Source organism: Colius striatus, unplaced genomic scaffold (genome assembly GCF_028858725.1).
Source record: "Colius striatus isolate bColStr4 unplaced genomic scaffold, bColStr4.1.hap1 scaffold_38, whole genome shotgun sequence".
NCBI lineage: Eukaryota > Metazoa > Chordata > Aves > Coliiformes > Coliidae > Colius > Colius striatus.
Window position 1 is genome coordinate 610,137 of NW_026908522.1, and position 142,366 is coordinate 752,502.

The window sequence follows — 142,366 nt, forward strand, 5'->3', positions numbered from 1 at the left end:
GAGTTCAGAACTGGAAACAAGACTCCAGATGAGGCCTCACCAGGGCAGAGAAGAGGGGGAGAAAAACCTCCCTTGACCTGCTGCCCACACTCTTCTTGATGCCCCCAGGCTGCCATTGGCTTCTTGCCCACGAGGGCACTGCTGGCTCATGGTCAGTTTATTTTCAGCCAGCACTCCCAGGTCTGTCTCTGCAGAGCTGCTCTCCAGCAGGTCACCCCCAGCCTGTCCTGGTGCAGGGGGTTGTTCCTTCCCAGCTGCAGGACTCTGCCCTTGTCCTTGTTGAACCTCAGCAGGTTCCTCTCTGCCCAACTCTCCAGTTGGACGAGATCCCACTGAATGGCAGCACAACCTCTGGTGAATCAGCCAGTGCTCCCAGTTTGGTGCCAGCAGGGAACTTGCTGAGGGTCCCTCTGTCCCCTCACCCAGGTGGTTGATGAAGATGTTGAACCAGACTGGCCCCAGAACCCATCCCTGTGGATCTCCACTGCCCACAGGCCTCCAACTCGACTCTGTGCCGTTGATCACCAGCCTCTGGGCTCTGTCAATCTGTCAAATCCTTGACTTAAAGATTATTTGGGACATGGAGTTTTGGAAAGTTTTGCCAGAAGGTCTGAACAGAGTTCTCCTGGTCCTAGGCTGCGAGTGTGAGCAATGTGATCTTCCACCTTCCCAGCCCCAGGCTGTCTTTCTGTTGATGAACCCATCATAATATGGGAGGGGGAGGCTGTCTGAGGGGCCTGTCAGAACCCTCATTCCTGCCCCCATGAGTGTCCCTGTTCTTGACCTCACTGCTCTTCCTCAGGAGTCTTTTTGATAACAGACTTGAGAGATTTCTCATGTACAGTCCTCAAGTTCCTACCCTCACTTGCTGTTTTATACACACCTGAGTTGGATGTTGAGTTGAATAGTGAGAGAATTGCAAGCACAGGGTTCAAAGCACCAATGGCCACTTCTCTGTTGTGCAGACACTTGTGAGCTGAGGCCCTTAAAACCAGCCTGGGGGGTGGCTGAGGGAGAGAGCCTTACAACAGAGCAGAGAAACAGCTTCCCAACAGTGTCAGTGAGGCCCAAGTACAAGACCATCACTTGGTTTCTCTGATGTGTATGAGGAGTGTTGTTTCCTTGCACAGGGGCACGTTGAGTGGAGCGATCCGCCGTGCACCCAGCGCTCCCATAAAGGAATGTCTGCTTCTCTGAGAGGGGTGTCAGCCCCTCTGCCAGGCTGCCCAGGGAGCGCCCAGCCCTGGAGGGATCCCAAAGCCGTGGAGCTGAGGTGCTGAGGGCTGTGGGTCAGTGCTGGGCTTGGCAGGGTGAGGAGAGGGCTGGGACTGCATCAGCTCAAAGGGCTTTTCCAACCCAAACGATTGTGTGGTTCGATTGGGGTGTGAGCAGGGAGCCTGTCTCTGCCCAGAGATGCCGAGAAGAAAGGCAACGGCGGCAAGAGGCCGACGGCCCTCGCGGAAGCCAGAGGAAAGGCAGCGGAGCCAGCCCAGGCGAGCAGGTCCGAGGGGGTGCAGGGAGGGATGAGGGGAGAGTGGGGCTGGGCTGCTGGCTGGGCTGCTGCCACCTTGGTTCCTCTCCTCCCACTGCAGGCCTTGTGAAGCTAGGGATGGGGAAAGGAGAGGGGAGAGCCCTGGAAGCAGCCCACCCTTGCTGCCCTCTCTCTCTGCAGCTGGGACATGCCCTGGGAGGCTGCCAGAGCCCAGCTGCTGGCAAGGGCCTTGGCTCACACAGCCTGCAGACAGTGGGCAAGCGGCACCTCTTTTGTTTCTCCTGCCATAGGACCATCAGTGTAGAGCTGGATGTCAGCTTGCCATCAGCTCCCAGCTCGGTCCCTGCTCCAGAGCGGCCTGTGGCGTGGTACCACAGAGCCCGAGAGGTTCCAGGTAAGCTCAGCACTGCAGCTTGCTGCCAGGTCCTAGGGATGAGCTGGGAGAGCTGCGCTGTGCCCGTGGCAGCAGCGGCAGGAGAAGCGCAGGCTCCTCTGCCCGTTATGCCTTTGTCTTCTGCCTGTGTCCCTGCAGGGAGGCAAAACACTCTCTCATCCCTGAGAAGAGGCCTTAAGAGACAGGCCTGACTTTTCTCTGGTTTCTTTGCCCAGGGATGATCTTCAGCCTCGCCTGCACACTGGCAGTCTGCCTGTGGAACCGGCTGCCACCCTCCAACACCTTTGCTAGGTACGTGCTGCATGCTTCTGCTGGGGACAGGGGGAGAAAGGGAAGGTCTGAGGGCCAGCACAAGCCCAGGAGAGAGCAGAGAGGCCTCCCCAGGCAGCTGCCCCCTGCTCCCCCCTGGGCACCGCAGCTTGGGCACTGCTGGGGCTGTGGCCATTCACAGGGAGAGCCAAGAGCAAAGCCCCTTGGCACTCTCTCTCGCACATCTGCCAGAGGCCCAGACTTTGGCCACGCTGGCACAGTCACTAGCCAGCCACTTGCACAGGGAAAGGCTGAACCCCAGCTGTGGCAAGAGACCATGCAGGTGTGGGAGGGCCCTGAGAGCAAAGCCAGACGAGGCTCTTGCGCTTCCCAGCTGTGCAGAAACAGCCCTTAGAGAGAGCTGTGTGATGGCAGCGAGAGCACGCCTGCATTCTCAGCCAGACAGAGAGCAAGGTCCCCAGCAGAAAGACTGCTGAAATGCAGTCTCCGTGTCTGCTCCACCTCTTTGCTTCCCAGCATGACTGTCAAGGCCTTTGGAAGGTGCTCCTGGAGGCCTTCCCTTGGGCAAAAGCTGCTGGCACTGCTGAAGGGTGAGCACAGGATGTGTTCCTCCTGGGCGCTGCTCTGCCAGCTCTCTCTCTGTCAGCAGCAGGCATCCAAACACGGGCTTTTCAGCCTGAAAAGGGAAATCTGCCTGTGAAGGGGTTTGCTCCAGGCTCGGCTCACTGATGGCCACAAGACTCCCTCTGTTTCAGGCTGAAGACACCCCTGGAAAGCAAGAGGTTCAGGGCAGCCCTTGAAAACAAGCTCTTGGCGGTGCCTGCAGTGCTTCTGGGTGAGCTGGCGAGAGCAAACGCCCGTGTGTGCTGGATGGCAGCCCTCAGATGGGCAGCTCTCCTGTTTGTGTGTGGGAATTCTGGGGCCCAAGTGCTTCCTGAGCATGTCCTTGACTGGGACCAGCTTTTGTACGACCGCTAAGGCTGGTGCTGTCTCCGGCACAATGCTGCTCTGGGCAGCGAGCCAGAGGGCTCAGCCTGTGTCTGGGACAGAAGGGTCTGTGTATTTCCAAGCCTGAACTGGAGATTGCCAGAGGGGCCATGCAGGGGACTGATGGACAGTTCCCTCCCCTGGCCCCTGTAGCCTGGTGTCAGAGCTCAGGGAAGCAGGGAGGGGAAATGGGGCCCCGAGCACAGCTGGAGCCCAGGGCTGCGCAGCCCCTGGAGCCTGGGCTGATGGCTCCCGGACAGAGGCACGCGGCCTCTCTCTGCAGCTCCCGTTCCCCACCTCTCCAGTTAACCTGCTGTCCCAGCCCAAGGCAACAGGGAGGAGACAAGGTGAGTGCAGGACTGCTTGCGGCCCCAGGCAAATAACTGTCTCTTGCTGATGTCAATTGCAGTTGGCATTTACTGTGGGACCCTGCTGGCAGCGTGGAGGATGCAGGCAAAGGCACGCACAGAGGTTGGTGACACTGGTGGGATGGGCACCTCCTGCAAGGGAGCAGCCAGGGCCTTGCTGGCTGAGCTTCTGCCCTGCCCTGGTCCTTCTCCAGTTTAATGAGCTGCTGCAGGCAGTGCAGGACTCCTGACGTCCTTTCCCTCCTAGTGCCGGTGCTCTGGCTGCACCCCTGAGGCAGGGCTGAGAGCCAGGCACGCTCAGAGGGCCAGCCACCGCTGGCAGGGCCTGAGCCCATCTCCCAGCTGACCTGGAGAGCATGGAGGGTGCCCATGAGGGTGTGGGAACCCTTGTCAATCCAGCTCACAGCCACAGCCTCAGACAGTGTTTCTCAGCCTCTGTGGCTCAGGTCAGCAGCAGCAGCTCTCAGCTCCATGGACAAGGCTTGCCTCCAATTGCTGACGCCGACCTTTTGCATCTCTGGGTGCCAGCAGGCACACTGAGCAGCCTGCTGATGGCCTTTTCTGTGTTCCTTCATGGCTTTCCCAGGAAGACGACCAGGGAGCGTTGGGGATGAGTTTAGAAGACATGATCAAGTCTAACTGGGCCCTGAAAAGCTTGGGTAAGGACACAGGCAGCCCCATCTCCTTGCCCCGTGCCTGTGTGCAGCAAGCCCCAAGGAGACTGTGCTCCAGGCACTGCTCTCCAAAGTGGGGGAGCTCCCACGCTCGCTGCAGCCCAAGAGGAAGGCCTGCCCACAGCCCGTGTGTGCCCCTGCTGCTGCCCCCACACACGTTCCTGTGCTGATGGAGGGACTCTGCTCCTCTCCATGGCAGTTGGAAGGGGACTGGCTGGGTCATCTTTGCTGCCGGTGCAGCAGGCCCTCAGCCTTGCTCTGCTGACACCCACATGGGCGCCTGCTGTCTCCCAGCACCCTCAGCCTTTGTCCTGCCACAGGGACAGGAGTGACAGGCTTGGAGCTGCTCAGCTGATCTCGGGGCACCGAGGCCTCCTGATCTGTGGCTCTTGCAGTCATCTGCTCTCCCTTCCTCACAGGTGCCACCATTGACCTGACAAGAACTTCCAAGACCTACAGGTGCAGCTGGAATTGCATCTTCAACATTGTTCTGAGCAGAAGGTACCCTGAGGATGGGCCTGATACCATCCTGCAGGTACTGTAGCAGAAACCATCAGTGCTGCTTGCCTGCCTGCCTGCCTGCCACTGCTCCTGTGGAAGCCCACAGCGTTGGTCAGGTTCCTGAAACCAGAGCTCCAAGACAGGGCAGGGCTTGCTAGAAACCAGCGGTTTCCCTCAGGAAGGGAGCGGAGCAGGACTGAGGGGCCCTGCTGTGACCCCGCTGCCACCCTCTTCCCTACCAGTGCACTGACCCAGAGCTGCTGGTGCCTCTCAGCCCTGACATTGCTCTCCAGGGGTTGCAGGGACACAGCTGCTCTCTCACCACGGGCTACAGGGGGGTCTCTGGTCCAGTGTTGCTCTTTCCTTCCTCCTTCTCTGACTGGGATCCCCATGCTCTGCTCCATTTTGTACCACCTCCTCTTCTGGCTTAGATTTCGCTTCTTCAGTAGTGATGGCAGAGGCACCAGCTTGGCCTGGCCGGGCTGGAGGTGGATCCAGCTCAGATCCAGGGCATGTTCTGAGAGCTGCTTACAAGGACAGCGCTGCAGTTCCCTTCCCCTGTTGCCAAGCAAAAAGCAGCTCCACACAAGGCCATGGCAGTGCCTCCTCCTGCAGCTGGAGCAGAGCCCCAGGCACACGGCGCCTGTGCTCCAGGCCAGAGGAGCAGCGGCGCTGGCCCCAGCACTCGCTTCTGTCTCAGTGCTGTCCTGTGCTGTTTTGCAGACGGATGTCTCCCGGGGCAGGCGCTGGTGTTTCCCAGGGCATTCTGGCCAGGTTGTCATCAGGCTGCCAGCACGAGTCCAGCTGAGTGCCGTGGCTCTGCAGCACGTCCCTGAGGAAGGCTCCTTGTCCGTGGCTGTCAGCAGTGCTCCCAGAGACGTGGCTGTCTCTGTAAGTGTGTGCTGGGTGCTTCTGGCTGCATCTGGCCCTGGGGGGACGTGGCAGGGACTCGCTTGCTTTTGTGCCCCTCTGAGGCTGCTGCCCTGCTCTCTGCTGAGCACTGCAGTGCCCTAGCCAGGTGCTTCAGGGGCTCGAGAGCTTTCAACCTTTCAAGACTTATTCTGGCCAAAGCCCCTCAGGGTTTTTGACCAAAGCTCAAGGCAGAGACTGAGCTCCTCCCCAGGCAGCAGTAGGCTGTGGCTATTGGCCAGGAGAGGGCGGGTGGGTAGCAGGGCTGGTGCAGCACATCCTACTACCCAGACACCTGCTGGCAGACCTACATGGCTGCCACTCCAGTCTAGGAGATGCCTTCAGTGCATGGATGATCACTTCTTGAGGCAGGTGGTGGATGTGCCAACTAGGAGAGGAGCACTAGTGGATCTTGTGCTCATGAGCAAGCAGGGTCTGGTGGAAGTGGTGGAGGTCGAGAGCAGCCTTGGCTGCAGCAGCCACGAGATGGTGGAGTTCAGGATCTGGTGTGGTAGGAACAGAATACCAAGCAGGACCACAGCCCTGGGCTTTAGCAGGGCCAACTTTGGGCTTTTCAAGCAATTGCTAGGGGACATCTTGTGGGACAGGGTATTAGAGGACAAAGAGGCCCAAGAGAGTTGGTCTGTATTCAAAGATCCCTTTTTCCAGGCTGAGGATCCGAGCATGCAGCGGGTAGGAAGTCCAGGAAGGGAGCCAGGAGACCCACATGGTTCAGCAGGGAACTGTTGGGCAAACTCAAGTGTTTTGAGGGGAAAAAGTGGTGTTTTGGTGGAGTTCTGAATGAAAAAGTGAGGTTTTGGAGGTATTTTCAGAGGAAAAGTGAGTTTTGGGTGCTATTCTGAGGGTAAAAGTGGGATTTTTGGGAACTGCTGGGTAAAAAAGTGCCATCTTGAGGGAAAAAGTGGAGTTTTGGATGCGTTTTGAGGGGAAAAAGTGGGGTTTGGGGGAGTTGTGAGGGATAAAATGAGGTTTTGGTGCAATTGTGAGAGAAAAACAAGGATTTTGGAGGAGTTTTGATGCAAATTGCCTTTGCATCAGGCCAGTGCAGAGAGCCTCAGGTTCCATCAGAAATCATCTGCTGGTTGTTTCAAGTGCAGAGCACAGAGTCTGGATAAATGTCCAGCAAGAACTGTAAAGGGAGAATCGCAGGCAACAAATGTGAAAAGGGGGGTGGAAAAGGGAGGGAGAATTCTCAAGTCCAGGTGTTCCAAATGTCAAACCAAACCCAAAGTAAAGTCCCCAGGAGATCAACAGAAACTTGTCACCACTGCAGTGAGAGGGAGACTTTTAAAGCACCCATTGTTTGCTCTTCCAGATGCTGGGTTAGTGAGGAAACACTGGGCTGGAGAAGAGCAGGAAAGAACAGGCAGCTGCGTCCTTGAAACACCATCACTCAGTTTTGCTACTACCCAGACGACAGCCAAAGTATGTGCTGTAGAAGATACCACATCTGATGTTTTCCTTTATGTGACAATAAAAGGTGAAAAGGTAAGATATTTTTCTCTCTACAAACCTCTTTGTGCACTGTGCTGTAGAAGTTATAACTTTGTGACAAATTTAAGACCGAAAAGTGTTATTTGCAAGTGAATTTTGTAATTTGCCATATACAGTAGAAGTGCAATCATTAACTTACTAGAAGATTTATTTTCTAAATCAGTTGTTTGTGAACTTTGGAATGAATTCTGTGAGGTGGAAACTTGTGAACCGCTTTGGAAGGTATTGACAAGCAAATGAAGTCCCCCAAGTACTTCAGATGAACAACTATGTGAATTTACTGTACTCTTGTCCTTCTTTGTGATACACTTAAAGATATTTCAAGAAGGCAGTGTCATGGTGTTATGAAAATAAATACAAGTTCATATGTGCATAAGGCTGAATTCCCAAACAGTTGGGAGAAAGGAAGAAAGCTCGTTGCACTTACCAAAGTGCGTAACTCCTGCTAAATCTCTGCTGCAGCTACTGTCAGACTTAAGCAGCTGCCTAGTAGACAAAAATAACTGTGTTTGAAAACTGCTGCCGTTTGGAGTATTTTACCAAGACTTCTAACATTAGAGCTGTGGTCTTCACTGTAGACAATAACTTGGATTACATCTTAATTTGAATACCTTCTCTGTTCACAATCACAGTTGGCAAGTGTCACTTCTCTCTGAGCCAGTGAGAACTTTGAAGTTGAATATTGTTTTTTCCTGCCAGGTTTGGATGCACTCTGAATCAAAGGGACATAAAACTAAGATAGTTTTTCTAAAAATGTTGAAAGCTGATAGAAAACTGAGCACAGAATTTTAGGCAAAAGCATGAAAGTGGTAAGTAACACCTGTTTGGAGAACATAGAGGAAGATATGACCAACTTTCCTGCCCTGGAATGAGTACTCTTCAGAAAGCATTTGTACATACTGCATATGTCTTCCTGTTGTCTCCAGCTTCAAGTAAATTCTAAAGCAGTATGTGATGGTGACTTGCTTGTTGATTCTGGTCAGTCAAATACTTGGGTTTTTTAGGTATGCGTTAATGATGATCTCGTCTTAAGCAGCTTTGCTCATTTTGAGCAAGCTGAAGAGAATGCAGTGAGTTCAGCAGATTATCAGGAGACCCAAACATCATTAAATCTTGACTCTCTTCCAATGAAAGTTGTTAATCCTGCACTTGATTTGAGGACAGTGCTGCTCCAGCAGAAGGTATCAACAGATCCTGAAACAAGTGGGAACCGTGTGTGTTGGCAGCAATCATTCATGCAGTGCATCATTTGTCTTTACCTGGATATATTGAACTACTGTATCAGTTGGAATCCAACAAGTGGAACAAAAGGTATCCTAACAAACACTGCCTATGTATCAGAGTTTACAAAGAGCAATCAAATCAGCAGATGCAGGAATATTCTAAAGCATTTTGTACTTGATAAGACAAAGGGTGAGTTGCAGGGTCATTTGTTGATATGCTGAAAAGCATTAGATACTGTTGAAATAACTTGTAGCATTGATCAGTGATACCTTACTGTTTGATTTGAGTTTAGAGGGATTTCTCTACACAGAGGTAACTTGAATGTTTTCTGTGAGTTGTCTTGTTTAAAACAGACTTGAATCACTATAAATATCCTCTGTCCTTGTTCACTCAGTTCATTTGCATATCTTTATGTAAATACAACTGTCTTTTGGTTGTTCTTTTTGCCATTAGAAAATGAGACAAGCAGAGAAAGAAGTCAGTTGCAACCAACTGTAAAAACACTGGCCTTTCATAGATTCAGATAATCACAAACGTGTTTCTGCATCTTTTAAAATTGTCTTTCTAGATCTTGCTGTATCTGGTTCTGTTCTTGAAAAGACATGACAAAGCTCCAACACAGATGACAGTGAAACTACCACATCTGTAAGTGTTAGATTTTCTATTCAAATGTCAGAATGAATTAAGTGAAGCATCTGTAAGGCAGATTAGGAATACTGTAGTCAGCTATCACGTCCTTTTCTGTAAGAAATCTGGGACTAACTCTTGATCTAGTTAAAAGAGAACATTGTCCTTCAAGTTTGTGGTTCTGGTGGTTTTGGTTTTTAGATTGCAACGATGGACTTTGAACAGGTTGTGTCTCCTTTTGTGCTCACTTGCTCTAGTGCTGTGAAGATGTGTAGTGGTTTTGTGTGGCCAGCTTTTGGTAGTTGTTGGGGGAATCCAGGGGCAGATTCTTCAAAGAAAGAGCTGCCAGAAGCTATAGCTTGAGCTGTGAACATGAACCGATTCTCCTGTGTGGTTGATGTTCTCGTTGCATGCTTCATTCTTAATGAAGAAAATTCGGTTAGGTAAGAAAACCACCTTGAGCTCAGTAATCTTTTTTTTCTAAAATGTTGCTCTTAAACAGTATTTTACTGCCAGAAAAGGGTTTGTCTTTTCTTGATAGATTGTCAAAACAATCCCAGGATTGCCTTTCAAGGAAAATCCAGCAGTTCACACAGACAGGTATGGTACAGTATGTTACATATTTGAAACAATTGTTTAGCCAGATAATTAGGAGCTGTAGTATGTTTCCAGCTACTCTTCTTAGACAGCTAAAAGGGCAGAGGGTAAGACCAGATGTGTGCACATGGTATTGGGGAAGGAGGCCATTAGAAGCTGCTGATACTTATCCAGACCACAGTAAAAATAGCAATTCTTTCTAAACAGTAGCTTGAAAACAAGGCTGTGATGAGGCAGTACGTTTCTGCACACTCAGCATATTCAGTTGCCTTCTGTTATTCTTAGTGTGATTGATAAAGTTTTCAAGCTGAATGAAATCTGACTGAGTTGACTTGTGCAAGGCTTTTATTATGCTGTAAATCACTTGCTGCATATGTAAACAACCTGAGGAGTGTTTTTAATTCAAGTTTTAACTATTGCAAAGATACATTGTTTCATGGTTTTGCAACTTTAAGACACCTTTTTCCTGCAGTCCCATCTGATTTTCTTCTGAAGTTGAGGAACCCACCAATTGTCTTGGTTAAAAAAACCTTCGGGTTATTTTCAGATACCTAAAACCTAATAGTAAATTTTACATCCAAAATGGTCCTTTTTGATTTCTTCTTCCATATTTGAGGGTTTTTGTTGGCACAGGTAATACATCAGAGATATTTTGTAGGTGAACTGTTTCGTGCCATTTTAGAAATATTGGTGATATTTATCGATTACACTTTCCTTTTGCATTTCCATTGAATTTAATATTTGTATATTTCTCAGGCTTCAGCAGTGCTTAAATTCTGATCCTTTGAAGACACATAGAACTGAAAATGAGCAACAGGTAATTCCAGGATATAACTTCCATTTAACCTCTGCAAACGTGTGTCATATATGTGGAAGGTGTGGGTAGTGTTGAGGCTACAAGAGTAGTCATTGTGGAGGGACTCTGTGGAGGGACATCAGGGACTGAATCCAGCCACATCAGCAACAAGACCAGACCAAAGGTCAGCAAGCCAGCAAAGTTGGTGGTGCCTCTGTGAAAATATGAAGGGCAAAAAAAAATGCAGGGGAAGAGACAAAAAGAAAAAAAGCAAGAGGCAATGGCCAAGTCAGGGGACAGTAGGAGTCTCAGCACTGTGCTGTGTGACGTGTGTGTGAGTTGTATTTCATTTCTGTTTACATTTCTTTGGCTAATTCTTCTCAAAAAAACCAGTTTTTAAATTGGATGTAAGCTCAAACCCATTTACTAAGTATTGCCTTTGTCATCTATTTCATATGGTTTCAGAGTTTTGAAAATCTTGAAGAAAAACTTTGTCTTTCTTGGCAAGAAAATGAAGCCACCATCAATTCTGGAAACAGCACCACTTCTTGAAGATCTGGAAAGGGTAATGCTAATGTAATACATTACATTTAGTATTTTTAAGACTAGTATCATACCTTAACTTTCAGATACTAAATACTATAGTAGCTAATTTTGGTTGAGGAATGTGTAGGAGGTTGTTCATACTGTTGAGTAAATTATGCTTCAGAGAGACTGTAGAATTGTACAGTTTCATCTGATCCATCAACCACTGCTACAAATGATGGCATTTGAATTAGATGTAAGAATTTAACTCCTCATCCCAGAAGAACTCTTATCATATTGTGTGTTAAGGAAATGTATTATGCAGTGGGTCAAAGGCTTTTAAATTGCTCAGTGCTTTGTGTTGCCTTGTTGGTGTTTCAAGCACACGATTTTCAGGTAGAACTCTTTATTTCTCTTTCTGTAGGAACTTACTTGGAAAAAAGTTGTAGGCCCTAACTCCACTGAATCTTACTGTTGGCCACCAATAGCTCAAGGATGTGATGCAGTTGCCATCTCATGTCAGGGAAATAATCCTTTCTTGTATATCCCACTAATTCTTACACTTTTGCAGTCGAGCAGTTGCTACAAAGCCTTGAGAAACAGGAGTGGAGGATGTATATATTAGAGTACTGCAGGTTTTGTGTTCTAAGGTGCAAATGTCAATGAATGATCCAAAAGGTAGTGCATGTTGAAAATGGGTGCATCTGATGTAATCTTAGAGTATCTTCATGATGCTTCCCAGGTTATTTAGGCCATCTGCTTAGACATTGACAGAGATGGACTGCATGAGTGTGGGAGTCTGTAACTTATTTATCAAGTAATATCTAACAAGTGGTTAATGTCATATCACTTTGATACTCGATGAAGCTTGATTTTTAAGGGGCTGTTACATAGTGAAATGGAAATGTCTGGTTTGCTTTTTAAAACATTGTCATTCATTTTCTACTGCATTAGATCACAGAAACATAGACTCACTGAGGCTGTAAGGGACCACTGAAAATGGCTCACACAGCTCCAAGTAAGACAAGATGTTTCTGCTTCTATGAAACTTTTGGACCTTTCACCGTGTGTTGCTGCACATCCATTTGTCTCCAGCTTGGTGCACGGTTCCTCGGGCCTGTACCATCTGCATTGAAGAGGTGATGTGGTGTTAAAAGCTTCTGTTTGAAGCATTGAAAGGCCTGTTTTGCGGATTTTAGTTTTGCCCTAAATTCTGAAATAGTACAATGACTAAGATTCTAAACAGTTGTCTCATGCTCTACTGTAACTCTTTTGTACATACACACCTAGCCACTAGCACTTATCTTGTGTCCTGGGTGGAAGAAGGCACAACTTGTTTTTGAGCTACTGAAAACATACCAGAGATGCTCCAGACAGCTTCATCCAATGTTGTTAATACTTGGGCAGAACAAAGAAGCAGCTAAAAGTGTGAAAATCCGAGGAAGTAAGAATACTTCTGTCGTCTTAATGACACTTGAATGCAATGTAGGCTGTCTTAATTGTTTGTGACCAGAATGTTCAGAATGTTTTTGTGGTTGTTGATTGAGTGGCAGAACTACAAGTGAGTTTTCCAAAGACAGAGCTAGTAAAATGCTTGTTTGACTGCTCTGTGCCACACAGTCCAGAAATTAATTTGACCTAATATTTTGAGAAAGCTACTGTATATCCTGAGGTGTCTTCTCATGGAACTTCCAGTCAGTGTGGTATAGAGCTGAAGAATTGTATAAAATGTTACAAGTATGATCTCAATTCTTCAATGACTCAAAACATAATCATTTGGGGATTGAGAATGTTGGGAAGTCTCTAAGACCAGACATTCTGAGCATGACATGAAACTGGAAAAACATCACTCTTTGTGAAAAGTCTAGTGATTTGGCAGCACTGCAAATGTCCATGTTTTGGGGCTTTTTTAAAGACTATCTGAGGTAGTGCACTGTGCTTATGGAGTGTGAAACTTCTTCAGTGGTACTTCAGTGAGAAACTTCAACACTGACAAATCATCAAAAATCACACGTGTAAGAAAATACCGATGTGAGATTTCGATTGTGATGGGTTTTAATTTTGCTTCTGGAAGCTGTCAGAAATTCACACCCTTTGTGAGAATTGTATATTGTACATTATAAGTTCAACAGGAGATTTACAATTTACCGATGTTCTTTAGTATATAACAATGCTTCGTGCTTCTTAAAAGAAGAAATACACAGTAAAGCATGTCTAGATTCCATGAATTACCAGCCCTCTGGTTTGTATCCACCTTTAGGTTGTACAGCCTTGTATGGACAGTGAAAGAACCGCTGTGTTACTCAAAATACTGGCTTTTACCCACAGTAATCTTCAGAAGGTGCCGACACTCACTAATTCAGGAGATGAGGCAGAAATGGTTCATCGGGTGAGCATCATTTTACACAGGGAAGTGGGGCTTTTAATTATTAAGATATAACAAACTAAAATATCTGGTCTTCTAAGAATAAAGGAGGTTTGTGAATTTGTAATTTAACTAGTTCTGCTAAAAATAGCCCAAACCCTGCCCTTCTGCCAGCTAGAAGAAAGGCTGACAGGAATGTCTGACACAGAATGCATTCATGATGACATTTTTAACTATGTTCTGTCTCATTTTGATAAATCCCAATATGGTTCCTCCCCACAGTTACAGCTGTGGATATTGGGTCCCTCCTTCGGGACACGGCCTGCTCTGGCCATAGTGATAAAGAAGGAAATCACTGCCCCTGGCTCGGGGCCATTAATGAAGTGAATCGCTGCCCCTGGACTGGGGCCAGCTTTAGCAAAATGAGTCTCTACCACTGCAGGGTCTTTAAAGAAATGCAAACAAACCTCAGCTTCCCCAGTTCTCTCCATAGAATGCAGGGAGTCTCTGTTCCAGCACACCTCCTCCTCTCTTTCATCGCTGACCTTGGAGCCCACATGGTTGTTTCTCTCACTGTTCCTACTCCTTGCACCGCCACCAGCCAGAAGAAGAAAGGGCAGAAGAAAGAAGAATGGAGGAAGAAACCTCCTCTTCAGGCTTCTTGTTACAAAGGCTCATTGGCTCAGCCCCAGCAGTGGGTCTGGCTCAGAGCTGGGGAGAGCTGCGAGCAGCTTCTTCCAGGAGCCATCTTTACAGCCCCTTCCCCCTCACCAGAAAAGGCTGTCATGGCAAACCATGACAAAGTGGTTTGGGAAGGACCTTTTTTCTTAATGCTTAAATCAGTGGATGGAGAGATGGAAACAGCCACTGTTAAAGTGATGTCACACTTCACATGCTTCGAGTAGTACACTTACAAGTGTGTATAAACCGTGTGCTTAGCTTTAACAGATGAATGCATGCAGTCTTTGGAAGCTACAGATGCCACTTGTGTGACACATTTCAGTTTTCCTCTCCAAGAATCTTTGCTCATCGTGTACACAGCATGCCTGACAACTTCTGTAATGCGATAAAGGTTTGACAAACCGTTACCAGGTTAATAGTGCATTTGATCACAAAGTAGTGGATACACAGAAGCTGTTAAAAATACGTGTGTGTTTGTTTTAGGATTCTTCTGTAGACCAAGAGATCACAAAGGCAAAGTCAGTCGTTCTGTTAAGAGAAAACAACGAGTGTGATGCACTTGGGATCCTCCGCTATTTGCAGCAGGCAGAAGCTGAAGTTCCCCAGAACTGCCTGGTTTGACTGCCAAGGTGCTAAAAGATGAAGAATACCAGAAATTGTCAAGGCCACTGTGTACCCATCTTAAAACATTTGGGGCTTGCAGGTAAGGAATTGCCAAGCTTTCTTACCACCCATACTGGTGTAGGAAGGTGGTATATGCCTCAATGATGCTGCTTCTGTTTTCTTGCTCAGTTTTCCTGTTGGATACTTTCATGAAACCATTTTTTGCTCATGACTCTTTTTCTTGTGGTTACTTTTGCATCAGTTTCACTCTTCTTAGATACTGCTGCGAAAATCAAAATACCAACATTTTCTGGAGACCAATCTCATGTAGCCTGACAGGATGTCATAATTCATTGTCATTCCTGCCCAAGTGTTCTTGAGGGAACTTCAGGCTCTTTTTTGATTAGTATTCTAGCCCATAATTGCCAGAGGCTTATGCTTTGCTCTCTCCTCTGTTGTCTTCTGTCCCTCCAGATTAGGTAAGTAGATGACTTCTCTGAGCTGTGTCTAACTGGATTCTAACAGGGCCTTGGATGAAGCCCTCAGATATTCCTTCTATGGATGACCCTTGTTGCAAGTAACACAAAATTCAGTGTTAGTCTTTGTTTTATTCTGAAACTAGTTTCCTGGTGGATTTTGGTTTTGTTGTATAAACTTTTCCAACAAGAGCTTTTTGGCCACTTCTGTCTAATCTCCAGTCATTGGTGCTACTTGAAACAGAAATTGAATACTGAGGGCTGATGAAATGTTAGTGTGAAAAGATGTTGTAAGCCACATCAAAAATAGTTTACAAGTAAAAGGGCTTTGTTCTAAAACCAGTTTTTAAATATGTAGAAACAGAACAGTGTGTCTGGATCGTCATCAAGTTAATTTACAAACAGACGTGCCCCAGCATATCCCAGACACAGTGACACAAACACCTGGATATCTGATGGTAAGTTACAGTTATTGCTTTTTCCCTTGGTTTGGTGTACCAAGAACACATCTTAAATACCTCCTTAGCATATTACCTTCATGTTAATGTAGTACATATCCCACATCCCACATATTTGGGAGATTTTTAGCTTTTTTAGTTTCTCCGTTGCTTAAGTGTGTGTCAGATTTTCCCTTAATCTTTAGCTTGACCTAAAATTGTTTTGTAGGTGTTTCTGAGTTTACCTTAGATTTTCTCCTGCATTGGAGGCTCATGTTCTATGGGAAGAGGGCATTTGTTGTGTTTATTCCTTTCCTCTATCTATTTAGAACATAAACCAAAATAGGCAAAGATTAAAGGTCCTGTAAATGTCATTATTTTTGTAGTAGAGCAAACACAATCCTCTGGAGTGAAGAAACGTTGCAGTGGAAGATCATGCCTGTTTAACAAGAGTTGAAGGGAGGATTTTTCCTTCTCTGTCACGTTGATGCAGACTTCCTGAAAAATGAGTATATTCTGGCCTTGTCAATTGAACCAAATATTTTCTCTATTTGCACTGTCCATAGACATGGGATATAAATTCTCTCTTCTAGATGGAGCAGTTGCTTCCTACCAAGGTGTCATTATGGTTTTGAAAACAGTTTTGATAGAATCCTGTTACATTCAGACTGCCATTTGTAGTAGTTAAATAGTCATGAAACCTTCCTGGTTACTGGTTTGACTTTGCTATAGTGGTTCTTCACATCTCAGTAACAATTTGTATGTCAAAACTCCCTTCACTTGGCTTTTCAGTCCCGACTTTACTAGAGAGTCTTCCTGTACAGCAGTATTGTAGAGTCTGTCTCATCTCCACCTTGGATAATGATTGCTGAGGGCAGGTGTGTAGACACTGGTGCTTCCTTTCAAGGTTAGTACTTGGATCTGAGAACTGCTGGTGCTTTCCTTTTTGGATGAGCTGCTTACACTTTCTTCCTGTCCTGTCTTTTGCTAGAATTCAGGTGCACTCAAGTCATGCAATCAATGGGTGTTCCCCATTCCCAAAAATCATAGGTTGTGAGAATAGACAATAAAAACTGGGTGGATTCCTTGGTGTCACTCCATTTCTGCCTAATAAATAAGCTTTTGTTGGCAGCTGGTAGTTGAAACTCGTTGATAACCTATAGATACAGTTTGAGTGCTTGAAACCTGGACAGATTTCATAATACTCCTGTTATAAACTTGTACTTCCCTTTTGTGCACTCAAGACAGCAGTTGTGGCCTCTTTCCTCATCTAGTTCTGCTTCTGCTGACTGCAGAGCCTGGATATATGTCTTACAAATCAGTTGTCAATTGGATAAGTGTTCACTGTCTCTTTTGTTTAGAACACGGTATCATGTTGCTTTCCTTTAAGAATCTTTAGTTGCATTGTGAGAGTTTTAGGGTTTTAGTAAGTGACAATTACCTTTCTGGTCTTCTTTTCTGTCTGGCCTCATACACTCAGCTGTATCTCAGTACTTGTGCCTAGCATGAGCCTTTGGATGAAATGCACCCAGCATTTTGTGAATTGGTGTTCTTGATAGTTTATGTCAAGCATTTTCCGTGCAAAAAGAGGGAAGGCGTCACGCTTCCCCAGTCAGTTCTTCTAAATCTCATTGTAAGGTTGGAGAACACTTAAAATTAAGCTTGGATGATGTGAAATGCCTTAGTGGTTAGTAGCTTGACAGGTAATACTGTAGTTCACTAGTGTTCATTTAAGTGGAATACCACCAAGACCTAATAGATCTTGCTCTATGAACTTGTGTCCAGTCTGGACTGGGCTATGGACAGTTACCATTCATAAGGATTCATTCATTCAGGATTATTCCTAATCTTTGGAGTAATAAGAGGTCATCATCTTCTGAAATGCATGTGTACAGCAGTATTTGTCATCTCTTTAGGCTGGAAAGAGGTAGGTCATCTTCAACATGAAAACGTCTCATTAACTTAAGAAACCATCAGTTGTCTTTTTTATAACGTATTTTATGCTTTCAGATTCTGCCTCTCCACGTTGTAAATGCAACAAACTACTTTGGTCAAATAGTAGATCAGCAGAAGAACCAACATACAATTCTTGCTGAAGGAATTAATGGGTATTTTAAGGAACCTGGTAATAAGATTGCTGTTAAAAATGTGGAGAAGCTGGCATTTCATGGTTTGTGTCAGAAAACAGTTGTTCACAGGTAAAAATGTGGATTTTTTTTTGGTTTAAATTATTCATGTGCACTTTTTAATACAAAGTACTTTAGAACTTTTACTGCTAAGTTAAAGTTAACCCACCATGAAAACTAGCAAAAAAATCTCTGCTGTACAAATTGTTCTTTAAAAAGCTCTCCCATGCTGCCTGTGCTGAAGGGAAGCCAGAATGGCTGCACATACACACCACTGAACATTGTGCTGTGAAAGTTTAATCTTTTTTAGACACAAGTAGGTGAAGAAACTTTACAACTATAATCATTCTTTGTTTCCTCTCCAACTCTGAAGGGCTCAGGTGCTAGATATTTCCCCAAAAGAGAAGGAAAATATGTTCTATAGTGTCAAAATTAACTATATAGATGAAGGCAGAACATGTCAAGTCCAAAGTTACCAGCTGCTTCACTCACCTGCCAAGTTTCAGTGTCTGCCACCTCAGGTTGGGGAATTTGTAGAGTGACACCCATTGGTAATGAACTTGAGTGGAACCCAAAGGTAATATTTATCAGATTTTCAATGGTATGTTCTTTTATTTCTCTTTGTGTGTTATTTTCTGTAAGAAAGCAGTAATGAACTGCAAACTTAGTTTTCAAATTTAACTCCTCATTAGTATTAACAAGAAATATCTACTATTGGCCAGATTCTGAGAAGTCAGCTTTCTTGGTTTGTTTTCCTGCAAAATCAAGTGAGATTTATGCGATTTTTTTTCTTCAATTCTTCTGAATTCAGTATCTTCTTCCAGAAAATGTTATTGCTGCTTTTGCATCTTTGGGGATTGAACAGGGGAAGGGTAGCCTCTGTAAATGAAACTGTGTTTGAGTACTGTCCCATTCAGGAAGCTCCTTCCTTAATGAGTAACAAAATCTGGTTTTATTTGTTTAATACTCGTGTCATTTTTAAGCTTGGAAGATTTGTTTCATTACAGTTATTGTAAAGTTAAGTTGGTATTCATCTTAAGTGCAGTGACTTTGTTTTTCCTTAGGTAACTAATTCTATTCATCAAACAGTTAAAGGAGAACTACACAAAGCAAAAGTAGTACTGACCTTGGGAAACACAACTGGGACTGACCCAATGGGAGGTATAGAATTGCAGCATTACAAAATATTTGTATCTAAACTCCTTTACCAAGAGCACCTGTTCTTTTCTTTGCTTCTGTCCGTTCCAAGTTCAATTTGATTCCACACGGTATTCAGGTAACACTGTTGGATAATTTACTGTGGTGGCGTCTGACCCCTGGAACAGGTTTCTCAGAGACTGTAGAGTCTCTGTCCTTGGAAATAAGCAGAAGCAACCAGGATGTGGTCCTGGGCACATGATTCTAGGTGTCCCTGCTTGAGCAGGGAGTTTGGATGAAATTATCTCCAGAGGGCCATTCCAGCCACAGCCATTCTGTGGTAAACTGAGATAACTTCTCATGGCAATAATCTCAGGCATGGGATGAAATTGGTTTAATTATTGGTTTTCTCAGAGTCAACTCTTCAGGTTTTCCTGAAAAGAAAATATTACAGTGAGTGCCATGTTTGTATTGTTCTGTCAGTTCCCTGGCCTGTAATAAAGGCACTGGCAAATATTCTTCTGGGTAAGACTGACTAGAAGGTAACAGCCCTCCATGCAGTGAGTGTTTCCTCTGAGCATTCTCCTATTCTCCCAAAACCTTGTTGGTAGGAGATTGACTTAGAGATGAGTTTTGCTTAAAGAGTTGGTTATTTTTTAATTGTCTGGACAAGTTCATCAGAAAGGCCACCCCTCCATCTCAGGATCGTGACGTGCCTCTTGTGGCTGCTTGGTCCGGTCCAAGAGTACAGTTAGTTAGTGTTTTGGAATGTGTGATGCTGTTTTCCATCTGACCATTCAGTCCATTTCAGATGAAAAATACAGTGGAAATGGGGAATTACTAGAAGTAATTCTCTTTAGCAGCTTCCTTTTCTATATGGTATGTCTCAGCCTTTTTCTGATTGCCATGCTTTTGTTCTTGTTTAGAGTTTTTCTAACTGTGTCTCCCCAGCAGTTTTCTTCTATGTTTTGGTCTAGGAAGTTATTCTGTGTGGTGTGTATTTCAGATGTAACTTGTGTAATCAGGGCTCGGATTGTTTACTTGGTTGCTCTCTTGGTTGTGTTCCATGGAGTTAACTACAAGTTCCTTACGACACTATTATGATGAAAGAGATGGCAATATCTGGAGAAGAATTAAACATGGGAACGTGCCTGTTGGGACATTGGGAGAAAACCAATTACTTACAGGTATCAATAAACGGGTACATGTTTAAAGTTTTACTTAGAGTAGCTTAGAGTTAGAGAGAGGCTACTGATGAGTTATGTTTTCAACTTGGTGTGTTTTGTCATCCAAGGTCCGGGTTACCAGGCTTCCAGACTTGAAGATGTCAGTTAACGAATACGACGTTCAATCTGAGGTTTTGCCTACAGGTCTGGGAACTGACAATGCAGAACATAGAACACAACTTCAGAAGCTGTGCAGCCACATGAACATATTGGACATGCAGCAAACTTGGAGCCCTTGTAAGAGTTTACAAGGTCTTTTGAGCATACACTTTATGAAAAAAGAATGCTACAATTAAGGAGATGTTTTCATGATTGATATTACTGACTGTGTGTTTCGTTTGAACACAGAAACAATAGTGTTTGTAATATGTCTGCATTCCTGTGACTGTCTGTAGTGGGTCTGGGATGGTAGTGACTTTCCACAGCACCTCCTGCAGTGCTGTGCTTACTGTTGATATCAATATTATGACTACCGCTCGCACAGCATCAGGGCTGTCCCTCCAGCATTCCTTCCCCCACCTTCACCAATAGCTGTGGGTGGGCATGATCTTGGCACGGGCCATGGCCAGGACAGCTGACCCAGGCTGACCAAGGAGATATTCCATACCCTATGACATCAGCTCAGGAATATAAACTGGGGGAGAGGAGCAGGAAGGGGAGGCGAGATGCATTTCTGGCCTTCCCAAAGCAACCGCTACGCGTACCGCAGCCCTGCTTCTCGGGAGGTGGCCGGACATCGCTGCTGATGGGAAGTGGAGAGGAACAGCTTTATCTGCTTCTGCTTTGCTTCCCGCGCGCGGCTTTGCTGCTTCTTTATTAAACTGCTTTTATCTCAACCCACGAGACTCCCATCTTATTTTCTCCCCTTCCCTGGCTTGCTGAGGAGGTGGGGGACAGAGTGGTGTGGTGGGCACCTGGCATCCAGCCAGGCTCAAACTACCACACCTACTTACCACTGTAGTTGGGGTCTGTGTACCTGCTTTCTTGTAGTGTCCACACGCAGTGGCATAACTTCTACTGGCAGCCTGTGTGTTTTCAATGGGAACTGAGCAGCCCAAGTGCAGGGGATTGGAGATAAGTCCCACAGGAAAGCAGCTGCAAATGTGACACGGTGCAAGATGATAGACTACAATGGGACCTACTTACCACTATAGGTGGAGTCTGCCTTCCTGCTTTCTTGTAGCTCCCATACTCAGTGGTGGAGCTTAACCGACAACATGTGTTATTTCAATGGGAGCTGAGGAGTCCCAGTGAGTGGGAATGGAGATAGTTCCCTCAGGAAAGCAGCTGCAAATGTGACACAGTGCTGGCTGATAGACTGCATGGGGACATCACGGCACACGTGGGCACTGCAATGGGGTTCAGTGACATTGCCGCACATGTGGCAATTGCAGAGAGACTCTGTGACATCACAGCAGACGTGGGCATGGCAAAAGTGCTCTATAACATCACATCACCTCTGGACACTCTGACAGTGCTCTGTGACATCACAGCACATGTGGGTACTGCATCCAGGCTGTGTGACATCATCGAATCCTAGAATGGTAGGGGTTGGAACGGACCATTAGAGATCATCTAGACCAACCCCCTCCTCCAGAATCAAGTTCACCTAGATCAGGTCGCACAGGAACGTGTCCAGGCTTATGCTGAAGTCCTCCAAGGAAGGAGACTCCACAAGCCCTGTGGGCAACCTGTTCCAGTGCTCCGTCTTCCTCTTCCGCGGACGTTTGACATCACAGCACAACTGAACACTGCAAGAGTGCTCTGTGACATCACAGCACAGGTGCGCACTGCAACAGGAGTGTGTAATACAACAGCCCATCTGGGCTTTGCAGCGGCGCTGTGTGACATGACAGCACTTTCGGGCACTGTAGCAGTGCTCTAAGACTTCACATCATATCTGGGCACTGAAACGGGTTTCTGTGGCATCACAGCAGACGTTGTCACTGCAACAGTGCTCTGTGACATCACAGCACAACTAGGTACTGCAACATGGCTGTGTGACACTGCAGGAGATGTGGGCATTGCAGAGGTTGTGCTGTGTGTGTTGCATCACAGCACATCTGGGCACCACTACACTGCTCTGTGACATCATTGCTTATCTAGGCACTGGAATGGGGCTCTGTGACATCACATCACATCCGGACACTGCGGCAGTATTCTGTGACGTCACATCACCTTTGGGCACTGCAACAGTGCTGTGTGACATCACAGGACGTCTGGGCACTGTAGCAGTGCTCTAAGGCTTCACATCATATCTGGGCACTGAAACAGGACTCTCTGACATCACAGCACATCTGGGCACTGCAACAGTGCTCTATAACATCTTATCTCAACTGCACACTGCTACAGTGCTCTGTGACATTACAAGACATCTGAGCACTCAGTCACTGCTGTGATATATAACAGCATCACTAGGCACTGGCACGGTGCTCTGTGACATCACAGCACATCTGGGAAAGGCAGCAGTGCTCTGTGACATCACAGAACATGTGCACAGTGCAACAGGACTGTGTAACACAACAGCACATCTGGGCTTTGCAGCAGGGCTGTGTGACCTTACAGCACATCTGGGCACTCCAATAGTGCTCTGTGACATCACAGGACGTCTGGGCACTGGACACACACTGCTCTGAGACTTCACATAGTATCTGGGCACTGAAACGAGACTCTGTCATCACAGCAGACGTGGGCACTGCAACAGTGCTCTGAAACATCCTATCACAAGAGGACATTGCTACAGTGCCTGTGAGATCACAGCACAAGTGGGAACTGCAGTGGTACTCTGTGATATCACAGCACATCTGGGCACTGCAACAGTGCTCTGTGACATCATAGCACATCTGGGCCCTGCAACAGGGCCGTGTGACATCACAGCACATCTGGGCATGACAAGGGGGTGTGTGAAATCAGAGAACATCTAGGCACTACAACAGGACTGTGTGGCACAGCAGTACATGTGAGCATTGCAGAGGATGTGCAGTGTGCGTCGCATCACAGCACATCTGGGCAGTGCTACACTGCTCCGTGACATCATAGCATATCTAGGCACTGGAACGGGGCTGTAGGACATCACAGAAAATCTGGGCACTGCAACAAGAGTGTTTGACATCACATCACATCCAGACACTGCCATGGGGTTCTGCGACGTCCTAGTACTAGGCAGTGCAACAGTGCTCTGTGACATCACAGCACATCTGGGAAAGGCAACAGTACTCTGTGACATCATAAGACGTGTGCACTGCAATAGGACTATGTAACGCAACAGCACATCTGGGCTTTGCAGCAGGGCTGTGTGATATGACAGCACATCTGGGCACTGCAATAGTGCTCTGTGACATCACAGGACGTCTGGACACTGGACACACAGTGCTCTGAGATTTCACACAATATCTGGGCACTGAAATGAGACTCTGTGACATCACAGCAGACGTGGGCATGGCAACAGTTCTCTATAACATCACATCACCTCTGGATGCTGCAACAGTGCTCCGTGACATCACAGCACATCTGGGTACTGCATCTAGACTGTGTGACATCATAGAATCCTAGAGTGGTAGGGGTTGGAAGGGACCATTAGAGATCATCTAGAGCAACCCCCTCCCCCAGAATTCAGTTCACCTAGATCAGGTTGCACAAGAACGTGTCCAGGCTTGTGCTGAAATCCTCCAAGGAAGGAGACTCCACAAGCCCTCTGGGCAGCCTGTTCTGCAGGGTTTCTTTTTCTTTGTGCAGGGGTTCTTCTTTGTTGCGCGAAACGGGAGTGACCAGACACCAATCTGATGTGCATCAGCTCCAATTTATTGTCACATCATCGTCACTTCTATACCTTTTCCAAATGCTTTGTACGTGCCACAATTCATGGCAAATAGTTAATACTGAGCATCACACACTATGCATAAGGCCTCAAAGTTTCATTTTGGTAACAACTTAAACACCAACCTCACTGTGTTTAAACACCATCCTTATTGTGCTTAAAACATCAGCCTTATTGTGTCTAAAATATCACCCCATCTGTTCGGCCTTCAGTTAGTTTTCTCTCACACTATGGTTATGCTTACCTTACGTTTAGTTACCTTTATATTATTGTTAGTTACATACGTTACCATTTATTAGTCAAGTACAGTCAATCATACAATGCTAAATTGAATGCTATATTCAGTCCTCTAACAACGCTTGGTTTAATGTCCTGTCCTATCTTCTTGCTTTGACCTTGTTTCTGTTACAATCTGCTGTTTCGGTTTTCCCCTTGCTCAAGCTTGCTATGGATGTGGACCAGGAGGTGCAAGCCGGTCCATCACAACTTTATCCGTCCATAATTAACCTCAACTCCCATTGAAAAAATACAAACTGTCGGTAGAAGTTATACCACTGCGTAAGAGAGCTACTAGAAAGCAGGAAGGAAGACCCCAGCTACAGTTGTACGTAGGTCCCATTGTAGACTATCAGCCAGCACTGTGTCCCATTTGCAGCTGCTTTCCTGTGGGAGCTATCTTCAGTCCCACTCATTTGGACTGCTCAGCTCCCATTGAAAAAATACATGTTGTCGGTTAAGTTATACCACTGCGTATGGGAGCTCCAAGAAAGCAGGAAGGCAGACCCCAGCTACAGTAGTACGAAGGTCCCCGTGCAGTCTATCAGCCAGCACAGTGTCACATTTGCAGCTGCTTTGCTGTGGGAGCTATCTTCAATACCACACTCTTTGTCTCCTCATCTCCCATTGAAAAAATACATGTGTCTGTTAAGTTACAGCACTGCGTATGGGAGCTACAAGAAAGCAGGAAGGCAGATCCCACCTATGTGGGGAGTTTTGTGGAGACTTGGCTAGAGAAAAGAGGACATGATAGAATACAGCTGGTTAGGCAGTAAGCATTAAGCGATAAGATAGTGGACTCCTGCTCAAGGCCGTGAGAGCAAGAGAGCTGTATGATAACAGGATGAGCAAGCAGGAGCTTAGTTTGGGTTAAGCAGCCACACGTATCTGGAGTATGTTGAAACAAGGGCGAGGTTTGCACCTAACTGGGAACCAATGATGAGCTTAGCTTTTGCAATATGTATGAGCCTGATTATTGTATCTATAAAAGAGTTGTATCTTTGCAAATAAAGTTGAGACTTGTTGCACTGCAGGGTGGGCTTGTCTCCCGTTGTCTTCAGCAAATGGTGACCCCGACGTGATACGCGAAGGACGTGATATACCGACTGGGCGCCACGGCAGAGCGACGAAGGGGTTCGGGTCCTATGCAGCAAGGACGGCAATAAGCGTGAAAATTGGGACCACGCCGTGCCCTGGGTGACCGTATAGCCGAGCCCGGCCGATACGTGCCGCTGGACCTTGAAGGGCTGCAACAGCGCGCTGACAAATAGGTGTGGAAAGGCAAGCGGCATATGATTTATTTACTGCATTCTTGCAGAAGCGGCAGATAAAGGGTATAGATCTGCAAAAAGACCTACCAGGGTTGTTAGCTTATGGGTATGCTAAGGGAGTGTTTCAGAATCCACAGACAGTGCATGAATTGAGCGAATGGTGTAGATTTGGGCATTTGCTGTGGGAAGCTACCCTGGAGGACAATGAGATAGCTGAAAAGTTAGGGACGTTTTGGCGGATAGTGCACAATGAGTTGTTGCAACGTCAGGCAGAAAAGAAGGCTGCTGAGCACGCATCAGCAGCACAGAGTAAGAACAAAAACGATGAGCGTGACTGGTTCCAATCCACCCCGCTGGCTCCTACCGTCTCAAAAGTAATGCTCAACCCCCCGCGTGTAGAAAATGACCCTGGAGGCACGGACGGGGTACGAGAACCATATGAGCCATCAGCCCCTCCAGAGGAACAAGAGTGCCGGCCTAAAGAGCCCCCGCCTCCCCCCCCCCCCCCACTTAGTGAGCCTGTCCCTGGGGCAGAGAGTGAACTGGCAGAGGCACCGACAGTAGCGCCGGGAGAGGTGCCGAGAGTTGCGCCGGGAGAAGCGCCGGGAGAGGTGCCGGGAGAGGTGCCGGGAGAGGTGCCGGGAGAGGTGCCGGGAGAAGCGCCGGGAGAGGTGCCGGGAGAGGTGCCGGGAGAGGCGCCGGGAGCAGCACCGAGAGTGGTGTCGGGAGCGGCGCTGAGGCGGATGATACCGAGAAAAAAGAAAAACGTTCTTCTCTACACAAGAGTATTTACAAAGTCAGAGAGGCGAAGGGGCTTCAGAGCAGAGCCCCCGCGGGAGAGCTGCTTCCCATTCGAGCCCAGCCCGCCGAGTTACCCCTGGGACGACTCGCAGGGCAATGCCGAGCGGGCGGAGTCGGGCGGGGATGCAGCGCAGGATGATCAGAGGAGAGTGGGGGAGCGCGACCCCGTGTTACACTCGACACCATCGGGCATGTGAGGGGAGACAAAGAAAACACGGGAGAGAGTAACAGCGGCTGCGCCGCCGGCGCCGGCACGGAGTGAGCCAGACCCCCCCCGGCCCTTCCATCCGCAGCCGCCGCCGCGCAGCCGCTTCCCGCGCCCGGTCGGTGTCTCCGGAGCCCCCCACACACACCGCGCCGACACCGCCGGCCCCGGCCCTCACGGACCGCTGGGCTCGTCCTTTCCATCCTCAGTCCCTTGCCTCAACGAGTGTAAAAACTGTTGGTCGTGATGTTGAAAGCTGCAGGCTTTCGCTCCAAGCCCGGACGGCGAACACCCCAAGGAAGACGAGAGAGCGGCTTGTTGCAAAAGCAAGAGGTGAGCTTTATTGCGGAGCTCCGGGCCGTCTCGTATCTCACGCAGGAGACAGAGGAGGCGGCCCCGAGGCTTTGCAGGTAGGGGTTTATATATGCTGGGGATGAGGGACGGAAAATTCCAACACACGCACACAACTTCCCCTTAACCCAGGTGCCCTGCTGGCACGGTGGGGACAATGGATCCAATTCTCTGAGAAATGTTTCTCAGCCCCTGCGGTTTGTGATGCAATGGCCAGGGTTGGTTTCATCATCCTTTCTCGTGGCCTAGTCGGCCTTGCTGTGACTGAGCCTCACCGGCTCCATTTTATTTCATTTTATTCTTTCAGAACAAGTTGTTTTCTGTTGGGATTTAGAGGGGAAAAGTGCGGGTTTGTGGGAGTTGTGAGGGATGACATGAGGTGTGGGGGCAAATCTGAGAGGAAAAGTGAGGTTTGGGTGGCATTTCTGTGGGAAAAGGTGGGATTTGGGTGGAGTTTTGAGGGAAAAGATGAGAGTTTTGGGTATTTCTGTGGGAAAAGGTGGGATTTGGGTGGAGTTTTGAGGGGAAAAGTGGGGATTTGTGGAAATTCTGAGGGTAAAAGTGGAGTTTGGGTGGTGTTTTGAGGGGGAAAATGGGGTTTTGTTGGAGTTTTGAGGGGAAAAAGTGGGATTTGGTAGAGTTTTGAGGGGAAAGGTGCAGTTTTGGGGAACTTCTGGGGGAAGAAGCGGGGTTTTGGTGCAGTTTTGAGGGAAACAGTGGTGTTTTGGTGGAGTTCTGAGTGAAAAAGTGAGATTTTGGAGGTATTTTCCGAGGAAAAGTTGGTTTTGGGTGCTATTCTGAGGGAAAAAGTGGGATTTTTGGGAGCTGCTGGGTAAAAAAGTGCCATCTTGAGGGAAAAAGTGGAGTTTTGGAAGCGTTTTGAGGGGCAAAAGTGGGGTTTGGGGGAATTCTGAGGGATAAAATGAGGTTTTGGTGCAATTCTGAGAGAAAAACAAGGATTTTGGAGGAGTTTTGAGGATGTAAAGTGGGGTGTGAGTACATTTCTGAGAAAGAAAAGTGGCATTTGGGTGGAGTTTTGAGGGAAAAGATGAGGTTTTGGGGCATTTCTGAGGGAAAAGGTGGGATTTGGGTGGTGTTTTGAGGGAAAAAGCAGGGTTTTGTTAAATTTCTGAGAGCAAAAGTGGGGTTTAGGTGGAGTTTGGATGGAAAAAGTGAGGTTTTGGAGTAATTCTGAGGGGAAAAGAGGGACTTTGGGGAAGATGTGAGGAGAAAAGGGGTTTTGTGTGAGTTTTGAAGGACCAAGTGGGGTTTTGGGGGAGTTCTGAGGGATGAAAAGAGGTTTTGGGGTAATTGTGAGGGAAAGCAGTTAGGATTTGGGTGTAGTTTTGAGAGGAAAAGTGGGGTTTTGGAGCAATTCTGAGGGGCATAGTGGGGTTTTGGTTTATTTCTGAAAGGAGAAGTGGGGTTTTGTTGGAGTTTGGGGAGAAAAAGTGGGGCTTTGGTGCAGTTTTGCAGGGGAAAGCTGGGATTGAGTACATTTGCGAGGGCAAAGAGCGGTGGAGTTCTGGGATAAAAGGGGGTTTTGTTTCAATCCTGAGAGCAAAAGTGTGGGTTTGTGTGGAGTTTGCAAGGAAAAAGTGGTTTTTTGTTGGGGTTTTGAGGGGAAAAGTGAGGGTTTAGGGGAGTTCTGAGAGATAAAATGAGGTTGGGGGCAATTCGGAAGTCAAGTGAGGTTTGGGTGGCGTTTTGAGTGGAAAAATGGGTTTTTGGGGAACTTAGGTGGCAAAAAGTAGGGTTTTGGTAGAGTTTTGAGAAGAAAAGTAGGGTTTGGGGGGTGTTTGGAGGGATAAAATAAGGTTTTGGCGCAATTGTGAGAGCAAAAGTGTGGTTTCAGTGGAGTTGTGAGGGATGAAAGGAGGTTTTTGGGCATGTCTGAGGGGAAAAGTGGGGGTTTTGGTGGTTTTCTGAGGCGGCAAAAGTGGGGTTTTGAGGGTATTTCTGTGGGGAAAAGTGTTTGATTTGGTAGAGTTTTGAGAGGAAAGGTGAGCTTTTGGGGAAGTCCTGAGGGGAAGGTGTGAGGTCTGGGTGGAGTTGTGAGAAAAAAAGGAAGGTTTTGGTAAGTATCTGAGGTCCAAAGTGGGGGTTTGGGTGGAGGTTTGAAGGAACAAGTTGTTTTCTGTTGGGATTTAGAGGGGAAAAGTGAGGGTTTGTGGGAGTTGTGAGGGATAACATGAGGTGTGGGGGCAAATCTGAGGGGAAAAGTGAGGTTCGGGTGGCATTTTACAGGAAAACAGTTGGGATTTGGGTGGAATTTGATAGAGGAAAAGCGGTGTTTTTGAGCAATTCTGAGGGAAAAAGTAGAGTTTTTGTTTATTTCTGAGAGCAAAAGTGAGGTTTTGTTGGAGTTTAAGGAGAAAAAGTGGGTTTTGGTGCATCTTTGCAGGGAAAAGTGTAGTTTGGAAGAGTTTTGAGAGGAAAAGTGGGGATGGAGTAGATTTCTGAGGGCCAAAAGCAGTGGAGTTGTGGGATAAAATGAGGTTTTGGTGCAATTCTGAGGGGAAAAGGTGGGATTTGGGTGGTGTTTTGAGGGGAAAAAGTGATGTTTTGGTGGAGTTCTGAATGAAAAAGTGAGGTTTTGGAGGTATTTTCAGAGGAAAAGTGGGTTTTGGATGCTATTCTGAGGGAAAAAGTGGGATTTTTGGGAACTGCTGGGTAAAAAAGTGCCATCTCGAGGGAAAAAGTGGAGTTTTGGAAGCGTTTTGAGGGGAAAAAGTGGGGTTTGGGGGAGTTCTTAGGGATAAAATGAGGTTTTGGTGCAATTCTGAGAGAAAAACAAGGATTTTGGAGGAGTTTTGATGCAAATTGACTTTGCATCAGGCCAGAGAGCCTCAGGTTCCATCAGAAATCATCTGCTGGTTGTTTCAAGTGCAGAGCACAGAGTCTGGATAAATGTCCAGCAAGAACTGTAAAGGGAGAATCCCAGGCAACAGATGTGAAAAGAGGGGTGGAAAAGGGAGGGAGAATTCTCAAGTCCAGGTGGCCAAAATGTCAAACCAAACCCAAAGTAAAGTCCCCAGGAGATCAACAGAAACTTGTCACCACTGCAGTGAGAGGGAGCCTTTTAAAGCACCCATTGTTTGCTCTTCCAGATGCTGGGTTAGTGAGGAAACACTGGGCTGGAGAAGAGCAGGAAAGAACAGGCAGCTGCGTCATTGAAACACCATCACTCAGTTTTGCTACTACCCAGACGACAGCCAAAGTATGTGCTGTAGAAGATACCACATCTGATGTTTTCCTTTATGTGACAATAAAAGGTGAAAAGGTAAGATATTTTTCTCTCTACAAACCTCTTTGTGCACTGTGCTGTAGAAGTTATAACTTTGTGACAAATTTAAGACCGAAAAGTGTTATTTGCAAGTGAATTTTGTAATTTGCCATATACAGTAGAAGTGCAATCATTAACTTACTAGAAGATTTATTTTCTAAATCTGTTGTTTGTGAACTTTGGAATGAATTCTGTGAGGTGGAAACTTGTGAACCGCTTTGGAAGGTATTGACAAGCAAATGAAATCCCCCAAGTACTTCAGATGAACAACTATGTGAATTTACTGTACTCTTGTCCTTCTTTGTGATACACTTAAAGATATTTCAAGAAGGCAGTGTCATGGTGTTATGAAAATAAATACAAGTTCATATGTGCATAAGGCTGAATTCCCAAACAGTTGGGAGAAAGGAAGAAAGCTCGTTGCACTTACCAAAGTGCGTAACTCCTGCTAAATCTCTGCTGCAGCTACTGTCAGACTTAAGCAGCTGCCTAGTAGACAAAAATAACTGTGTTTGAAAACTGCTGCCATTTGGAGTATTTTACCAAGACTTTTAACATTAGAGCTGTGGTCTTCACTGTATTGAATTTTAGGCAAAAGCATGAAAGTGGTAAGTAACACCTGTTTGGAGAACATAGAGGAAGATATGACCAACTTTCCTGCCCTGGAATGAGTACTCTTCAGAAAGCATTTGTACATACTGCATATGTCTTCCTGTTGTCTCCAGCTTCAAATAAATTCTAAAGCAGTGTGTGATGGCGACTTGCTTGTTGATTCTGGTCAGTCAAAGACTTGCGTTTTTTAGGTATGCATTAATGATGATCTCGTCTTAAGCAGCTTTGCTCATTTTGAGCAAGCTGAAGAGAATGCAGTGAGTTCAGCAGACCCAAACATCATTAAATCTTGACTCTCTTCCAATGAAAGTTGTTAATCCTGCACTTGATTTGAGGACAGTGCTGCTCCAGCAGAAGGTATCAACAGATCCTGAAACAAGTGGGAACCGTGTGTGTTGGCAGCAATCATTCATGCAGTGCATCATTTGTCTTTACCTGGATATATTGAACTACTGTATCAGTTGGAATCCAACAAGTGGAACAAAAGGTATCCTAACAAACACTGCCTATGTATCAGACTTTACAAAGAGCAATCAAATCAGCAGATGCAGGAATATTCTAAAGCATTTTGTACTTGATAAGACAAAGGGTGAGTTGCAGGGTCATTTGTTGATATGCTGAAAAGCATTAGATACTGTTGAAATAACTTGTAGCATTGATCAGTGATACCTTACTGTTTGATTTGAGTTTAGAGGGATTTCTCTACACAGAGGTAACTTGAATGTTTTCTGTGAGTTGTCTTGTTTAAAACAGACTTGAATCACTATAAATATCCTCTGTCCTTGTTCACTCGGTTCATTTGCATATCTTTATGTAAATACAACTGTCTTTTGGTTGTTCTTTTTGCCATTAGAAAATGAGACAAGCAGAGAAAGAAGTCAGTTGCAACCAACTGTAAAAACACTGGCCTTTCATAGATTCAGATAATCACAAACGTGTTTCTGCATCTTTTAAAATTGTCTTTCTAGATCTTGCTGTATCTGGTTCTGTTCTTGAAAAGACATGAGAAAGCTCCAACACAGATGACAGTGAAACTACCACATCTGTAAGTGTTAGATTTTCTATTCAAATGTCAGAATGAATTAAGTGAAGCATCTGTAAGGCAGATTAGGAATACTGTAGTCAGCTATCACGTCCTTTTCTGTAACAAATCTGGGACTAACTCTTGATCTAGTTAAAAGAGAACGTTGTCCTTCAAGTTTGTGGTTCTGGTGGTTTTGGTTTTTTAGATTGCAACGATGGACTTTGAACAGGTTGTGTCTCCTTTTGTACTCACTTGCTCTAGTGCTGTGAAGATGTGTAGTGGTTTTGTGTGACCAGCTTTTGGTAGTTGTTGGGGGAATACAGGGGCAGATTCTTCAAAGAAAGAGCTGCCAGAAGCTATAGCTTGAGCTGTGAACATGAACTGATTCTCCTGTGTGGTTGATGTTCTTGCTGCATGCTTGATTCTTAATGAAGAAAATTCGGTTAGGTAAGAAAACCACCTTGAGCTCAGTAATCTTTTTTTTCTAAAATGTTGCTCTTAAACAGTATTTTACTGCCAGAAAAGGGTTTGTCTTGTCTTGATAGATTTTCAAAACAATCCCAGGATTGCCTTTCAAGGAAAATCCAGCAGTTCACACAGACAGATATGGTACAGTATGTTACATATTTGAACCAATTGTGTAGCCAGATAATTAGGAGCTGTAGTATGTTTCCAGTTACTCTTCTTAGACAGCTAAAAGGGCAGAGGGTAAGACCAGATGTGTGCACATGGTATTGGGGAAGGAGGCCATTAGAAGCTGCTGATACTTATCCAGACCACAGTAAAAATAGCAATTCTTTCTAAACAGTAGCTTGAAAACAAGGCTGTGATGAGGCAGTATGTTTTTGCACACTCAGCATTATCAGTTCCCTTCTTTTATTCTTAGTGTGATTGATAAAGTTTTCCAGCTGAATGAAATCTGAGTTGACTTGTGCAAGGCTTTTATTATGCTGCAAATCACTTGCTGCATATGTAAACAACCTGAGGGGTGTTTTTAATTCAAGTTTTAACTGTTGCAAAGATACATTGTTTCGTGTTTTTGCAACTTTAAGACACCTTTTTCCTGCAGTCCCATCTGATTTTCTTCTGAAGTTGAGGAACCCACCAATTGTCTTGGTTAAAAAAACCTTTGGGTTATTTTCAGATACCTAAAACCTAATAGTAAATTTTACATCCAAAATGGTCCTTTTTGATTTCTTCTTCCATATTTGAGGGTTTTTGTTGGCACAGGTAATACATCAGAGATATTTTGTAGGTGAAGTGTTTCGTGCCATTTTAGAAATATTGGTGATATTTATCGATTACACTTTCCTTTTGCATTTACATTGAATTTAATATTTGTATATTTCTCAGGCTTCAGCAGTGCTTAAATTCTGATCCTTTGAAGACACATAGAACTGAAAATGAGCAACAGGTAATTCCAGGATATAACTTCCATTTAACCTCTGCAAACGTGTGTCATATATGTGGAAGGTGTGGGTAGTGTTGACGCTACAAGAGTGGTCTTTGTGGAGGGACTCTGTGGAGGGACATCAGGGACTGAATCCAGCCACATCAGCAACAAGACCAGACCAAAGGTCAGCAAGCCAGCAAAGTTGGTGGTGCCTCTGTGAAAATATGAAGGGCAAAAAAAAATGCAGGGGAAGAGACAAAAAGAAAAAAAGCAAGAGGCAATGGCCAAGTCAGGGGACAGTAGGAGTCTCAGCACTGTGCTGTGTGACGTGTGTGTGAGTTGTACTTCATTTGTGTTTACATTTCTTTGGCTAATTCTTCTCAAAAAAAATAGTTTTTAAGTTGGCTGTAAGCTCAAACCCATTTACTAAGTATTGCCTTTGTCATCTATTTCATATGGTTTCAGAGTTTTCAAAATCTTGAAGAAAGAAACTTTGTCTTTCTTGGCAAGAAAATGAAGCCACCATCAATTCTGGAAACAGCACCACTTCTTGAAGATCTGGGAAGGGTAATGCTAACGTAATACATTACATTTAGTATTTTTAAGACTAGTATCATACCTTAACTTTCAGATACTAAATACTATAGTAGCTAATTTTGATTGAGGAATGTGTAGGAGGTTGTTCATACGGTTGAGTAAATTATGCTTCAGAGAGACTGTAGAATTGTACAGTTTCATCTGATCCATCAACCACTGCTACAAATGATGGCATTTGAATTAGATGTAAGAATTTAACTCCTCATCCCAGAAGAACTCTTATCATATTGTGTGTTAAGGAAATGTATTATGCAGTGGGTCAAAGGCTTTTAAATTGCTCAGTGCTTTGTGTTGCCTTGTTGGTGTTTCAAGCACACGATTTTCAGGTAGAACTCTTTATTTCTCTTTCTGTAGGAACTTACTTGGAAAAAAGTTGTAGGCCCTAACTCCACTGAATCTTACTGTTGGCCACCAATAGCTCAAGGATGTGATGTAGTTGCCATCTCATGTCAGGGAAATAATCCTTTCTTGTATATTCCACCAGTTCTTACACTTTTGCAGTCGAGCAGTTGCTACAAAGCCTTGAGAAACAGGAGTGGAGGATGTATATATTAGAGTACTGCAGGTTTTGTGTTCTAAGGTGCAAATGTCAATGAATGATCCAAAAGGTAGTGCATGTTGAGAATGGGTGCATCTGATGTCATCTTAGAGTATCTTCATGATGCTTCCCAGGTTCTTTAGGCCATCTGCTTAGACATTGACAGAGATGGACTGCATGAGTGTGGGAGTCTGTAACTTATTTATCAAGTAATATCTAACAAGTGGTTAATGTCATATCACTTTGATACTCGATGAAGCTTGATTTTTAAGGGGCTGTTACATAGTGAAATGGAAATGTCTGGTTTGATTTTTAAAACATTGTCATTCATGTTCTAATGCATTAGATCACAGAAACATAGACTTACTGAGGCTGTAAGGGACCACTGAAAATGGCTCACACAGCTCCAAGTAAGACAAGATGTTTCTACTTCTATGAAACTTTTGGACCTTTCACCGTGTGTTGCTGCACATCCATTTGTCTCCAGCTTGGTGCACGGTTCCTCGGGCCTGTACCATCTGCATTGAAGAGGTGATATGTGTTAAAAGCTTCTGTTTGAAGCATTGAAAGGCCTGTTTTGCAGATTTTAGTTTTGCCCTAAATTCTGAAATAGTACAATGACTAAGATTCTAAACAGTTGTCTCATGCTCTACTGTAACTCTTTTGTACATACACACCTAGCCACTAGCACTTATCTTGTGTCCTGGGTGGAAGAAGGCACAACTTGTTTTTGAGCTACTGAAAACATACCAGAGATGCTCCAGACAGCTTCATCCAATGTTGTTAATACTTGGGCAGAACAAAGAAGCAGCTAAAAGTGTGAAAATCTGAGGAAGTAAGAATACTTCTGTCGTCTTAATGCCACTTGAATGCAATGTAGGCTGTCTTAGTTGTTTGTGACCAGAATGTTCAGAATGTTTTTGTGGTTGTTGATTGAGTGGCAGAACTACAAGTGAGTTTTCCAAAGACAGAGCTAGTAAAATGCTTGTTTGACTGCTCTGTGCCACACAGTGCAGAAATTAATTTGACCTAATATTTTGAGAAAGCTACTGTATATCCTGAGGTGTCTTCTCATGGAACTTCCAGTCAGTGTGGTATAGAGCTGAAGAATTGTATCAAATGTTACAAGTATGATCTGAATTCTTCTGTGACTCAAAACATAATCATTTGGGGATTGAGAATGTTGGGAAGTCTCTAAGACCAGACATTCTGAGCATGACATGAAACTGGAAAAACATCACTTTTTGTGAAAAGTCTAGTGATTTGGCAGCACTGCAAATGTCCATGTTTTGGGGCTTTTTTTAAGACTATCTGAGGTAGTGCACTGTGCTTATGGAGTGTGAAACTTCTTCAGTGGTACTTCAGTGAGAAACTTCAACACTGACAAATCATCAAAAATCACACGTATAAGAAAATACCGATGTGAGATTTTGATTGTGATGGGTTTTAATTTTGCTTCTGGAAGCTGTCAGAAATTCACACCCTTTGTGAGAGTTGTATATTGTACATTATAAGTTTAACAGAAGATTTAGGATTTATCAATGTTCTTTGGCATATAACAATGCTTCGTGGAAGAAATACACAGTAAAGCATGTCTAGATTACATGAATTACCAGCCCTCTGGTTTGTATCCACCTTTAGGTCGTACAGCCTTGTATGGACAGTGAAAGAACCGCTGTGTTACTCAAAATACTGGCTTTTACCCACAGTAATCTTCAGAAGGTGCCGACATTCACTAATTCAGGAGATGAGGCAGAAATGGTTCATCAGGTGAGCATCATTTTACACAGGTAAGTGGGGCTTTTAATTATTAAGATATAACAAACTAAAATATCTTGACTTCTAAGAATAAAGGAGGTTTGTGAATTTGTAATTTAACTACTTCTGCTAAAAATAGCCCAAACCCTGCCCTTCTGCCAGCTAGAAGAAAGGCTGACAGGAATGTCTGACACAGAATGCATTCATGATGACATTTTTAACTATGTTCTGTCTCATTTTGATAAATCCCACTATGGTTCCTCCCCACAGTTACAGCTGTGGATGTTGGGTCCCTCCTTCGGGACACGGCCTGCTCTGGCCATAGTGATAAAGAAGGAAATCACTGCCCCTGGCTCGGGGCCATTAATGAAGTGAATCGCTGCCCCTGGACTGGGGCCAGCTTTAGCAAAATGAGTCTCTACCGCTGCTGTAGGGTCTTTAAAGAAATGCAAACAAACCTCAGCTTCCCCAGTTCTCTCCACAGAATGCAGGGAGTCTCTGTTCCAGCACACCTCCTCCTCTCTTTCATCACTGACCTTGGAGTCTGCATGGTTGTTTCTCTCACTGTTCCTACTCCTTGCACCACCAGCAGCCAGAAGAAGAAAGGGCAGAAGAAAGAAGAATGGAGGAAGAAACCTCCTCTTCAGGGTTCTCTTAAAAAGTGATGATGGAGGCTCATTGGCTCAGCCCCAGCAGTGGGTCTGGCTCAGAGCTGGGGAGAGCTGCGAGCAACTTCTTCCAGGAGCCATCTTTACAGCCCCTTCCCCCTCACCAGAGAAGGCTGTCATGGCAAACCATGACAAAGTGGTTTGGGAAGGACCTTTTTTCTTAATGCTTAAATCAGTGGATGGAGGGATGGAAACAGCCACTGTTAAAGTGATGTCACACTTCACATGCTTCGAGTAGTACACTTACAAGTGTGTATAAACCGTGTGCTTAGCTTTAACAGATGAATGCATGCAGTCTTTGGAAGCTACAGATGCCACCTGTGTGACACATTTCAGTTTTCCTCTCCAAGAATCTTTGCTCATCGTGTACACAGCATGCCTGACAACTTCTGTAATGCGATAAAGGTTTGACAAACCGTTACCAGGTTAATAGTGCATTTGATCACAAAGTAGTGGATACACAGAAGCTGTTAAAAATACGTGTGTATTTGTTTTAGGATTCTTCTGTAGACCAAGAGATCACAAAGGCAAAGTCAGTCGTTCTGTTAACAGAAAACAACGAGTGTGATGCACTTGGGATCCTCCGCTATTTGCAGCAGGCAGAAGCTGAAGTTCCCCCAGAACTGCCTGGTTTGACTGCCAAGGTGCTAAAAGATGAAGAATACCAGAAATTGTCAAGGCCACTGTGTACCCATCTTAAAACATTTGGGGCTTGCAGGTAAGGAATTGCCAAGCTTTCTTACCACCCATACTGGTGTAGGAAGGTGGTATATGCCTCAATCAGGGCTGCTTCTGTTTTCTTGCTGAATTTTCCTGTTGGATACTTTTATGAAACCATTTTTTGCTCATGACTCTTTTTCTTGTGGTTACTTTTGCATCAGTTTCACTCTTCTTAGATACTGCTACGAAAATCAAAATACCAACATTTTCTGGAGACCAATCTCATGTAGCCTGACAGGATGTCATAATTCATTGTCATTCCTGCCCAAGTGTTCTTGAGGGAACTTCAGGCTCTTTTTTGATTAGTATTCTAGCCCATAATTGCCCAAGGCTTATGCTTTGCTCTCTCCTCTGTTGTCTTCTGTCCCTCCAGATTAGGTAAGTAGATGACTCCTCTGAGCTGTGTCTAACTGGATTCTAACAGGGCCTTGGATGAAGCCCTCAGATATTCCTTCTAGTGTGGATGACCCTTGTTGCAAGTAACACAAAATTCAGTGTTAGTATTTGTTTTATTCTGAAACTAGTTTCCTGGTGGATTTTGGTTTTGTTGTATAAACTTGTCCAACAAGAGCTTTTTGGCCACTTCTGTCTAATCTCCAGTCATTGGTGCTACTTGAAACAGAAATTGAATACTGAGGGCTGATGAAATGTTAGTGTGAAAAGATGTTGTAAGCCACATCAAAAATAGTTTACAAGTAAAAGGGCTTTGTTCTAAAACCAGTTTTTAAATATGTAGAAATAGAACAGTGTGTCTGGATCGTCATCAAGTTCATTTACAAATAGACGTGCCCCAGCATATCCCAGATACAGTGACACAAACACCTGGATATCTGATGGTAAGTTACAGTTATTGCTTTTTCCCTTGGTTTGGTGTACCAGGAACACATCTTAAATACCTCCTTAGCATATTACCTTCATGTTAATGTAGTACATATCCCACATCTCTTGGGTATTTGGGAGATTTTTAGCTTTTTTAGTTTCTCCGTTGCTTAGGTGTGTGTCAGATTTTCCCTTAATCTTTAGCTTGACCTAAAATTGTTTTGTAGGTGGTTCTGAGTTTACCTTAGGTTTTCTCCTGCATTGGAGCCTCATGTTCTATGGGAAGAGGGCATTTGTTCTGTTTATTCCTTTCCTCTATCTATTTAGAACATAAACCAAAATAGGCAAAGATTAAAGGTCCTGTAAATGGAATTATTTCTGTAGTAGAGCAAACACAATCCTCTGGAGTGAAGAAATGTTGCAGTGGAAGATCATGCCTGTTTAACAAGAGTTAAAGGGAGGATTTTTCCTTCTCTGTCACGTTGATGCAGACTTCCTGAAAAATGAGTATATTCTGGCCTTGTCAATTGAACCAAATATTTTCTCTATTTGCACTGTCCATAGACATGGGATATAAATTCTCTCTTCTAGATGGAGCAGTTGCTTCCTACTAAGGTGTCATTGTGGTTTTGAAAACAGTTTTGATAGAATCCTGTTACTTTCAGACTGGCATTTTTAGTAGTTAAATAGTCATGAAACCTTCCTGGTTACTGGTTTGACTTTGCTATAGTGGCTCTTCACATCTCAGTAATATTTTGTATGTCAAAACTCCCTTCACTTGGCTTTTCAGTCCCTACTTTACTAGAGAGTCTGCCTGTACAGCAGTACTGTAGAGTCTGTCTCATCTCCACCTTGGATAATGATTGCTGAGGGCAGATGTGTAGACACTGGTGCTTCCCTTCAAGGTTAGTACTTGGATCTGAGAACTGCTGGGTGCTTTCCTTTTTGGATGAGCTGCTTACACTTTCTTCCTGTCCTGTCTTTAGCTAGAATTCAGGTGCACTCAAGTCATGCAATCAATGGGTGTTCCCCATTCCCAAAAATCATAGGTTGTGAGAATAGACAATAAAAACTGGGTGGATTCCTTGGTGTCTCTCCATTTCTGCCTAATAAATAAGCTTTTGTTGGCAGCTGGTAGTTCAAACTCGTTGATAACCTATAGATACAGTCTGAGTGCTTGAAACCTGGACAGATTTCGTAATACTCCTGTTATAAACTTGTACTTCCCTTTTCTGCACTCAAGACAGCAGTTGTGGCCTCTTTCCTCATCTAGTTCTGCTTCTGCTGACTGCAGAGCCTGGATATATGCCTTACAAATCCATTGTCAATTGGATAAGTGTTCACTGTCTCTTTTGTTTAGAACTCGGTATCATGTTGCTTTCCTTTAAGAATCTCTAGTTGCATTGAGACAGCTTTAGGGTTTTTAGTAAGTGGAAATTACCTTTCTGGTCTTCTTTTCTGTCTGGCCTCATACACTCAGCTGTATCTCAGTACTTGTGCCTAGCATGAGCCTTTGGATGAAATGCACCCAGCATTTTGTGAATTGGTGTTCTTGGTAGCTTATGTCAAGCATTTTCCGTGCAAAAAGAGGGAAGGCGTCACGCTTCCCCAGTCAGTTCTTCTAAATCTCATTGTAAGGTTGGAGACCACTTAAAATTAAGCTTGGATGATGTGAAATGCCTTAGTGGTTAGTAGCTTGACAGGTAATACTGTAGTTCACTAGTGTTCATTTAAGTGGAATAGCACCAAGACCTAATAGATCTTGCTCTATAAACTTGTGTCCAGTCTGGACTGGGCTATGGACAGTTACCATTCATAAGGATTCATTCATCCAGGATTATTCATAATCTTTGGAGTAATAAGAGGTCATCATCTTCTGAAATGCATGTGTACAGCAGTATTTGTCATCTCTTTAGGCTGGAAAGAGGTAGGTCATCTTCAACATGAAAACGTGTCATTAACTTTCAGTTGTTTTTATAACGTATTTTATGCTTTCAGATTCTGCCTCTCCACGTTGTAAATGCAACAAACTACTTTGGTTGAAGAGTAGATCAGCAGAAGGACCAACATACAATTCTTGCTGAAGGAATTAATGGGTATTTTAAGGAACCTGGTAATAAGATTGCTGTTAAAAATGTGGAGAAGCTGGCATTTCATGGTTTATGTCAGAAAACAGTTGTTCACAGGTAAAAATGTGGATTTGTTTTGGTTTAAATTATTCATGTGCACTTTTTAATACAAAGTAGTTTAGAACTTTTACTGCTAAGTTAAAGTTAACCCACCATCAAAACTAGCAAAAAAATCTCTGCTGTACAAATTGTTCTTTAAAAAGCTCTCCCATGCTGCCTGTGCTGAAGGGAAGCCAGAATGGCTCCACATACACACCACTGAACATTGTGCTGTGAAAGTTTAATCTTTTTTAGACACAAGTAGGTGAAGAAACTTTACAACTATAATAATTCTTTGTTTCCTCTCCAACTCTGAAGGGCTCAGGTGCTAGATATTTCCCCAAAAGAGAAGGAAAATATGTTCTGTCGTGTCAAAATTAACTATATAGATGAAGGCAGAACATGTCAAGTCCAAAGTTACCAGCTGCTTCACTCACCTGCCAAGTTTCAGTGTCTGCCACCTCAGGCTGGGGAATTTGTAGTTTGTAGAGTGCAACCCATTGGTAATGAACTTGAGTGGAACCCAAAGGTAATATTTATCAGATTTTCAATGGTATGTTCTTTTATTTCTCTTTGTGTGTTATTTTCTGTAAGAAAGCAGTAATGAACTGCAAACTTAGTTTTCAAATTTAACTCCTCATTAGTATTGACAAGAAATATCTACTATTGGCCAGATTCTGAGAAGTCAGCTTTCTTGGTTTGTTTTCCTGCAAAATCAAGTGAGATTTGTGCGATTTTTTTTTTTTTCTTCAATTCTTCTGAATTCAGTATCTTCTTCCAGAAAACGTTATTGCTGCTTTTGCATCTGTGGGGATTCAACGGGGGAAGGGTAGCCTCTGTAAATGAAACTGTGTTTGAGTACTGTCCCATTCAGGAAGCTCCTTCCTTAATGAGTAACAAAATCTGGTTTTATTTGTTTAATACTCGTGTCATGTTTAAGCTTGGAAGATTTGTTTCATTGCAGTTATTGTAAAGTTATGTTGGAATGCACCTCAAGTGCAGTGACTTTTTTTCCTTAGGTAACTAATTCTATTCATCAAAAAGTTAAAGGAGAACTACACAAAGCAAAAGTAGTACTGACCTTGGGAAACACAACTGGGACTGACCCAATGGGAGGTATAGAATTGCAGCATTACAAAATATTTGTATCTAAACTCCTTTACCAAGTGCACCTGTTCTTTTCTTTGCTTCTGTCTGTTCCAAGTTCAATTTGATTCCACACGGTATTCAGGTAACACTGTTGGATAATTTACTGTGGTGGCGTCTGACCCCTGGAACAGGTTTCTCAGAAACTGTAGAGTCTCTGTCCTTGGAAATAAGCAGAAGCAACCAGCATGTGGTCCTGGGCACATGATTCTAGGTGTCCCTGCTTGAGCAGGGAGTTTGGATGAAATTATCTCCAGAGGGCCATTCCAGCCACAGCCATTCTGTGGTAAACAGAGATAACTTCTCATGGCAATAATCTCAGGCATGGGATGAAATGGGTTTAATTATTGGTTTTCTCAGAGTCACCTCTTCAGGTTTTCCTGAAAAGAAAATATTACAGTGAGTGCCATGTTTGTATTGTTCTGTCAGTTCCCTGGCCTGTAATAAAGGCACTGGCAAATATTCTTCTCGGTAAGACTGACTAGAAGGTAACAGCCCTCCATGCAGTGAGTGTTTCCTCTCAGCATTCTCCTATTCTCCCAAAACCTTGTTGGTAGGAGATTGACTTAGAGATGAGTTTTGCTTAAAGAGTTGGTTATTTTTTAATTGTCTGGACAAGTTCATCAGAAAGGCCACCCCTCCATCTCAGGATCATGACGTGCCTCTTGTGGCTGCTTGGTCCTGTCCAAGAGTACAGTTAGGTAGTGTTTTGGAATGTGTGATGCTGCTTTCCATCTGACCATTCAGTCAATTTCAGATGAAAAATACAGTGGAAATGGGGAATTACTGGAAGTAATTCTCTTTAGCAGCTTCCTTTTCTATATGGCACATCTCAGCCTTTTTCTGATTGCTCTGCTTTTGTTCTTGTTTAGAGTTTTTCTAACTGTGTCCCCCCAGCAGTTTTCTTCTATGTTTTGGTCTAGGAAGTTATTCTGTGTGGTGTGTATTTCAACTGTAATTTGTGTAATCAGGGCTCGGATTGTTTACTTGGTTGCTCTCTTGGTTGTGTTCCATGGAGTTAACTACGAGTTCCTTACGACACTATTATGATGAAAAAGATGGCAATATCTGGGGAAGAATTAAACATGGGAACGTGCCTGTTGGGACATTGGGAGAAAACCAATTACTTACAGGTATCAATAAACGGGTACATGTTTAAAGCTTCACTTAGAGCAGCTTAGAGTTAGACTACTGATGAGTTATGGTTTCAACTTGGTGTGTTTTGTCATCCAAGGTCCGGGTTACCAGGCTTCCAGACTTGAAGATGTCAGTTAACGAATACGACGTTCAATCTGAGGTTTTGCCTACAGGTCTGGGAACTGACAATGCAGAACATAGAACACAACTTCAGAAGCTGTGCAGCCACATGAACATATTGGACATGCAGCAAACTTGGAGCCCTTGTAAGAGTTTACAAGGTCTTTTGAGCATACACTTTATGAAAAAAGAATGCTACAATTAAGGAGATGTTTTCATGATTGATATTACTGACTGTGTGTTTCGTTTGAACACAGAAACAATAGTGTTTGTAATATGTCTGCATTCCTGTGACTGTCTGTAGTGGGTCTGGGATGGTAGTGACTTTCCACAGCACCTCCTGCAGTGCTGTGCTTACTGTTGATATCAATATTATGACTACCGCTCGCACAGCATCAGGGCTGTCCCTCCAGCATTCCTTCCTCCACCTTCACCAATAGCTGTGGGTGGGCATGATCTTGGCACGGGCCATGGCCAGGACAGCTGACCCAGGCTGACCAAGGAGATATTCCATACCATATGATGTCAGCTCAGTAATATAAACTGGGGGAGAGGAGCAGGAAGGGGAGGCGAGATGCATTTCTGGCCTTCCCAAAGCAACCGCTACGCGTACCGCAGCCCTGCTTCTCGGGAGGTGGCCGGACATCGCTGCTGATGGGAAGTGGAGAGGAACAGCTTTATCTGCTTCTGCTTTGCTTCCCGCGCGCGGCTTTGCTGCTTCTTTATTAAACTGCTTTATCTCAACCCACGAGACTCCCATCTTATTTTCTCCCCTTCCCTGGCTTGCTGAGGAGGTGGGGGACAGAGTGGTGTGGTGGGCACCTGGCATCCAGCCAGGCTGAAACTACCACACCTACTTACCACTGTAGTTGTGGTCTGTGTACCTGCTTTCTTGTAGTGCCCACACGCAGTGGCAGAACTTCTACTGGCAGCCTGTGTGTTTTCAATGGGAACTGAGCAGCCCAAGTGCAGGGGATTGGAGATAAGTCCCACAGGAAAGCAGCTGCAAATGTGACACAGTGCAAGATGATAGACTACAATGGGCCCTACGTACCACTATAGGTGGAGTCTGCCTTCCTGCTTTCTTGTAGCTCCCATACACACTGGTAGAGCTTAACCGACAACATCTGTTATTTCAATGGGAGCTGAGGAGTCCCAGTGAGTGGGAATGGAGATAGTTCCCTCAGGAAAGCAGCTGCAAATGTGACACAGTGCTGGCTGATAGACTGCATGGGGACATCACGGCACACGTGGGCACTGCAATGGGGTTCAGTGACATTGCCGCACATGTGGCAATTGCAGAGAGACTCTGTGACATCACAGCAGACGTGGGCATGGCAAAAGTGCTCTATAACATCACATCACCTCTGGACACTAACAGTGCTCTGTGACATCACAGCACATGTGGGTACTGCATCCAGGCTGTGTGCCATCATAGAATCCTAGAATGGTAGGGGCTGGAACGGACCATTAGAGATCATCTAGACCAACCCCCTCCTCCAGAATCAAGTTCACCTAGATCAGGTCGCACAGGAACGTGTCCAGGCTTATGCTGAAGTCCTCCAAGGAAGGAGACTCCACAAGCCCTGTGGGCAACCTGTTCCAGTGCTCCGTCTTCCTCTTCCGCGGACGTTTGACATCACAGCACAACTGAACACTGCAAGAGTGCTCTGTGACATCACAGCACAGGTGCGCACTGCAACAGGAGTGTGTAATACAACAGCCCATCTGGGCTTTGCAGTGGCGCTGTGTGACATGACAACACTTTTGGGCACTGTAGCAGTGCTCTAAGACTTCACATCAGATCTGGGCACTGAAACAGGACTCTCTGACATCACAGCACATCTGGGCACTGCAACAGTGCTCTATAACATCTTATCTCAACTGCACACTGCTACAGTGCTCTGTGACATTACAAGACATCTGAGCACTCAATCACTGCTGTGATATATAACAGCATCACTAGGCACTGGCACGGTGCTCTGTGACATCACAGCACATCTGGGAAAGGCAGCAGTGCTCTGTGACATCACAGAACATGTGCACAGTGAAACAGGACTGTGTAACACAACAGCACATCTGGGCTTTGCAGCAGGGCTGTGTGACCTTACAGCACATCTGGGCACTCCAATAGTGCTCTGTGACATCACAGGACGTCTGGGCACTGGACACACACTGCTCTGAGACTTCACATAGTATCTGGGCACTGAAACGAGACTCTGTCATCACAGCAGACGTGGGCACTGCAACAGTGCTCTGAAACATCCTATCACAAGAGGACATTGCTACAGTGCCTGTGAGATCACAGCACAAGTGGGAACTGCAGTGGTACTCTGTGACATCACAGCACATCTGGGCCCTGCAACAGTGCTCTGTGACATCATAGCACATCTGGGCCCTGCAACAGTGCTCTGTGACATCATAGCACATCTGGGCCCTGCAACAGGGCCGTGTGACATCACAGCACATCTGGGCATGACAAGGGGGTGTGTGAAATCAGAGAACATCTAGGCACTACAACAGGACTGTGTGGCACAGCAGTACATGTGGGCATTGCAGAGGATGTGCGGTGTGTGTCGCATCACAGCACATCTGGGCAGTGCTACACTGCTCCGTGACATCATAGCATATCTAGGCACTGGAACGGGGCTGTAGGACATCACAGAAAATCTGGGCACTGCAACAAGAGTGTTTGACATCACATCACATCCAGACACTGCCGTGGGGTTCTGCGACGTCCTAGTACTAGGCAGTGCAACAGTGCTCTGTGACATCACAGCACATCTGGGAAAGGCAACAGTACTCTGTGACATCATAAGACGTGTGCACTGCAATAGGACTATGTAACGCAACAGCACATCTGGGCTTTGCAGCAGGGCTGTGTGATATGACAGCACATCTGGGCACTGCAATAGTGCTCTGTGACATCACAGGACGTCTGGACACTGGACACACAGTGCTCTGAGATTTCACATAGGATCTGGGCACTGAAATGAGACTCTGTGACATCACAGCAGACGTGGGCATGGCAACAGTTCTCTATAACATCACATCACCTCTGGATGCTGCAACAGTGCTCCGTGACATCACAGCACATCTGGGTACTGCATCCAGGCTGTGTGACATCATAGAATCCTAGAGTGGTAGGGGTTGGAAGGGACCATTAGAGATCATCTAGAGCAACCCCCTCCCCCAGAATTCAGTTCACCTAGATCAGGTCGCACAAGAAAGTGTCCAGGCTTGTGCTGAAATCCTCCAAGGAAGGAGACTCCACAAGCCCTCTGGGCAGCCTGTTCTGCAGGGTTTCTTTTTCTTTGTGCAGGGCTTCTTCTTTGTTGCGCGAAACGGGAGTGACCAGACACCAATCTGATGTGCATCAGCTCCAATTTATTGTCACATCATCATCACTTCTATACCTTTTCCAAATGCTTTGTACGTGCCACAATTCATGGCAAATAGTTAATACTAAGCATCACGCACGATGCATAAGGCCTCAAAGTTTCATTTTGGTAACAACTTAAACACCAACCTCACTGTGTTTAAACACCATCCTTATTGTGCTTAAAACATCAGCCTTATTGTGTCTAAAATATCACCCCATCTGTTCGGCCTTCAGTTAGTTTTCTCTCACACTATGGTTATGCTTACCTTACGTTTAGTTACCTTTATATTATTGTTAGTTACATATGTTACCATTTATTAGTCAAGTACAGTCAATCATACAATGCTAAATTGAAAGCTATATTCAGTCCTCTAACAACGCTTGGTAATAAGAGTAAATAGAGTAATAAGTGGCAGAACTTAACAGACACATGTATTTTTTCAATGGGAGCTGAGGATAAAAACTGTGGTATTGAAGATAGCTCCCACAGGAAAGCAGCTGCAAATGTGACACCGTGCTGGCTGATAGACTGCATGGGGACCTACTTACTACTGTAGCTGGGGTCTGCCTTCCTGCTTTCTTGTAGCTCCCATATTCAGTGGTATACCTTAACAGACACATGTATTTTTTCAATGGGGCTGAGGAGAAAAAGTGTGGTATTGAAGATAGCTCTGTCATAAATTGAGACCACATTTATGACTCCCCAGAGAGTCAGATAGGTTTAGTCCCTGTTAGAGTTCTGCTGAAATGGGGGTGTGAATGTCGGGGATACAATCATACGATTAAAGACAAAATAAAGGGAGATGTACATGAGAAAGGGATGTATGGAAAAAGCGTCATTCATTGTAAATCCACCACAATCAGAAGTCCAGGAAACTTAGTTTGGGTTATGGGTCATGGGCAATGGACCACCCATTTACCATTTGATGGTCCAGTAACTCAAATAACCTTGGGAGTTCCCACATGATGCCCATTTTGGAGACAATCTAAATTAGAAAGAAGGATAGCTCGGAAGAAAAGGGAAATAGGTGATGATATCAAGGTAGAAGATGAGTGGCATGAACCAAGTGATGGAGTAAACTTTGGCTGGGCTTTAGAGTCTTTGTTTGCACAGGTTGCATCTTACCGTAATAGGGAAATGTTGTATAAGCTACTGGGCCAAACTAAAAGATTAGCAGCAGCCACCAAGAAAGGGTTTAAGGATATGAATTTGCAGCTACAGGCAACTAGCAGAATGACTTTGCAGAATAGAATGGCCTTAGACATGTTGCTGCTGCGGGAACATGGGGTCTGTGGTTACCTGAGCAAAAGAATTGATCACTGCTGTATCCATATTCCAAACATGACAATCGAAGTAGAAAAAGATATTTTACAATTGGAGAAGGTTGAAATCGAAGCCAAAGAAATTGAAGAAGAAGCTCAACATAATTGGATAGGAGCAATATTTGATTCATTGGGGCTCCAGGTCTCTGGGTGGATTTCCTCAGTCATCCAATATGTAATTATGTTTGTTATACTACTGATGATAATTTATATAGTTTACAAGTGTATTTTAGGAACCATTACCAGAGAAAAGCTCAACACCTGCAGATTAATGAATGCGATGACCAGAAATGGAACTGGAAATGGGTCTCCTCCTCCATCATATAAGGAAACCACTACTTGGGACACGGACAATAGAAACAGATGATGTTGAGCATCCTTGCAAGATAGAAGAATGCTCAAAAGGGGGGACTTGTTAGCATTACTGTATATGGAAAGTTAGAAGTAGTTAGGTTAAGGTCTGTATCGAGGCCTAGTGAGCAGTGTGGGATGTTGATGTAACCTAGCAGTCTAGGGAACTAGTGGGGCATGCTGAGCTTGTGCATTCTTGCTTAAACAAAGCAAAGAGATTAGTGAAGAATGCTGAACCTGAATCTTGTTATTCTCAAAGAAATCGTTATCTCGAATGTTTACCTGTTTGTTATCTATGGAAATTTCTGGCTGTGGATTCAGATAAGCGTTGTCTCAAGTAACTGCATGAAAGAGCACGACATAATCCTAAAGTCTAAGAAAACTGGTAAACATCACGGGGACCTGATGAAGTAATCATTTGTGGAAAGTATATAAAGTCTGTGAAATTTTCTGTTAGTGGGGGCTCTGACTTTGGACACTAGTCCTCAGGTCCCTAGGGCCCTCAATAAAGCACCGCATGAAACGACCTCGGTTGTTTTGTGTTTTCCTTTGGGAACGGGCAGCACAGTTCTGGGCTCCTTAGTTCCAGAAGGACAGGGAGCTCCTGGAGACAGTTCAGCACAGGGCCACAGAGATGATGGAGTGGAGCATCTCCCTTGTGATGAAAGGCTGAGGGAGCTGGGGCTCTTGAGCTTGGAGGAGACTGAGCAGTGACCTCATTCATGTTGACAAAGCCATAAAGGCTGCGTGTGAGGAGGATAGAGCCAGGCTGTGCTCTAGGACAAGGGGCAATGGGTACAAGCTGGAACGTAAGAGCTTCCAAAGAAACACACCTCTTCAGTGTTCAGGTGAGGCCGCACTGGCAGGGGCTGCCCAGATGGGCTGTGGACTCTCCTCTGGAAACATTCCAAACCCATCTGGATCAGTTCCTGTGTGACCTACTCTAGGTGGTCCTGCTCTGGCAGGGGGGTTGCACTGGATGAGCTTTCCAGGTCCCTTCCAACCCTTAAAATGACGTGACTTACCTAGATCTTGTGAAATGTATTAATAGCCTTGTAAAAACTTGAAGCAAGGTACGTACAAAGAGTGTGATGGGGTAGCCAATGAACTGAGAGTGCTTCTTCACAATCTCCTTGATTCGCCGCTCTTCCAGGTATTCAGTCTGATCTTCCTTCAGATGCAGGATGACTTTTGTTCCAGGGCCCAAAGGTTCACCTAGAACAGTGTTGACGGCTTTAATTTGTGCAGCAGAAGCCTACACTTTGACTTTGGAATGAATACTAAAGCAGATTTTCTTTGACTAAGTCCTGCAGTATCTTTACTGGGAGAAGGGAAACTTCTGGGCACAGGAACAGCCTCACAGACACTTCCTCGGGCTGACCGTACCTAGAAGGTACTTCAGGCAAGTCTAAGAGATTTGAAACTCATTCATCTACTCACATGGTCTCTTTCAAGTTTCTGTAGATAAACTGTAGGAACCTACAGAAATATTGATATCTACAAGCTTTGAAAGCTTACTGTTCATTATGAAGCATTCCCTTTGGTACCAACAGCTACTCAAACAGGAATGGTATGAGAACAACTGGGCCTGGGCTTCACTTGACACATGACTACTCCCAATTCCTTTCATTTTCAATGAACACATTAGGTATCCGAGTACCAAAAACCTTCTAGAAAGCATACTTGAGCAGAGACATTTCATACTCACCATTATCAAGTCTGACAGTGAAAGATCCTCCAGCTGACCACTCCCAAGCGTCCTGCTCATCATCATTGTGCTTGGTGATCACTGGCACTTTTTCTGCAACCAAGTAGGCCGAGTAGAAAGCAACACCCAACCGCCCAATCATGGACATATCAGCTCCTGCCTGCAGTGCTTCCATGAAAGCCTTAGTACCACATTTGGCAATAGTACCAAGGTTGTTGACCAGGTCAGCTTTGGTCATCCCTATGCCTGTATCCACAGTGGGCGATCGTGCTTGTTTGGAACCAAGTCAATTTTCAGCTCTTTTCCAGAATCCCGCTTGCTTGGGTCTGTCAAGCTCTCGTACCTTATCTTGTCCAGAGCCTTTAAAAGAAGACGCAGGCTTTAGCATTGCCTGGTTTTTAACATTATAGCAGCTTTATTGACATGAATGAGGGCAGACCTTAAAGGACTTACCTCTGATCAGTTGGAAATCAGCTCCCTCAGAAAGATTTCCTTATTGGAACAGAAAGTGTTGATCATCAGAGACATCAACTGAGCAATCTCTGCCTGGAAGGCAAAGGTCTCCACCTCCTCCTCCATTGGTTGATCTTGAGTCTGCACAGCTTCCGCCATCTGCAACAAGAGAAGGAGTTCAAATCCCACCTCCAGCAGCTCTGGGCACATTATCTTCTTGCAGGCAGCAACAATGGCCTTACCAGATAAAGGTATTTAACTATGTGCCTGACTACACACAGGATCCTCTTTCTCCAGATGAGAGGACACAAGGATATCTTTGCTTTAGAATTAAGCAAAACCAGGATTGATTTTTAGATATCAACCCACTCCTCTCCACCCTTCAGATGCTTCATGCAGAGCAACGTTGGAGACGTGAAGCGAGATCAGGAAGCAACAGGTTTTGCTGCCTTCCAAAGACACCTTGCAACTGTTTGCGCATGACGGGCACCTTATGCCTTGGCAATAAACGTGAAAGCCTTTGCTGGACAGAAAGACGTAGCCTTCCTTGGCAGCAGCAGCTTGCCTGTTCTTCCCAGTCACTCTCTGCGGGGGACTCTTTTCAGTCTTGCTACAGCACAAACACTGATGCTTTCTGATAGTGCCAGAGGATCAGAACTACCTTGCTCCTGCCTGAAAAATGCCAGCCTGCTCCCAGTCTGCAGAGCCAACAGGATGCAGCCAATGGAAGGCAGGAGCCTTGAACTCACAACATCCTGATGCTGACAGACAAGCAGCCAAAGCTCCCTGCACTAAGTGCCAAAGGAGAGAAGGCAACCAACGGCACGGCTTCACATCCATGAGATCCAGTGCAGCTTAGAAGGCACTTCTGGGGCTTGACAAGCCCACTCGGAAGGGCTCTGGCCCAAAGTCAGGAAAGTAGGGCTGCAAAGCACCACTTGGACAAGAAGCATCAGCCCACTGGCACTTCTCAGCAGCCAAGAAAGGCATATTTTGGAGCACTGTGGAGGCCACCCACTCGGCAATCCCATCCAAGCCCTCTCTACAAGATCAAGGTGCCTAAGTCACAAATCCAGTTCAAGGGTAGCTTTGAAAGCCGCAGCAGCCTTGCCTTGTGACGTGCTGTGTTTCTCCTACTTAACACCCAGAAACCACAGGTCAGACCCAATCCCTGCTACGGCCCTCCTTTAGCAATGGACACAGAGGGGACACTCCCAGGAAGGGGCCCTCTGCCCCTCCACAGCCCTCCTCTTCCTCCCACACCACGCTACCTTTCATCAAATCATAGCATTAGTTTGCTTGGAAAAGGCCTTGACCATCATCTAGTCCTAAGCTCACGCTGCCAAGCCAACACACACACGAGCCAATCACAGTCGTCCGCGTGGACATTTGCATTCACCCCAGCGTGTGCTGCTGACATCACGCTGTCTCCTGCCATGTCCGTTAACCCCATTAGCATACCAACCGACACACGGCACTTGACTCTCAGCTGCAGAGCTCCTGGCGTCGTGACCTCCGCACACTTGGACGGGGATCCTTAGCACCAAAGACAGCAGTTGCTCATCTCTGCCTGGCCAAGAAGGGAAGAAGTTCAGGAGGGTGAAGATGTGGCTTCAGAGACTTCTCAAGATCAACAAAGCAGCAGCAACACCTGCCTTTCCTCCTCCAGCAGCACCTGCCTTCCCGCCAGCTTTTCCCCCTGCACCAATGGCTTTTCCTGTACCACCAACGTTCACCTTTCCTCCTCCAGCACCTCCTGCCTTTCCTCCAGCAATGCCTGCAACAACGACTTGCCCCCCTGCACCGATGGCTGCCTTTCCCCTCCCTTTTCCTCCTACTGCACCATTTTTTCCTCCTCCCGCAACTCTTCTTGCTCCTGCTGCAATGGCTTTTCCTCCAGCAGCTGACAGGGTGGAGCCAATGGAAGTGGATCCACCAAAGGATCAGGAGGAGCCCATGGAGGTGGATCCACCTCAGGATCGGGAAGAGCCCATGGAGGTCGATCCACCACAGTATGGGTCCCGGCACTACAAACGAATGCCAAGGCTCCTCTTTGCAACACCACGGAAATATTGATGTCAGAGTGCCACTCTAGTGTCAGAATCCATTGCAGCACAAGACCTTGGACCCTTCGCTTCGGGACCCTCTCTGCTTTACGACCCTCCCCACTTCCCGACTCCCCACTTCATGACTCTAAGGTAAACGACCCTCCCCACTTCCCCACTCTCCACTCCGGGACTCTAAGGTACATGACTCTCTCCACCACTCTCCGTTTCGCGACCCTCTTCACTATTTCAGCTTCATGACTGTCTCCACCACTCTCTCCACCACTCTCCGCTTCGCGTCCCTCTCCACTTCACCACTCTGTGCTTCCCACCACCTGCACTTTACGACTCTCCAAGACTCTCTACACTTCACAAACTTCTCAACTTCACAACTCTCCACTACACGACCCTCTCCACTTCCAAGACTCGATGCTTCCGACCCTCTCCACGACCCTCCATCACTCACCACTTCAGGACCTTCTCCACTATCCTTTCAGTTTCACGACCCTCTCTACTTCACGACTCTCTGCTTCTCGACACTCTATAGTTCACAAACATCTCAAGGTCACGACTCTCTGCTTCATGACCCTTTCCACTTCAAGACTCTGCACTTCGGGCACCCTCTGCGCTTCATGACTCACCGCTTCAAGACCCTCTCCAAGAGCCTTGCAGCTTTACAACTTTCTCCACTTCAAGACTGTCTCCACGACTCACGCTTAACGACCCTCTCCACTTCAAGACCCTCCAGTTCACGACCCCCTCCACGACCCTCTACACTTCACGACTCTCTCTACTATGTGACCCTCTCCACTTCAAGGCTCCCCGCTTCAGGACTCCAGCTTCAGGACTCACCGCTTCAGGACTCTGCGCATCAGGACTCCAGATTCAGGACTCCCTATTTCAGGACTCCCCGCTTCAGGACTCCAGCTTCAGGACTCACCGCTTCAGGACTCCAGCTTCAGGACTCCCTATTTCAGGACTCCAGCTTCAGGACTCACCGCTTCAGGACTCCAGCTTCAAGACTCCAGCTTCAAGACTCCCCGCTTAAGGACTCCCCGCTTCAGGACTCCCCGCTTCAGGACTCACCGCTTCAGGACTCCAGCTTCAGGACTCCCTATTTCAGGACTCCAGCTTCAGGACTCCCCGCTTCAGGACTCCAGCTTCAGGACTCCAGATTCAGGACTCCCCGCTTCAGGACTCCAGCTTCAGGACTCACCGCTTCAGGACTCCCCGCTTCAGGACTCCAGCTTCAGGACTCACCGCTTCAGGACTCCAGCTTCAGGACTCCCTATTTCAGGACTCCAGCTTCAGGACTCCCCGCTTCAGGACTCCAGCTTCAGGACTCCAGATTCAGGACTCCCCGCTTCAGGACTCCAGCTTCAAGACTCCAGCTTCAAGACTCCAGCTTCAGGACTCCCCGCTTCAGGACTCCCCGCTTCAGGACTCCAGCTTCAGGACTCCCCGCTTCAGGACTCCCCGCTTCAAGACTCCAGCTTCAGGACTCCCCGCTTCACAAGGCTCTCTATGTTCATGACACTCTCCACGTCCCTCTCCACTTCAAGACTCTCTCCGCATCGCGACCCTCTCCCCTCTCCGCTTTGCCACTCTCTGGTACACGACCCTCTCCCCTTCGTGACCCTCCCTCCCGTGTTCCAATAAATTATACCTTTGTAGCTCTAATAAATGTGGTCATGAATGAACACGGTCTGGGTGGGGAAATCTCAACAACCAATACACCACCAACTGTGCCCCTGGCAACAGGCCCTGTAAAAAGCAAGGGCTGCTCCTTGGGGGTGACTCACTGTGAAGAGGCATCGAGACACCCGTCCGTAGATGGGACAAGGAGTGGGGAAAGGTGTGGCCTGCCAGGGGCCAGGGAAACCCATCTGCTGGAGGGAGCCCCTGTGTTGCCTGTACACCAACGCACACAGCCTGGGGAGTGAGCAGGGGGAACTAGAGATGTGGGTGCAGAGATAGGGCGCCCATGATCTCACGCCAGTGACACGGACGTGCTGGGCCAGCACCCAGAGCCCACCCCCAGCACCCAAACCCCCTCCCCAGCACCCTGTCCCCCCCAACCCCCTCCCAGCACCCAGACCCCCTGAGCCCACCCCCAGCACCCAAACCCCCAACACATAACCCTCTTCCCCGGCATCCCAAGCCCTCCCAACCCCCTCCCCAGCACCCTGATCTCTCCCAACCCCCTCCCCAGCACCCTGAGCCCACCTCCAACACCTAAACCCACTCCCCAGCACCCAAACTCCCTCCCCAATCCCCTCCCCAGCACCCTGAGCCCACCTCCAGCACCCAAACTCCCTCCTCAGCATCCAAACCCCCACCCCAACCCCCTCCCCAGCCCCCCAACCCCCTCCCATTCCCGTTTACTGTGTGTGGGGGTCCCCCATAACTCCCCTCTCTCCTCTCTCTCTCCTCCCCCTTCCCCAGACGACTTCGAGTTCCTGTGCAAAGTTCTGCGCCCCTCGGGCTACGCCGCGCCCCCCTTCGAGCACCCCCCCCCTTATGCCCCCCCCACCCCCCCCTTACAGCCCCGACTATTTCGGGGGGGTCCCACCTCGCCCCCTCCACTCTGCCCCCCCGTTCCGAATACGACCCTTACTCCTTCGGGGCGGGGCTTGGCGGCATCGGCGCTCACGATCCTCTTTACATCCCTCGGTACGAGGGGGATGATTTTGAGGCCCCCCCTTTACCTTTCATCCCTCACCGACCTCGGGGACCCCGTTATGAACCCCCCGACCCCCACCCTGACCCCACCCCGACCCCCACGCCTGGTCCTACCAAGCCCACGGAGCCTTGGTGGAGGAGGAAGAGGAGAAGGAAGAGGAGGAGGGTGAGTTTGGGGAGTGGGTGGGGTGGAGGGGAGGTGGATTTTGGGGTGCTGACCCCCAGCCTGACCCCCCCAGGCCCAGGGGAGGAGTGTGGGGTGCTCAGTGGGTGCCGCCACGGGCGCTGCGTCCGGCTCCCCGATGGCTTCACCTGCAGCTGCGACCCCGGCTACCGGCTGGACCCGGCGCAGCTCGACTGTGTCGGTGAGACACCCCCACACCAGCCTGAGCGCCCCAAAACACAGACACCCCCACACCAGCCTGAGCCCCCCAAAACACAGACACCCTCACACCAGCCTGAGCCCCCCAAAACACACTGTCCCCCAAAACCAGCCTGAGCCCCCCAAAACACAGACACCCCCACACCAGCCTGAGCCTCCCAAAACACAGACACTCCCACACCACTCTGAGCCCCCCAAAACACACTGTCCCCCAAACCAGCCTGAGCCCCCCAAAACCAGGCTGAGCCCTCCAAAACACAGACACCCCCAAACCAGCCTGAGACCCCCAAACAAGCCTGAGCCCTCCAAAACACAGACACTGCCACACCAGCCTGAGCCCCCCAAAACACACTATCCCCCAAAACCAGTCTGAGTCCCCCAAAACACAGACACCCCCACACAGCCTGAGCCCCTCAAAACACACTGTCCCCCAAAACCAGCCTGAGCCCCCCAAAACACAGACACCCCCACACCAGCCTGAGCCCCCCAAACAAGCCTGAGCCCCCCAAAACAAAGATACCCCCACACCAGCCTGAGGCCCCCAAAACCAGTCTGAGCCCCCCAAACCAGCCTGAGCCCCCCCAAACCACAAACACCCCCACACCAGCCTGAGTCCCCCAAAACACACTGAGCCCCCCAGACCAGACTGAGCCCCCCAAAACCAACCTGAGCCCCCAAACCAGACTGAGCCCCCCAAAACACACTGACACCCCCAAATCAGACTGAGCCCTCAAACCAGCCTGAGTCTCCAAACTAGCCTGAGCCCCCCAAAACACACTGAGCCCTCAAACCAGACTGAGCCCCTCAAAACACACTGAGCCCCCAAACCAGCCTGAGCCCCCCAAAACACAGACACCCCCACACCAGATTGAGCCCCCAAAACATAGACACCCCCACACCAGCCTGAGCCCCCCAAAACTAGCCTGAGCCCTCCAAAACACAGACACCCCCAAACCAGCCTGAACCCCCCAAACCAGCCTGAGCCCCCCAAAACACAGACACCCCCACACCAGATTGAGCCCCCCAAAACAGACACCTCCACACCAGCCTGAGCCCCCAAACCAGCCTGACTCCCTCAGATCAGCCTGAGCCCCCTTTCAGTCTGACCCCCCCCAACCAGACTGACCCCTCCCCCAGCACCCTGACCACCCCCCAACACCAGGAGCCCCCTTTCAAGACTGAGCCCGCCCCAGCACCCAACCCCCTCCCAAATTTCCTCCTCCGCACCCAAATTCCCTCCCTATCCCCCTCCCCAGCACCCTGAGCCCTCCCCCAGCACCCAAATCCCTTCCCCAAGCACCCAAACCCCCTCCCTCAGCACCCAGAGCCCTCCCCAGCACCCAGCCCCTCTCCAAAACTCCTTCCCCAGCACCCAAACCCCCTCCCCAGCACCCTGAGCCCTTCCCCCAGTACCCAAAACCCCTCCCCAGCACCCAAACCCCCTCCCGAACTCCTTCCCCAGCACACAAAGCCCCTCCCTATCCCCCTCCCCAGCACCCTGAGCCCAACCCAGCACCCAAACCCCCTCATTCAGCACCCAAACCCCCTCCCCAGCACCCTGATCCCCTCCCCAGCACTCGGGTCCCCTTCCCCAGCACCCAGAGTCCTCCCCAGCACGCAAACCCCCTCCCTCAGCACCCAGGCCCCCTCCCAAACCCCCTCCCTCAGCACCCAAACCCCCTCCCTATCCCCCTCCCCAGCACCCAAATCCCCTCCCGAGCACCCAAATCCCCTCCCCAGCACCCAAATCCCCTCCCTAGCTCCCAGGGCCCTCCTCAGCACCCAAACCCCCTCCAAAACTCCTTCCCCAGCACCCAAACTCCTTCCCCAGCACCTAAACCCCCTCCCCAGCACCCAGCCCACCCCAGCACCCAGCCCCCCTCCAAAACTCCTTCCTCAGCACCCAAACCCCCTCCCAGCACCCTGAGCCCTCCCCACCCCCCATCCCATCCCCCCCCAATACCCCAGTAACCCCTTCTGTGCCGCCGCCCTCCCCAGACGTGGACGAGTGTTCGGGCCCCCCCCGCTGCCAGCCCGGCCGCTGCCTCAACACCGCGGGCTCGTTCCGCTGCCTGTGCCCCCCCCGGCCTGGCCCCGCCGCTGCCTCCCCCGCGCCTGAGCCGCCCCCCGCCGTATTTATTGTGTAGATCAAGAGATTTAAGGCGGGGGGGGGGGGCATTGTGGCCCTCGGGATGATGGCGGGGGGGGGGCACCTATGTGTGTGTGTCCCCCCCCCTTGGCACCCGCTGTGCTCCCCCCTCTCAGTGTTGGGGGGTCGCGGGGGAAGGTTTGGGGGACCCCCCACCCCAACACACACTGTTACAGAATAAAGGTTTTGTATAAAATGAGGGGGGTTTGTTTCGCCCCCCCCCCCGTGAGAAATGGACGGGCCGAGGGGAGGGGCGGGGCGGGGCCTGGCGCTGAGGGGAAAAGGGGCGGCTTTGGGTCTAAAGGCGGGAAAAAGGGGGTTTTGAGGGGAAAAAGGGGTTTTGGGGTCTTAAGGGATAAAAGAGAGGTTTTGAAGGGAAAAAGGGGGCATTTAGGGGAAAAACGGAGATTTTGAGAGGATAAAGGGGGGTTTCGGGGTCTTAAGGAATAAAAGGGGGGTTTAGAGGGGAAAAGGGGGAAGTTTTGGGGTCTTAAGGGTTAAAAGAGGAGTTTTTGAGAGGAAAAAGGGGGTTTTAGGAGGAAAAAGGGAGGTTTTGAGGAGAAAAAGGAGAGATTTGGGGATCTTAAGGGATGAAAGGGGTCCTTCGAGGGCAAAAAGGGGGTTTTGAGGAGAAAATGGGGAGTTTTTGGGGTCTTAAGGGATAAAAGAGGGGTTTTGAGGAGAAAATGGGGAGTTTGATGGGAAAAATTGCGGTTTTGAGGGGAAAATGGGAGGTTTTGGGGTCTTAAGGGTTAAAAGAGGGGTTTTTGAGGGGAAAGGGGGGGTTTGAGGGGATAAACGGAGGTTTTGAGGGGAAAGAGGGGAGGTTTTGGGGTCTTAAGGGATAAAAGGGGGGTTTTGAGGGGAGAAGGTGGAGTTCAGTGGACCTTTGAGAGGAAAAGGTGTGTTTTTGTGGGAAAAAGTTGGGTTTTGAAGGGGTTTTGAGGGAAAAGGTGGTAGTAGAGATTTGAGGGGAAAAGGGAGTTTTTGATGGAGTTGTGGTGCAATTTTGAAGGCAAATTGAGATTCTGGCAGAGTTTGGAGGGAAAAACTGGGGGTTTGGGGGGCTTTCAGAGTAAAAAAGTGGGATTTTGATGGAGTTTTTAGGAAAAAAGGGGTTTCAGTGGAGTTTTGAGGAAAAAGTGGGGTTTTTGTGGTGTTTTGGAGGGAAAAAGTCATGTCTTGAAGGAGTTTTGAGGGAAAAAGTAGGATTTTGGTGGAGTATTGTGGGAAAAAAAAGGATTTCTTGGAATTTAGAGGAAAAAGTGTTTGTTAGAGTTTTGAGGGGAAAAGTGGGGCTTTGGGGGTTTTGTGGGGAAAAAGTGGGGTTTTTAAGAAGTTTTGAGGAGAAAGTGGGAGTTTAGTGGAGATTTGAGGGGAAAGTGGGGTTTTGAGGGGAAAAGGGGAAGTTTCAAGGACCTTAAAGGATAAAAGGGGGGTTTTGAGGGGAAAAAGGGGGTTTTGGGGGAGTTTTGAGTCCAAAAGTGAGGGTTGGCGGAGTTTTGAGGGGATAAATGGGGAATTTGGGGTTTTGATGGGAAAAAGGGGGGTTTTGGGGCAGTTTTCAGGGGAAAAGGGGTAGGCTTGGGGTCTTGAGGGGCAAAAGTGGGGTTTTGAGGGAAAAAAGGGGGGGTTTGGGGGGTGAGTCAAAAAGTGCGGGTTGGGGGAGTTTTGAGGGGATAAATGGGGAGTTTGGGGGTCTTGAAGGGGGAAAAGGGGGGGTTTGGGGGCGGGGGGTTGAGTCCAAAAGTGAGGTTTGGTGTAGTTTTGAGGCAAAAGTGGGAGCTTGGAGGAGATTTGAGGGGAAAAGTTGGGTTTTGGGGGAGTTCTGAGGGGAAAAGGGGGAGGTTTGGTGTCTTAAAGGATAAAAGGGGGGTTTTGAGAGGAAAAATGAGGTTTAGGGGGGTTTTGAGCCAAAAAGTGAGTGTTGGGGGAGTTTACCAAAAAAGAAAAAGATGGGAGTTTAGAGGACTTTTGAGGGGAAAAGGAGGAGTTTTGAGGTCTTAAGGGATAAAAGGGGGGTTTGGGGGGACTTTTGAGGGCAAAAAGTGAGGTTTGGTGAAGCTTTGAGGCAAAAGTGGGAGTTTAGAGGAGATTTGAGGGGCAAAGGGGAGTTTTGGTGGAGTTTTGAGTGAAAAAGTTGCGTTTTGGTGGAGTTCCGAGGGACAAAAGGGGGAGTTTTGGGGTGTTTTTGGGGGAGTCTTTGGAGTCCCCAAGCGCATTCTGCGGGGCCAGCGCGGATCTGGGGGTGTGTGGCGCTGTGCGGGGGGTGGTCGCGGCGCGTGACGGCAGCCCCCCGCGCAGCGGCGGCGCGGGCCGTGTGCTGGCAGGAGCTGCGGCCGGACCTGGTGTGCGGGGGGCGCGGCGGGACGGGCAGGTGCCGTACAGCGAGTGCTGCTGCCTGTACGGACACGCCTAGGGCGTGGACTGCGCCCTGTGCCCCGAGCGCCGCTCAGGTGGGAGCCTCGGGGCACCCCCCGCTAACACAGGGACCCCTCAACATCCCCCACTCACCCCGTGGCGATGGGAGGGATCCAGCTGACCCCTCCATGCACCCCCATGATGGGACCCCAAGTGCCTCACTAAGAAAGTCGCGCGTAGCCCCCCACCCCCCCATCTCACGACCCCTGTGGGGGGCGTTTTTATCCCCCCAGCACCAATCCCCCTCCCCCTCAGCACCTTGACTCCCCTCCCAGCACCCAGAGCCCACCCCAGTGCCCAAACCCCCTCCCAGCACCCTGAGCCCACCTCCAGCACCCAGACTCCCTCCCCAGCACCCAACCCCACCCCACAACCCCCTCCCCAGGACACTGAGCCCACCCCCAGCATCCCTATCCAGCACCCTGACCCCCCACAACCCCCTCCCCAGCACCGAAACGTCTTCCCAACCCCCTCCCCAGCACCGAAACTCCCTCCTCTACCCCCTCCCCAGCACCCTGACCCCCCCACAACCCCCTCCCCAGCACTCAGCCCCTCTCCCCAACCCTCTCCCCAGCACCCAAACCCCCACCCCAACCCCCTCCCCAGCCCCCCAACCCCCTCCCATTCCCGTTTACTGTGTGTGGGGGTCCCCCATAACCCCCCTCTCTCCTCTCTCTATCCTCCCCCCTCCCCCCTTAAGCCCCCCCTACCCCCCCCTTACAGCCCCGACTATTTCGGGGGGGGTCCCACCTCGCCCCCCCCACTCTGCCCCCCCGTTCCGAATACGACCCTTACTCCTTCGGGGCGGGGCTTGGCGGCATCGGCGCTCACGATCCTCTTTACGCCCCCCCCCCCCCCGGTACGAGGGGGATGATTTTGAGGCCCCCCCTTTACCTTTCATCCCTCACCGACCTCGGGGACCCCGTTATGAACCCCCCGACCCCCACCCTGACCCCCACCCCGACCCCACGCCTGGTCCTACCAAGCCCACGGAGACTTGGTGGAGGAGGAAGAGGAGAAGGAAGAGGAGGAGGGTGAGTTTGGGAAGGGGGTGGGGTGGAGGGGGGTGGATTTTGGGGTGCTGACCCCCAGCCTGACCCCCCCAGCCCCAGGGGAGGAGTGTGGGGTGCTCAGTGGGTGCCGCCACGGGCGCTGCGTCCGGCTCCCCGACGGCTTCACCTGCAGCTGCGACCCCGGCTACCGGCTGGACCCGGCGCAGCTCGACTGTGTCGGTGAGACACCCCCACACCATCCTGAGCGCCCCAAAACACAGACACCCTCACACCAGCCTGAGCCCCCCAAAACACAGACACCCCCAGACCAGACTGAGCCCCCCAAAACACACTGTCCCCCAAAACCAGCCTGAGCCCCCCAAAACACAGACACCCCCACACCAGCCTGAGCCCCCCAAACCAGACTGAGCCCCCAAAACACAGACACCCCCAAACCAGCCTGAGCCCCCCAAAACACAGAGCCCCCAAACTTGCCTGAGCCCCCCACACCAGCCTGAGCCCCCCAAAACTAGCCTGAGCCCTCCAAAACACAGACACCCCCACACCAGCCTGAGCCCCCCAAACCAGCCTGAGCCCCCCAAAACACAGACACCCCCACACCAGATTGAGCCCCCCAAAACAGCCTGAGCCCCTCAAAACACAGACACCCCCACACCTGATTGAGCCCCCCAAAACAGACACCCCCACACCAGCCTGAGCCCCCAAACCAGCCTGACTCCCTCAAATCAGCCTGAGCCCCCTTTCAGTCTGACCCCCCCCAACCAGACTGACCCCTCCCCCAGCACCCTGACCACCCCCCAACACCAGGAGCCCCCTTTCAAGACTGAGCCTGTTAGCATTACTGTATATGGAAAGTTAGAAGTAGTTAGGCTAAGGTCTGTATCGAGGCCTAGTGAGCAGTGTGGGATGTTGATGTAACCTAGCAGTCTAGGGAACTAGTGGGGCATGCTGAGCTTGTGCATTCTTGCTTAAACAAAGCAAAGAGATTAGTGAAGAATGCTGAACCTGAACCTTGTTTTTCTCAAAGAAATCGTTATCTCGAATGTTTACTTGTTTGTTATCTATGGAAATTTCTGGCTGTGGATTCAGATAAGCATAGTCTCAAGTAACTACATGAAAGAGCACAACATAATCCTAAAGTCTAAGAAAACTGGTAAACATCACGGGGACCTGATGAAGTAATCATTTGTGGAAAGTATATAAACTCTGTGAAATTTTCTGTTAGTGGGGGCTCTGACTTTGGACACTAGTCCTCAGGTCCCTAGGGCCCTCAATAAAGCACCGCATGAAACGACCTCGGTTGTTTTGTGTTTTCCTTCGGGAACGGGCAGCAGTTTTCTGGCGACCGCGGCAGGACTCCGAAGGTGGCTGGGGCGGTTTCCGTGCTGATTTACTCCACGCCGGCACCGAGAGTTTCTCGGGGAGTCATCGGTTCGTGCCCGACCCCCGCACCTGGCGGACGACTGCTATAAGGTAAGCCCATAGGGGCTTTATTTTCTGGTATGGGTGCCTGCTCATAAGACGAAGCACCTGCCTTAAGGTTGCCGGACTTAAATAAGGATTTTCAGCTTTATGTAAATGAAAGGCAGAATCTGGCTCTGGGAGTGTTGACCCAGAAAATAGCGTCATGGAAACGCCCAGTGGGATATTTTTCAAAACAACTGGACAATGTTAGTGCTGGTTGGCCGTCATGCTTGAGGGCAGTTATGGGCCACAGTGATCCTCATACAGGAAGCCCGAAAACTGACTTTGGGAAGGAAGATGGAGGTCTTTGTGCCCCATATGGTCTTGGCTGTCCTGGAACAAAAGGGGGGTCACTGGTTATCATCCAGCAGAATGTTACAATATCAAGCTATATTAAGAGAACAAGATGATGTGGAACTTAAGATAACTAACCATATCAACCCAGCAGAATTTCTTCGCAGCAAACAGGAAGAAGGGGAGCTGGTTCATGACTGTGTAGAAACAACTGAACAGGTGTATGCGAGCCAAGCAGACCTAAAGGACACACCGTTAGAAGATTCAGATTGGGATCTCTTTACCGATGCATCCAGCTTTGTGGAAAATGGAACCAGGTATGCGGGATATGCGGTGGTCACAGCTGCACAAGTGATTGAAGCAAAGGCTTTAGCCCCTGGGACATCTGCTCAAAAGGCAGAGATAATTGGACTTACCAGGGCATTAATTTTGAGTACTGGAAAGAAGGTAAATGTATGGACTGACTCGAAATATGCCTTTGGAGTTGTACATGTTCATGGTGCCTTATGGAAAGAATGGGGACTGTTAAAATCACAAGGGACTATGATAAAACATAGATTGGAAGTTCTCGCCCTGTTGGATGTGGTACATAAACCAGAAAAGGTAGCAGTAATGCACATCAGGGGACATTGTAAAGAAGAAGGAAAGATATATCGAGGGAATGAACTAGCAGACATCACTGCTAAAGAAGCTGCTCGACAGGTTTGGACTCAGATGGCTTTAATACCAACCAAGGTGAGCCCTGTTTCTCGTTATATGATTCGGAAACCGAGCTATTCTGCCGATGATGAGAAATTGGCGACATATCTAAAGGCCCAGAAGAATGCAATTGGATGGTATGTAACGACAATGGGACAAGTGGTGGTGCCCAAAAATGTTATGAAGTCCATATTAGAGACTGGACACAATAAATGCCATTGGGGAGCAGAGGTGTTGGTAAAATTTTTGAAAAAGGAAATAATTTCCAACCAAATGTTAACGCTGGCGAAAAGGGTGAATGCCATGTGCCCAGTTTGTTTAAAGAATAATCCTATTGTAAGGAAACAGGTGCAGTTGGGAAAATTACAAATAGGACCAGAGCCTGGAGATTGTTGGCAAGTCGACTTTTCAGAACTTCCAAGGGCTCAGGGACTTAAATACCTGTTGGTGTATGTGTGCACCTTTTCGGGGTGGCCAGAAGCTTTCCCTTGTAGAACAAACCAAGCAAAGGAAGTGGTGAAAACTTTGTTGAAAGAAATAATACCTAGATTTGGAGTACCACTGGGATTATCATCAGATAGAGGCCCACATTTTGTGGCAGGGATAGTTCAGGAGGTGGCTAGGACGTTAGACATTACCTGGAATTTACACACTCCATGGAGACCCCAGTCTAGTGGTCAAGTAGAAAGGATGAACCAAACATTGAAAAATCAGATCAAAAGGATATGTCAGGAAGCCAAACTTCAGTGGCCCCAAGCTTTGCCGTTAGCGTTACTTAGGATTAGGATAAAGCCTAGGGAAAGGATAGGAGTAAGTCCGTACGAGATACTGTACGGCAAGCCTTATCATGCCACCGTGTTAAAAGGAGACCCGCATGCATTGGGAGACCAGGTGATTTTTAACTATGTTATGTCGCTCAATAGAGTTCTCAACGCCTTACGGGGTGCCCTTCAATGGAATCGGCCGCTCCCGCTGGAAAATCCAGTGCATGATATTCAACCGGGAGATCAGGTCTATGTGACGAATTGGTTCACAGACCCACTGAGAGAGACATGGGACGGTCCCCATCAAGTGATCTTGACAACTTTCACAGCCATAAAGGTAGCGGGAATCGACGCTTGGATCCACTACACTCGAGTCAAGAAGGTTCCAACCGAATGGGAAACCCAAGTGGTATCCCCCACTCGAATGATATTTCGAGCCAAACAGCACTCTTAACTGTTGTACTGTTGATATTATTGAAAATGGTATCGGTCAATGGATTTGTATTTGTCACTGTTACAGAACCTGTGGTTACTGTCATGGAAGGGATGGATGTCAATTTAACCTGTGACAATTTAACCTGTGACATTGCTGATGACCAAGGAGCTGGAGCCGAGGAAATAATTGCGATTTGGAAACAAGGACAAACCAGATTGACTGCAAGTATTGTTACTGTTTGGAATAAGGATACCCAAAAAGGAAGTGTTACCTTGCAATTGACTAATTTAACATTAGGAGAAGCAGGAGTATACATGTGTTTGGTGTTAATTCGGGAAAATTTTGATTATAAGCGAATAGATTTAAGAGTAGTACCTTGGTCCCCGATTTAGGAGGGAGTAGAAGTAAAGTAATACCAAAAATAGCTTTAGTGGATATGTGGGATGGCCCACCCTTGAGGATAAACTGTGCTTTTACTTCACAAAGAGAATGTGAAGCCCCGGTTCAAGTTAAATGGTGGAAAATGGGACCTCAAGGATTGTGGGATAGGATCGAGGAAGGAATCAGTTGGTGGAATGTGGGGAACAGAGGGATAGGATGGCTGAATTATACTCAACCTCTGTTGGGTAAGGTGGATGGACAATATCTATGTGTAGTTGTATGTGGACCCTACTCTAATTATGGAAAAAGAAATGTGCAGGGCCGACCTCATTTGAATCAAGGAATTAGGGCCACACAAGGGGTGTATCAGGCCAACGAAGGGAAAATAGTTATTTTAACATGTAAAGTGAATCCCAGAATGAGTTTTTCAGATTTTGGGTGGTGGTTTGGAGATAGCAGTATACAGCCTGGAAGGAAATATCGGATAGAGAAGAGGTTAGGCGGCACCATAGTATTAATAATAAATGATGTACAGTCAGATGATGAAGGGATGTATTGGTGTTGGATAGCCAAAGATGCGTGGTAGGCCCACTCTAGGATGTTAGTATCATTAATTAGAGGCAAATATAGCCGAAGGAGAATACGGGATCTAGGAAATGGGACAATAAACTTCCATCGAGATGAAGGACGGGAAAACTTAGTGGTCGGGTTGATTAGAGATTTTGGAATGATTCAGAATGTATCTAAGATTACAGCATGTTTGCCACTACCTCAGGCTGCAGGTGAACCTATACCCTGGGGAATTATTCCATTAACAACCATGCCAGAAACCTCTGTTAATTTTACTTGGAACTGCAGGCAAGTATCAATAAAGTATGAAGAGTGGACAAATGGGTGTTTAATACAGGGGGATTTAACGGAAAAGGAGTGTAGATCATTGCCGGGGTATTATAGATGGGTTAGAACAGGTCCTTATGGGAGAGGTGGCAATATTAAAGGTCGCTGTACAGTAGATGGTACTATTCCAATAATTGGATATTGGTTTAGTAGCACAAGTATAAAAGTTGAAAAGATCAGGAATGAAGAGATCTTCCAGAATGTTACACAACAACAAACTTGGAAGATGAATGGGACACAGTATGGGGACCTGGTTTGTTGGAATCATATAGTTACCTAGGTCCAGTACAATGGTGTATACAATGGACAGGGGAGAAAGATCAGACTCACGATAGTGTGATGGCTACATACACCTCCGTGAGACCATCCAGAGATCAGAAAGAAATATGGAACTGTACGAAAGTTTTTATTTATGACTCCCCAGAGAGTCAGATAGGTTTAGTCCCTGTTAGAGTTCTGCTGAAATGGGGGTGTGAATGTCGGGGATACAATCATACGATTAAAGACAAAATAAAGGGAGATGTACATGAGAAAGGGATGTATGGAAAAAGGGTCATTAATTGTAAATCCACCACAATCAGAAGTCCAGGAAACTTAGTTTGGGTTATGGGTCATGGGCAATGGACCACCCATTTACCATTTGATGGTCCAGTAACTCAAATAACCTTGGGAGTTCCCACATGATGCCCATTTTGGAGACAATCTAAATTAGAAACAAGGATAGCTCGGAAGAAAAGGGAAATAGGTGATGATATCAAGGTAGAAGATGAGTGGCATGAACCAAGTGATGGAGTAAACTTTGGCTGGGCTTTAGAGTCTTTGTTTGCACAGGTTGCATCCTACCGTAATAGGGAAATGTTGTATAAGCTACTGGGCCAAACTAAAAGATTAGCAGCAGCCACCAAGAAAGGGTTTAAGGATATGAATTTGCAGCTACAGGCAACTAGCAGAATGACTTTGCAGAATAGAATGGCCTTAGACATGTTGCTGCTGCGGGAACATGGGGTCTGTGGTTACCTGAGCAAAAGAATTGATCACTGCTGTATCCATATTCCAAACATGACAATCGAAGTAGAAAAAGATATTTTACAATTGGAGAAGGTTGAAATTGAAGCCAAAGAAATTGAAGAAGAAGCTCAACATAATTGGATAGGAGCAATATTTGATTCATTGGGGCTCCAGGTCTCTGGGTGGATTTCCTCAGTCATCCAATATGTAATTATGTTTGTTATACTACTGATGATAATTTATATAGTTTACAAGTGTATTTTAGGAACCATTACCAGAGAAAAGCTCAACACCTGCAGATTAATGAATGCGATGACCAGAAATGGAACTGGAAATGGGTCTCCTCCTCCATCATATAAGGAAACCACTACTTGAGACACGGACAATAGAAACAGATGATGTTGAGCATCCTTGCAAGATAGAAGAATGCTCAAAAGGGGGGACTTGTTAGCATTACTGTATATGGAAAGTTAGAAGTAGTTAGGCTAAGGTCTGTATGGAGGCCTAGTGAGCAGTGTGGGATGTTGATGTAACCTAGCAGTCTAGGGAACTAGTGGGGCATGCTGAGCTTGTGCATTCTTGCTTAAACAAAGCAAAGAGATTAGTGAAGAATGCTGAACCTGAACCTTGTTTTTCTCAAAGAAATCGTTATCTCGAATGTTTACTTGTTTGTTATCTATGGAAATTTCTGGCTGTGGATTCAGATAAGCGTTGTCTCAAGTAACTACATGAAAGAGCAAGACATAATCCTAAAGTCTAAGAAAACTGGTAAACATCACGGGGACCTGATGAAGTAATCATTTGTGGAAAGTATATAAACTCTGTGAAATTTTCTGTTAGTGGGGGCTCTGACTTTGGACACCAGTCCTCAGGTCCCTAGGGCCCTCAATAAAGCACCGCATGAAACGACCTCGGTTGTTTTGTGTTTTCCTTTGGGAACGGGCAGCACAGTTCTGGGCTCCTTAGTTCCAGAAGGACAGGGAGCTCCTGGAGACAGTTCAGCACAGGGCCACAGAGATGATGGAGTGGAGCATCTCCCTTGTGATGAAAGGCTGAGGGAGCTGGGGCTCTTGAGCTTGGAGGAGACTGAGCAGTGACCTCATTCATGTTGACAAAGCCATAAAGGCTGCGTGTGAGGAGGATAGAGCCAGGCTGTGCTCTAGGACAAGGGGCAATGGGTACAAGCTGGAACGTAAGAGCTTCCAAAGAAACACACCTCTTCAGTGTTCAGGTGAGGCCGCACTGGCAGGGGCTGCCCAGATGGGCTGTGGACTCTCCTCTGGAAACATTCCAAACCCATCTGGATCAGTTCCTGTGTGACCTACTCTAGGTGGTCCTGCTCTGGCAGGGGGGTTGCACTGGATGAGCTTTCCAGGTCCCTTCCAACCCTTAAAATGACGTGACTTACCTAGATCTTGTGAAATGTATTAATAGCCTTGTAAAAACTTGAAGCAAGGTACGTACAAAGAGTGTGATGGGGTAGCCAATGAACTGAGAGTGCTTCTTCACAATCTCCTCGATTCGCCGCTCTTCCAGGTATTCAGTCTGATCTTCCTTCAGATGCAGGATGACTTTTGTTCCAGGGCCCAAAGGTTCACCTAGAACAGTGTTGACGGCTTTAATTTGTGCAGCAGAAGCCTACACTTTGACTTTGGAATGAATACTAAAGCAGATTTTCTTTGACTAAGTCCTGCAGTATCTTTACTGGGAGAAGGGAAACTTCTGGGCACAGGAACAGCCTCACAGACACTTCCTCGGGCTGACCGTACCTAGAAGGTACTTCAGGCAAGTCTAAGAGATTTGAAACTCATTCATCTACTCACATGGTCTCTTTCAAGTTTCTGTAGATAAACTGTAGGAACCTACAGAAATATTGATATCTACAAGCTTTGAAAGCTTACTGTTCATTATGAAGCATTCCCTTTGGTACCAACAGCTACTCAAACAGGAATGGTATGAGAACAACTGGGCCTGGGCTTCACCTGACACATGACTAGTCCCAATTCCTTTCATTTTCAATGAATACATTAGGTATCCCAGTACCAAAAACCTTCTAGAAAGCATACTTGAGCAGAGACATTTCATACTCACCATTATCAAGTCTGACAGTGAAAGATCCTCCAGCTGACCACTCCCAAGCGTCCTGCTCATCATCATTGTGCTTGGTGATCACTGGCACTTTTTCTGCAACCAAGTAGGCCGAGTAGAAAGCAACACCAAACCGCCCAATCATGGACATATCAGCTCCTGCCTGCAGTGCTTCCATGAAAGCCTTAGTACCACATTTGGCAATAGTACCAAGGTTGTTGACCAGGTCAGCTTTGGTCATCCCTATGCCTGTATCCACAGTGGGCGATCGTGCTTGTTTGGAACCAAGTCAATTTTCAGGTCTTTTCCAGAATCCCGCTTGCTTGGGTCTGTCAAGCTCTCGTACCTTATCTTGTCCAGAGCCTTTAAAAGAAGACGCAGGCTTTAGCATTGCCTGGTTTTTAACATTATAGCAGCTTTATTGACATGAATGAGGGCAGACCTTAAAGGACTTACCTCTGATCAGTTGGAAATCAGCTCCCTCAGAAAGATTTCCTTATTGGAATAGAAAGTGTTGATCATCAGAGACATCAACTGAGCAATCTCTGCCTGGAAGGCAAAGGTCTCCACCTCCTCCTCCATTGGCTGATCTTGAGTCTGCACAGCTTCCGCCATCTGCAACAAGAGAAGGAGTTCAAATCCCACCTCCAGCAGCTCTGGGCACATTATCTTCTTGCAGGCAGCAACAATGGCCTTACCAGATAAAGGTATTTAACTATGTGCTTGACTACACACAGGATCCTCTTTCTCCAGATGAGAGGACACAAGGATATCTTTGCTTTAGAATTAAAGCAAAACGAGGATTGATTTTTAGATACCAACCCACTCCTCTCCACCCTTCAGATGCTTCATGCAGAGCAACGTTGGAGACGTGAAGCGAGATCAGGAAGCAACAGGTTTTGCTGCCTTCCAAAGACACCTTGCAACTGTTTGCGCATGACGGGCACCTTATGCCTTGGCAATAAACGTGAAAGCCTTTGCTGGACAGAAAGACGTAGCCTTCCTTGGCAGCAGCAGCTTGCCTGTTCTTCCCAGTCACTCTCTGCGGGGGACTCTTTTCAGTCTTGCTACAGCACAAACACTGATGCTTTCTGATAGTGCCAGAGGATCAGAACTACCTTGCTCCTGCCTGAAAAATGCCAGCCTGCTCCCAGTCTGCAGAGCCAACAGGATGCAGCCAATGGAAGGCAGGAGCCTTGAACTCACAACATCCTGATGCTGACAGACAAGCAGCCAAAGCTCCCTGCACTAAGTGCCAAAGGAGAGAAGGCAACCAATGGCACGGCTTCACATCCATGAGATCCAGTGCAGCTTAGAAGGCACTTCTGGGGCTTGACAAGCCCACTCGGAAGGGCTCTGGCCCAAAGTCAGGAAAGTAGGGCTGCAAAGCACCACTTGGACAAGAAGCATCAGCCCACTGGCACTTCTCAGCAGCCAAGAAAGGCATATTTTGGAGCACTGTGGAGGCCACCCACTCGGCAATCCCATCCAAGCCCTCTCTACAAGATCAAGGTGCCTACGTCACAAATCGAGTTCAAGGGTAGCTTTGAAAGCCGCAGCAGCCTTGCCTTGTGACGTGCTGTGTTTCTCCTACTTAACACCTAGAAACCACACGTCAGACCCAATCCCTGCTACGGCCCTCCTTTAGCAATGGACACAGAGGGGACACTCCCAGGAAGGGGCCCTCTGCCCCTCCACAGCCCTCCTCTTCCTCCCACACCACGCTACCTTTCATCAAATCATAGCATTAGTTTGCTTGGAAAAGGCCTTGACCATCATCTAGTCCTAAGCTCACGCTGCCAAGCCAACACACACACGAGCCAATCACAGTCGTCCGCGTGGACATTTGCATTCACCCCAGCGTGTGCTGCTGACATCACGCTGTCTCCTGCCATGTCCGTTAACCCCATTAGCATACCAACCGACACACGGCACTTGACTCTCAGCTGCAGAGCTCCTGGCGTCGTGACCTCCACACACTTGGACGGGGATCCTTAGCACTAAAGACAGCAGTTGCTCATCTCTGCCTGGCCAAGAAGGGAAGAAGTTCAGGAGGGTGAAGATGTGGCTTCAGAGACTTCTCAAGATCAACAAAGCAGCAGCAACACCTGCCTTTCCTCCTCCAGCAGCACCTGCCTTTCCGCCAGCTTTTCCCCCTGCACCAATGGCTTTTCCTGTACCACCAACGTTCACCTTTCCTCCTCCAGTACCTCCTGCCTTTCCTCCAGCAATGCCTGCAACAACGACTTGCCCCCCTGCACCGATGGCTGCCTTTCCCCTCCCTTTTCCTCCTACTGCACCATTTTTTCCTCCTCCCGCACCATTTTTTCCTCCTCCCGCAACTCTTCTTGCTCCTGCTGCAATGGCTTTTCCTCCAGCAGCTGACAGGGTGGAGCCAATGGAAGTGGATCCACCAAAGGATGAGGAGGAGCCCATGGAGGTGGATCCACCTCAGGATCGGGAAGAGCCCATGGAGGTCGATCCACCACAGTATGGGTCCCGGCACTACAAACGAATGCCAAGGCTCCTCTTTGCAACACCCCGGAAATATTGATGTCAGAGTGCCACTCTAGTGTCAGAATCCATTGCAGCACAAGACCTTGGACCCTCCGCTTCGTGACCCTCTCTGCTTTACGACCCTCCCCACTTCCCGACTCCCCACTTCATGACTCTAAGGTAAACGACCCTCCCCACTTCCCCACTCCCCACTCCGGGACTCTAAGGTACATGACTCTCTCCACCACTCTCCGTTTCGCGACCCTCTTCACTATTTCAGCTTCATGACTGTCTCCACCACTCTCTCCACCACTCTCCGCTTCGCGTCCCTCTCCACTTCACCACTCTGTGCTTCCCACCACCTGCACTTCACGACTCTCCAAGACTCTCTACACTTCACAAACTTCTCAACTTCACAACTCTCCACTTCACGACCCTCTCCACTTCCAAGACTCGATGCTTCCGACCCTCTCCACGACCCTCCATCACTCACCACTTCAGGACCTTCTCCACGATCCTTTCAGTTTCACGACCCTCTCTACTTCACGACTCTCTGCTTCTCGACACTCTATAGTTCACAAACATCTCAAGGTCACGACTCTCTGCTTCATGACCCTTTCCACTTCAAGACTCTGCACTTCGGGCACCCTCCACAACTCTGCGCTTCATGACTCACCACTTCAAGACCCTCTCCAAGAGCCTTGCAGCTTTACAACTTTCTCCACTTCAAGACTGTCTCCACGACTCACGCTTAACGACCCTCTCCACTTCAAGACCCTCCAGTTCACGACCCCCTCCACGACCCTCTACACTTCACGACTCTCTCTACTATGTGACCCTCTCCACTTCAAGGCTCCCCGCTTCAGGACTCCAGCTTCAGGACTCACCGCTTCAGGACTCCAGCTTCAGGACTCCAGCTTCAGGACTCCAGCTTCAGGACTCCCTATTTCAGGACTCCCCGCTTCAGGACTCCCCGCTTCAGGACTCCCCGCTTCAGGACTCCCCGCTTCACAAGGCTCTCTATGTTCATGACACTCTCCACGTCCCTCTCCACTTCAAGACTCTCTCCGCATCGTGACCCTCTCCCCTCTCCGCTTTGCCACTCTCTGGTACACGACCCTCTCCCCTTCGTGACCCTCCCTCCCGTGTTCCAATAAATTATACCTTTGTAGCTCTAATAAATGTGGTCATGAATGAACACGGTCTGGGTGGGGAAATCTCAACAACCAATACACCACCAACTGTGCCCCTGGCAACAGGCCCTGTAAAAAGCAAGGGCTGCTCCTTGGGGGTGACTCACTGTGAAGAGGCATCGAGACACCCGTCCGTAGATGGGACAAGGAGTGGGGAAAGGTGTGGCCTGCCAGGGGCCAGGGAAACCCATCTGCTGGAGGGAGCCCCTGTGTTGCCTGTACACCAACGCACACAGCCTGGGGAGTGAGCAGGGGGAACTAGAGATGTGGGTGCAGAGATAGGGCGCCCATGATCTCACGCCAGTGACACAGACGTGCTGGGCCAGCTCACGGGGCTGGAGCACAGCCAGCCATGGCTACGTGCTGTTTAGGAAACACAGGCAACTGGGCCGAGGGGCTGGAGTTGTTCTCTAGGTGAGAGAGCAGTTAGAGCACATTGAGCTCTGCCTGGGTGGGGATGAGGGCTGGGGTGAGTGCTTCTGGGTGAAAACAAAGGGGCAGGCTAGTGTGGGTGATCCTACTATGGCACTTTACTCTAGGCCACCTGAGCAGGAAGAAGAAATGCATCGGGCCTTCGAAGAAACGGCTCAGAGCTGCCTCACAATCATCATCCCCGGTCCTCACGGGGACCTCAACACCCCTGATATTTGCTGGCAAAGCCACTCAGCCAAGCACACACAGGCCAGGAGCTTCCTGCACAGTGCTCGTGACAACCAACTCTCACAAGTGGTCAAGGAGCCAAGGAGAAGGGGAAAGCTCCTTTCCAACCCCTACCATTCTATCATCCTATGATTTAACCCTAAGGAAAAACTAGTTCACTGTCAGGGTGACGGAGCATGGGCACAGGCTGCCCAGGGAGGGTGGGGAGTAGCCTTCTCTGGGGGGCTTCCCAACACACCTGGACATGTTCCTGTGTGACCTGATCTAGGTGGACCTGCTTTGCCATGCGAGGTTGGACTAGATCATCTCTAAAGGTCCCTTCTTGTTGCACACACACAATTATTTTAGTGAACCACTTATCACCACCAGAAGTACTTGTTAAGCACCTAGTTAGTAAGAGACCAATCAGTTAGCTCAGCACTTCAAATAACTCACACACCTATGGATTAAGTAAGTATTCCTTTGAATCACATAAGGATCAAACTGCAAGAGTTACATACCACACCTGATGGGGACGTGTTACCTTAGCCACAAGACCCTGGTCAACGTATTCCTTAGGTTACCTTGGCTGTTACCTTAACTACAAGACCCTGGTCAATGTATTCCTTAGGTTACCTTCGCTGTTACCTTAACTACAAGACCCTGGTCAACGTATTCCTTAGGTTACTTTGGCTGTTACCTTAACTACAAGACCCTGGTCAATGTATTCCTTAGGTTACCTTGGCTGTTACCTTAGTTGTTACTAAAACAAAGGGACTGATATCTTTCTTTGACCAATCACTGTGGTTTTGGAAATTTTGTGTTTGTTGGGAACCAATCAAGGTGAAGGGCTAAACTGACAGATGGACATTTTATGCATGCTTGTGTTGGCAAATGTGATCCTTTTCTTTCAGCTCTGTAAAAACCCTGAAAATGGTAACTAACAAGGAAGCACCTATGGAGGAGCTATCCCTCGTGTCTTCCCAGCGCTGCATAATAAAGAAGTGCCTGCTTCTCTGCATTCCTGTGTAGGGAAGTTTTTCATGGATTGCGGATCCGTCAACAATCCAACCCCTACCATTCTATGATTCTAGGATTCTATTTGAAAACAAGGGTTTGCAACTGGTTGAATAACAAGACAAACAAACACAAACACACACAAGGAACAACATTAGCTAACGTCTTGGCTCTGTGTAGAGCTGGTTCTGGTCCCAGGGAAGGAGCTGTAATATTGGTCCTTATGGTAATGCTAAGTTGCTCAAAAATTTCCCTGTCTCTAAGTAAGACCCACCTCTGGGGCTGAGCCAATTGGGCACCCTCCACAACCCCTTTGTCAGACAAAGAAAGTAGAGGAAGCTTATTTTTCTGGGAAGTGGAAGGAGTTGCATGAGGGACAAGTGTCTACGCAGACCCCAAGGTAAGTGAGAAGAGGAAGTGAATGATGGAATATTTCAAGTGAACATTTGGTGACGAGCACAGCTGAGAACCTGAGCACGCACAGTTCTATCTCAACTCATCTCAAAAGATGGTTGAGGTTACCAACACCACCAGCTGAGTCTTAAGAGGGCAAAATCCAGTGGTTTTTCCCGAGTGGTTTGGCACATCTAGAACACCTTGAATTTCAATGTAAACACCTTGAAGGGAAATGTTTCTAAAGATGAAACTCACAGCAATGACATCCTGTGTCCAGTTCTGGGCTCCTCAGCTCTAGAGGGACAGAGAACTTCTGGAGACAGTCCCGCACAGGGCCACCAAGAAGATCAGGGGACTGGAGCATCTCTCATACCAGGAAAGGCTGCGGGAACTGGGGCTGTTTAGTCTAGAAAAGAGAAGACTGAGTAGGGACCTTATTAACAGTTACAAATATCTCTCTGTCTGTATTACTCATTTCATTACAGGGTCCTTATATTATATGCTGGAATTCTAACAGACTCCGGGTTTATAACACAGACCTCAAGACTACATCAGACTACCAGGAAAACAGCCTTTGTCCCCGTCTTATTTCATACGCACAACAACGGTCTTCAGGGAAAACTACAGGGATAGGAGGAAGGAGACTTGAGGTCTCTTGCCAGCTGTCTCATCCACGCTCCTCCTCCCCTCCAGCAAGTCTCTTGACCTCTTTGTGCATTCCTTACTGGTCTGGAAACACAAGCAATAACACTAAGCTGTTGCACTGGACAAATGTTGTGAGCCAAGGAGGAGGGGTGTGCTGCTGCACCTTGTGCTGACCAAGAAAGAAGGGCTGCTTGGGGATGTGGAGGTTGGAGGCAGCCTTGGCTGCAGTGACCATGAAATGGTGCAGTTCCAGCTGCTATGGAGAAGCAGCAGGATGCCAAACTGGCTTGCAAGCCTGGGCTTCGGCCAGCTGACTTGGGCCTCTTCAAAGACCTGCTTGGACAAATCTCCTGGGATAACGAGGCCGCTTTCTCTTCTTTGGCCTGAAAATGGCACCAGGGAAACGGTACTTTCCTCCTTGCATTCTGCGTGCCCAGGCACAAGTGCTGGTGTATTTCCATGTGCTGATGTAATTTATACTGTCTCCTTTCAATTACACTCAACTACCACTGACAACACATCAAGATGTGTTTCATTTTTCTCAGTGATTTGGAGACTGTCATCCTGAGCTTCTGCTCCCCCTCCACTCTGCCCTCGTGAGACGACATCTGGAATAGTGTCCAGTTGTTAGCATTACTGTATATGGAAAGTTAGAAGTAGTTAGGCTAAGGTCTGTATCCAGGCCTAGTGAGCAGTGTGGGATGTTGATGTAACCTAGCAGTCTAGGGAACTAGTGGGGCATGCTGAGCTTGTGCATTCTTGCTTAAACAAAGCAAAGAGATTAGTGAAGAATGCTGAATCTGAATCTTGTTTTTCTCAAAGAAATCGTTATCTCGAATGTTTACCTGTTTGTTATCTATGGAAATTTCTGGCTGTGGATTCAGATAAGCGTTGTCTCAAGTAACTACATGAAAGAGCAAGACATAATCCTAAAGTCTAAGAAAACTGGTAAACATCACGGGCACCTGATGAAGTAATCATTTGTGGAAAGTATACAAACTCTAAAATTTTCTGTTAGTGGGGGCTCTGACTTTGGACACTAGTCCTCAGGTCCCTAGGGCCCTCAATAAAGCACCGCATGAAACGACCTCGGTTGTTTTGTGTTTTCCTTTGGGAACGGGCAGCACAGTTCTGGGCTCCTTAGTTCCAGAAGGACAGGGAGCTCCTGGAGACAGTTCAGCACAGGGCCACAGAGATGATGGAGTGGAGCATCTCCCTTGTGATGAAAGGCTGAGGGAGCTGGGGCTCTTGAGCTTGGAGGAGACTGAGCAGTGACCTCATTCATGTTGACAAAGCCATAAAGGCTGCGTGTGAGGAGGATAGAGCCAGGCTGTGCTCTAGGACAAGGGGCAATGGGTACAAGCTGGAACGTAAGAGCTTCCAAAGAAACACACCTCTTCAGTGTTCAGGTGAGGCCGCACTGGCAGGGGCTGCCCAGATGGGCTGTGGACTCTCCTCTGGAAACATTCCAAACCCATCTGGATCAGTTCCTGTGTGACCTACTCTAGGTGGTCCTGCTCTGGCAGGGGGGTTGCACTGGATGAGCTTTCCAGGTCCCTTCCAACCCTTAAAATGACATGACTTACCTAGATCTTGTGAAATGTATTAATAGCCTTGTAAAAACTTGAAGCAAGGTACGTACAAAGAGTGTGATGGGGTAGCCAATGAACTGAGAGTGCTTCTTCACAATCTCCTTGATTCGCCGCTCTTCCAGGTATTCAGTCTGATCTTCCTTCAGATGCAGGATGACTTTTGTTCCAGGGCCCAAAGGTTCACCTAGAACTGTGTTGACGGCTTTAATTTGTGCAGCAGAAGCCTACACTTTGACTTTGGAATGAATACTAAAGCAGATTTTCTTTGACTAAGTCCTGCAGTATCTTTACTGGGAGAAGGGAAACTTCTGGGCACAGGAACAGCCTCACAGACACTTCCTCGGGCTGACCGTACCTAGAAGGTACTTCAGGCAAGTCTAAGAGATTTGAAACTCATTCATCTACTCACATGGTCTCTTTCAAGTTTCTGTAGATAAACTGTAGGAACCTACAGAAATATTGATATCTACAAGCTTTGAAAGCTTACTGTTCATTATGAAGCATTCCCTTTGGTACCAACAGCTACTCAAACAGGAATGGTATGAGAACAACTGGGCCTGGGCTTCACCTGACACATGACTAGTCCCAATTCCTTTCATTTTCAATGAATACATTAGGTATCCCAGTACCAAAAACCTTCTAGAAAGCATACTTGAGCAGAGACATTTCATACTCACCATTATCAAGTCTGACAGTGAAAGATCCTCCAGCTGACCACTCCCAAGCGTCCTGCTCATCATCATTGTGCTTGGTGATCACTGGCACTTTTTCTGCAACCAAGTAGGCCGAGTAGAAAGCAACACCAAACCGCCCAATCATGGACATATCAGCTCCTGCCTGCAGTGCTTCCATGAAAGCCTTAGCACCACCTTTGGCAATAGTACCAAGGTTGTTGACCAGGTCAGCTTTGCTCATCCCTATGCCTGTATCCACAGTGGGCGATCGTGCTTGTTTGGAACCAAGTCAATTTTCAGGTCTTTTCCAGAATCCCGCTTGCTTGGGTCTGTCAAGCTCTCGTATCTTATCTTGTCCAGAGCCTTTAAAAGAAGACGCAGGCTTTAGCATTGCCTGGTTTTTAACATTATAGCAGCTTTATTGACATGAATGAGGGCAGACCTTAAAGGACTTACCTCTGATCAGTTGGAAATCAGCTCCCTCAGAAAGATTTCCTTATTGGAACAGAAAGTGTTGATCATCAGAGACATCAACTGAGCAATCTCTGCCTGGAAGGCAAAGGTCTCCACCTCCTCCTCCATTGGTTGATCTTGAGTCTGCACAGCTTCCGCCATCTGCAACAAGAGAAGGAGTTCAAATCCCACCTCCAGCAGCTCTGGGCACATTATCTTCTTGCAGGCAGCAACAATGGCCTTACCAGATAAAGGTATTTAACTATGTGCCTGACTACACACAGGATCCTCTTTCTCCAGATGAGAGGACACAAGGATATCTTTGCTTTAGAATTAAGCAAAACCAGGATTGATTTTTAGATATCAACCCACTCCTCTCCACCCTTCAGATGCTTCATGCAGAGCAACGTTGGAGACGTGAAGCGAGATCAGGAAGCAACAGGTTTTGCTGCCTTCCAAAGACACCTTGCAACTGTTTGCGCATGACGGGCACCTTATGCCTTGGCAATAAACGTGAAAGCCTTTGCTGGACAGAAAGACGTAGCCTTCCTTGGCAGCAGCAGCTTGCCTGTTCTTCCCAGTCACTCTCTGCGGGGGACTCTTTTCAGTCTTGCTACAGCACAAACACTGATGCTTTCTGATAGTGCCAGAGGATCAGAACTACCTTGCTCCTGCCTGAAAAATGCCAGCCTGCTCCCAGTCTGCAGAGCCAACAGGATGCAGCCAATGGAAGGCAGGAGCCTTGAACTCACAACATCCTGATGCTGACAGACAAGCAGCCAAAGCTCCCTGCACTAAGTGCCAAAGGAGAGAAGGCAACCAACGGCACGGCTTCACATCCATGAGATCCAGTGCAGCTTAGAAGGCACTTCTGGGGCTTGACAAGCCCACTCGGAAGGGCTCTGGCCCAAAGTCAGGAAAGTAGGGCTGCAAAGCACCACTTGGACAAGAAGCATCAGCCCACTGGCACTTCTCAGCAGCCAAGAAAGGCATATTTTGGAGCACTGTGGAGGCCACCCACTCGGCAATCCCATCCAAGCCCTCTCTACAAGATCAAGGTGCCTAAGTCACAAATCCAGTTCAAGGGTAGCTTTGAAAGCCGCAGCAGCCTTGCCTTGTGACGTGCTGTGTTTCTCCTACTTAACACCCAGAAACCACAGGTCAGACCCAATCCCTGCTACGGCCCTCCTTTAGCAATGGACACAGAGGGGACACTCCCAGGAAGGGGCCCTCTGCCCCTCCACAGCCCTCCTCTTCCTCCCACACCACGCTACCTTTCATCAAATCATAGCATTAGTTTGCTTGGAAAAGGCCTTGACCATCATCTAGTCCTAAGCTCACGCTGCCAAGCCAACACACACACGAGCCAATCACAGTCGTCCGCGTGGACATTTGCATTCACCCCAGCGTGTGCTGCTGACATCACGCTGTCTCCTGCCATGTCCGTTAACCCCATTAGCATACCAACCGACACACGGCACTTGACTCTCAGCTGCAGAGCTCCTGGCGTCGTGACCTCCGCACACTTGGACGGGGATCCTTAGCACCAAAGACAGCAGTTGCTCATCTCTGCCTGGCCAAGAAGGGAAGAAGTTCAGGAGGGTGAAGATGTGGCTTCAGAGACTTCTCAAGATCAACAAAGCAGCAGCAACACCTGCCTTTCCTCCTCCAGCAGCACCTGCCTTCCCGCCAGCTTTTCCCCCTGCACCAATGGCTTTTCCTGTACCACCAACGTTCACCTTTCCTCCTCCAGCACCTCCTGCCTTTCCTCCAGCAATGCCTGCAACAACGACTTGCCCCCCTGCACCGATGGCTGCCTTTCCCCTCCCTTTTCCTCCTACTGCACCATTTTTTCCTCCTCCCGCAACTCTTCTTGCTCCTGCTGCAATGGCTTTTCCTCCAGCAGCTGACAGGGTGGAGCCAATGGAAGTGGATCCACCAAAGGATGAGGAGGAGCCCATGGAGGTGGATCCACCTCAGGATCGGGAAGAGCCCATGGAGGTCGATCCACCACAGTATGGGTCCCGGCACTACAAACGAATGCCAAGGCTCCTCTTTGCAACACCCCGGAAATATTGATGTCAGAGTGCCGCTCTAGTGTCAGAATCCATTGCAGCACAAGACCTTGGACCCTCCGCTTCGGGACCCTCTCTGCTTTACGACCCTCCCCACTTCCCGACTCCCCACTTCATGACTCTAAGGTAAACGACCCTCCCCACTTCCCCACTCTCCACTCCGGGACTCTAAGGTACATGACTCTCTCCACCACTCTCCGTTTCGCGACCCTCTTCACTATTTCAGCTTCATGACTGTCTCCACCACTCTCTCCACCACTCTCCGCTTCGCGTCCCTCTCCACTTCACCACTCTGTGCTTCCCACTTTACGACTCTCCAAGACTCTCTACACTTCACAAACTTCTCAACTTCACAACTCTCCACTACACGACCCTCTCCACTTCCAAGACTCGATGCTTCCGACCCTCTCCACGACCCTCCATCACTCACCACTTCAGGACCTTCTCCACTATCCTTTCAGTTTCACGACCCTCTCTACTTCACGACTCTCTGCTTCTCGACACTCTATAGTTCACAAACATCTCAAGGTCACGACTCTCTGCTTCATGACCCTTTCCACTTCAAGACTCTGCACTTCGGGCACCCTCTGCGCTTCATGACTCACCGCTTCAAGACCCTCTCCAAGAGCCTTGCAGCTTTACAACTTTCTCCACTTCAAGACTGTCTCCACGACTCACGCTTAACGACCCTCTCCACTTCAAGACCCTCCAGTTCACGACCCCCTCCACGACCCTCTACACTTCACGACTCTCTCTACTATGTGACCCTCTCCACTTCAAGGCTCCCCGCTTCAGGACTCCAGCTTCAGGACTCACCGCTTCAGGACTCTGCGCATCAGGACTCCAGATTCAGGACTCCCTATTTCAGGACTCCCCGCTTCAGGACTCCAGCTTCAGGACTCACCGCTTCAGGACTCCAGCTTCAGGACTCCCTATTTCAGGACTCCCTATTTCAGGACTCACCGCTTCAGGACTCCAGCTTCAAGACTCCAGCTTCAAGACTCCAGCTTCAAGACTCCCCGCTTCAGGACTCCCCGCTTCAGGACTCCAGCTTCAGGACTCCAGCTTCAGGACTCCCCGCTTCAGGACTCCCCGCTTCAAGACTCCAGCTTCAGGACTCCAGCTTCAGGACTCCAGCTTCAAGACTCCCCGCTTCAGGACTCCCCGCTTCAGGACTCCAGCTTCAGGACTCCAGCTTCAGGACTCCCCGCTTCAGGACTCCCCGCTTCAAGACTCCAGCTTCAGGACTCCCCGCTTCACAAGGCTCTCTATGTTCATGACACTCTCCACGTCCCTCTCCACTTCAAGACTCTCTCCGCATCGCGACCCTCTCCCCTCTCCGCTTTGCCACTCTCTGGTACACGACCCTCTCCCCTTCGTGACCCTCCCTCCCGTGTTCCAATAAATTATACCTTTGTAGCTCTAATAAATGTGGTCATGAATGAACACGGTCTGGGTGGGGAAATCTCAACAACCAATACACCACCAACTGTGCCCCTGGCAACAGGCCCTGTAAAAACCAAGGGCTGCTCCTTGGGGGTGACTCACTGTGAAGAGGCATCGAGACACCCGTCCGTAGATGGGACAAGGAGTGGGGAAAGGTGTGGCCTGCCAGGGGCCAGGGAAACCCATCTGCTGGAGGGAGCCCCTGTGTTGCCTGTACACCAACGCACACAGCCTGGGGAGTGAGCAGGGGGAACTAGAGATGTGGGTGCAGAGACAGGGCGCCCATGATCTCACGCCAGTGACACGGACGTGCTGGGCCAGCACCCAGAGCCCACCCCCAGCACCCAAACCCCCTCCCCAGCACCCTGTCCCCCCCAACCCCCTCCCAGCACCCAGACCCCCTGAGCCCATCCCCAGCACCCAAACCCCCAACACATAACCCTCTTCCCCGGCATCCCAAGCCCTCCCAACCCCCTCCCCAGCACCCTGATCTCTCCCAACCCCCTCCCCAGCACCCTGAGCCCACCTCCAACACCTAAACCCACTCCCCAGCACCCAAACTCCCTCCCCAATCCCCTCCCCAGCACCCTGAGCCCACCTCCAGCACCCAAACTCCCTCCTCAGCATCCAAACCCCCACCCCAACCCCCTCCCCAGCCCCCCAACCCCCTCCCATTCCCGTTTACTGTGTGTGGGGGTCCCCCATAACTCCCCTCTCTCCTCTCTCTCTCCTCCCCCTTCCCCAGACGACTTCGAGTTCCTGTGCAAAGTTCTGCGCCCCTCGGGCTACGCCGCGCCCCCCTTCGAGCACCCCCCCCCTTATGCCCCCCCCACCCCCACCTTACAGTCCCGACTATTTCGGGGGGGTCCCACCTCGCCCCCTCCACTCTGCCCCCCCGTTCCGAATACGACCCTTACTCCTTCGGGGCGGGGCTTGGCGGCATCGGCGCTCACGATCCTCTTTACATCCCTCGGTACGAGGGGGATGATTTTGAGGCCCCCCCTTTACCTTTCATCCCTCACCGACCTCGGGGACTCCGTTATGAACCCCCCGACCCCCACCCTGACCCCACCCCGACCCCCACGCCTGGTCCTACCAAGCCCACGGAGCCTTGGTGGAGGAGGAAGAGGAGAAGGAAGAGGAGGAGGGTGAGTTTGGGGAGTGGGTGGGGTGGAGGGGAGGTGGATTTTGGGGTGCTGACCCCCAGCCTGACCCCCCCAGGCCCAGGGGAGGAGTGTGGGGTGCTCACTGGGTGCCACCACGGGCGCTGCGTCCGGCTCCCCGATGGCTTCACCTGCAGCTGCGACCCCAGCTACCGGCTGGACCCGGCGCAGCTCGACTGTGTCGGTGAGACACCCCCACACCAGCCTGAGCGCCTCAAAACACAGACACCCCCACACCAGCCTGAGCCCCCCAAAACACACTGTCCCCCAAAACCAGCCTGAGCCCCCCAAAACACAGACACCCCCACACCAGCCTGAGCCTCCCAAAACACACACTCCCATACCACTCTGAGCCCCCCAAAACACACTGTCCCCCAAACCAGCCTGAGCCCCCCAAAACCAGCCTGAGCCCTCCAAAACACAGACACCCCCAAACCAGCCTGAGCCCCCCAAACAAGCCTGAGCCCTCCAAAACACAGACACTGCCACACCAGCCTGAGCCCCCCAAAACACACTATCCCCCAAAACCAGCCTGAGTCCCCCAAAACACAGACACCCCCACACCAGCCTGAGCCCCTCAAAACACACTGTCCCCCAAAACCAGCCTGAGCCCCCCAAAACACAGACACCCCCACACCAGCCTGAGCCCCCCAAACAAGCCTGAGCCCCCCAAAACAAAGATACCCCCACACCAGCCTGAGGCCCCCAAAACCAGTCTGAGCCCCCCAAACCAGCCTGAGCCCCCCCAAACCACAAACACCCCCACACCAGCCTGAGTCCCCCAAAACACACTGAGCCCCCCAGACCAGACTGAGCCCCCCAAAACCAACCTGAGCCCCCAAACCAGACTGAGCCCCCCAAAACACACTGACACCCCCAAATCAGACTGAGCCCTCAAACCAGCCTGAGTCTCCAAACTAGCCTGAGCCCCCCAAAACACACTGAGCCCTCAAACCAGACTGAGCCCCTCAAAACACACTGAGCCCCCAAACCAGCCTGAGCCCCCCAAAACACAGACACCCCCACACCAGATTGAGCCCCCAAAACATAGACACCCCCACACCAGCCTGAGCCCCCCAAAACTAGCCTGAGCCCTCCAAAACACAGACACCCCCAAACCAGCCTGAACCCCCCAAACCAGCCTGAGCCCCCCAAAACACAGACACCCCCACACCAGATTGAGCCCCCCAAAACAGATACCTCCACACCAGCCTGAGCCCCCAAACCAGCCTGACTCCCTCAGATCAGCCTGAGCCCCCTTTCAGTCTGACCCCCCCCAACCAGACTGACCCCTCCCCCAGCACCCTGACCACCCCCCAACACCAGGAGCCCCCTTTCAAGACTGAGCCCGCCCCAGCACCCAACCCCCTCCCAAATTTCCTCCTCCGCACCCAAATTCCCTCCCTATCCCCCTCCCCAGCACCCTGAGCCCTCCCCCAGCACCCAAATCCCTTCCCCAAGCACCCAAACCCCCTCCCTCAGCACCCAGAGCCCTCCCCAGCACCCAGCCCCTCTCCAAAACTCCTTCCCCAGCACCCAAACCCCCTCCCCAGCACCCAAACCCCCTCCCGAACTCCTTCCCCAGCACACAAAGCCCCTCCCTATCCCCCTCCCCAGCACCCTGAGCCCAACCCAGCACCCAAACCCCCTCATTCAGCACCCAAACCCCCTCCCCAGCACCCTGATCCCCTCCCCAGCACTCGGGTCCCCTTCCCCAGCACCCAGAGTCCTCCCCAGCACTCAAACCCCCTCCCTCAGCACCCAGGCCCCCTCCCAAACCCCCTCCCTCAGCACCCAAACCCCCTCCCTATCCCCCTCCCCAGCACCCAAATCCCCTCCCGAGCACCCAAATCCCCTCCCCAGCACCCAAATCCCCTCCCTAGCTCCCAGGGCCCTCCTCAGCACCCAAACCCCCTCCCTCAGCACCCAAACCCCCTCCAAAACTCCTTCCCCAGCACCCAAACTCCTTCCCCAGCACCTAAACCCCCTCCCCAGCACCCAGCCCACCCCAGCACCCAGCCCCCCTCCAAAACTCCTTCCTCAGCACCCAAACCCCCTCCCCAGCACCCTGAGCCCTCCCCATCCCCCATCCCATCCCCCCCCAATACCCCATTAACCCCTTCTGTGCCGCCGCCCTCCCCAGACGTGGACGAGTGTTCGGGCCCCCCCCGCTGCCAGCCCGGCCGCTGCCTCAACACCGCGGGCTCGTTCCGCTGCCTGTGCCCCGTGCCGCCGCCCCCCCCGGCCTGGCCCCGCCGCTGCCTCCCCCGCGCCTGAGCCGCCCCCCGCCGTATTTATTGTGTAGATCAAGAGATTTAAGGCGGGGGGGGGCGGCATTGTGGCCCTCGGGATGATGGCGGGGGGGGGGGGGGGACACCTATGTGTGTCCCCCCCCCTTGGCACCCGCTGTGCTCCCCCCTCTCAGTGTTGGGGGGTCGCGGGGGGAGGTTTGGGGGACCCCCCACCCCAACACACACTGTTACAGAATAAAGGTTTTGTATAAAATGAGGGGGGTTTGTTTCGCCCCCCCCCGTGAGAAATGGACGGGCCGAGGGGAGGGGCGGGGCCTGGCGCTGAGGGGAAAAGGGGCGGCTTTGGGTCTAAAGGCGGGAAAAAGGGGGTTTTGAGGGGAAAAAGGGGTTTTGGGGTCTTAAGCGATAAAAGAGGGGTTTTGAGAGGAAAAGGGGGGGTTTGAGGGGAAAAATGGAGGCTTTGAGGGGAAAATGGGAGGTTTTGGGGTCTAAAGGGATAAAAGAGGGGTTTTGAGGGGAAAAAGGGGGGTTTTGGGGTCTTAAGGGATAAAAGGGGGGGTTGAGTCGAAAAGGGGGGTTTTGAGGGGATAAAGGGGGTTTTGAGGAGAAAATGGGGAGGTTTTGGGGTCTTAAGGGATAAGAGAGGTTTTGAGGGGGGAAAAGGGAGGTTTTGGGGGAGTTTTGAGGAGATAAATGGGGTGTTTGAGGGTCTTGAGGGGCAAAAGTGGGGTATTGAGGGGAAAAAGGGGGGTTTGGGGGGAGTTTTGAGCCAAAACGTGAGGTTTGGTGAAGTTTTGAGGCAAAAGTGGGAGTTTAGAGGAGTTTTGAGGGGAAAAGGGGAGTTTTGGTGGAGTTTTGAGAGAAAAAGTTGAGTTTGAGGGAAAAAGGGCTGGGGTGAGGGGAAAAACGAAGGATTTGAGGGGAAAAAGGGTTTTGAGGGGAAAAAGGGGAGATTTTGTGGTCTTAAGGGATAAAAGGAGACTTTTTGGGGAAAAAGGGAGAGTTGTGGAGTCTTAAAGGATAAAAGGGGGGTTTTGAGGGGAAAGGGGGGGAGATTGGGGATCTTAAGGGATAAAAGGTGGTTTTGAGGGGAAAAAGGAAGGTTTGCGGTCTTAGGGGATAAAAGGCAAGATTTGAGGGCAAAACAGGGGGAGTTTTAGGATCTTAAGGGATAAAAAGTGGTTTTGAGGTGAAAAAAGGGAGGTTTGGGGATCTTAAGGGATAAAAGAGAGGTTTTGAAGGGAAAAAGGGGGCATTGAGGGGAAAAACGGAGATTTTGAGGGGATAAAGGGGGGTTTGGGGGTCTTAAGGAATAAAAGGGGGGTTTAGAGGGGAAAAGGGGGAAGTTTTGGGGTCTTAAGGGTTAAAAGAGGAGTTTTTGAGAGGAAAAAGGGGGTTTTAGGAGGAAAAAGGGAGGTTTTGAGGAGAAAAAGGAGAGATTTGGGGATCTTAAGGGATGAAAGGGGTCCTTCGAGGGCAAAAAGGGGGTTTTGAGGAGAAAATGGGGAGTTTTTGTGGTCTTAAGGGATAAAAGAGGGGTTTTGAGGGGAAAATGGGGGTTTGATGGGAAAAAATGCGGTTTTGAGGGGAAAATGGGAGGTTTTGGGGTCTTAAGGGTTAAAAGAGGGGTTTTTGAGGGGAAAAGGGGGGGTTGAGGGGAAAAACGGAGGTTTTGAGGGGAAAGAGGGGAGGTTTTGGGGTCTTAAGGGATAAAAGGGGGGTTTTGAGGGGAGAAGGTGGAGTTCAGTGGAGCTTTGAGGGGAAAAGGTGTGTTTTGGTGGGAAAAAGTTGGGTTTTGAAGGGGTTTTGAGGGAAAAAGTGGTAGTAGAGATTTGAGGGGAAAAGGGGGTTTTTGATGGAGTTGTGGTGCAATTTTGAAGGCAAATTGAGATTCTGTCAGAGTTTGGAGGGAAAAACTGGGGGTTTGGGGGGCTTTCAGAGTAAAAAAGTGGGATTTTGATGGAGTTTTGAGGAAAAAAGGGGTTTCAGTGGAGTTTTGAGGAAAAAGTGGGGTTTTTGTGGTGTTTTGGAGGGAAAAAGTCATATCTTGAAGGAGTTTTGAGGGAAAAAGTAGGATTTTGGTGGAGTATTGTGGGAAAAAAAAAGGATTTCTTGGAATTTAGAGGAAAAAGTGTTTGTTAGAGTTTTGAGGGGAAAAGTGGGGCTTTGGGGGTTTTGTGGGGAAAAAGCGGGGTTTTTAAGAAGTTTTGAGGAGAAAGTGGGAGTTTAGTGGAGATTTGAGGGGAAAAGTGGGGTTTTCAAGGAGTTTTGAGGAGAAAGTGGGAGTTTAGTGGAGAATTGAGGGGAAAAGGGGGTTTTGGTGGAGTTTTGAGGAGAAAGTGGGAGTTTAGTGGAGAATTGAGGGGAAAAAGTGGGTTTTTGGTGGAGTTTTGAGGGAGAAAGTGGGAGTTTAGTAGAGATTTGAGGGCAAAGTGGAGTTATTGGTGGAGTTTTGAGGGGAATAAGTGCAGTTTGGATGGGAGTTGAGGCTGGAGCTGAGGCAGAACCATTTCCCTGAGAGGGGTGTGAGCCCCTGTGCCAGGCTGCCCAGGGAGCTGGGGTAGTGCCCAGCCCTGGAGGGACCCCAAAGCCGTGGGGCTGAGGTGCTGAGGCCGTGGGTCAGTGCTGGGCTGGGCAGGGTGTGGGGAGCGCTGGGACTGCAGCAGCTTCAGGGGCTTTAACCACCAAACAATTCCTGATTCTGAGGGGAAAAGTGGCGTTTGGGTGAGGTTTTGAGGGGAAAAGTGGGGTTCAGGTGGGTTTTTGAGGGGAAAGGTGTCTTTTGCTGGAGTGTTGTGGGACAAGATGTGGAGTCTGGCTGGCTGTGAGGGACTTTGCTCGTCCCTTTGGCTGCGGGAGGGGTGTCAGTCGCATGCAGGACGGCTGCTCTGCCAGAAGGAGGGGCTCGGAGACAAGAAATCAGCGGCAGAGCCTGAGCGGCAGAGGAACGCCGGCAGTCGCAGCTTTCCTTCCCCTCCAGAGAGATGCCAGGGGACCCTTTCAGCCAGCCAAGCTCTGCCCCACTTCCCTCTTTTGCGGTGTGAGGTGTCCCTCATGGTGCACAGCGAGTCTGCTCAGCCCACCCTGCAAACGCCAGGACGCTGAGGGATAGAAGGAAGCCCTCAGCCCCGGGTGTCCTACCCTTGTAGAGAGGTCCTAGGATCCATGTCAGCCAGCCAAGTTCCACCCTCCCAGCCCTTGCTGCCTGACAGGCTGCTCTGAGACCTTCCTGAAGGGCTGGGGGCTTTCTCCTGTCCCTCCGTGTCCATCGCGTCTTTGTTACAGCCTGGCTCGGGCAGCGCCGAGCCCAGAGGCAGAGCTGCTGTCCTGGCAGCGGCTGCCCACAGGGGAGCCAGAGCCCCGCACAGCCAATGGCAGCCCAGGACGCGGGCACAGCCGTGATTGACGTGTGCGCCGCGGCCAATCGGAGGCGGCGGTGCCTCAGGGAGGGCGGGCCCAGCCACAGCTGTGGCAGCCCCGCAGCCAATCAGAGACATCATCGCCTCAGGGAGGGCGGGCCCAGCCCAGGAGAGAGTGACAGCTCCTCAGCCAATCAGAGAAAACGCTGCCTCAGGGAGGGCGGGCCCAGCCAGGGCAGTGACAGCCCCGCAGCCAATCAGAGGCGGGCTCGCCTCAGGGCACAGAGGGAAGGTGAGGCCAGGGAGCCCAACATGGCAACAGGGGAAGGAAGGAGAGGAAGGAGGAGAGGTCACTGGTGAGGGATCAGACTGAGGCGTCCTGCAGAGCCGGCCTCTGCAGCACCCTCCCCGCTGCTCTCCCCACTGTTCTGTAACAGCCAGTGTGTGTCTGTGGGAAATGATTTGTGCCCAGTGTGTGAACATAAAAGGTTTGAAGCCCCTCTGGTGTGATGTGTGTGAGGGAATCAGTGTCCAGGGTGTTTGAAGCCCCTCTGGTGTGATGTGTGTGAGGGAATCAGTGTCCAGGGTATTTGAAGCCCCTCTGGTGTGATGTGTGTGAGGAAATCAGTGTTCAGGGTCAGGAAAAATGTGGGTAATGTGTGTCAACATTCTCCAATATTTGTTCAAGGTCAAAGCTTGAGTTGATGGTGACATGCCATTGAGAGTTGTTCAGTCCAGAGAGAAGAGATTTGGCAGGAATGTGCCATAAACCCTATAGCCTGAACAAATCAGCCTGGCCTCAAGTTAGCTTGAATTGGGGTGATCCTAAAGAGACAGACAGAATTGGTCAAAGGATGGTTAGAAACTGATAGAAGAGATGGAAGTTGTCAAAGAGAGCGGGCTGGGGGTGCGGGGCACGGGGAGACACCCGCGAGTTGCCGCTGCCGGCTGACAGCCCGTCCCTTGCGCAGGGCTGTTGGTGGCGCGCAGGCGGGGAGGAGAGGGAGGAGTAGAGAGAGGAGAAGCCCATGATGCCGCTGGCTGCCCTTGCCGCCAGGGCACGTTGCTGGCTCACGGAAACTTTGGTGTCCACCACAACCCCGAGGTGTTTCTCTGCAGAGCTGTTTCCAGCTGGGTGAGCATGGACTGTCCTGGTGCTTAGGGCTGTTCTGCTCCCGGTGCAGCAATGTGTCCTAAGTGCTTGTTGAGCTCTGTGAGGCTGCTGGCAGCCCACTGCTGCAGCCGGCTGAGGTGCCTCAGGCTATCAGCAGCACAACCCTGCGCTGGATCAGCCGCTCGTTGCAGAGCGCTGTCAGCCGCACATGTGCTGAAGGCAAATGCTGTCCGTTCCCGCACGTCTGCCCCCGCCACATCTCTGCCGCGGCTCTTAGCGCCGATGGAACGGAGCAGCCTTTTGATGCCGTCGGGTCATCTGCGGCACCGTCCCCTCGTTTCCTGCAGCTCTGAAGCTCGCCAGCACCGTTCGGCAGGGGCTGAGCGTGTGCGCAGGAGCGCTGGGGCCGAGCAGGGGGCCAGCCCGCGCCGGTGCTGTGGCGCCGCCCCTTCTCCTGCGCGGAGGGGCCCTGTCGCCGGGGGGCCGGGCCGGGGCGGCCGTGCGGGCTTCGGGCAGAGGCGCGGGCGCTGTGGCGGCGAGGGGCCGAGGCGACGGGGCGGGCAGCGGCGGGCCCGAGCTCGGCTCCGCTCGGCTCGTGTGCGGCCCCGCCGGGCCCTTGTTCCGCCGATGGCGGCCGGGCCGGGGCCGTGGCTGCTGGGCTCGGGCTTGGCCTTGGGGCCGGCAGGTGAGAGGCGGCGGGCGGGGAGGGCGGCGAGCCCGGGGCGGGGGCAGCGGCAGCGGGAGGGAGGGGGACAGGGAGGGGGAGAACAGGGAGAGGGACGGGTGGAGAGAGAAGGAGAAGCCGGGAGAGGGCGAGGGAAAGTGAGAAGGAGAGAGGGAAGAGCAGGGTGAGGGAGGGTTCGGGTGCGGGGCTTGCCCCGCTGTTGCGGCTGTGTCTGGGCCGGGCGGGGGGCGCTGGGGCGGCGGGTGCCCGTCCTCGGGCCGTGGGCGCGCCGTGCCCGGTGCCCGCGCTCTCCGTCCGTCCGTCCGTCCGCAGGCGTGTGGGCGCAGCTGAGGCTGGTGGAGGCCGGCGGAGGGCAGCGAGCGCCCGGGGACTCCGTGCTCCTCTTCTGCCGCGGACACGGCTTCGACTTCGGGACATGCGCAATGAGATGGTACCGTCCGGCACCCGGAGGCAGGCTGGAGTGGGTGTCCTTTATCTCCCCTAGTTCATCACTGATTCAACGTGCACCGGCAGTGAATGGTCGAGCCTCTGTGTCCCGGGACAATTCCCGGTTTAGGACAGCTCTGTCTCTAAGTGCCCTGAGCCCACAGGACTCTGCCCGCTACTTCTGTGCTGTTCGCACACACAGGGACGGGAAATGTAAATGAGTTTCATCAGAAACCTCCTGGCACTGCCCCAACTCTGGGCCTCAAAACTGGGGACTATTCCCACACTTTTTCAGTGCTGCTCCCCGGAGAGTTGTGTAGTTACAGCATCAGTTTTCCAGTGTTGATTCTGAAAGGGTCATTTCAGTTGGTTTTGTCCCTTTCTGTCCTGACCCTTCTGATTGCCATCTCCCCATGTCTCAGGCTGATCCTTACCCCTGTCACACTCCATAACCTTTTGGCCTTTGTAAACAGTTTTTGCTGTTAGCTTTGGTTCCCACCCAGCCATGGCCCAGCTGGTGGGGTCTGTAAATAGCCTTGCTGTGGTTTTGGGCATGGCTCAGGCTCACTCAGTGTAGCCCACAACTTAGCTGCCTGAGGACTGGGTAGAGAAAATGAGGGAAATACAGTGTCATTTGGAAGCTTTGGAGCAGAATAGGGAATTTGTGCTTTTTTTTCCCAGATCTGAGACTGTAACAGGAGCAAGGGACAGCTTGAGAGCTGTGGGGCCATCTTCAGAATCCCAGCAGCAACGGCGTGCAGTGCTGCTCCAGAGAAAACTTGGGGTGGCCCTACAGCACATCTCTTTTTGCCCAGAGAGGTTTTGCTGCCAGGTGAGTTGTGGTAGTTTAGACCAGTGTCCACCAAGTCATTAAATCACTCCCCCTCCTAAATGGGACAGGAAAGAGAGAGAAATAGAACAAACCACTTGTGAGTTAAGGACAGAGAGGTCACTCAGCAGTGAGCGTCACGGGCAAAACAGACTCAACTTGGGGAGAAAAAGGTTTGATTATTACAAAAGAGGAGCAAGGAGATGAGAAATAAAACCGTCTGAAAAACACCTTCCCCCACCCCTCCTCTGGCCAGGACTCCCCTTCCTTCCCCCCAGCAGCGCAGACCATGGGGCTTGTGCTCAGTTCATCACAGATGGACTTTGCCGCTGCTGCTGCTCAGGGAGAGGCCTCCTCACACTTCCCACTGCTGCACTGTGGGGTCCCTCCCACGGGAGACAGTCCCTCACCAACTGCTGCAGCGTGGCTCCTTCCCACGGGCTGCAGCTCCTCACCGACTGCTCCAGCCTGGGGCCTGCCATGGGGGCAGCTCCTCACACCCTGCCCCAGCGGGGGTCACCCACCGCCACAACAGTCCCACGGGGACACACTGCTCCAGCCCGGGGCCCTCCCAGGCTCACAAGCGCTGACACAAACCTGCTCTGCACGGGCACCTCCCCACAGACTCCCAGCTGCTGCCAGGAGCTCGCTCCAGGATGAGCTTCCAGCACAGTCACAGCCTCCTGCAGGCATCCACCCGCTGCGGCCTGGGCTCCTCCACGGGCTGCCAGTGGGTCTCTGCTCCCTGAGGACCTCATGGACTGCAGGGGCACAGCTGCCTCACCATGGTCCTCACCACATATCACAGAGGAGTCTTTCTTCCAGTGCCCAAGCACCCTCCTCCCCCTCCTTCTCCACTGACCTTGGGGTCTGCCCAGATGTTTTCACATTCTCCCTCCCTGTGGCTGCTGCAGTTTTGCAACTGACCAACAACCTCCCTTCTCAAATCTGTTCTTCACAGAGGCGTTACCTCCATCACTGGTTCTGCTGGCCACACTATTTCTGACCCAAGCCTGGAATCTATTGGCGTTTTTGGGCACCTGGGCACACCGCTGGCTCATGTTCAGCTGCTGCCAATTAACACTCCTGTCTTTTCCCTCTGAGCAGCTTTCCAGCCTCTCTGTCCCAGCCTGTAGCACTGCCTGGGGTGAGTACAGTGACCAAAGCTGAGGCAGGGAAGATGTGGGCAGAGCTGATCTGCGGGCAGAGAGGCAAGAGCGAGCGGCTCTGGCCACGTGTGCTGCCGTGTGTGTGCTGATGTTCCCCATCACAGGTAAGTGAAAGGGTTGATGTTTCCTGGGAACTGAGCTTGCCCCTGTACTCTGCAGGGCTCTGTGGAGCTGTGCTGGCTGCTGCAGCCTGACCTGCCCCTGGCTCCCTTCCTGCCATCCCTGCAGGGCACAGCAGTGTTGGACATCTGACCAGCCTCTGCAGAGGTGGGATGGGGATGCACCAACCTGCTGCTCACTCATCTTGTGGGCTGGTGGTGTAACTGGGGCTGGAAACTGCTCATGGGGCACTGCAGCCCATCTTAAAAAAAACAGGTTTCAGGAGGGCAGTGTAGTTGTTCCCTACTTGCCTGTGAGAGGTCCTTGTCCCTGCTGTGCTCATTCAGAGCCATTCCAGGGGCAGGAGAGTGGATTCCTCACCATCCCAGCTTGGGAAAGAAAGGGCTTTGTCCTTCAGATGCACTTACTGTTTTGAATGGGAAAATCAGAAAAAGCTCCTGTCTGACACAGAAGAGGGGAAGGTGTTGCCTCCTTCCTGGTGCCAGCTCTATTTCTCTGCTAAACTTTTTCTGCTGAGTTCACAGAGAACCATTTAGTTCTCCTACCAGTCCAGTGTCTGATGCTACACCAGCATCACTCCAGTCTTTGCTCCTTGGAGTGATCACAGTTTATTGCTCCTCACTGAAGCAGACAGACACTGGCCAGGTGGCCTCTGAGCAAGATGAAGGAACTGATTGTGTGGGAGGCTGATGGAGTCATCAGCAAACAGCATCTTGGGGAAAGAGACACCATGGTTTCTGGTGCCCCATGGAAACAGAGTGTCACTTCACTACCCTGTTTCTGCAGCAGCAGAGGGCTGAAAAGGGCAGAGTGCTTGCAACACAGGCAGGGCCAGAGCAGACCTGGAAAGAGGGGGGTTAAATCCATCATGGATGGTTGTTGCTGGCCTCAAGGCAAGGCACTTGCTACACCTCTCTGAGCTGACTTTCCTGGCAAGGGGCATAGAGGTACTGCAACAACTTGTGGGAGGCTGTGATGGCAAGTGTGTTTCTGTGGCCACCCAAAGGGAAAAGGCTGTTCAGTTGCATCTGAGAGCCCAGTGACAAACTGGGTGTGTTCTCACTGCTCTGGGAAGACTTGGCAGCAGGCAAAGGCTGTGAGAGAGGCACCTGGATGTACCCAGGTCTGTTACAGGAGGCATTTAGAGCTTGTTCTCTTTCTTCTGCCAACATTTCAAGAGACTGAAAGTATCACATCAGACATCTCAACATTTTCCTGGGAGGAATGAGGGAATAAGGAGGAGAAAACACTTAAACACAATAAAGAGTAATGACAACAGTAATGCAAATAAACACGGAGTAATCCAGTGGGGAACCACTGTATCAGTGGGGAGTCACTGATTTGTGAATAGGATGAAGTAATGCTGTTTCGTTTTGTGTCTTAGAACTGGGTGTGAAGATGCAGAGACTGCTCCATGATCCAATTAAAAAGCCAGCTTTGGTCAGTCATAACTAGATATTTCCCCCTTCAAGCTCAGCCAAGGGCTTAGGTAAATAAATAATAGCCCACAGAATAGCCAACACTGTGGTCAAATAATCTAGCTCACAAGAGCAAAGAAACTGAGAAACAAAAAAAGGTGCTGGAGTAATTGGGAAAATCCTTCCAAAACCCTTATAAAAATAACTCAAGAGATAGTAAAAATCAGATACCTGAGTGCATAAGCAGCTTTAGCACATCAAGGCAGATTCCATCAAACCACTGTCAGCTAATCCAAAGGAATGTTTTAACAATTCATAAATGTGATGTTTGTCATTTCCCATGAAAACAGGTTTTGAGACCATAAATACTGGAGAGTCCAGAAAGAGTTAGGAAATTTAGAATGAAAGTAGTTAGAAATTGGTAAGACTGGGGCAACTGGTCCACAGATGTTCTTGAAAGTTTCTTCATTTGCTGCATCGTCAAGATGAAACATTCTTGAACTTGGAGGAGTTAATCTCTGAAAATCAAGCAGCTCCAGGGCCCTCTTCTTTCCCAGGCCATAACCTATGGGATTTTTCTAAGCAGGAGAGCCCAGATTCTGCTCTCCTGAAGTCCAGGGCTCCAGTCCTGCTTTTCTGCATTGTCTTCTCCTCTCTGGATCCTGAGCTCAAACAGTGCACAATAAGTCTGTGTTTATGAACAATCATTTTGCCTGCTTCCTTGTCTCAAACCAGCATAAAGACTTTCTAAGGCACTAAATGACCCTCAGACACCAACTTTTAGAGCCCAGATAAGAGCTCAGATAAACTCCTGAGAACTGAAACCAGGTTCAAGGTGAAGCAGATTGTCATAAATGCTTTGAGATAGCACTAAAAGTGCTGGATTTTCATGTTTCTTTACTGTTTACTGATATCACATTTCTTTATGTGGTGTATTGCATCAGAAACCACTCAAGAAGTCACATGACTAGAATCCAAATTCTGAGTAGTAAAGAAGCGGGAAGTGACAGTTTTTTGCAATGAAATCTATCACTGTGGTGGCTGGGTCACCACAATGATATAAACAGCATAGGGTCCTGTACAAAAACCTAGAGGAGGAAAAAAGGCAACATATTTTGGGGAAAAAAGCAGCTGAGTGACTGAAATGATTAAGGAGGCAAATGCAACATTCTTTTAATATTTCTGTTTATCCTGGGAATAGAGCTCAAAGGGTCTCTAAAAGGTGGACGAAAGGTAGAAGCTGGAAATTCTGTCCTCACTTTGAAATCATTATTGTTTTTCCCTTTCCAGTTTTGGAAGAAAATGTGGATCTGGAAATCCTCATGGGATTGCACATGTGGATGATTAGGACAAATATCTGGCTTTTCAACCCCTGTTCTTACAACATTTTTGAATACCACAAGGAAAGAGTGATTGATTGCAGTAAGTATCAGCAGTGTGAGGACAGATAAGCTTATTTTTGGAAGAGGGACGACTCTCACAGTTGAGCCAAGTAAGTGTCATTATGTTATTTGTAAAATGTTGTTAATGTGGAGGAGGATGAAGGAATCTAACAGTTTGGGTTCATTGTAAGAACTTTCTGCTGCAATAATCACTCTGTCCAGGGTTTCCAGGTGAATCCTCAGCTTGAGCCTGCTAAGGAAGGCTGCCTCTATATATTGCTATTGCTCCATCATCCCCAAGCACTGGGTGTGCATTACTTCATAGAATCACAGAATGGTGGGGTTGGAAGGGACCTTTAGAGATTATCCAGTCCAAAACCCCTGCAGAAGCAGGAACCACCTAGATCAGGTCACACAGGAACATGTCCAGTCTCCAAGGAAGGATCCTCCACACCCTCCCTGGGCAGCCTGGGCCAGGGCTCCCTCACCTCACAGGAAAAGAGATTTTTCTTATATTTAAGTGGAACTGTTTGTGTTTCAGCTTCATCCCATCACCCCTTGTCCTGTTGCTACTTACTATAGAAAAAAGGGATGTCCTAACCTCCTGATACCCACCATTGAGATGTTTGTAACTATTGAGATCCACCCTCAGTCTCCTCTGCTCCAGACTAAACAGCCCCAGGTCCCGCAGCCTTTTCTCATATGAAAGATGCTCCAGTCCCCTGATCATCTTGGTGGCCCTGCACTGGCCTCTCTCCAGCACTTCCCTGTCCCTCTTGAACTGAGGAGCCCAGAGCTGGACACAGGACTCCAGATGAGGCCTCACCAGGGCAGAGTAGACAGGGAGAAGAACCTCCCTTGACCTGCTGCCCACACTCTTCTTGATGCATCCCAAGGTGCCATTGGCCTTCTTGGCCACGAGGGCACATTGCTGGCTCACATTACTTAACGTGTTAACTGGATAGCAATTTGGCCCAAATTTCCTGTGAAGTGTCTTACCCTCCAGTGGATTTTCACTGAATCATTTTGAGCAGGAATGAACAACTTAGTCATGAGTTGACAGTGGAGAGATGTTTTCAGATGGATCTTTAGCTCTCTGGTATAAGAAGTTAGTTTTTGACACTACAGATTCTTAAGGGTTGGAAAGGACCTCGATAGATCATCCAGTCCAACTCCCCTGCCAGAGCAGGACCACCTAGAGTAGACACACAGGAACTCATCCAGGTGGGTTTTGAATGTTCCCAGACTCTACAACCCACCTAGGCAGCCTGTTCCAGTGCTCCCTCACCCTCACAGTGAAGAAATTATTCCTTCTGTTTCTTTGGAACCTCTTATGTTCAGGCTTATACCCATTGCCCCTTGTCCTGTCATTGGACATTACTGAGAAGAGCCTGACTCCATCTTCCTGACACCCAGCCTTTATGGATTTGTAAAGATTAATGAGGTCACCCCTCAGGCTCCTCTGAAGAGGAGATGAATGGAGCATGGCAGTTATTTTGTTATTTCTCTTCATGTTTAGCTTTAACATAAGTGACACTAACACCACATTCATAGTTTCACCAGGTAAATAATTCCACTGGCATGGAAACAGAGGAGAAAGGAGCTTCAATATCCTTGGGCTTAAATTTTCACAGCTGCCTCATGTCTAAGACTGCTTAGAATGAAAGAAAATTGGCTGTGAAGTTGCCTAGGCTCTGAAAATGCAAATGTGATGAGCAGGGATTATAACAAGCCTTAGTTCTTCCCAGCTCTATTTGGAATTTTATGATGTAAAGAATAGGTGGATGTCACCCCAAGGTTTTTTGTGGAAGTATGAATAATGGGACAGGAGATGAATTTGTTAAGTAGATCTTCGTTATCCTGAACGTCCAGGTGCATACCTTAAGACTTGTTACGATGCTTTTAGAGGTCTGCATGTCCTTAAAGTGCTGCAAAAATGTCCCATGTAATGTTACGTATCTAAAACATCCTGCTCTCCTTCCAGAAAGTCATGGGACTCCCTTAGGTGCTGCCTAATATCTGTCCAGGTCTGTTGGGTGTCTTGCATGGGAATAAATGTCTGCTTTGGAACAATTTAAGTCCATTTCAAATTCCAAAGGGCTAAAGGAATACAAAGTTATCATTCTGGAGAAAGATTTGTTCCTCCCAACCAGCAAATCCTCAGTTGCAAGTGTAGGGCCAGACAAAACTGCCAGATTCCATTATTTTAACATCACTCTACGTTGATTGGAAGATGATATTTGCTTGTTTGTTTGTTGAAAGAAGCAAAATATGCCACAGAGAATAGTAGAATGTGGCAAGAAGGAAACAAAAGACAGGGAGAGGGAAGACTGAGCAGTGGTGTTGCCATTTCAGACATTCACAGAAATGCTGGTATGATGCTCTTGTTTCTCACATCAAGAGTCCTGTATGTACATAAATCCCTCCCAAAAGCAAGCAGTTGTAGGGATTTGTGTATGTGTTTTCAGATAATGCAAAATAATGGGGCTCAGTTGATGCTTTTGGAAATAATTCTCTTTATCAACCACAGTTGCACTGTGTACATTTGCTCCTGCTGAAAGTCTTACCCAGTGCATCATGCCAGAGAAGCAGCTTGCTAGTACATTGACTGTTTAAAAATGCTGGAGATGAGAAAAAATGAAAAGCCTCTTCTCAGATAACAAAGAAACCACAGGACTGGCAGACTCTGGCAGAACCATGTTACAGCACCTGGAAAGGAAATGCATGTGGGAGGAATAGCAAAATGAGCCTTTTTTGATTGACATGTTTAAACTGTTAGAGCTGCGCTTGTTTTTGGGAACAGCACTCAACTGACTGTGGAGCCAAGTAGATGTCCTTTATGTACTAACCTTGTCTGAGTTGTAACTCAGACTCCCTAATGCCTTAAAGTAGCTACTTAGACTGTAGGCTTTCTATCTATTACATTCTCATATGCAGTTAGATGATTTAAGTATTAAAGTCATGCTTTGACAGTTTAAAGGGAAATAAAGTTTCTGTGCAGGCTGACATTTAAGTCCTTAAGAATTTCTATTATGTCAGAATCAGAAACACAGCACTGAGACGAGAGAAGGATGATATACAAAAGCATTGAACGGAACCTTATGAACATTTCTGTACTAGTTTAATCATAGAATCACAGAGGGTGGGGGTTAGAAGGGACCTTTAGAGATCATCCAGTCCAACCCTCCTGTTGAAGCAGGTTCACCTAGATCAGGTCACACAGGAACATGTCCAGGTGGGTCTTGAAGAGCTCTAAGGAAGGAGCCTCCACACCCTCCCTGGGCAGCCTGGGCCAGGGCTCCCTCCCCTCACAGGAAAATAGATTTTTCTTGTACTCAAGTGGAAGTTTTTGTGTTCCAGCTTCATCCCATCACCCCTTGTCCTGTTGCTACTTACTATAGAAAAAAGGGACGTCCCAACCTCCTGACACTAAATTATTCAGAGTTGGGGTTAAACTGAATAGGTCAACTGAATTCAGTGAATGTTTGATTCCTGTTTGGTATCTGTTTGCTGTAGGTGAAGCTATGTCAGAGTACTACTTGGCTTTCACCTCAGTTGTTCAGTATTGGGGTACTGGTGGCAAAGAGAGTAAAATCAGAGCCCCTTGATCAAACCTTAAAAAAGTGTCCTGTGTTGAGAAAAATGTTACACCTGAAAGATCTTTTGACCACCCTGCAAGGCAGATGCCATGCAAAATTCAAAGCCTAATGCACCTCTTTTTAGCAGAGAGATCCATCAGCATGCTCCTGACAAGCTGGACATGTAAATCTTTTCTTGTCTGTCTAACCAGCCTTCATAAGCTGAGCTCTGTCTGGCAAGGAAGCACGCTGGATGATTCCCTGCAGTTTCTTGATTTTATCAAAATTCATGTTGCTAATCTTGTCCTGACATTTGTATGTGGAACCAGCCTGGTTTCTCCATCTATGATCTGAGGGCAAAGATATTTTATTTTTCAAGAAATCACAATGATTTATTGGCTACTGAATCATTTTGAGACCACTGTTTCCTGAAAAGACATCTCTTTCAAGTTTAAGCAATCATGTTTCATTACTTGTATGTCATAAGAAATTCCTTGAGAAGGCTGCTGCTGTGTAGTTGAAATTAAGGCTTCTGCAGTTGTGAAACCTTTATCATTCATGTGTGTTGCTTGGAATTGGGAACTGAACTCTAAAATGCCTTCGAAACTGAAAAAGAAAAGTATATAAAAGTTTCAGAGTAACTCTTTGGAAAGATGAGAGAGCAGGGATTTCAAATCCTCTGAAAGCTTATCAGCATCTTTTAAGCTCTTTCAAAGCTCCAATGCTCGGGCACATTTGTCATGCCTTGAAGTTTGTTGGTTTCTTAACACTAAAACATTACCTCTGAAGGTTATTACACTAATTTAAGGAAGCTTGTAAGAAGATTTGTCCATGGACATCAGAAGTTCATTGGCCTCGGGTTGTTCTTCCCTTCAAATCAGTTTATTATACCAATTCTGCATTATACTTCTAACTGCCCCTGGAGCTGTGGAACAAACAATATGTCACAGCAGATGGATGAGAAAGGTCACACTTTTCAGAACAAGCAAAAGAATTTTTGTTGAACCAAGTACCAGTATTACTCTTTTTCATTGTCTCCTGAATGTGTCGGAATAGCTCACAGCACGTGCAATGTCTAGTGAGGAAAACTTTCCCCACAGCTGAAAGTTCTTGACCTTGTCAGGAACTCCTGGAGAAGTGGAGATCCACAATTCACAGACTTCTGATTGCTTCTCTCCTACTTCCCCATCTTAGAGACAAAAGTCGTTCTTGCATCTGAGCATTTGTTCTAGAAAAGATCAACCTTGTCCCCCAGTCCAGCAGCAGCACTTCATTTCTGCAATGTCATTCGTTGGGGTAACTTTGCACAATAGTGAAGCAACAAACTGACATCTCTTTGTCCTGTTACTCTTGCTGTGGTTAAACCTTTTAGCCACATCAGGAGAAGATTTGGGGGAGGGGAGGGAGAGTTAAGGAAAACCAGTTATTCTCCTATGTCTCTGGAATATGCAAGACAGTCCTTGATCAAAGTGTTATTTTTAGGAATTAAATTGTTGAGAAAGCGGTGTAATTTGACTCTTGGAAGGGAATAAATAAATGTTCTCTTCTGGTTTGCAAGTCCTTTACTTATAAATAAAGAATGAGCTTTGGAAAAAAGGAGGCTTAGAATCCTGTGAACTGAAAGCTCCCATAAAAACCCCTACTCTCTGCCTTTGATCTGATCTTTTAGAAGCAGCAGTAAGAAATAATGAGGAAGAAAAGGCAGTTAGTCATTGATAAAGCCAGGAATTAGTCACAGCTGGAGTATATATGAACTTTAAGTGACAGCACCTCAGACAAGTTGGCCATCAAACCAAACCATGCCCAAACAATGCTTTATTTTTTTTACAGACAACATAAGGAGTTCTGACCCACAAGTCATTGTGATGAAGTCGAGAAACTGGAAGAAGATGGCAACACCGAGAAAGTAGCTTGTTTGGCAAGGAAGTTCTATACAAAGAATGTCATCTTGGAGGTGTCCTCTAATGAAGCCATATATGAGCAAAATACCCCCGTTTTGACATCAGAAGGGTTGTACGATACCATTAAGGTGGTCAGTGCAACAAAAGGCACAGAGGTGGCTTGCACAGCCAAACACGATGGCAAAGAAACATTGCTAGGTACAGTTTTGTGGTACAGCTGCAGCTTATTTCTGGAGGCAGCATCTTCTGATGCTTGCTGTTTCTCCTGCTAGTGAGTGCTGTGCTGGGTAACCAGCAGAAATGGGGAAGACATCTGGTACATGAGCAAGTGGAGATGACAGATGTTTAAAAGCATAAACAATCTGAACTGTTTAACAACTTGGAGTTACTTTTTTTGGGAGAAAAGTAAAGCACAGTCTTTTTTAAAAATGCACATTTAGTTATGACTAAATAGTTTCCCCCTGGAAGCAAACATCTTGGCACAGCCTGAAATAGCCTTTGTAAACACAGCAAAAAGTTACAGTGGTGGGATTTTGTTTCTTTTTCTTGAAAAAGGGGATTGATTTTTTTACTCATTCAAACACTAAACCCAAAGCAATTCAATAATTCTTCTGTTTTCTGCAAATGCATGGAGAAATCTCCTCCTCTTCATTAACCTTAGAATTAGTGAGTGGGCAGCGGAGCCTCAGGCTGTACTGCCCAGTGTTCCTATGGGAAGGGTCATGTGAACATTTTGTTTAATCCTTTTAAAAATGTGACTATCATTTGTAACATTTTTTTATTATCATGCTGCAGAAAAGGAGGCTGAAGAATCAGTAACAGGGAACATTTGCAACACCACAGACATCTCTATGCAAGGTTAGTTACCTAATAGATTGTGAAGATACATGGCAATGTTGGTGGTAAATGCATGCAAATCTATTTTCTCAGGGGTAGGGGAATCAAAATACAGCTGCTTTAAAAGGCAGCTGGTTTAGCAGCAGACAAGCATCATAAAGCAAAACCCAGTGTAGACAGACATCCTCCTCCCATGTTGTTGTCATGTATCTCTGTCATCTTCCCCTGAATCGATAACCTTTGGGTTTGGTTTTTTTCCCACTTTCTGACAGTGTCACAATATCCAAATCTAGACCATGATCTCTCTCATCTTTTCTCTATCACTGAACAGATGCTGAAGGGGAGAAAACAAACATGCTCTCTGTGACTGTGTTGGGCTTGAGAGTCCTGCTGGCAAAAAGTATTGCCTTCAATGCACTCATGAGCATCAAGCTGTTTCTTTTCTGAGGTAAGGAAGCACATAGCTTGATCTGTAGAAAAACTGGAAGCTCATGCCAGGAATGACCCCTTGTCTTTTTGTAGTTCTCTATCATTACACCTGTTCACCTGCTCCTGCTCCCTTTAAATAACTCTTGTAGGTTTCTGGGAAAAAGCACAATGCTTATCTAAACCTCATCCCCAACAACAACCAAAAAAATCCACCTGAAAATCGTCCCATTGTCACTCCCAAACCACCAAGAAAACAGCCCCTTTCATATCCAAAGCTCAGTTCTTGCTGTCTGGTACCCAGATTTTCTTTGCAGCAAACTTTCTTTGCCAGAACAACTCAGGTGTTACCAGAAGTGCCTGAGAGAGATCTCACTGACTGTTTCAAGTGGTAGAGCACAAAGCCTGGAGAAAAATGAACACAAATAAGGGGTTAAAAGCAAGGCTCTGAAAACACTGACATGTGAAGTAGTGGGAGGAGAGAGAGGAGAGGGGAGGCTTTTTAAATTAAGGTATACAAAGAGGCACAAAAGATAGTCCAGGTTAAGCTTTGTGAGTGTCTACCTGTCTTGATCTCACAGCTGTCAGACAATGGCATGTAGCCCCGGTTGCATTAAAGGGCCGATGTGGAAACAAGGCAGCAGCACTGTGAAGAGCAGCTGGAGAGCTTGTCCCAGCAGCACAACGGGTCAAACGGCCAACGTCAAATCTACTGACAACAACCACGCAGAAGACAACAGAGCACCCTCCCCTTCAGACCTTCCGTACTGCCGAGTCCTGCCTGGCCAGTGGATTTCATTTCAAGACTTGTAGCTGCTTTTGCTGTTTCTTTTTCTCTGTGAACTGAGGAGACTGTATTTTTTCTTAACCCCCTGCTAAGTAGAAGTTGATCACGCCACTGTTCTCACTTCTACACAGCAGCATCCAACCTGCTTCTGACTTGCGGAAACAGACTCTGTCGCTCCAAGAGTGATAAGGAAGGATGTTTATTCGGCACGGTGGGGGCAGGGGGTGTATAAACTTGCCCACCCGACTGGGCAACTTGCTTGACTTATATTTGTTACAAAGTCACAAAATCGTATGATGACATTATCCACCTAGACAAAGACACAACCTGTCCCCGATTTGGCATGTAAATTAGGTCTTTTCTTCCTTTCCTTTGCGTGGTGTCTCCCGGTGATGGTCTTTGGGGCCTCGGGAGATGAAGGCTGATAAGTCCTGAGGCTTTCTCACCCCTGATCTTTGGGCAACTTGAGATATCACTTGGCCCCTTGCAGAACCGGTTTCTGCCCTCAAGGAAGTTGGAGGACCCGGGAGGTTGTGTGAGGAGATAACCACGACCTTTTTACAGCTCCTGTGTGAATTTATTTTGTCTGAAAAAATAAGCTTGATACTATTGCGATAAGTTAGTATAAGGTTTATTAGTACATGTTAGTATAAAGCTCTGCATCACTTCAATAGCTTTGAAAAATCCAGTCCTCATAGATATATGACCCTTTAAAAACAGCATTTACAGGCATGTTGCATTATTGATGTATTACTGCTGAGAGAATTCAGGCAGAGGAGATGCTATTTATAGCTTTAATGATTTTTAGATAGCTTTAGCATCAGCAATTTTATAGTGTAGATGAGACCTGTGTTGGATGTGAAGTGATTCAATTCAACCAGATAATGTTCAGCCAAGGAAGTGTTTCTTTATTAAACCTGCATTTCTTCTGCAAAATGTGTGGCACACAGCAGTTTAGGCTACAGAAGTGGTGACCAAAAGAAAGCTTTACTAAGCCTAAATGCTGTGGTTTGTTCTGTGCTTTTTCTTATGACTTTGAGATGGAGATTGCTGAAACACAACTGACCTAATGATCAGTCAGAATAGAAATTCAAATGAGGTCTGGCCTTTCTGATGCATCTTTCTTTTGCATGGTAACAGAAAGGCACATGTCTAAGGAGCAATCAGTTAAAAGACAGTTTGATAAGAGTATGAGGAAGGAAAATGCACATTTCAGAAAAAAAAAAAGCATCCTGTTTTTTTCCACTCATTGAGACTAGGAACAGGCCAAGAGGAATTAATGTAAGGTGGTGTGATGGAAAAACAGTTTCCATAGCAACTTGGTTGTTATTCAAAAGACCCCAACATACACATCCCCCGACTCATTTTCTCTCGCTAGCAACAGACAGGATGCTGTGGTCAACCTTATGACTAAGTTACACCAGGCAAGACTAAATCCCCCTTTGTTTGAAAAACAAGTTAACCACATCCTGAAGGGGAAATAAGGTTTTTCATATATTGACTGTTCTACTGCTGGCTTTAAGACGGCTTCTACAGAGTGCATAGCAAGGTCAGTTTAATTAAGCTTTTCCAGGTTAGTCAGTCCCTACACACACCTAGATGACCCTCACTGTATGAAGAGAAGTGAAATGTGCATGACAAAGTCAAAACCAGCATAATACTTTAGTTCATCCTACAACCATACTGTGTATCAGGGGAAGCCATTCACTAGCAGATTGTTTTGATCATGATTTTGTGGCGTCACCCTGAACCTTTTTCTCTTGCACTCCACACTTTGCAATCTCTCAGGCAAGACTCAGATTGAGAGTACCATTTCTGTGTCTCCATGAAAACCATGGAATGACATTTTCCTGGATAGTTCTCAGGAGTCCAAATGAGATGCAAAGAGATGATACAGCAGGTGAGTCACAGCATCTCTGGGGGACCGTGGGCTTTTAGCATTGCAGCTGCTGTTGCAGGACTGCCATGGATGTCAAATGACAAAGAAGACATGTAGGGTCTAAATCTTGTTTGGCATCTTGGAAGACATGAAAAGGAGAGACAAACTTAAAATATCCAGAAGTCTGTTGTAATGTGGCAGATAAAGCTCTTGGCAGCTTCTAAGTTCAAGATCCTGGCATCCTTAGGGTGTTCAGGATCAGAACCAGTGCAAAAGCTTTTGAGATTCCTTGGCCCAACATGTAGACTAATTCACCTCTTAAAAGCATTCCAGTGTCAGTCAGGTTGTTCAAGGTGGGGAGAGCACATAATACACCTTTCCCCACTAAGTATGTGGAGAAGAATACAGTTATTTGCTTTATTGCTTTAGTTTTCCTACTTCTGTGTCTTAGTACATCTACTGCAATACAGCAGCATTTTGAAGAGAGAGCTTAAGGAACCAATTTCACAATCAGCATCTTTATTGACACAAAATGGCAATATTTACAATCCTTAATCAAATTCTGACATGACAGCTTTCTGCAAGTTCAAGTCATTTTGTTGCAGGCTTTGACTAGTTGTATAGACTTGGGTTTTACTTTTTACGATGTCTGAAAGACTTTCATTTTTGTCTAAATATCATCATGGTTATTTCTCTGCTAGATTTAGTTTAACTGTAGAGTAACTTCTATAGCCAAGCTGCTCAGAAAGTGACTTTGCTTTCCTGTGTAATAGTCCATTATAATGATGATGACATCTAGATTTCAAGTTAAAATCTAAACTACTTTGCTAACTCCTGAAAAATCTCTTCTTCTGGACACTGCATAAAGACAACATCATGTTTTAGATAAGATGAGCTGGTTTACATTCCACTCTCAATAGCATTTCAAGTGCTGTTAAATTTTACCAACATCAGGACATTTTTAATTGTGCTTCTACTTGTGGTGGTTTAGCCTGATGTCCACCCAGTCATTAAATCACTCCCCCTCCTAAACTGGAGAGAGAGAGAAATATAACAAAGCACTTGTGAGTTAAGGACAGAGAGGTCACTCAGCAATCAGCGTCACGGGCAAAACAGACTCAACTTGGGGAGAAAAGGTTTGATTATTACAGAAGAAGAGCAGGGAGATGAGAAATAAAACCATCTGAAAAACCCCTCCCCCCACCCCTCCTCTGGCCAGGACTCCCCTTCCTTCCCCCCAGCAGCGCAGACCATGGGGCTTGTGCTCAGTTCATCACAGATGGACTTTGCCGCTGCTGCTGCTCAGGGAGAGACCTCCTCACGCTTCCCACTGCTGCACTGTGGGGTCCCTCCCACGGGAGACAGTCCCTCCCCAACTGCTCCAGCGTGGCTCCTTCCCACGGGCTGCAGCTCCTCACCGACTGCTCCAGCCTGGGGCCTGCCATGGGGGCAGCTCCTCACACCCTGCCCCAGCGGGGGTCACCCACCGCCACAACAGTCCCACGGGGACACACTGCTCCAGCCCGGGGCCCTCCCAGGCTCACAAGCGCTGACACAAACCTGCTCTGCACGGGCACCAAAAAAGAGGATTTAGACCCTAAAAGTGTCAGTTTAGACTAAAAAATGGAGATTGAGAGCATAAAAGAGGGGGACTAGACCGAAAACAAGGATTTACCCCTTAGAAACAAGACTTTAGGCCCAAAAAATGAGGATTTAGACCCTAAAACTGTGGGTTTAGACCCAAAAAACGAGGCTTTAGATCCTAAAAGTTTGGGGTTAGATCCAAAAATGGGTATACAACTGGGGGTTTAGATCCCAAAACAAGGCTTTAGACCCTAAAATCTAGACCCCAAAAATGAGGGTTTAGACCCTAAAACAGTGGGTTTAGATCCCCAAATACAAGGATTTAGACCCTGAAACTAGGGATTTAGGTGGTATAGATAGACCTTAAAACAGGGGGGTTTGACCAAAAGAGAGAATTTAGTCCCTAAAACTAGGAGTTTTGGCATTAAAATAAGGCTTTAGACCCTTAAACAGTAGGATTTATACTGAAAAAGAGGATTTAGACGCTAAAACTGGTTGTTTAGATGCCCAAAATAAGGACTTAGACCCTAAAACCAGGGGTATAGTTGTAAAAACGAGGATCCAGACCCTAAAACCGGGAGTTTAGACAGCAAAAACGAGGATTTAGACCCAAAACCAGGTGGTATAGACCTCAAAACAAGGATTCAGACCCTAAAAACAAGACTTTAGGCCCAAAAAATGAGGATTTAGACCCTAAAACTGTGGGTTTAGACCCAGAAAAGGAGATTTAGACTCTAAAACAGGGAGTTTAGACCGAAAACCAGGACTTAGACCCTAACACTGGGTCTTTAGACCCCAAATACAAGGATTTAGACCCTAAAACCAGGGTGTTAGTCCTAAAAACGAGGATCCAGACCCTAAAACTGGGAGTTAAGACACCAAAATAAGGGGATTTAGGTGCTAAAACTGAGGGTTTAGACCCCAAAAATGAGGATTTAGACCCTAAAACTAGGGTTTTAGCCATAAAAAAGAGGATCCAGATCCTAAAACTGGGAGTTTAGACAGCAAATACGAGGATTTAGACCCAAAACCAGGTGGTATAGACCTCAAAACAAGGATTCAGACCCTAAAAACTAGACTTTAGGCTGCAAAAATCTGGATTTAGACCCTAAAACTGTGGGTTTAGACCCAAAAAAGGAGATTTAGACCCTAAAACAGGGAGTTCAGACCGAAAACTAGGACTTAGACTTTAACACTGGGTGTTTAGACCCCAAATACAAGGATTTAGACCCTAAAACCAGGGGTTTAATCTGCAAAACTGGGATAAAGACCCTAAAAGCGGGAGGTGCGGAGGCTCGTTGGCGCCCCGCAGCCTCCATTTCCCATCACCCCCAGCGCGTCGCTGCCGCCCAAAGCCGCGGGCGGGAGCCGCGGTGCGTGCCGGGAGCTGTAGTTGTGCGGCGGCGCCCGGCAGGAGGCGGCGTGCGGCGGAGGGGGCGGGGCCTCGGGTTCCCAGCGTGCCCCGCGCGGAGCCCTTGCTCATGCCCCGCTGGCGTGGGCTGCAGGAGGCTGTGGCTGTGCTGGAAGCTCATCGTGGAGCGAGCTCCTGGTAGCGGCTGGGAGCCTGTGGGGAGGTGCCCGTGCAGAGCAGGTTTGTGTCAGCGCTTGTGAGCCTGGGAGGGCCCCGGGCTGGAGCAGTGTGTCCCCGTGGGACTGTTGTGGCGGTGGGTGACCCCCGCTGGGGCAGGGTGTGAGGAGCTGCCCCCATGGCAGGCCCCAGGCTGGAGCAGTCGGTGAGGAGCTGCAGCCCGTGGGAAGGAGCCACGCTGGAGCAGTTGGGGAGGAGCTGTTTGGGACTTCTGAGGGGTGAACTGTGTGGCTGCTGGGAGGCACTGGGGAGTACTGGGAGTTACTGGGTGTGAACTGGGAGCTACTGGGTATTACTGGGCGGCTCATTGAGGCACAAGGGGCTGCAGTGAGGAGAACTGGGAGTCACTGGGAGCTACTGGGGGCCTCTAGGGGTGAACTGGGGGTTCCTGGGGAGGGATTTGGGACTTCTGGGAGCTACTGAGAGGAGGCTACTGAGGGATAAACTGGGAGGATGTGGGAGCCTTTGGAGAGGGGAGTTGGGGCATTTTTAGGCCTTTTGGGTTGTTTTGAGTCCTTGAAGAGTCTTGGGGGGTGTCGAAGACTTTTGGGGTGTTTTGGGGTTCCCTCCTCATCCTGAGCCCCCTCCCCAGTGTGGTGTGCCAGAGCAAATGCTGCGTTCCTTGAACTGGCCCAGTGACCCGAGTACTTCATGGTGGCATTTCTGTGAGCCATGGTTACAGCATTGATGTCAGGCAGATGGGGTTTTATTTCTTGAGGACGGTTCCCTTTCTCTCTGTGTATGAGCAGGTGGATCAGCACAGATCAGCAGGTCACCACCAAGGCTGCCATTCCTGTAGCCTGCCGTGTGCCCTGGCATCTCTGTGTCACATTTTTGGGGAGGATCTTGCCATAAGCTAATGCAGCTGTTTCTTGCTGCCAAACTGGAGTCCTGGCTCTGGTGCCCAGATGTAATACCAGGGGTGCACCGACTGGCTGAAGCTGTCTTCCTCTCCTGACGGCTGATGGTTCAAGGAAGGAGTGTAGTCCAGGCTTTGTGTTTGTGGTACTTGTGCAGCAGAGACCAAACAGCTGAGGAGTTGCTCCTGCCCTGCTCTGTTCTCTCGCTGCATCTCTGAGAGGAAGCGGCGACAGAGCAGAAACGGGACGTTGAGGCTGGTTCAGTTGCACTGAGTGTAGCAGGAGAGAGCAGTGTCTGTGCAGGGATGGATTTGCACAGGAGCCCTCAGCGTTTCTGCTGCCCTCAGGGAGAACTGAGCGAGGGCTGCGAGGCCAGAGGACGGGCTGTGGGTGAGAGCAGAGCCAGGGCAGCCGGGCTGTGCCCCTGCCTGGTGCCCAGCGCCCTGTTGCTGCCCCTTTGTGCCCGTCCCCTGTGAGCCTGCACAGCCCCAGCCCCTGCTGAGAGCAGAGGGATCCCCCTCACACCACTCCGTGTCTCGCCCTTGCTCAAGCTCTCAGCCCCCCACGGCCAGCCAAGGGCACTGAGGGCTCGTTTCCCCGCCCAGCAGCACTGTCTGTGCCTCAGTGTGTCTGTGCTCTCTGTGGGGCACTGAGGGCTCATTTCCCCCACCCAGCAGCACTGTCTGTGCCTCAGTGTGTCTGTGCTCTCTGTGGGGCACTGAGGGCTCGTTTCCCCGCCCAGCAGCACCGTCTGTGCCTCAGTGTGTCTGTGCTCTCTGTGGGGCACTGACACAGCACAGAGATCCCAGCCAGAGCTGCTGCGGCCCTGCAGAGGAGAAGGCTGAGCTCAGGGGCCCTTCTCAGCGCTGAGGGCTCCCTGCAGGGCGGGGGGCGAGAGGCTGGGGCCGGTGTGTGCTGTGTGGTGGGCAGGGACGGGACACGGGGTGCCGGGCACACGCTGACACAGGGGCAGCCACCCAAGGCCCTCCCTGGGTACCCCCAGGCACTGCCCATGTGCAGCCTGGGGTGTGAGGGGACGCGGCACGCAGCGGCCGCACGGGCACAGAGACACACAAGCGCAGCATCTGCCCAGCTCCTGCTTGTGCCCTCCAAGGGGAGGCCTTGGCAGCTCAAAAGGAGGGGGTTTGACCCAATGGGATGCTTTGGAAAGCTAAAAACGAGGCTTTCAATGCTAAAACCAGAAGTTTGGAGCTAGATACAAGGCTTTGGAAGACAAAAAAAGAAACCTGGGCCCTAGCATGAGGGTTTGGAAGCTAAAAAGGAGCAGGTCTTTTTGAACCTAAAAACCACCCAGTTGTATACTCATTTTTGGGTCTAATCCCAAACATTTAGGATCTAAATCCTCATTTTTTGGGTCTAAACCCACAGTTTTAGGGTCTAAATCCTCATTTTTTGGGCCTAAAGTCTTGTTTTTAAGGTCTAAATCCTTGTTTTCGGTCTAAACCCCCTCTTTTAGGGTCTCAATCCCCATTTTTTAGTCTAAACCCACAGTTTTAGCGTCTAAATCCCTTTTTTTGGTGTGTAAAGTCCCAGATTTAGGGTCTAGATCCTTGGTTTTAGGACTAAACCCTGTTGTTAGGGTGTAAATCCTTGTTTTCCGGGTCTAAACTCCCAGTTTTAGGGTCTGTATCCGTATTTTTAGGACTAAATCCCTGGTTTCAGGATCTAAATATGCATTTTTGGTGTCTAAACTCCTAGTTTTAGGGTCTAGACCCTCTTTTTTATTGCTAAAACCCTAGTTTTGGGGTCTAAACCCTCATTTTTTTGATCTAAAGTCTAGCTTTTAGGGTCTAAAGCCTCGTTTTTGGGATCTAAACCCGCAGTTGTAGACCCATTTTGGGTCTAACCCCAAGCTTTTAGGATCTAAATCATCTTTTTTGGGTCTAAGCTCCCGGTTTAAGGGTCTTAATCCTGACTTTTTGGGCCTAAAGCCTAGTTTTTAGGGTCTAAATCCTTCTTTTAGGTGTATAACACCTGGGTTTGGGTCTAAATCTACCCAATAGGATGCTTTGGAAAGCTAAAAACGAGGCCTTGGATGCTAAAAACCGAGGTTGAGACCCGAGAATGAGGGATTGAAAGCTGAAAAGGAACAGATTAAAGCTAAAAAGAAGAACTTGGGCCACAAGGTGAGACTTTGGAATCAAAACCTTGAGGGCTGGGATCCAAGCAATAAGGTTGAAAAAGGCAAAAAAGAGGCTTTGGAAGCTCAAAATGAGCATCTGGGCCACAAAACGAGCATTTGGAAGCTAAAATTGAGTGTTTGGAAGCTAAGACATGAGGGTTAGGAAGCATAAAATGGGGGTTTGAACACAAAAATGAGACTTTGGAAAGTAAAGATGATGGTTTGGATGTAGAAAAGGATGATTTGAAATCTAAACCCAAGGTCTGGAAGCTGAAAATCGGGCTTTGGGAGCAAAAAGTAGGGTTTGGGTCACCAAGTGAGGTTTGAAAGCTTAAGATGGAGGCTTAGGCCTCCAAAGAAGGCAATGGAAGCTAAAAAGGAGGGTATGGGCCCCCAAATGAGGGTTTGGAAGAGAAAACTCTCACTTTGGATGGTGAAAATGAGGCTTTCTTCCAAAAGGTACCACTTTGCAAGCTAAAAATGAGAAGAGCTCGACCCCCAGGTCACTACAACCCCCTTCAGGCAGCTGTAGAGAGTGATCCTGTCTCCTCTCAGCCTCCTCTCCTCTAGGCTCAGCATCCCCAGCTCCCTGAGCCTCTCCTCATCACACCGGTTCTCGTGACCCTTCCCCAGCTGCGTTGAGACTCTGACACCCAGCTGAAGCCACGGTGCAGTTGCTGGCAGCAACAGGTTCCCCAGGTGCTGGTGGGCTGCTGGGGGTGGACACAGCGTGTGCCAAAGCACAGGCAGAAGCTGAGACTGCGAATGGTGCAGCAGGAGATGAGAGAAGCGACTGTGCAGAGGGATTTCTGAGCTTCCCCAGCCAGCCCTCGGCACAACCAGCTCTGAGCCAGAGGCGTCCCTGTGGGGGGAGGGAGCTGCAGCCGTTGGCTGCTCCCAGGAGTCAGAGGCAGCCTGAGATGGAACCTTCCCTGACTGATTCACGATGGTGCCTTCCCCAACAGCCCCTTTCTTAAGCCATTTTATAGTCTTTTCTTCCCTTTGAGGTGGGGCTGGAGTGACTCTGGGCACACAGACCTTCATCGGGATTGCTGGGAAATGCTCTGGCTTTGCTTTTAAAGGTGTGGGGTAAGGAGAATGCAGAGCACACGCTCAGTGAGGGCTGGTGGCAGCTTGGAGCTGGGTGGGCTTTGGGATGGAGCTGTGTTTGGGTCTTAGAATCATAGAATCACAGAATGGTGGGGATTGGAAGGGACCTTTAGAGATCATCCAGTGCAACACCCCTTCCAGAGCAGGTCAACCTAGGGCAGGTCACACAGGAACATGCCCAGGCGGGTCTTGAAGGCCTGCAAGGAAGGAGCCTCCACAGCCTCCCTGGGCAGCCTGGGCCAGGGCTCCCTCCCCTCACACTGAAAGAGTCTTTGCTTCTATTTAAGTGGAACTTGTTGTGTTCCAGCTTCATCCCATCACCCCTTGTCCTGTTGCTAGACACAACAAAGTGTTGCCCCAGCCTCCTGACACCCAGCATTGAGATATTTGTCACTATTCATCAGATCCCCCCTCAGTCTCCTCTTTTGCAGACTAAACAGCCCCATGATAATGAGAGTCTGATGAGCAAGGTGCACCCAAAGCCCAGCGCTTGCTAGAAAAGTGACAGACTCTTGGCCCAGGGTGTCCAATGAATTGCAGATGTTACAGAAGCAGCATTTGGCCAGAAAACTGCAAGCACACATCTGTAACCGTTTGAAATATTGCCATTTAGGAACTTGTTACCCTTGTGGCAGTGCAAGCTTCAGGACATGGCTGATCTCTTAGAGTCACAAGAAGCTGTCACTGCAGCACATCTCACTCCTGTTGTGATCTGGCAAGAGCAGAACTTATCTTGGACCCATCAGAGTGAGACAAATGAATCAGCACCCGCTCAAGCCTGTTCTGTGGTTTGGACAAACACCAGGAAGCCAAAGGTGAGAAATATACTGTGGGGAAGACTCAGATCTTCATCCTCAGAGGCCCCTGTGGCTCAGCGAAGGAGGCGTGAGGGAGCTGTGACCTGGGCGGGCTGAGGCAGGGCCATGGGGGGAACTCATGAAAAGGTGCAATGAACATGCAGATCTAGTCTGGGACATGTGGAAAGTTTTGCTCTAAGCAGGGCACACACTTGGTGGAGCCATCCCCTGTGTGCCCAGCGCTGCCAGAAAGGGCTGCTTGATAGTCACATTGGCTACTGAGTCCTGATTGGCACTTTCCTGGCATCACAAACATGCAGCTTGTGAGTTCCGCAGTACCCTGCAGCTCCCTTCTTCTGCAAGAGCTCACAGGGCTGCCCACGCAGTCTCCACTCTGTCCCAGCCTCCGTGCTGCTGTCCCAGGGAGCCACTGTGGAGTGGGTTTCTTGCACCCCAGCTGCCTCCTCCCTGCAGCCCTGCTCAGTGTTAGACTTTTGCTGACAGTGTGAACAGTGCTGTGCCTTTAGTAGAAGCTGAAGTACTAAATGATTGCCAGGAATGATTGCAGAGGCCATCCCAGGGGAGGGGGAGCACTGTGGGTCACTGTCCTGGTTTAGGCCCATCAGGGAACAAAAGGCCACCATTAGCCTCAAGTACTGAAGAGGCTGAGAACTGCCAAAGGACAGGGAGAGCTTAATTGCAACTTAAGGTTCAGGACAAAACAGAGCAGGCTACTGGGCTTGGGGAAGGAAACAGAAAATAATTGAATGCAACATCAACTGAAACATAACCTCAAAACCCAAGACATAGCCAAAATAAAACAACTCAGATGAATACAACAATGAAGAGTCCAACCAGCCCTTTTAAGAACACCTTCTTGCCACACCTCCCCTCCTCCCTGGTTCAGAGCCCTGATCCCAGTGTCTTTACCCCCTCCACACCCCGAATGGCTTGGGGGGGTTGGGGGCCAGTGAGTGGGGGTTTCAGTCAGTCTGTTCACCATAGCTTCTGCCCTTTGTCCCTCCTCAGGGCAGGTGGGCTCTGCACCCGTCCTCCCTGCAAGCCCCTGGGGTCCCTCACACACAGGGCAGCCCTGCACTGGCTGCTCCGACGCTCATTTGCTCCAAATGCTGCAGCTCCTCTCTGCCTCTCGTGTGGGGCTGCTCTGCTTACAAGGACAGCGCTGCAGTTCCCTTCCCCTGTTGCCAAGCAAAAAGCAGCTCCACACAAGGCCATGGCAGTGCCTCCTCCTGCAGCTGGAGCAGAGCCCCAGGCACACGGCGCCTGTGCTCCAGGCCAGAGGAGCAGCAGCGCTGGCCCCAGCACTCGCTTCTGTCTCAGTGCTGTCCTGTGCTGCTTTGCAGACGGATGTCTCCCGGGGCAGGCGCTGGTGTTTCCCAGGGCATTCTGGCCAGGTTGTCATCAGGCTGCCAGCACGAGTCCAGCTGAGTGCCGTGGCTCTGCAGCACGTCCCTGAGGAAGGCTCCTTGTCCGTGGCTGTCAGCAGTGCTCCCAGAGACGTGGCTGTCTATGTAAGTGTGTGCTGGGTGCTTCTGGCTGCATCTGGCCCTGGGGGGACGTGGCAGGGACTCGCTTGCTTTTGTGCCCCTCTGAGGCTGCTGCCCTGCTCTCTGCTGAGCACTGCAGTGCCCTAGCCAGGTGCTTCAGGGGCTCGAGAGCTTTCTCCCTCTCAAGACTTATTCTGACCAAAGCCCCTCAGGGTTCTTGACCAAAGCTCAAGGCAGAGACTGAGCTCCTCCCCAGGCAGCAGTAGGCTGTGGCTATTGGCCAGGAGAGGGCGGGTGGGTACCAGGGCTGGTGCAGCACATCCTACTACCCAGACAGCAGGCTGGGGAACGAACTCAGAGAGAAGTGTAGGGGAAAGGGATGTGGGGATGCTGTTGGGCAGCAGGGTGAGCATGAGCCAGCAGTGGGCCATGGTGGCCAAGAAGCCCAAAGGCATCCTGGCGTGGATTAGAAGGGCTGTGGGCAGTAGGTGGAGAGAGGTTCTCCTCCCCCTCTCCTCTGCCCTCGTGAGACCACATCTGGAATACTGTGTCCAGTTCTGGGCTCTTCAGTTGCAGGAGGACAGGGAGCTGCTGGAGAGAGCTCAGTGTAGGGCCAGACAGATGATGGAGTGGAGCATCTCCCTTGTGATGAAAGGCTGAGGGAGCTGGGGCTTGGAGGAGATTGAGGAGTGACTTCATGTTTACAAATCCATCAAGAGTGGGTGTCAGGAGGCTGGAGCCAGGCTGTGCTCAGGGATGGCCAATGACAGGACAAGGGGCAACGGGCACAAGCTGGAACAGAAGAGGTTCCAAAGGAACACAAGGCAAAACTTCTTCCCTGTTGAGGTGAGGGAGCCCTGAAGGGGCTGCCCAGATGGACTGTGGAGACATTCAAACCCACCCGGAGGAGTTCCTGTGTGACCTCCTCTTGCTGGTCCTGGTCTGGCGGCGTTGTGAGAGCTGAGCAATGTGTGGTGGTGGCAGCAAAAGGAGAACACGGGTTGAGACAAGGACAGTTTAATAGAACACCACAAAGGGAGACTGAACTCGATCCTGGCTGAAGCCAGGGCAAGATACCAGACACACTGCAACTACATCTTCTACTTCCTCCAACCTAATGGCTACTGCTAAAGACCTGCAGCAGAGGGGCAGAGCCCAGGCCTGCACCTCCAGCGGCGTCCTGCTGCTCAAGCCGCTTGTCCCTTCATGGCCTGCAGGAGCTCCTGGACCCGCCTAAAGAAATCCCTGAGCTTCTGGAGGGGAAATGGGCAGGACCCAACCTGGCCCGCTGCTGGTGGTGCTGCGGTTTGTGTCAGGGCCGGTGCCTGTGTCGGTGCTGCAGTTGGGGCAAATGTTTCCCAGGTAAAGGGTCCTGAGCTGGTTGGATTCCAGTTCCACGATGGGTTTGGTGCCTGTGTTGGTGCTGCAGTTGGGGCAAATGTTTCCCAGGTAAAGGGTCCTGAGCTGGTTGGATTCCAGTTCCACGCCGGGTTTGGTGCCGCGGCTGGTGCCTGTGTTGGCCGGTGAAAGGGCCATGAGGCGCTGGGAAGACGTCTCCACGCCCGGGTGAGAGCAGCAGCCCTTCCTGCTGAGCGCATCTGTTCCAGTATCCAGTAGTAGAAGTGCTGGGTGGAGGTGTAGACCCCGGGCCTGTGCGCTCTGCCACAGCCTTTCCCCCAGCTGGTCACGCCCACGAGCCAGAAGAAGTTGGCGCCCGCAGCTCTGCAGACCAGCGGGCCCCCGCTGTCACCCTGCAGCACAGGACAGAGGCTCAGGGGGGTGTTGGGGAGCCCCAGCAGCCCCAGGTGGGACAGGGCTGCGGCTGCTGCCGCGGCTGACTCGCGGCTGCTCCTACCTGGCAGGCGTCGATGCCGCCCTGCGCGTAGCCGGCACACAGGTTGTAGCTGTGGATGGAGCCATTGTTATACTGGCTGCTGTTACACAGCCTGGCATCGATGAGGCGCACCTTGGCCTCCTGCAGCACGTCGGATCCGTGGGCTGCGAGCACAGCAAGGAATTAGCCCCCAGCAGCTGCAGGACGCTTCCCCTCCCCTGGCTGCCAGAGCCCTTCCCTGGGCCTTGGCTTTGCACCTTGCCAAAGAGACATCGGACACATCGTTCCCGTGGGGCTGCCTTGGGGCCGTGGCTGAGAATCACAGCGTCCCAGAAGGCTGGGGGTGGGAAGGGCCCTCGAGAGCTCATCCAGCCCAAGCCCCTGCTCAAGCTGGTTCTCCTCAAGCAGGAGGCAGGGGAACGTGTCCAGGTGGGTTTGGAAACCAGCAGGGAAGGAGCCTCCACAGCCTCCCTGGGCAGCCTGTGCAGGCCTCCAGCATCCTCACTGCAGAGACATTTTTCCACCTCTTCCAGGGGAACTTCCCGTCTTCCAGCGTGTGCCCCTTACCCCTCGTCCTGTCACTGGCCCCCAGCCAAAACAACCTGGCCCCAGCCTCTAAACCCCAGCCCTTGAGCTATCTCTCAGCATGGAGAAGGTTTCCTCTCAAAGGTCAGAGAGCTCCAGGTGCTCTCCTCACGAGAAAGGTGTCCCAGAGCCCTGAGCACCGTGGCAGCCTGAGGGAGCTCAGGCCCGTCTGCAGCCGCCCGTCCCCGCAGCCTGACTCTGGCTCCCGCCTGGGCTCCGCGCCAGCCCGAGCCGTCTCCCCAGCGTGCCAGGCTTGCCCTGGGCACAGCAGCGCTTTCCCCAGGGGAACTCACTTCGTGCGGTGGTGTGGCCCCAGCCAGCGATGTAGCAGTCTCTCAGCTGGGACACCAGCACGTCGGCGGGGTGAGGCACACAGGCCACCTGCACGTACTGGTTGCACTCCACGGGCCGGTCCAGCTCCAGCAGGGCAATGTCGTAGTCGGTGACGTTGAAGTAGCTCTGGTGGAGCAGCGCCCGCGTGGTGTATCGCACCTGCACCTCGGGGCCCGTCAGAGTCAGCTGGTTGGCCCCGACCACCACCCGAAACCACGGCAGTCTCCTGGAAGGCAGATGGGGAGCAGAGGGCTCAGAGGGAGCGGAGCCGTGCGCTGCAGCCCGGCCCAGCCCAGCGGTGCCCTGCCTGCTGCTGGCCGAGGGAGAGAGGCGAGCCGCGCTGCGGAGGGCACGGCTGCCCCGGCGTGCCCTGGGCTCCAGGCAGCGCCGGCCCCAGGCTGCCGGGAAGCGGCGGCACCAGCCCGGCCCGTGCCCGGCACACGCCATCCCTGGCACGCCAGCGGCAGGCCGGGCCGCAGACAGGGCCCCTGCCAGTGCCGGGGGGACGGCCCTGCCCTGCTCCTACTCACCGGTAGAAGTCGACGCAGTGTCCTGCGGTCAGGACCCACTGGGAATGGATGAGGCTCCCTCCACAGAAATGCCCGGTGCCCGCTCCCCAGGGATTCTGGATGCTGACGGTCCAGGGCCAGGCCCCCACGGGGGCATTCACGCCACCCACCACGCGCCAAGGCTGCTCAGCCAGGGGCCGGGTGCCGCAGCTCCCCCTGCAAAGAGCAAGTCAGGAGTGTCCTGCTCCAGGGCTGGCTGCTGCTGGGGCTGCAGGGCAGCCGTCTGCCCTCCCCAGCGGGCGCCGCACGGGCAGCGGGGCCGCTGGGGAACCCTTGGCTCACAGCTCATGGCACCGGCGCACCCTGCAGGGAAGGGCTGCCCCAGCTCCCTCCCACGGCCACTTACCAACAGCTGTCCCCTGCCACGCTCGCAGGCCAGCAGCACAGGGCCAGCAGCACAAAGACCAGCACAAGCTTCATTGCTGCGGCAACACGCGGCAGCTGCCAGAGCCGAGGGAGGGCTCGTGCCCAGCAGCGCTGCGGCCGATGCAATGCCCGCAGTGCTGGCGCTGCCCGCGGCACCTCGGCCCCGGGGCTGATGTCACAGAGCCGCTGCCTGCGGGCGCTGGGGCGGGGGCCATTCTGCGTGGGGCACCACGCAGGGGGCCAGCAGGGGAGGGAGGCACAAGCAGGGATGGGACACCCCTCCCGCAACAAACTGCAGCACAGACTGTGCTTCGGGGGCCTGGGGAGAACGTGGCCGTGCTGCCTCCGGCAGCTGGCAGCAGCAGCAGCTCACACAAGTCAAAGACTGTCTCTCTGACTCAACCAGAGTTGAGTTCTTGCTTCTTCACAAGGAGGACTCTTGTCTCCAGCTCCCATCAGCAGCCAGCTGCCTGCAGCCCTTTTTCTGCTTGTGCACAGCTTTGCAGCTCATCTGTGCACGTGCTTCCACTCCAGGTGCCTACATGAGAATGCAAATCTCTTTGGCATGCGTGAAAAAACAAAGGAGCTTTCACGCTTGGTGTTTCTTGTCAGTACTTTGCATCTCTCTGTGCTTCACCTCAGGCATCTGTGTCCCTGCAGCCCAGAGAGGTGCCTGGTGGAGCAGAGAGCCACTCCCAGCCCATGGAGGAGCCCACGCTGGAGCGGGTGGATGCCTGAAGGAGGCTGTGAGTGCGTGGGAAACCCATCCTGAAGCAAGGCTCCAGGAGCCCTTCCTACAAGGTGCAGCCCATCCTGCCTTCCTCAGCCACTGCCCTGGGTGCACTCCAGGGACCTCTTCTCCTCCCACAGTGTGCAGGGGTTTTGTTTGGGCAGGACCAGGATGGTCCGTTGAACCTCTGCTGTTAACCACCCAAGTGGCTTCTGCTACATCTTTATCCCACTGTTCCCATGCCCCATTGCCCAGTGCTCTGCACATAGAATCACAGAATGGTGGGGGTTGGGAAGGGACCTTTAGAGATCATCCAGTCCAACCCCCATGCAGAAGCAGGTCCCACCTAGATCAGGTCACACAGGAACATGTCCCACATGTGTCTTGAAGAGCTCCAGGGAAGGAGCCTCGACACCATCCCGGGGCAGCCTGGGCCAGGGCTCCCTCACCTCACACTGAAAGACATTTTTCTTATGGTTAAGTGGAACTTTTTTGTGTTTCAGCTTCATCCCATCACCCCTTGTCCTGTGGCTAGATACCATCGAAAAAAGTGCTGCCCCAACCTCCTGACACCCACCCTTTAGATATTTGTATCTATTAACAAGATCTCCCCTCAGTCTCCTCTGCTCCAGACTAAACAGCCCCAGGTCCCACAGCATTTTCTAGTATGAAAGATCAAGTCTAACTGGGCCCTGAAAAGCTTGGGTAAGGACACAGGCAGCCCCATCTCTTTGCCCCGTGCCTGTGTGCAGCAAGCCCCAAGGAGACTGTGCTCCAGGCACTGCTCCAAAGTGGGGGAGCTGCCACGCTCACTGCAGCCCAAGAGGAAGGCTGTGGCAGCGTGGCTCTCAGAGAGCCTCCCGCTCCTGCCCTCAGCCCGTGTGTGCCCCTGCTGCTGCCCCCACACACGTTCCTGTGCTGATGGAGGGACTCTGCTCCTCTCCATGGCAGTTGGAAGGAGACTGGCTGGGTCATCTTTGCTGCCGGTGCAGCAGGCCCTCAGCCTTGCTCTGCTGACACCCACATGGGCGCCTGCTGTCTCCCAGCACCCTCAGCCCTTGTCCTGCCACAGGGACAGGAGTGACAGGCTTGGAGCTGCTCAGCTGATCTCGGGGCACCGAGGCCTCCTGATCTGTGGCTCTTGCAGTCATCTGCTCTCCCTTCCTCACAGGTGCCACCATTGACCTGACAAGAACTTCCAAGACCTACAGGTGCAGCTGGAATTGCATCTTCAACATTGTTCTGAGCAGAAGGTACCCTGAGGATGGGCCTGATACCATCCTGCAGGTACTGTAGCAGAAACCATCAGTGCTGCTTGCCTGCCTGCCTGCCTGCCACTGCTCCTGTGGAAGCCCACAGCGTTGGTCAGGTTCCTGAAACCAGAGCTCCAAGACAGGGCAGGGCTTGCTAGAAACCAGCAGTTTCCCTCAGGAAGGGAGCGGAGCAGGACTGAGGGGCCCTGCTGTGACCCCGCTGCCACCCTCTTCCCTACCAGTGCACTGACCCAGAGCTGCTGGTGCCTCTCCGCCCTGCCATTGCTCTCCAGGGGTTGCAGGGACACAGCTGCTCTCTCACCACGGGCTACAGAGGGGTCTGTGGTCCAGTGCTGCTCTTTCCTTCCTCCTTCTCTGACTGGGATCCCCATGCTCTGCTCCATTTTGTACCACCTCCTCTTCTGGCTTAGATTTCGCTTCTTCAGTAGTGATGGCAGAGGCACCAGCTTGGCCTGGCCGGGCTGGAGGTGGATCCAGCTCAGATCCAGGGCATGTTCTGAGAGCTGCTTACAGGGACAGCGCTGCAGTTCCCTTCCCCTGTTGCCAAGCAAAAAGCAGCTCCACACAAGGCCATGGCAGTGCCTCCTCCTGCAGCTGGAGCAGAGCCCCAGGCACACGGCGCCTGTGCTCCAGGCCAGAGGAGCAGCGGCGCTGGCCCCAGCACTCGCTTCTGTCTCAGTGCTGTCCTGTGCTGCTTTGCAGACGGATGTCTCCCGGGGCAGGCGCTGGTGTTTCCCAGGGCATTCTGGCCAGGTTGTCATCAGGCTGCCAGCACGAGTCCAGCTGAGTGCCGTGGCTCTGCAGCACGTCCCTGAGGAAGGCTCCTTGTCCGTGGCTGTCAGCAGTGCTCCCAGAGACGTGGCTGTCTCTGTAAGTGTGTGCTGGGTGCTTCTGGCTGCATCTGGCCCTGGGGGGACGTGGCAGGGACTCGCTTGCTTTTGTGCCCCTCTGAGGCTGCTGCCCTGCTCTCTGCTGAGCACTGCAGTGCCCTAGCCAGGTGCTTCAGGGGCTCGAGAGCTTTCAACCTTTCAAGACTTATTCTGGCCAAAGCCCCTCAGGGTTCTTGACCAAAGCTCAAGGCAGAGACTGAGCTCCTCCCCAGCCAGCAGTAGGCTGTGGCTATTGGCCAGGAGAGGGCGGGTGGGTAGCAGGGCTGGTGCAGCACATCCTACTACCCAGACACCTGCTGGCAGACCTACATGGCTGCCACTTCCAGTCTAGGAGATGCCTTCAGTGCATGGATGATCACTTCTTGACGCAGGTGGTGGATGTGCCAACTAGGAGAGGAGCACTAGTGGATCTTGTGCTCATGAGCAAGCAGGGTCTGGTGGAAGTGGTGGAGGTCGAGAGCAGCCTTGGCTGCAGCAGCCATGAGATGGTGGAGTTCAGGATCTGGTGTGGTAGGAACAGAATACCAAGCAGGATCACAGCCCTGGGCTTTAGCAGGGCCAACTTTGGCCTTTTCAAGCAATTGCTAGGGGACATCTTGTGGGACAGGGTATTAGAGGACAAAGAGGCCCAAGAGAGTTGGTCTGTATTCAAAGGTCCCTTTTTCCAGGCTGAGGATTAGAGCATGCAGCGGGTAGGAAGTCCAGGAAGGGAGCCAGGAGACCCACATGGTTCAGCAGGGAACTGTTGGGCAAACTCAAGTGGAAGGAGAGAGTCTAGAGATGATGGAAGGAAGGGATGGCCACTTGGGATGAATGTAAGGCTGTTGTCAGAAGATGTAGGGAGGCAAGTAGGAAAGCTAAAGCCTCATTGGAGTTGTACCTTGCAAGGGAGGACAAGGACAACAAGAAGGGCTTCTTCAAATACACTGCAGGTAGAACTAACACCAGAGGCAATGTAGGCCCAGTGCTGAACGAGGTGAGTGCCCTTGTGACAGAGGAGACAGAGAAGGCAGAGTTCCTGAATGCCTCCATTGTTCTGTGTATATTGCTGGAGACTGCCCTCAGGAGCCCCAGACTCCAGAGGAAGTCAGGTTGAAGGAGGAGTTGTGTTTGGTTGCTGAGGACTGGGATCAGGATCAGCTGAGCAGTCTGGATGTGCATCAATCCATGGGCCCCGATGGGATGCACCCACGGGTGCTGAGGGAGCTGGAGGCAGTCATTGCTGAACCACCCTCCATCCTCTTCAGTAATTCATGGAGGGCAGGAGAGGTGCCTGAGGGCTGGAGGAGAGCAAATGTCACTCCAGTCTGCAACAAGGGTAAGAAGGAGGAGCTGAGAAACTCCAGAGCACTCAGCCTCAGCTCCATCCCTGGGAAGGATGGAACAACTTCTCCTGGGCGCTGTCTCCAGGCAGTTAAAGGACAAGAGGGTCATTGGGAGCAATCAGCGTGGCTTGACCAAGGGGGAGTCGTGTGACCAACCTGAGAGCCTTTGCTGAAGGTGTAAGCAGGTGGATAGATGGTGGCAGTGCAGCAGATGTGGTTTATCTGGGTTTCAGTCAAGCATCTGGCACCTTCTCCCACAGCATCCTGGCAGCAAAACTGAGGCAGTGTGGGCTGGATGATCAGACCATGAGGTAGAGTGTAAAGTGGCTGAAGGCAGAGTGGTGACCAATGGGGCAGGGTGCAGCTGGAGGCCTGTGTCTAGTGGAGTCTCTCAGGGGTCGGTGCTGGGCCCGGTACTGTTCAATCTATTCATTAGTGACCTTGCTGTGGGAACAGAGGCACTGCCAGCAAGTTTGCTGCTGATACTGAACTGGGGCGGTGGCTGCCACCCCAGAGGCTGTGCTGCCATCCAACCAGACGTGGACAGGCTGAGAATGGGCAGAGAGAAACCTAAGGAAGTTCAACAAGGGCAAGTGTGGAGTCTTGCACCTGGGAGAGAACAACCCCATGTACCAGCACAGGTTGGGAAATGAACTGTGAGAGCAGTGTAGGGGAAAGGGACCTGGGGGTCTTGGTGGGCAGCAGGATGAGCATGAGCCAGCAATGTGCTTTCGTGGCCCAGAAGGCCAATGGCATCCTGGGCTGGATTAGAAGGACTGTGGTGAGCAGGTGGAGAGAGGTTCTGCTCCCCCTTTCCTCTGCCCTCGTGAGACCACATCTGGAACAGTGTGTCCAGTTGTGGGCCCCTCAGTTCAAGAACAGGGAGCTGCTGGAGAGAGTTCAGCACAGGGCCACAGAGATGATGGAGTGGAGCATTTCTCTTGTGCTGAAGGCTGAGGGAGCTGGGGCTCTGTAGCTTGGAGGAGGGGAGACTGAGAGGTGACCTCATTCATGTTACAAAGGCATCAAGGGTGGGTGTCAGGAGGATGGAGCCAGGCTGTGCTCAGGGATGGCCAATGACAGGACAAGGGGCAATAGGGACAAACTGGAACGGAAGAGGTTCCAAAGAAACAGAAGGAGGAATTTGTTCCCTGCTGAGGTGAGGGAGCACTGCAAGGGGCTGCCCAGATGGGCTGTGGAGTCTCTTTCTCTGGAGACATTCCAACCCAGCTGGACGAGTTCCTGTGTGACCTACTCTAGGGAGTCGTGCTCTGGCAGGGGGGTAGCACTGGATGAGCTTTCCAGGTCCCTCCCAAGCCTTGAGATGCTCTGGTTCTGTGATTCTGCACGTTGCCTCTTTGTTGACATGAATCTGAGCTGTTCTCCTTGTGCTTTGCCCCGAGGGACTGGAGGCGTCGGGAAAAGAGGAAACTCAGCTTGGGACCCTCACGTACGACGTGGCAAAAGAGGCCGTTCAGCCCTTCCCTCTGAAGGCACGGCCTGTGCACGGGGGAGAGATGCCATGGAGCAAAAAGGGTTTGCCTGCAAGTGCACAGCAGGCAGCGTGTGAATGCTGTCTCCCTGGGCACTGGCTCGCTTTGAGAGAGACCTGGTGGGGTTGTGAGAGCTGAGCAGCGTGTGGTGGTGGCAGCAAAAGCAGAACACGGGCAGGATCGGGCAGGTGGGAGCACAAGCTCTGAGAGATCTCTGGCTGCAGCCACTGCCTTCAGCAGAGCCAGCTGCACACACAGACACTGCACAAGGCCTTTGTGCCCTGCAGAAAGAGGGGTGCCCAGTGCCAAAAGCCCTCGGGCAGCACCAGCGCTGCGTCCTGTGGCCTGTGGCGGGTGGGACAGTGTCCTCTCCTCCCAGCACAGCCCCTTCTGTCCCCTGCCCTCAGGCTGCAGGGGAAGGCGAGCCCAGGGGACAGCGGGAGCTTGGTGGGGCTGCCCAGCAGCTGCCCTACACGTCAGCGCCCCTCCTGGGCCTCTCTGTCAGCACAGAACAAGCAGCAGAGGCAAAGGGCCGAGGGAAGGAGGCGCAGCCCCAGCGGGGCCGGCGTGCAGAGGATGCCCAGCTGCTTTGGGGAGCCTGATCCCTGAGCAGGAGCGGGGCTGGCAGGGGGAGATATGGCTGCACTGTTGCTCTGAACGCCTGCATTTCCTTGTCTCTCTTCACAGAACACGCCGCTCCCCAGAGCTTTTCCTTACATCAAAGTTCTTGTTACAAGCAACTGGGGAAACCCAACGTACAGCTGCATTTCCAGAGTGTGGGTGCATGGGAGGATGGCGAATCAGGAGAGCCTCAGATGCCAGCAGGGACAGCGGGTGTGGACAGTGATAACTGCTGTTTGCTCGTGTCCTTTCCTTCATGTATTTTCTAGGTATTGTTTTGAATGTATTTTCTCTGGGTAACTGGAGTTCAAGTGAGGGGCTCTGCCTTCCTCACGCTGCCGCTGGGCTCTGTTTGTTGTGTTATTTCGCTGGTTCTCTTAGTGCTTTAGTTGTCAATAAAACTGCCCCTGTTTCCTTTTGACTCGGTGCCTGTGTGCTTTGTGCTGGCCCCGCTCCCAGCAGAACAATTCTTGCTGTGCCCATGGTTTCTGTCCTCATTTCATCCCTTTTTCTCCAGTTCCCCGACACCCTTTGGTTTGTCGTTGTTCTTTCTGAGCCCATTTGGATCCGTTTGCTGCTTTCCAGTGTTTTCCTTCCTTCCAGCATCACAGGGGCTTCTAGAGTCTTCTGTTGACCCCATCCTTTGGTGTCCGTGTGTGACGGTGCCAGTCTCTGCCCCGCTCGTGTCCCTTTCCCGGGGCAGACTGGGAGCGGGGCCGGGCGGCAGAGGCGGGGGCTGGGTGAGTGTGCGGCCGCAGCCCCGAGTGACAAAGCGTCCCCTCAGCCCCGGCCCCGCGGCCGCCTGGGGCTGCTCCTCGCCCGGGCGTTTGCCGACGGGGCTCTGCTGGAGTCCAAGCCCTGCCCTCACCCTGCCACGGCCACCACTGACCGTGGCCCTCAGCACCTCAGCTCTGCGGCTTTGGGATCCCAAACCTGCCCCTCAGCACCGTTCCCTCGGGTCTGTATTCCAATGGCTCCGCGGGATTTGATGCTGCAGACAGAGCTGGTTCTTGCCTGTGGGTTCAGTAACTAAAGACGTGTCTCTCCACGTGCTGGAGCTGACATTTAACAGCTCTCTGCACAGTCTCCTTTGGGTTTTTTTCACATAAGGACGAGTCCCTGACTTTCAAAGAGCTCCAGTAGGTTCTTCCAGCCCTTTCCCCAAAGTCAGCCCTGTTGCTTAGCTCTGTGCTCTGTCCATCAGAGACACAGGCCAGAGCATCCCATGAGTTGAGAACAGTCTCTTCCCTTCTCCTGTAGGCACAGATGGGATCCAGCATGGCATGGCTAAATTTAGGTCAGAAGACTTGATCCTCCCAACAACTGACCAAGGTCACAGGAGATATTGCTATTGGTTTCCTACTCAATCTCCATGCCCTGAGACTGCATCCCAAATTGCTCTTTGCTCACGATGTCTGTGCTCTTGGACCTCGCAATTCTCTGAGCAAAGTCTTGTGTCTTGTCTTTGTCTTTTCCCCAGAACTGACCAGTGCTCACCAAATGGAAAAGGCTCAAATGCAGCTGTGTCTCCAGGTTGGCAGCTCCACTGTTTCATTCCCCACCCCTGTCTCTCCAGGTTGGCAGCCCCACTGTTTCATTCCCCAGCCCTGTCTCTCCAGGTTGGCAGCTCCCCTGTTTCATTCCCCAGCCCTGTCTCTCCAGGTTGGCAGTTCCACTGTTTTATTTCTCATGTGGCTGTGGCAGTTTGAGGCAGCTCAGCAGTTGTGCAAAGAGCACTGGTGTCAGGTCCCAGAGAAGAACACCAGTTTCACAGCAGCTGTGACTTTTACTCTTGCACAGAGAGAGGTACCAGGTGTAACCAAGGTGATGGCCTTCTACCATGGCATGGCTGGCTGGGTAGATGAGGGGAGAGCAGTGGATGGCCTCCACCTCTAGGTGCTCTCCAGAGGTGCCTCCCAACTCCTGCCATTCTGGGATTCAGCGAATGCTTTGGATGGTAACAGCAACACAATTGCTTAAAAGAACATCTTGTTGCTGTGTCCAGCTCTGAGATGGATGAGCATTGAAAGTCCACACCACTAACTCAGCGTTGCCTGTTGCCACGTTAGAAGCCCAGCAAGGTGAAGGAAGCAGGGATGAGCTGTCTCCTGCCTCTTTCTAACTCCAGGGTCCACACCAATGGGCTCTTTCATGCCTGAGATAGAAATGCCAGCAATCTGAAGGAAGGACAGGCTTGTTCTGCTGCAGCCCAAGGCAACAGGGTGACAGTTTCACAGAGCGGTGCCAGGCAGGGTCAGCAGCCGCAGGTGCTGCGGGGGTTTCGGGCTTCCCCTTCTCCTGGGGATTTGGGGTTTTTTCCCTATTTATGCAGGACTATGAGGAAAAGCACGTCAGGCAGCAACCTCGGCTTGGTATTTGGCCCGGCTCTGCTCAGGCCACATCAAGCAGATGCTTTGTCATCACTTGTGGATTCCTGTTAGCAAATGTGGATGTCAGAGCTGCTCATCACATACTATGAGGAGCTATTGGCTGTGCCTCAGAAGGCACCTGGCTGGCTTGGCCGCTGCAACCCAAATGATGGATCAACATCTTGAGCCCAGGGCGGGATGGAACAGGACCGTGGGCCCAGGCTGGCAATGCCTGGTGGCTTTGCAGCCACTGTTCTAATCTCTGTTCCGTGTCTCATTTCATGTTTTATGTGGCCAACAAAGGAAAAGAAATGTTCTGAGAGTTCACCTGTAGGTCAAAAGACCAACTGAAGTGCTGAGGCCTGAGCAGCAGGCCCCAAACTCAAGCTGACCTCTAATGAACCTCACAGCCAAATAGGAGATGAAGTGAGTGTCTGATTATCAGTGAAATACGTGTGATGATTAGTGACAGACGTAGCCAGACAGAATAGAGTCATTAGTGAAGAGAGATGCCACGAGATTCCTTTGCTTGTTTGGAGGCAACTGTCGAGGTCATGAAACCAGGTGTCTGGCCTGGCGTGAAAATACATGATCAGAGCCGAACAGGGAAAGAAACTCCCTTGGTTCCTCCCTGAGCCCTGGCCAGGCTCCGGGGGGGATCTCAATGCAGTGTGCAACCAGCTGTTCCCGCTTTGGGAGTGATGTGACGTTGTTGATTCGAGAAGAGAAGAGCTGGACCTTCTTGGAGACCTCCCCTACGAGCGGACGCGCTGCGTGGGACTCCCCAGTTGCAGCAACAGGTTCTGCAAGTCCTGGCTGCACTGGGGCTCCCCAGCCACTGCGGGTCTGGGTGATGAGAACTCAGGCACCTGCCGATGTCTCTTCCTTAGTTACTGTCCATGACTGGATGCAGTTGGTGGATGGAGTGTAGTGTATGCTCACGCTTTAGATGTCAGTATCAATCAGCCTGTTTCCTTCTGACTCGCTGCCCGTGTCCTTTGTGCTGACCCCACTATGAGCACAACAATTCTTGACATGCTGATGGTTTTTTGCCTCCAATGTCTTTGCCAAAGTATATTAGATGTCCATTCTGCACGTCCATAGTGGTTCCCTGACGCTCATTTTCAACTTTCCCCTCGTTCCCTTAATTGCTTTTCATTTTATCTGTTGCTTTTCATCCATTTGCTGCCCTATTTGTTTCCTTTTTCCCTTGCCTTTCCTCGTTCCCTTCTCTTCTTCTCTTTCCACATCCCTTTTAGTCTCTGTCCCCATTTTGTCCCTTTTTCTCTTTAGTTCCCTTACACCCATTGATTTTTAAGTGGTTCTTTCTGTGCTTTCTATATCTCCCATTGAGATATATAACTTCTACCGACAGTGTGTACTTTTTCAATGGGAGTTGAGGAGTCAAAGTGAGTGTGATTGAAGATAGCTCCCACAGGAAAGGAGCTGCAAATGTGACACCGTGCTGGCTGATAGACTGCATGGGGACCTACTTACTACTGTAGCTGGGGTCTGCCTTCCTGCTTTCTTGTAGCTCCCATACGCAGTGGTATACGTTAAGGGAGGGCATGTGTTATTTCAGTGGGAGCTGAGCAGTCCAAATGGGTGGGATTGAAGATAGCTCCCTGTTCTGGTTTTTCCTTCCTGCCTCTTACGTGGCAAAAAGTGGGGTTTTAGTAGAGTTTTGAGAAGAAAAGTAGGGCTTGGGGGGGGTTCTGAGGGATAAAATAAGGTTTTGGCGCAATTGTGAGAGAAAAAGTGTGGTTTCAGTGGAGTTGTGAGGGATGAAAGGAGGTTTTTGGGCATGTCTGAGGGGAAAAGTGAGGTTTGGGTGGCATTTTACAGGAAAACAGTTGGGATTTGGGTGGAATTTTACAGAGGAAAAGTGGTGTTTTTGAGCAATTCTGAGGGAAAAAGTAGAGTTTTTGTTTATTTCTGAGAGCAAAAGTGAGGTTTTGTTGGAGTTTTAGGAGAAAAAGTGGGTTTTGGTGCAATTTTTCAGGGAAAAGTGTAGTTTGGAAGAGTTTTGAGGGGAAAAGTGGGGATGGAGTACATTTCTGAGGGCAAAAAGCAGTGGAGTTGTGGGATAAAATGAGGTTATGGTGCAATTCTGAGGGGAAAAGGTGGGATTTGGGTGGAGTTTTGAGGGAAAAAGTGGGGTATGGGAGGATTTCTGAAAAAAACAAGTGTTTTGGTGGGGTTTTGAGGGGAAAAATGTGGTTTTGTGGAAATTCTGAGGGTAAAAGTGGAGTTTGGGTGGTGTTTTGAGGGGGAAAATGGGGTTCTGGTCGAGTTTTGAGGGGAAAGGTGTGGTTTTGGGGAACTTCTGGGGGAAGAAGCGGGGTTTTGGTGCAGTTTTGAGGGAAATAGTGGTGTTTTGGTGGAGTTCTGAGTGAAAAATCGAGGTTTTGGAGGTATTTTCCGAGGAAAAGTGGGTCTTGGGTGCTATTCTGAGGGAAAAAGTGGGATTTTTGGGAACTGCTGGGTAAAAAAGTGCCATCTTGAGGGAAAAAGTGGAGTTTTGGAAGCGTTTTGAGGGGAAAAAGTGGGGTTTGGGGGAGTTGTGAGGGATAAAATGAGGTTTTGGTGCAATTCTGAGAGGAAAAACAAGGATTTTGGAGGAGATTTGAGGATGTAAAGTGGGGTTTGAGTACATTTCTGAGAAAGAAAAGTGGCATTTGGGTGGAGTTTTGAGGGAAAAGATGAGATTTTTGGGGCATTTCTGAGGGAAAAGGTGGGATTTGGGTGGTGTTTTGAGGGAAAAAGCAGGGTTTTGTTAAATTTCTGAGAGCAAAAGTGGGGTTTAGGTGGAGTTTGGATGGAAAAAGTGAGGTTTTGGAGTAATTCTGAGGGGAAAAGAGGGACTTTGGGGAAGATGTGAGGAGAAAAGGGGTTTTGTGTGAGTTTTGAAGGACCAAGTGGGGTTTTGGGGGAGTTCTGAGGGATCAAAAGACGGTAATTTTGGGGTAATTGTGAGGGAAAGCAATTGGGATTTGGGTGTAGTTTTGAGAGGAAAAGTGGGGTTTTGGAGCAATTCTGAGAGAAAAAGTGGGGGTTTGTGTGGAGTTTGGAAGGAAAATATGTGTTTTTGTTGGGGTGTTTAAAGAAAAAGTGAGGTTTTTGGGAAATCTTGAGGGGAAAGTGTGGGGATCTGGGTGGAGTTATGAGAAAAAAAGGAAGGTTTTGGTAACTATCTGAGGTCCAAAGTGGGGGTTTGGGTGGAGGTTTGAAGGAACAAGTTGTTTTCTGTTGGGATTTAGAGGGGAAAAGTGAGGGTGTGTGGGAGTTCTGAGGGATAACATGAGGTGTGGGGGCAAATCTGAGGGGAAAAGTGAGGTTTGGGTGGCATTTTACAGGAAAACAGTTGGGATTTGGGTGGAATTTTATAGAGGAAAAGCGGTGTTTTTGAGCAATTCTGAGGGAAAAAGTAGAGTTTTTGTTTATTTGTGTTCTGGTTTAGCAAGGAGCAGCTTTTGGCTTAGTAACGGGGGAGCGGGTTGCAGTGAAGACCCGAGAAAGAGTTTGCGGACTCTCCCCCGGCTCCTGGGTTCACACCCACCTCCGGCCCGGCTGGGCCAATCTGGCGCCTCTGCCAGCACTATTTAGGGGACGGGAATTTGGAATGCGAGGCAGGAGGTGTAAGAGTGACACGAGATGGAGGCGACCACGCGGCCCCTTCAGCCAGAGAAGGAGGAAGGAAGGAGAAGCAACAGACCAGAGACCCCTCTGCAAGCCGTGGCGAGAATGCAGCTGTGCCCCTGCAGCCTCTGGAGATCCATGGCAGGAGCGAGAGTTCCCAGCAGCTCCGTGTGAGTGAGCCCGGACGGGAGAGGGACTGTGTGGGGAGGGGCCATGGCCCAGGCCGTGCTGGAGAGCCTGCACGCCGCAGAGCAGCCCCACACGAGAGGCAGAGACGAGCTGCAGCCTTTGGAGTCAGTGGGCATCGGAGCAGCCCGTGCAGGGCTGTGTGCGTGTGAGTTACCCCACGGACTCGCAGGGAGGACTGGTGTGGAGTTCACCCGTCCTGAGGAGGGACAAACGGCAGAAGCTATCGGGAACAGGCTAACTGAAACCCCCACTGCCTGCCCCCCCGAACCGTTCAGGGGGGGACAAGGTAAAAACCCCGGGATCAGGGCTCTGAGCCCGGGAAGAGGGGAGGGGTGGCAAGAAGGTGTTCTTCAAAAGGCTGGTTGGACTCTTCATTGATGTATTGCTCTGTGTTGTTTCATTTTGGTTATGTTTTGGGTTTTTGGGGTGTGTTTTAGTTGACTTTGCATTAAATTGTTTCTCTGTTTTCTTCCCCAAACCGAGTGGCCTGGTCTGCTTTGTCCTGAACCTTAAGCGGCAATTAAGCTCTCCCTGCCCTTGAGCAATTCTCAGCCTCTTCCATACTGGAGGCTAATCGTGGTCTTTGTTCCCTGATGGGCCTAAACCAGGACACTTAAGATCCCCAAATCTCTCCTTTTTCTACTCAAAACCTCCCTTTTCCCTACTAAAACCCCTTTTTTCCCCTCAAAACCTCCTCTTTTAACTCTTAAGACCCCTAAACCCCTCTTTATCCCCTCAAAACCTCCGTTTTTCCCCTCAATCCCCCCTTTTTCCCTTCAAACCCCCTCTTTTATCCCTTAAGACCACAAAACCTCCCATTTTCTCCTCAAAACCCCTTTTATCCCCTCAAAACCCCCCTTTTCGACTGAACTCCCCCTTTTATCCCTTTTTTTATCCCTTTTATCCCCAAAACCCCCCTTTTCCCCTTCAAAACCTCAATTTTTCCCCTCAACCCCCCCCTTTTTCCCCCTCAAAACCTCTTTCATCCCTTTAGACCCCAAAACCTCCTATTTTCCCCTCAAAACCTCAATTTTTCCCCTCAGAACCCTCCTTTTCCCCTCAAAACCCCTCTTTTATCCCTTTAGACCCCCATATCTTTCATTTTCTTCTCAAAACCCCTTTTATCCCTTCAAAACTCCCCTTTTCGACTCAACCCCCCCTTTTATCCGTTAAGACCCAAAAATCTCCCTTTTTCCGCAAAACCCCTCTTTTATCCCTTTAGACCCCAAAACCTCCCATTTTCCCCTCAAAACCTCCATTTTTCCCCTCAAACCCCCCCTTTTCCCCTCAAAACCCCTCTTTTATCCCTTTAGACCCCAAAACCTCCCATTTTCCCCTCAAAGCCTCCATTTTTCCCCTCAAACCCCCCCTTTTCCTCTCAAAACCCCTCTTTTATCCCTTAAGACCCCAAAACCCCTTTTTCCCCTCAAAACCCCCTTTTTCCCGCCTTTAGACCCAAAGCCGCCCCTTTTCCCCTCAGCGCCAGGCCCCGCCCCTCCCCTCGGCCCGTCCATTTCTCACGGGGGGGGGGTGCGAAACAAACCCCCCTCATTTTATACAAAACCTTTATTCTGTAACAGTGTGTGTTGGGGTGCGGGGTCCCCCAAACCTCCCCCCGCGACCCCCCAACACTGAGAGGGGGGAGCACAGCGGGTGCCAAGTTGAGACACACACATAGGTGCCCCCCCCCGCCATCATCCCGAGGGCCACAATGCCGCCCCCCCCCGCCTTAAATCTCTTGATCTACACAATAAATACGGCGGGGGGCGGCTCAGGCGCGGGGGAGGCAGCGGCGGGGCCAGGCCGGGGCCAGGCCGGGGGGGCATAGGCAGCGGAACGAGCCCGCGGTGTTGAGGCAGCGGCCGGGCTGGCAGCGGGGGGGGGCCCGAACACTCGTCCACGTCTGGGGAGGGCGGCGGCACAGAAGGGGTTAATGGGGTATTGGGGGGAGGGATGGGATGGGGGGTGGGGATGGGGAGGGCTCAGGGTGCTGGGGAGGGGGTTTGGGTGCTGAGGAAGGAGTTTTGGAGGGGGTTGGGTGCTGGGGAGGGGGAGTTGGGTGCTGGGGAGGGAGTTTGGGAGGGGGTTTGGGTGCTGAGGGAGGGGGTTTGGGTGCTGAGGAGGGCCCTGGGAGCTAGGGAGGGGATTTGGGTGCTGGGGAGGGGATTTGGGTGCTGGGGAGGGGGATAGGGAGGGGGTTTGGATGCTGAGGGAGGGGGTTTGGGAGGGGGCCTGGGTGCTGGGGAGGGGGTTTGGGTGCTGGGGAAGGAGTTTTGGAGGGGGGCTGGGTGCTGGGGAGGGCTCTGGGTGCTGAGGGAGGGGGTTTGGGTGCTGGGGGAGGGGGTTTGTGGGATTTCTGAGGGATAACATGAGGTGTGGGGGCAAATCTGAGGGGAAAGGTGAGGTTTGGGTGGCATTTTAAAGGAAAACAGTTGGGATTTGGGTGGAATTTGATAGAGGAAAAGCAGTGTTTTTGAGCAATTCTGAGGGAAAAAGTAGAGTTTTTGTTTATTTCTGAGAGCAAAAGTGAGGTTTTGTTGGAGTTTTAGGAGAAAAAGTGGGTTTTGGTGCAGCTTTGCAGGGAAAAGTGTAGTTTGGAAGAGTTTTGAGAGGCAAAGTGGGGATGGAGTACATTTCTGAGGGCCAAAAGCAGTGGAGTTGTGGGATCAAATGAGGTTTTGGTGCAATTCTGAGGGGAAAAGGTGGGATTTGGGTGGAGTTTTGAGGGAAAAAGTGGGGTTTTGTTAAATTTTTAAAGGGAAAAAGTGGGGTTTGGGTGGATGTTTGAAAAAACAATTTTTTTTTGTGGGGTTTTGAGGGGAAAAGTGGGGTTTTGTGGAAATTCTGAGGGTAAAAGTGGAGTTTGGGTGGTGTTTTGAGGCGGAAAATGGGGTTTTGGTGCAGTTTTGAGGGGAAAAAGTGGGGTTTGGTGGAGTTCTGAGGGGAGAAGTGCAGTTTTGGGGAACTTTGTGAGGAAGAAGCGGGGTTTTGGTGCAGTTTTGAGGGAAATAGTGGTGTTTTGGTGGAGTTCTGAGTGAAAAAGTGAGGTTTTGGAGGTATTTTCAGAGGAAAAGTGGGTTTTGGGTGCTATTCTGAGGGAAAAAGTGGGATTTTTGGGAACTGCTGGGTAAAAAAGTGCCATCTTGAGGGAAAAAGTGGAATTTTGGAATTGTTTCGAGGGGAAAAAGTGGGGTTTGGGGAGTTGTGAGGGATAAAATGAGGTTTTGGTGCAATTCTGAGAGAAAAAAAAGGATTTTGGAGGAGTTTTGATGCAAATTGCCTTTGCATCAGGCCGGTGTAGAGAGCCTCAGGTTCCATCAGAAATCATTTGCTGGTTGTTTCAAGTGCAGAGCACAGAGTGTGGATAAATGTCCTGCAAGAACTGTAAAGGGAGAATCCCAGGCAACAAATGTGAAAAGGGGGGTGGAAAAGGGAGGGAGAATTCTCAAGTCCAGGTGGCCAAAATGTCAAACCAAACCCAAAGTAAAGTCCTTAGGAGATCAACAGAAACCTGTCACCACTGCAGTGAGAGGGAGACTTTTAAAGCACCCATTGTTTGCTCTTCCAGATGCTGGGTTAGTGAGGAAACACTGGGCTGGAGAAGAGCAGGAAAGAACAGGCAGCTGCGTCATTGAAACACCATCACTCAGTTTTGCTACCAATAGAATTCCAGAGAATCAGCAAACCCAGCACCCCCCCAGTTCCTGTATGTCTGTGAGCTCCTTGACTTCAGTTAACACCACCTGGAAGCCTTCTCAGACAGCTCATTCTGCTGGAACTATCTGAGTTTCATCATTGGTTAGAACAATCCTTGTTGTTTCTTACTCCCCATCCCTCTGCTAAGCAGGAACAGTTGGCTCTCCTGCTCCTCTGCCCGTTGCGCCCAAATACCCAAATTGCTTGGATGGGTTGGAAGACTTAAAGCTGAACTTGACACTTGCTGTGCTTTAAAAATCCCATCTGTGGTCAGAGCACACTGTTGTGCAGAGAAGAAATGCTCTTCTGCTGAGGGCCCCCAGGCACAGAGGCAGCACTGGACAGTTGTCCCTGTGAGAAGCTTTTGCTAGTGGCAATGATCTAGTGCAGGGAATTCGACCTGCACTGGCCCTGAAGGGATTCCCTTCAGACAGGCACACAGCATTTTCAGTTCCACCTCCCACAGAACACTCTTGTGTTCAGCACACAGAACCTGCATTTTAGGTTTCCTTCATATACAGCACAGTCAAGTTTGATTCTGCTTGGTTTGCACTGTGCCCTTTCTTCTGCAAGCTGGGTGGCAGCTGTCCTGTGCAGTGACCACTGAGCACTGGAAAACCACCTCTTCTAGCCTAGATTTCCTTCTGATGAAGTTTATCTCTCTGGGGCAAGGGAGACACGCCTTGGCACACTTCAGAGACTCCAAGACTTTGGACACTGTTGTGTCTAAAGGAACTTGAATTCTTCATGTGCACATTTAGGGTGCAAAATGGTGGTGCTGGTGTTTTTGTTTCCTGGGCATCCCAAGGGCCAGGTGGAGATGTGGAGCCAGCTGCACTCAAAATGTCCCTTGAAACAGCCTCCTTCCTGTCACAGTTCAGCAGGCCACTTGTGCAGCCTCAGTGACTCGTCCACACAAGCAGAGCAGGCGAGACAGGTCAGGCTTTCCACCAGGAAAACAGTCTACGGGGGCAAGAACCTGCCGAAAGAGGAAACACAACCCATGAGGAGCAAAGCTGATGCAGAGCAATGGTCGCCTTTGTCTCAGCCCAAAAAGGGGCCTAGGCTGGAAAGTCACTTTCACCTCAGCACTGGCCTCCTTGCAAGACCTTCAGAAACCTGTGCACACCGTAAGGTACCAAACATCAGAGCTCAGCAGCAGCTGCCCACCTCTTTGCTTTCCTTCAGCCTCTGCAGACAAGACCTTGGTCAAGAGCACAGAGGGACAGCAGAGCAGCTTCTGGCACTCTGACCTGTGTCTGGGGGTGACCCTTGAGACCTGGGAGCAGAGACTGAGCTGAGGGCACTTGACAGAGGAAGATGTAACCATAAGCTCTTCCTGCTTGTCGAGGTGTCACTGAGCTCTTGTTCCTTTTCCTCAGAACACCACGAAGACCATTTAGACGGAGAGCCAGGGAAACTGTCACATCTGTCAGGCAAGTCCGAGGTCCCAGGCTTGCAAATTCTGCCAGCAAGTGAGAGGGGCTCAGTAACCGTGCAATGACTGGCTTATTTACCAGAAAAGGAAGGCTCAGCTTTTCATCAAGGGAAGGAGCAATGGAGGCTGCTTTGGGATGAGCCTAGTGGGATGTCCCCTGGTGCTTACTGACGCTGTGAGTCAGTGAGCATGTAAATACAGGGGCTGTGTCAGCTGCCTGAGTTCCCACTGCAATCCAAAAAGACCAGGGTCCAAGTCACCCAACATAGCTGCTGGCTAGTCAAGTGACATCACTCTGTAGCCACCACTGACTGAACTTACAGGAGCTCTGGGGCGGTGAAGCCGCTGAACACTGCACACGACAACTACTCAGCTACCCAGCAACCCTTACAAGTCCCTGAGAACAGGACCCCCTCCTGTGCCTCATCCTCATCCCACCGCAGTTAAGGTGAAACAACTTTGCTGAGGCTCTCTGCTGACCAAATGCTGGATCCTGAGAGGACAGGAGGTGGTACCGAGAGCCAGGGAAAGCCAAGTGGCATTTCCCTGCTGCAGGCAGTACACACACAGGCCTTTGGCCCTTGTGCGCAGCCAAACAGCACCCTGGAGATTTGGGGTTGCGGCTACAACCCAGATCTCGGCTCTCTGACAAGTCATGCTGCTCCCAAACCAATTTTAACCAAGAGCAAAGAGGAGGAAAAGGGGCTTTTTGAGCGTGGTGTGACCTCAGGTGTCCACCCCTGCTTCTGCCTCCCCCCAGCTTGGGCCCCTTGTGGTGCCCCACACAGAATCCTCCTGGAACCAGCAGCTCTGTGACATCAGCGCCCCGGCCGAGGCTTTCCAGGCACTATCAGCACTACGGCATCAGACACAGCGCTGGCGGTGACGTGCCCTTGGCTCTTGGAGCTGCCACGTGCCCTTGGCTCTTGGAGCTGCCACGTGCTGTCAGCGTGATGAAAGTTCTGATTGTCCTCGTCCTGCTGGGCCTGTGCTGCTGGCCTGTGAGTGCCTCAGTGCAAAGCTGTGGGTAAGTGGCTCTGGGAGGGAGCTTGGGCAGAAAAGAGGAGGCTGAGGGGGCATCTTCTTAATAGTTACAAACATCTGAAGGGTGGGTGTCAGGAGGTTGGGGCAGCAGTTTTTTCTGTGAGGTGAGGGAGCCCTGGCCCAGGCTGCCCAGGGAGGGTGTGGAGGCTCCTTCCTTGGAGGACTTCAAGACCCTCCTGTGTGACCTGATCAAGGTGGGAGCTGCTTCTACAGGGGGGTTGGACCGGATGATCTCTAAAGGTCCCTTCCAACCCCCACCATTCTGTGACTGTGTGATTCGATGATATGATGGGCTTCACTGGTTCCCCATGGCCCTGCCACAGCTTCCCAAACCCCAGGAGCTGGGAGCTGGGCTGCTGGCACCACTCGTCTGCGGGGCGAAGGCAGAAGCCGGGGCGCAGGGTTCCCCGGCCCCGCTGTCCATGCGCTGCCCGGTGGGGAGGGCAGACGGCTGCCCTGCAGCCCCAGCAGCAGCCAGCCCTCCAGCAGGACACTCGTGACTTTCTGGTGACAGGAGAAGCTGCGGGACCCGGCCCTTGGCTGAGCACCACGGGCTGTCGCGCATCGTGGGCGGCAGCGATGCCTCCCCGGGAGCCTGGCCCTGGATCGTCAGCATCCAGCTTCCCGGGGCAGCGGGCAGCGGGCACATCTGCGGAGGCTCCCTCATCCATCCCCGGTGGGTCCTGACCGCAGGACACTGCTTTGACAAGTACAGGTGAGTAGGAGCAGGGCAGGGCCGTGCCCCCAGCACTGGCAGAGTTCCCGTCCCGTGCTCGGCACGGGCTGGGCTGGTGCCGTTCCTGCAGCCCGGGGCTCGCGGGGCACCTGGCCTCTCCCTCGGCGAGCTGGAGGCAGGGAACTGCTGGGCTCCCTCTGAGCCCTCTGCTCCCCATCTGCCCCCCAGGAACGTCCCGACGTGGCGCATGGTGATCGGGGCCACCCGGCTGTCTGAGCTGGGCCCCGAGGCCCAAGTGCGCAAGAGCAAGCGGCTGCTGATCCACGAGAGCTACCGCAAAGGCGCCTTGGAGAACGACATCGCCCTGCTGGAGCTGGACGAGCCCGTGCAGTGCAGCGACTACGTGCAGCTGGCCTGTGTGACTCACTTCTCCGACGTGGTGGTGTCGCAGCTCACAGACTGCCGCGTTGCTGGCTGGGGCTACACCGCGGAAGGCTGTGAGTGCCCCCGGGAAAGCGCCTGTGTGCCTGGGGCGAGCCTGGGGAGACGGCTCGGGCTGCCCGAGGGCCGGGCTCAGGCTGCAGGCAGGGGCCTGAGCTACCTCAGGCTGCCGCGATGCTGAGGGGACTTTCCCGTCAGGAAAGGCTGCAGGACCCGGGATGATTTTTTGCTCTTTAGATGAGGGAGCCCTGGCCCTGGCTGCCCAGGGAGGGCGTGGAGGCTCCTTCCTTGGAGGTCTTCCAAACCCTCCTGGACACGTTCCCGTGTGACCTGATCTAGAGGAATCTGCTTGAGCAGAGGGGTCAGACTAGATGATGTTTAGAGGTCCCTTCCAACCCCACCATCTGGGATTCTATGATTCTGAGCCATGGCCTAAAATCAGACAAGGGTCGAGTGCCTCTTTGGGGGTGCAAAGCCAAGGCTCAGGGAAGGGCTCTGCCCAGACAGGGGAGGGGAAGTGGCCCAGAGCTGCTGGGGGCTAATTCTTTGCCATGCTCACAGCTGCAGAAACATCCAACGTGCTGCAGGAGGCCAAGGTGCGCCTCATCAATGTCAAGCTCTGCAACAGCAGCGAGTGGTACGGAGGGGCCGTGCGCAGCTACAACCTGTGTGCTGGCTACCCGCGGGGCGGCATCGACACCTGCCAGGTAGGAGCAGCCACGGGCCAGCCCCGGCAGCACCCGCAGCCCTGGCCCACGTGGGGCTGCCGGGGCTCCCCAACACTCCCCTCACACTGCTAGGGCTCCCCAACACCCCCCTCACCCTGCTGGGGCTTCCCAGCATCACCCTCACACTGCTGGGGCTCCCCAACACCCCCCTCACCCTCTGTCCTGTGCTGCAGGGTGACAGCGGGGGCCCGCTCGTCTGCAGAGCTCCACACGCCAACTTCTTCTGGCTCGTGGGCCTGACCAGCTGGGGGAAAGGCTGTGCCAGACCAAAGCAGCCTGGGGTCTACACCTCCACCCAGCACTTCTTCAACTGGGTCCAGTCACGGATTCGCTCAGGAGGAAGTGCTGCGACACTCGCCCGGCCAAAGAGGCCATCACAAGGCTCAGCCCTGGCAACAGCAGCAGGGACTGAGTCCTGCTCATTCCCACTCCAGAAGCTGCTGGATTTCGTTAATTGGATCCAGCAGCTCCTGCAGTCTCTGCAGGGAAAAGTGGCTTAAGCAGCAGGACTCTGAGCACGGCTGGGTCCTGCCCCTCGCCTTCCCTGGAGGTTCTCAGCAGTAGTGCTTAGGCAGTAGTCAGTAGAAGCTGTAGCTGTAGCAGTGTCTTTGGACACAGTGTTGTTGGACTTTGTAAGATTGTATGAGTTTCCTGTTGTGTTTGACAGTTCATTGGCCTCTGCACCGGTGCTGCAGAAGTGCAGCAATACCTGTGCACTGGAACCTTTGAAGTGGAGAGTTACTGACACAGTGTTCATCAAAATTAAATGCAAAAGAAAAAGCAAAAGGCCCCGTTGCCTCCTGGTGTCCCTGCAGCACAGCCTGGCTCCCCTCCCTCTGCCCTGCAGGAAGGAGTCACCTCACCAGCCCAGCCCTGGCTGGACACCCAGCCCCAGGACCTGGGGGCTCAGCCCCCTCGGCTGCGGAGGGGGGCTCCTCGCTGGTCTCTGTTAATGGATGGCAGGGGGCAGGGAGGAGGTGTCAGGGATGTCATCATGGGGCTAAAAGCAGAATCCAATCTTTAATTTGGGGTCTACCAGCCCCATATCCTTGGTGAGGGTTGGGGGGGAAGCAGGACACAGTTTGGGGTCTGCTGCTGCTGCTGGGTTTGCTGTCCTGGCCCCGGCTGTGGGCTACGGCGAGTCCTGCAGCATCCCTGGGATCCCACCCCCAGCCTCCTCATTGCCCGCACTGGGTTTTCTCAGCAGCACCATCCAGTGGAGACGCCCCCAAGGCCGAGGGGACAGCAAAGAAAGAGACCTGTCTGGGAGCTGTGTGAGGACAGAGGTGTTGGGGCAGTGCCAGCAAATCCCGCAGTGGCTGCGGGTGCGTGGGAAGCACGTGCCAGGGCCCGTCCCCGCGGTGCAGCACCGCGTGTGCTGCTGGCCAGGGCTCCTAAAGGGGGTAAAACCCTTCTGGGGAGGAGAGTGTGGGGGGTGATTCCCCTGGGGGAGAGCAGGGAGATGGGCTCAGCCAGGGGGCTCAAGGGAAGCCCCAGCCCTCGGGGGCCACCAGTTTGCACAAGGGGGATTTTGCTCTCCTTATCCCCCCAACTGTCCTGCAGCAGCCACTGAGGGGCCTCCACTCCTGTGGGGCCTGAGGGGTCGCAGAGGGTGGGGGCCCTGCAAGCCCATCCCCTCCCAGCCTGCTCAGACCAACACAAGGGCAGCATTTGCCCACCTCCTGCTTGTCCCCTCCAAGGATTTGTGTGTGTGAGGTGCCCATCTGTGTGTGTGAGGCATCCCCACGCTTTGGGCGTCTCCAAGTGCTGTCTCACAATCCAGGCCTATGCCACAAGCAGTCTTTTCAGTTGTGTCAGAAAAATCCTCTGGTGTTTCCCAAACTAATGTCCAGGCAAATGTGAAAAGGAACTTCAAAAAGATGACAGCGAGAACTCAGGAACTTCCTCCCCTTCTCTTGGAGAAGAAGAGGGGCTTTCACAGCTCTGCAGCAGCCTCAAGTGAAAACAGACCTCTGCCACTGAGAAACCAGCCATATGGCAGTTCTGATGGTGCCTTTCATCAGTCACTCCAGTCACACAGCTCTACAGTGCCTTTGCTTCACAGAGCTGATGCTGCCTTTCTTGTTCCTCAGCGAGCTGGTCGACTTCTATCAGTAGGCTTCTCTATTCCCTTGTTTGCATCTCTCGCTCTCCAGTATCTCCTTTTCCTGTCAGAGGTCAGGGGACTCCTTCTCCCCTCAGATGTTCTCCATCACCCTTGTTTCCGTTTCACAGTGTGCTGCTTCGCATGTCTTGTTTGCCTGGAAAACTATTGGAATGAATCAATCCTGTATCTCGTCATTAGCTCTTGTCAGACTCCAGTGGGCGGCTTTAGCACTGCAGTACAGTAGCATGACAAAGTAGGGCTCAAAAGCTCCTGTTTGGCAGGGACTGACATTAGATCCACCTCGGTGCTGGAGTTACTTGTTGCAGCAAATACCTTTGGCAGCTGCAGCTTCACAGCTGAACATCTGCATTGAACTAGCCATCTGGAATATCATCTGGAATGTATCTGGAACAGAATCTGTTGTTTCAGAAGAAGTGGATTTGGTAAGTCTCAGGAACAAAAGGACTTTGCAAACAGCCAGTAGCAGTGCTCTGCCTTCCCTCAGGCACGAGCCAACTGCACAGTTTTTATCCAGTGGCTTCATTTTCAGCTGGCTCACCTTCAGTGGCTTATTTCTACAGATGCCCCTGCCCCAGAAATGACAAATTCTGCTTAGAAAAAAACCTTTTTCTGACTTTAACTGGAGAAGACACTTGGCGTGAACTTATTAGAGCTGGGCACAGAGGAACCTGCTGAGGGGCACCAAGGGCAAGGGCAGAGTCCTGCAGCTGGGGAGGAACAAGCCCAGCACCAGCACAGGCTGGGGGGGACCTGCTGGAGAGCAGCTCCAGGAGAGGGACCTGGCAGTGCTGCTGGGCAGCAAAGAACCATGAGCAGCAACATGGGCTCGTGGGCAAGAAGCCAATGGCAGCCTGGGGGCAGCAAGCAGAGTGTGGGCAGCAGGGCCAGGGAGGTTGTGCTGCACTTGATACATTCCTTTGTCATCTTCTCCTTTATTCTTGCTTTACCTCATCCCCCTCTGACACATGGGTTGTCTTTTTTTTGGGGAGGAGAAGTGACTGATATCAACACCCCGCTGCCATCCCTCTTCTTCTTTTTAAAGCAGAGGTCAAAACGCAGAAAGTGACTCTGCTCTGCCTGGCTGGTTTGGGTTTGGGAGTCCTGCTGGCAAAAAGCATCACCTCCAGCAGAGTCATGAGTATCAAGCCATTTCTCTTCTGAGGTAGGACACATCTCATTCAGTCCCTGGGAACACGTGGGGCAAGTGATCATCTGTTCCCGTTGCCCCTGGATGAGTTACTGGGCACCTCATCCCCAAATTGCACCTCCTCCCCAAATTGCCTTTGCATCAGGCCGGTGCAGAGAGCCTCAGGCACTGAATTGGGTCGTTTTGGTGCATGTCGCCATAGACACATTCGGCAGTTATTTCTGCCACCACACACCCAGGAGAAACAAGTCGTGGCGTGCAGCGTCTCGGGTTGGCTGCTGGTGCCTCCCTGGGAGCCCCACAGCACGTTACAACTTGGCAGTGGGGCTGCATTTCTATCCAGAGCCACACAACTGTTTTTACAAGAGCGGGGCGTGCGCCACAGCAGGAATCCCACATGGCCCTGGGCAGCTGTGGCTGAACGTGCCCACAAAGCACCTGAACAGACGCTGACTGAACGAGAGAGGGACCACGGGGCATGTGCCTTCTGAGTGAGTGTGCAACCCGCATCCGTGTTCAGTGTTTCCAATGGGGATCGGGCAGCTCTGACACACGTGCAGCGTCATTTTGGGGCTTCTCCTGCGTCCCAGACTCAGCCTTTGGTCCGTGCCCGAGACTCGGCTGTGGGGCCGTGGGAAGGAGCCTTGCGTTGAGTCCCTTGGGGCTGGGGATGTGCTGGTGCCCGCACGGGATCTGGACCTCAGTGTGATCCTGCGCTGTCCGTGCGGCCGCT

At 50.1% G+C, this 142,366-nt stretch overlaps 1 protein-coding gene and 1 pseudogene across 1 annotated transcript; both read left to right on the plus strand.

The window, feature by feature from the left end:
• Window positions 1-1,413: 1,413 nt before the first annotated feature.
• LOC133629301 (uncharacterized) lies at window positions 1,414-103,178 on the plus strand (annotated as a pseudogene).
• Window positions 103,179-118,535: 15,357 nt separating this feature from the next.
• On the plus strand, window positions 118,536-139,103 carry LOC133629302 (acrosin-like). The gene is made up of 8 exons (XM_062019956.1): window positions 118,536-118,551; window positions 119,707-119,822; window positions 136,230-136,351; window positions 137,028-137,228; window positions 137,418-137,686; window positions 138,192-138,337; window positions 138,532-138,750; window positions 139,026-139,103. Exons 1-8 carry the CDS (start codon window positions 118,536-118,538, stop codon window positions 139,101-139,103), a joined length of 1,167 nt encoding a protein of 388 aa, XP_061875940.1.
• The last annotated feature ends 3,263 nt before the right edge of the window (window positions 139,104-142,366 follow it).

Excerpts from the sequence above, each read along its gene's own strand:
- LOC133629302 (XM_062019956.1), top strand. Across the intron at positions 137,229-137,417 it reads CACTGCTTTGACAAGTACAG|GAACGTCCCGACGTGGCGCA; the intron begins GTGAGTAGGAGC and ends TCTGCCCCCCAG. Across the intron at positions 137,687-138,191 it reads GGGCTACACCGCGGAAGGCT|CTGCAGAAACATCCAACGTG; the intron begins GTGAGTGCCCCC and ends CCATGCTCACAG.